The 143656-nt window shown below is 49.4% G+C and overlaps 2 protein-coding genes across 13 annotated transcripts; both read right to left on the bottom strand.

Annotated features, from left to right (window-relative positions):
- Positions 1-52693: 52693 nt before the first annotated feature.
- On the bottom strand, positions 52694-68159 carry ASB1 (ankyrin repeat and SOCS box containing 1). Of its 7 annotated transcripts, none has more exons than XM_059703744.1 (6): positions 67870-68159; positions 66269-66410; positions 65326-65466; positions 63498-63800; positions 56865-57250; positions 52694-55399 (listed from the first exon to the last, which is right to left on the bottom strand). In XM_059703744.1, the coding sequence occupies exons 1-6, from the start codon at positions 67916-67918 to the stop codon at positions 55272-55274; spliced, it is 1149 nt and encodes a 382-aa protein (XP_059559727.1). In that variant the 5' UTR covers positions 67919-68159; the 3' UTR covers positions 52694-55271. The 7 variants fall into 7 exon arrangements, with proteins under 7 accessions (XP_059559727.1, XP_059559732.1, XP_059559728.1 ...); XM_059703749.1 differs by having other exon boundaries at positions 66269-66415; positions 67870-68158; XM_059703745.1 differs by lacking the exon at positions 67870-68159 and adding an exon at positions 66654-67861.
- A 13873-nt stretch (positions 68160-82032) lies between these two features.
- On the bottom strand, positions 82033-124724 carry TRAF3IP1 (TRAF3 interacting protein 1). Of its 6 annotated transcripts, none has more exons than XM_059703738.1 (17): positions 124512-124722; positions 121417-121485; positions 120863-121024; positions 118911-119051; positions 118374-118808; positions 116034-116105; positions 115788-115952; positions 114983-115058; positions 105194-105295; positions 102076-102096; positions 100872-100956; positions 100347-100430; positions 98840-98945; positions 98588-98624; positions 97007-97083; positions 83196-83419; positions 82033-82306 (listed from the first exon to the last, which is right to left on the bottom strand). In XM_059703738.1, exons 1-17 carry the CDS (start codon positions 124632-124634, stop codon positions 82141-82143), a joined length of 2145 nt encoding a protein of 714 aa, XP_059559721.1. In that variant the 5' UTR covers positions 124635-124722; the 3' UTR covers positions 82033-82140. The 6 variants fall into 6 exon arrangements, with proteins under 6 accessions (XP_059559721.1, XP_059559720.1, XP_059559723.1 ...); XM_059703737.1 differs by having other exon boundaries at positions 98822-98945; positions 124512-124720; XM_059703740.1 differs by lacking the exon at positions 105194-105295 and having other exon boundaries at positions 98822-98945; positions 124512-124721.
- Between the last annotated feature and the right edge of the window lie 18932 nt (positions 124725-143656).

The raw sequence follows: 143656 nt of genomic DNA, 5'->3' as shown, positions 1-143656 counted from the left end.
CAGGAGGTAGGGGGGTAAGAGATCAACTAAAGGACTTGTATGCATGCATATAAGCATAACCAATGGACATAAGACACTGGGGGATAGGGGAGGCTAGGGGACTGTCTAGGGCGGGGGGATAAAATGGATACATATGTAATACCCTTTGTAATACTTTAAGCAATAAAAAAAATAAAAAATAAATAAAAATGCAATCAAAACCACAAAAAAAAAAAAAAAAGAATGTGACTATTCAAAAATAGGACTATGCAGACGTCCAGGAGATCCTTAACTCATTAAGATCTAATGAGTTAAGGATCTCCTGGATTAGGGTGAGTCCTAAATCCAATGACTGGTGCCCTAAGAAGGCTGCAGGCCATTGAAGGGGGAGGCAGAGAGCAGAGTTGATGCAGCCCCAAACCTAGGGCATCCTGGAACCCCCAGAGCTGGAAGAGGCCGGAAGGACCCTGCCCTGGAGCCTCAGAGGGAGCACAGTCCTGCCCACCATTGTTCTCAACCTCGAGCCCCCCAGACTGTGACAGAATATGTTTCTGTGGTTGTGAGCCGCCCAGTGTGTGGCCCTTTGCTCCGCCAGCCCAGGACTCCAATACAGCAGTGTGAAGTGTTTAACAGACGTGTGAAAAGTGCCCCAGAGACCAGGAGGGGAAGGGCAAACAGGTAAGTCATTCACAGAACTGACTAATCGGAGCAGAGGCTCCATGGCTCCACAGTGTGCGGCGGGGTGAGAGCTGAGGATGTGTGTGTGCACATGTCCACAAAGGACCCCAAAGCACCTCGAGGGTGCATGGGGGTTTGCAAACGAGTGTTAGCAAGTAGGCCGAGTCGCAAATCTGAGATCCATGAGTAAGGAGGGTTGAGTGTGTTATAAAGAAGTAGAGCCCTGCCCTAACCGGTTTGGCTCGTGGATAGAGCATCGGCCTGTAGACTCAAGGGTCCCAGGTTCGATTCCAGTCAAGGGCATGTACCTGGGTTTCGGGCACATCCCCAGTGGGGAGTGTGCAGGAGGCAGCTGATCGATGTTTCTCTCTCATCGATGTTTCTAACTCTCTATCCCTCCCCCTTCCTCTCTGTAAAAAGTCAATAAAAAATATATTAAAAAAAAAAAAAAAAAGAAGAAGAAGTTGAACCAACTTCTGCCCCATAGAGGGGACTGAGCCTGCCAGGTGGTCCCGTGGAAGCTGCTGTCTGGGGACAGGGGCAGAGGTGCTCTGATGGGGAAGGGGGGCTGGGACTGCGGCCGAGGGTGGGCTGCTCTGGAGGGCTGTGGGCCCAGGCCTCCCGGGACGCTTGCAGGGAATCTAGCAGGATCGGTCCAGAGGGCCACAGCAGGGGGCGATGTCCGGTCATTATAAAGGTCTGGGTTGCATAACTACTTTTTTTCAGCTGATTAACCTCTTTTCATCTTCGCTAACTACTTATTTTCACAGCATATGACGATAACTCCCAGTTCCGGAACTCAGCAATAAGATCAACACGGCAAGAGTCGCCCCGTTTGGGGGTGATGTCTTCATGGTGTCGAGAGCACTGAACCGATGCCGTGACAGCCACAGGAAGGGCAGAAACGGAGTCTCCCCTAGAAGCCTGTTTCAAGCCACCAAGTGTGTGTTAATTTGTTGCAGAAACCCTAGGGAACTAGGCCACAGGCGCAGATGCAGAACCCCACTGGGGCGGAGAATCTCTCTAACTCATCTCACAAATCGCTACGTGCCCGCCACTCACTGACCGGGGCTCCTCGGGCTCTCGGCTGTGAGCAGGCTCCAGGAGACCGACGAGGGCTGTCTCGAGGAGGATGCACCATCCGCTGAGGCTGGGAAGACGCTTGAGTTTGCTCAGTGGGTGACCGGGGTGGGCCTGCCTGGCCGCGAGGGACCCAGGTGCCTGGTCCCACCTGAGCAGGAAGCCTTAACCTAACAGGCATTCCTGGGATGGGACCAGGGGGCACTGAGCTTCCCGGAGACGCCACATGGATGGTGATGCTCATGGCCCGTGACCACAGCCCAGATGGCACCAGATCTGGCTGTGATGAAAGCTTCCAGCATCGGCTCAAAGGTCACCTTCTCAGGCCGCGACCCCCATCTAACACTGCAGCCACCTTCCCTGCTGTGGCACCCCGGCCTCACCCACCTGGTGTTCTCTTTTTTTATGTAGTGCTCATTATCACCTCACTTCTGTATGGCTTACGTGTTGATTGCGTGTCTGGAAGCTCCAAGGTGGTGGGGCTCAGTCCCCTTTGCTCCCCGCCCTCCTGCGCCCCCGGCTGGTCCTGTGTCACTGACTGAACGGATTGAGCTTGAGTCAGGGAGTCATCCAGGACCCACTGCCTGCGGCATCTGGGCCCCGCTCCGGGGCGTCCCTCAGCCTCATAGACACTCATATGCCCCACGCACGCTGGACGCTCCACAGGGGACGGCAGGCCAGGAACGCGGGGACCCACAGCCAGGGTGAGAAAGGTCAGAGCCGGTGAATAGGGACCCCAGCCTTCGGGTCCCTCCAGGGAACAGCGGTTCCCCAGAGGCCGCGGGCCGAGCCCCCAAGCCCCCGGCAGGACCCTGCTCACCAGCCCCTTGCATCTGGGTCTTCCTCACAGGGTTTATCTTCAGGGTCGCCCAGACCACACAAGGCGATGGATGGTGCCACGTTAATACGCTCTCACTGGGCAGCTAACACGTGCTCTCTGCGCTCAGAGCCACGTGGGTCCTCAGTTGAGTCTGGAAAGGTTTCCTTCCCAGATCCCGAGACGCTTCCTGTCCCGTGGCAGCAGCCTAGACTCTGGAGCTGCAAGAACTAGCCCCTGCCCCCACTGCAGCCGCTCAGAACATAGTGGGGGGTGAGTCCTCATTCAGGGGCTTGAGACACAAGCCAGAGGCCAGTGTGCCTTCCTTTCAAGTTTGAAAGTGCCCACGTAGACAGGTCATGGGCTTCGAGATCTGCCCGGGACCCTGATGCCCTGAGCAGAAAACAGGAATCGGGGGCAGGGATTCTCATGGATCGATTTCCTCCCAACTGGGAGACGTGTCATCTGAGCGGGAGTGCTACCGTGAGTGCCTTGGACCCACCTGTGGACGGGACCGTGCCTGCTGCTGGATAGAGCTTGGTGGCCCAGGTGGGCCTCCCCATCCCACCAACATGACACGCTCCCACCCCACAGGGCCGCCCTGCCGCTGTCACTGACTCCACCTGGGCACACGCCTGGCCCTGCCGTCCAGACCACTACAAGACTGACATCTCCACCAGCCTGTGCGTCTCAGCCCGGAGATCCTCCTCACTCCTCAGCCATCTGAAAACCAACGTATTGCCCTTTTGGCTTCTTGTTGGAAGAATGTAAAAGCCGTGGATCAGACAGAGGCTGGGCTGACAGCGGTGACAGGAAATGAGGAAAGCTGCTGAACTGAGTGAACAGTGGAACCTGGAGTTTAGACTCAGCAACCACAACACCGCTTTCCCCAGAGGAGACGGACCCAACGGAGAAATCTGCTACTAACGACGCGTGGCTCAGCGGGCGCCCACAGAAGTGCTCTTCCTGCGGGAGTTCGGTCCGGCCGAGGCCCCAAAGGCAGGGAGGCCCGGCCCCAGCGAGGCAGCCGCTGCGGGGGACGCTGAGGGAGGCCAGAAAGGCTCCAAGGGCCTTCCAAGAAGTGACATTTTATAACATTTTTTCTAAATATAAATTAACAAGTATTTACATTATGGAAACTTTGGAATCTATAAAACTTTGAATTCATAAGCTCGGGTCACGCCTTTTCATGTTGCTTCTGGTGGGGGAGGGGAAGGAGCCTCCCCCACGGGGTGCTATCAGCCTGCCTGATTCGGAGGAAGAGAAGTGTCCAGCTCCAGCCACCTGCAGCCGTTCTGTCCCACCGAAGGGGGGTGGTGGCACCTGAGAAACACGTGTGAAGCCCAGAGTCAGCCTCAGAGAAAGGTTGAGACCGAATCATAGCATTACAGAACACTTTCCTCCCCCATACCCGGCTACCACATCACTGGAGGCCTGTCTGCCAGAGTTCCCTGCACCCCCTCCATCGTGTCTGGCTACCAAGGAAATATTACAAGGCAAACTAAAAGCCAAAAAGGCAGTTTGAAGACAGAGCAAGCATCAGAACCAGATTCAGATGTGGCAGGGATGTTGGAATGAGCAGGGCAGGAATGAAAACACCCTGGATTCATATGTTAAAGGCTCTCATGGGTAAACTAGACGGCATGCAAGAGCAGAGGAGCAGTGTGAGCAAGAGAAATTCTAAGAAAGAACCGTCTAGTGTCCTTATCTGGCTTTGGTATTAGAGTAATGCTGGCCTCATTAAATGAGTTTAGCAGTGTTCCCAGCCTCTCCCCCGTGTGCGCCCTGGGGACCATGGAAGATGACAAGGGGGAAGCAGGGGATGGTTCAGAGGCCATAGCAATATTTACACCAGAGACGGCAGGGATTTGAATCAAGGCCATAGGTGCATTTAGTGAAAAATAATAATGTGTTACAATGAATTATATTTTTTGGATGTAAAACTGATAGGACTTCCTGGCAGGTCAGTGTGGTGGGTTGAAGGTGACTAAATTCTGTAGAGAAATGGGGCCTTTTCCCTTTCCTTTGAATCTGGGCTGGCTCCATTCTTTGACCAATTAAATGTGACAGAATAACACAGAGTGAACTCCAAGGTTGGGCCCCAAGATCTTCAGCTTTTGCTCTTGGAACACTGTCCCCTAGAATCCAGCCACTGAGATGGGCAGAGTCTGGTCCATCTGGGGAGGCCCCTTGAGGGAGAACCAGAGAGCTCTGAGTGGAGCCTCGGCTGAGCCCCCAGACAGCCAGCACAGGCCGCAGTGACAGGAGTGAGCTGCTGGGACCATCCCAGCCTTCACTGATCCAGCCAAGACCAGTGAGCAGAAGAACCAGCCAGCTGAGCCCATCCCCTCAAACAAGGGCAGTGACCTTGAAGAGGGTGAGAAGGGGGCTCCATGGCCCAGCAGAAGGGTATAATCAGAACTTCTATGTTTGAAACTGAAAAAAGAAACCTGGGTCAGGACATAAGCTGAGTCAAGAAAGGTCAATGACTGCCTGGGGTCGCTGCCCTGTCACTGGCTGAGCAGGCAGCTTGGCTCGGGCCCCATCCAGGCTGGTCCTCTGTCGTGCCCTTTCACCCCGAGACCCCAACACCCTGTCAGGCTAGACCAGCATTTCCCAGAATGCAGCTGAGGAACACAGGATGAGGACACGCGTGAAAAGCAGCCATACTGTTAAACCCCATGGAGATCTGAGCATGGGACCTTCCACTGACCTGGCATCTCCCAAACTCATCGACTGACACAGCCTTTAGAAGAGCCCTCCTTCGGGGCTCCAGAACCCACTGTGCTAAGGTCTCTTCTGGGGACTGGACCCCGGATTAGTCTCCTGGGGCTACCGCAACCAAGGCCCCAGACTGGGCAGCTTAAACAACAGAAACATATCCTCTCCCCGCTCTGGAGGCTGATCAGCAGCTGTACCTGTTCCCAGGCCTTGCTTCTTGTTATGGGTTCTCATCACCTTTCCACTACCTTCCGTCCCCTTCTGTTAGCACAGCCCCCTCCGACATTGACCCACTGTCCTCTCCTACCCCCAGGACTGCCCTGACACTCTGGTCTGGATCCAGGACATCTACGCTAGGAGACGTACCCCGCCCCTCTGTCTCCAGCCAGGATGCCTCCATGATCTGCAGATCCCAGTCCACTGCCCAGATGGGCCATCAGGACCCACACACCCTCATCTTTGGTCCACCCCCGCCTCCACCCACCTCCAAGCCCCCCATCCAGATCCTCTCTGGCTTTGGCATCTGCTCAGCAACAGTTCAATGAAAGTTCAGAGCTGAGCCGTGCTGGGCGGGTTGCTGTGAGACGGGCTGCCACCCGGCAAGGTAGTGCCCCACAGCAGGGGGCAGCCCCATGTTCCTGCAAGTGCCACCGAAATGCAGCGGCATAGGTCCTGTAGAGAGAGCCGCCTTCCTCCTGGAGGGTTCAGGTCAGGCCTCCAGGGATCCAGCACTTATTTTGGGCCGTGACCAGAGCTAAGCGCTAAGGCTCAGGGATGGGAATACTATTTCAACCGCCTTTAAGAAAACGAGCTCCACGCCATAAAACTCTTGGCTGGCACCTTTGCTCTTTAGCTTTCAGACTGAAAGGCCACTGGTATGTTTCTCAGCAACGTTAATTAAAACCCCTTTAAAGAGTGAGCTGTGTTCCCCGCAGGAAGGCTCTCGCCCGGGGAGCACTTCCACAGGTGAATGGCTCCTTAAAAGCTTTTAAATGAACGTCTTTCCCCATAACTCCTATTTCCCCAAAAAGAACGCCTTCCAGCTGCACCAGGTCCCCCAGCGGGCATATGCCGGTGGAAGCGGGCAAGGCTGGCCCTGGGGGCGGCTGTGGGAGGCCACACCTGGGCCTGGGCCAGGGCCACCGTGCGGGCACTGCAGCTCAATAACAGCTTCTGGAAAGGGAGGCCTCCCTCCAGCTCGCACGCTGTTCCTGTTCAGAAGAAATTGCCCATAGAGGAAGGACTAAATGCCCCCCGCATTTTTAAATCCCTTAACGACCGGGTAGCCCCCCTGCCCTGGCCAAGCCCATGATGCCGGACCCCGCATTTCCACAGGGCATCGCCAGTCCCGTGCTCAGAGGTCTGCAGTTGATCTCCACCAGGAGGCAGATATTATTAACACCTCCTTGTGAAAATGCACAGAGAGGCCCAGAGAGGCCAAGTGACTTGTACTGGGTAACACAGCAAGTAAGTGGGAAAGCAGGAATTATATCTTAATTCTCGTGGCTCCCAAGTCTGTTTAGTTTCCACTATGCTATGAAGGGTGTGCTGAGTTTTAAGTACAGTCACGTGTTGCATAACGATGTGTCTGTCAAGGTCCGAAGGCCAATATGACGGGCGTCTCATAGAATTATAATGGAGCTGAAAAATTCCATCGTCTAGTGGCCTCATACCCGTCACAGATACAGAGACACGTTCATCTGCTTACAGGCATAGCTGTGATGAAAAAAAGAAGCAAACCAAGCAAACCCCCACAGACATAGTTCTTTCTTTCTTTCTCTCTTTCTTTCTCTCTTTCTTTTTAGAAGGATCTGTCAAGATATATCAAATGTTTCCGTTTTAAAGGGTTTGGAGCCCTCATAGCATTTGATTCATAAGAAGATTTAAATAGAACCCAGTGTGAAAGCATCTCCATCTCCATCCATGTGTTTAAATTGCTCTCTCCCACTCATTCTGCTGGTGGACCCCTTCCTCCTTTCCTCTGCCGAGGTGGTGTTTGAAGACAGTATCCGCAAAGCCACCGGACCTGTGTCCTTGCGCTCCCTCTGGCTCAGTTTGCCCGTCTCGTCTAGTTACCACTGGGAACTTGGAATCTGAAGCACTGCTAGAACCCGCGGTCTCCTGGCAGGGGGCCCACAGGCATATCCCTGAAAAGAGTGACACCCGCTCAAGAAGAGCCTCAGGCAGGTCCTGCGGGAGGTGTTCTATTGTTTTTAATGTATTACTGATTTCAGAGGGGAAGGGAGAGGGGAGAGGGAAAGAGCTGAAACATCAATGAGGAGAGAGAGTCATCAATCGGCTGCCTCCTGCACTCCCACACTGGGGATCCAGCCTGCAACCTGGGCATGTGCCCTGACTGGGAATCAAACCCTGACCTCCTGGTTCACAGGTCGACGCTCAACTGCCAAGCCACACCAGCCAGGCTCAGGAGGTGTTCTAGAAGGTGGCCTTGGTGTCACAGGAGATGCGGCTCCATGACTGATGTTGCCCCTGGAGACCTTCCTGGGGGACGAGATGTGGAGGTGGGAGCCAGCCACATGGATAATCCCACCCTATGCGGTCCAGGCTAATGTGTTTGCCTGTCTCTTAATTTTCACAGAAAAGTTTAAAAAGTAAAAGATAAATTAAAAATTATTTAAAATAGAAAGACGTTTGTGGAATAAGCATATGAAGAAAGAAAATGTTTTTGTTCAGCTGTAAAATGTGTTTCACGCAGTGTTATTATAAAAGAGGTAAAAAGTTAAAAAGTTTATACAGTAAAAAAGTTACAGTAAGCTAAGGCTGCGTTATTATTGAAGAAAGAAAGGTGTGTTGTTGTAAAGTGAGTGTGGCTCGGTGCACAGGGTAATGAAGTCTGCAGCCATGCCCACGGGTGTCCTCCTCACCACCCGGGAGTCACCGAGCAATGTCCGGTCCTGCAGGCCCCTTCACGGCAGGTGCCCGGCACAGGGCAGCCTGTCTACTTTTACACGTGTTTTTATTGTATCTTTTCTGTTTGATGTACAAATACCAGACGCTGGGGTTTGCAGGTTGTGCCAGGACCAGCGACATGCAGGCGGGACTGCAGCCCAGGCAGGATTGGTGCCAGTGGGCAGAGGCCAGCAGAGACAGAGAGAGCGGGTGGTCACCTCCGCCACCCGTGTCGGACAGGGTGCACCCCAGCCCAGGACTGGAGACAGGAGGAAGAACCCCCAAACTGGTGGTGGAAACCACTAGGTGACGTTTCTGTGATCAGACGACATGGAAATGAGTTTGTTATAGAAACGCAGTCACGGCTTTTTGAAGCTTTTGTTGACGTGCACTAGGCAGCAGGAAAGCGCGTGGCGCGTCCCACGGGTGGCGCTGAGTGCGCTTCTCACAACTGGAGTCGCCCAATAAAACCGCTCCTTTTCGCCTCCGCGTGTGTGGCCTGCGCGTGTGTGTTCCTGCACAGGAAATGAGTCCCCTGCTCACAAGGCTGAGTTCCTGGCAGAACCCCTCCAACCACCCGCCCTGGGCAGCCCCGGCCTCGCTGAGCCAGCATCCAGCACAACATACAGGTTCTTGTCCCTCCAGTGGGGACACAGGGTCCTTGGTGCAGAGGCCGGGGGCTGGCCCGGGCCACGTGGAATGTCCCTGAGTAACAGTGCCCCAGCCCGAGCGTGACCCAGGGGCTGGAGAAGGCGGGAGCCCCGGCTCAGCCTCTGCGTCTGGCCCGGGATCACCTTTGACGAAGCCCCCTTCACGGCCCTGCACACAGCACAGTGCAGACCGCTGACCAGAGTCTGTTCTGTAACCCGCACGTCCCACGTTCCCAATCTACAGGCCGGTTCAGAGAATCTCCACAAACCTCTTCATCGCCTTCGGAAAGTTAAAGAACCTCTCCAGGGCTAGTCTGCCAGGGTCTTGGTCTGCTCAGGCCGCCCTAACAAAGTCCTCAGGCCGGCAACTTACACACAGAAATGGATCGCACTTGCTGTCTCACAGTCTGGAGGCCAGACGTCCAGAGTCAAGGTGTGGGTAGGACTGGGTCCTCCTAAGGCCTCTCTCCTTGGCCGGTAGATGGCCATCTGCTCCCCGTGTCTTCACTCAGCCTCTTGGCGTGTCTGTCCAGATTTCCTCTTTGGATCAGGACACCAGTCCTACTGGATTAGGCCCCACCCTCAGGACTTCATTTTAACTCAGTGACCTCTGTCTGTGAAGACCCCTTCTCCAAGTACAGTCCCCTCTGAGGGCTTGGGGTGAAGGCTCTCACGTAAGAATTTAGGGAGTCAGCCAGAGACTACTTTGCACAGAATTCTGTCTCTACCAGAATGGAGTGTGAGGTAAGCCCGAATCACAATCATCCGCCCAGCTGTCTTCACACCATTGATTCAGGACTGTCCGCCCTGCTCACGATGTCAGGCCGTGTCTGCCATGTGGGGGAGGGTGGGTTTGAGCAGGAAGAGGCCAGGTAGGCAGGCATTCAGAGGCTGCAGCGCCATCTTAGCGACATGCACAGAGGCGTGGTCCGTGGGCCACAGGGGTAAGCGGCAGCCGTGGAATCACGCGCACATGTCTGTGGAGAAGAGACCAGGCCACACGAGGAGATGCACATGTCGTTGGTCAGGACGGGGACGGCAGGAGCACAGCTCAGGGACCCCCTGAAAACGCGCCCCTGTCTAGACTCCATAACTGCAAAGGTGTTTTATTTCCTGGAGCGTTTAGATCAAAGGACATTGTTTTAAGACTCTGCACTGCTATTTCCATCTCTCTGGAGAAATCATGAGGCAGCAGCCCATTACTGTCAGCGCGGGCTGGCGGGAGGAGAGGCAGCGGCTCCCTCCGGACAGCAGGCCGTCAGAGACCCCCATGGGCCCTGGACCTGCCCAAGTCACTGCTCGGAACTGGGAACGCCAGCCTTGCAAAGAACCGCCCCCTCCCCACAGGCCCCCCCCACCCCCCCGCAGTCGCAGATAAAGAAGGGAAACGCCTTTGCAAAAGGAAAAAGGGGTCAAATGCTGTCGGAGCATCTGCCCCTGCTACCCGGAAAACACGCCTGCTCTCCGGGAAACATGCCTGCTCTCCGGGAAACATGCATGCTCTCTGGGAAACACACATGCTCTCCGGGAAACACACGTGCTCTCCGGGAAACACGCATGCTCTCCGGGAAACACACGTGCTCTCCAAAGTCATGGGAAAGGAGCACATTCTCCATTCACTGCTCCTGGAGAGATGGAGACAGTTTCTCCACCTGCATGCGCTGGTGGGGCCTCTGGGTCCTCATGTTGTCCAGGTGCCCGTCCACTCAGCCTTCACCTGTCCCTAAGAATGGAGAGACGGCTCCACCAGCATGTGCTGGAGGGAAGAGGGACACTCAGTCACTTCCACTTACTTGTCCCCATTTCTTTTTAAAAGAGTTCAGCGTCATTTAGGCTTGTATGTAAGGGGATCCTGGCCACCCACATGGTGGGAGCTGGAGTTGCCGAGGGAATTCTCAGACTTTACATTTCCCTCCCTGGATCGGGGTCTTAACCTCACCACTGAGGGGCTAGTCCAGTGATGGTGAACCTTTTGAGCTCGGCGTGTCAGCATTTTGAAAAACCCTAACTTAATTCTGGTGCTGTGTCACATATAGAAATTTTTTGATATTTGCAACCATAGTAAAACAAAGACTTATATTTTTGATATTTATTTATATATTTAAATGCCATTTAACAAAGAAAAATCAACCAAAAAAATGAGTTCGCGTGTCACCTCTGACACGCGTGTCATAGGTTCGCCATCACTGGGCTAGTTTTTATTTGCACTCAGATCCAAGTGTTCACACATTTGAAACAGAAAGTTATTTTGAAAATGAACTCTCTGGGAGCCAATTCTGTGTCCTTGCAGTCCCATTAAATGTCTGCTGACTCTTGTCTCACAGGTAATGAAAACCCAGCAACCTGCAGTGTAAACTCCATCACAGTGGACAGGCCATCGGGGCTGCTGGCCTCACTCCAGGGGACTCTGGGGCCACTGCTACAGCCACAGGACAAAGTGAGTGAGGGTCAGCCCACCTCCTCTGCTCTCATCCCCTGCAGTGGGAGATGCTAGGACTCTCCCTACAACTTCACAGGATGTTTCAAGCTCCTGACCCTGCAGGCATGGCAGCGGGGCTGGAATCACATGGCCACATGCAGCAGAGGTGGGTGAACCCTGCATACACACACCCACACACACAGAGCCCTCCAGGCCCATGTCACACACACACACACACACACACACACACACACACAAAACCCTTCAGGCCCATGTGACACACACACACACACACACACAGCCCTCCAGGCCCATGTGACACACACACACACACACACACACAGCCCTCCAGGCCCATGTGACACACACACACACACACACACACACAGCCCTTCAGGCCCATGTGACACACACACACACACACACACACACACACACACACACACACAGCCCTCCAGACCTACATGGGTCACCAGAAACTCCCCGTAGCAACTTTATGATGGGCAATGGGCCTCGAAGGGGAGAGAACTCTGCTGATTATCACTATTTGCTCAGTTAGGAAGGAGATATTCCTATATGCAAATGGTTGAAAGGCAAATGAGTTTAATGACTCATTAAAAGGTTTTTCCCGGACTGCGAGTCCCCTAGCATACGAAGCCCCCAGCACTCAGCCTAATGGGTGTAGGGCCAGCAGGTGTGTTGCGACCTAATTCTCTGGGTGGCCGTGCTGACACAGGCATGCTCTTGGGGTCCTGCTCTGGTTCATGGCCCAGCGGCTGGGATACCAGGGTTGATGGCTGGGTACTGGGTCCTCTCTCGTTGCCTCATGCTGCCAGAAGTGGAAGAGAAGGGCTGGTCTTGCTGGGCACGGCAGGGCGCCTGGGAGAGCCTGCCCAGCCCTGACCTGCGCCTCGCCCTCCACTATGGATAACACAGGCTATTTCAGTACCTCCTGCTCTGGATTTGAAAAGCAGATGAGAACACTGGGGAGAGTCTGCAGAAGCACAGCTGACCCTAAATGAATGTCACCTGTTCCCCATCCTTGACACCCGTTTTACTCTGCGGGTTAAAATCCCTTGAGAAAACCGTGCTGGGCTCCCCTGGAGGTGGGACAGGCTCCCCAGAAGGTTGATTCACAGGAGGGGAGAGAAAGCCCGCAGGGCACTGGCCAGTGCAGGAGGTGGCCGTGGGAGTGGGATGTGGGGACAGACCCCAGTCCAGGGAGCTCCCAGGGCTCAGGAAGGTTCTCACTTCCGAGGGGGTGAGGAGACAGAGGGGACCAGGCCAGCCACCAAAGGCAAGAAGGGGGCCAGTTCCTGGACTGAGCGTCAAGGGAGCAGGGTGGCCAGAGCAGGCGGCCAGTGAGAGGAAGCCCCCACACACACAGGCTGAGCTGCAAGAGGCCAGACCAGGTAAGAAATGCAAGAAACCGGTACCTTAAAATATGATTTAAAACCCACATAACTCGCTGAGTGCTCGCCTTATGCCAAGCTAAACAGGGAAACTCTACACCTTACCGAAGTGAAGTCAAGTTCAAGAAGGCAGCCCGGTGACCCACCCTGGCCTCCCTCGGCCTGTCCTACTCCTCCTGGAAGTGCAGCCAGCAGGGCCGCTCCTCTGCCCCCCGACAGCTCCAGGGTGCCCACTCGCCCCCAGGACATGGGATGGGGCTCCCTAGACATGGGACCGTCCGATTTAAAACCACTAAAGCCCCGGCCACACCAGGACCAGTTGGTGACCCAGCTCCCCTCTCGGGGCCCCTTCAGGAAGCCTCCTGCCTGTGCTCAGGCGGAATCCTCCTCGGGGTCCTGCTGCTGACCCTCCCCTCCGCCAGAGCCCCCAGGGAAGCTGGGGGCCAGAGCCGGTCTTCTCTTCCCACAGGGCCAACACAGCCCCCTTGCCGTGCAGTTTCTGTTAAGCATCCATTCACTTGGGGCCCCCTCCCACCCCCCGTCTGCTACCCCCCCCCCACAGACAATGACTTACGAGGCCAATAGTCCAAGGGGCGCTCCTCTTCCCTCAGCCCAGAGCCAAGTTAGCCAGGCAGGACCACGGTCCCTGAAGGCTGCCCCGGGGACTGCACTGCCTCGGCCTTCAGAGCCGGCAGCCTGTGCTGGAAACCTCTTACACGACCCTCCTTCCCCCAAACACGCCCAGTGGGCACCCACACAGGTGCCTCTCGGTGTCTGCCAGGTCCTGTGTCCTTTCCAGCCAGACATTTGGGGGCGGCCACCTCCCTTTCTCTCCTTGAGCCCCCCCACCACCAGCATGTTCTTAAAGGGTGGTGGGGAATAAAAGAGGCAGGAAGAAAGTGCGGACCCACACCTGCCTTCTGCGTGGGGTCCTCAGAGACCCGGGGACACGCCTGACTGTGGGGCGCAGGCAGAAATGCCAACCCGTCCTGCTGTGTTTGGTGACCATCCCACATGCTGGGCACGGCAGCCACTCTGCCCCCTGAAGGAGGCTGAGCTGAGGGAGGGCTGAGACCCCTCGCCACCCACCATGACAGCAGGGACACGGGCGGGAGCAGGTGCCGCCCCATCTCTGCTTCTCTGTGGGGTCCATCAGGGCAGACCCTGCAGCAGTGGGAGGATGCCGCAGGCCCAGGGCACCCGCGCAGGCAGCCAGCACCGTGACCCACAAAGCATGGCCGGAGGCCCGGGCTTCACTTCCGGTACTATTATTGCCATTGTTATTTCTTTCTATTTGGAGGAGCTTGGAGAGCCTGAGCGGGCTGACAGCAGGTTAAAGCACCCACACACTCACATTTGCACACATTCACACTCACACACCACAGACGACACTCACACACACACACAAGCCACACTTTGTTACTACAACTTGTTCAGCTTTCTCACATGTTTTCTGTAAGTGTTGGCGCACTGAAGTCTTCTTAAACCATTAATGTGAATAATATATACACTTTTCTAGAAAATGATATGTTCGGCCACATTTTCAAACTCTTTTAGCATAGGGTTTGTAAGATCTGTGCTCTTCACATTCTGGTTTCTCTGGGGCTATTTTCATGGGATGTTTTCTCATATTTTTTCTTGATTAACTAGTTAGCACTTTATTATATTTTTCTAAAGAGCGAGCTTTCTGGTTGTTTATGAACTCCACAGTGTTCCTGCCTTCTAATTGGTTATTTCTGCCGTTACCTTCGGTCCTTTCTTCTGTTCTCCTTGGGTTTGTTTGGTTTTCCCTTTTGATTAACTTCTTCATTTCCTGTGACAAATTTTAAACCATGGGCTTATTTTCTCAGCATAGTCCAAGCTGCCTCCAACGAGCTCTAATGTGTAACTTTTTCTCTTATTCTTTTCTAAATATTTGGTCATTGCTGATTTGATTTTTCTTTTATCCATGAGATGATTGTTTTAATTTCCCAAGAAGTTGGTGTTCCGTCTGTTTCTAATTTGTTCCTTCATTTGTCTTTCCCTTGCCCTGAGTCGGAGCGCCATCTGCCCTGTCCCCGTGAGAATGTGCTGCAGCGGGGGGGGGGGGGGGGGGGGGGGCTGCAGGTGAGGTGCGTGCTGTCTGCAGGCCAGGCGCCGTCACAGCACTGACCTGCGGATCAGTCTTACGTTGCTCCTGGACCTGATACCCTATGTGGGGCTGAGAAATCAACACAGCAGTCGTGTAGGCAGGGCGTCCCCATCCTGGGGAAGGCAGACCAGATGTTGCCTTTCTGGATAAGAAGGCCCCTAGACAGGCTTTTGGATGGGTCTGGGTCCGGAGCCTGGCTCTCTGGTCCCTGAGGAAGGAAGGGAGAGGGGACGAAGGCCCTGCTTTAGAGGGAGGAGCTGGAGGACCGTCCTGCCCCACCCACCCTCCAAGTTAACAAGGCCTCACCTGCACACCTGGACTAGAGGGGCTGTGGGTGCCCTGCACACCTGGACTAGAGGGGCTGCGACGGGGCTGTGGGTGCCCTGCACACCTGGACTAGAGGGGCTGTGGGTGCCCTGCACACCTGGACTAGATAGAAGGTTGGGGAGGAGGCAGCAAAGCTTTGTTTAAAGAAAAAATGTGATGTCGAACTTGCTAGCAATCGTAGCTGTTTCAGCTGAACTTAACTTGATTGGGGGTGGGGGGTATTAATGTCACATGACCTGGACAGTAATGTCCAGTGATGTCTGAGTTGAATGCCTGTTAAGCCCACTTGCCTTTTGTCCACATCATCAAGGATGAAGAGACAACTGGTAGAGTCACCCACAGCTGCACATGTGACAGTTTCTCCTTGTGTTTCCAGTCCATTTCCAAATAAATATTGACTTTGAATTACACACAATTTTTATGAAAATGTATATCCTCATTATGGATTGGCCATTTCATCAATAAGATGAACTTCAGGCAGTTTAATATTCTTGCTTTATCTTTATTTATGTCCATGTGTGCCAACCTGTGCCAGGGTGCCTGGAGCTCTGGGAGTGCAGGTACCTCCCCACTGCGGCATGAGCAGGTGGGAAGGGCACCCCCAGATGAACAGTCAGTGGGGTGGGGACACGAGCACTCCAGGCGGAGGGAGTGACACAGGCAGAGCCGGCCACAGTTGGGTCAGGTGCCGGTGGCAGGGTCAGAACTGACTGGCCGGGACCGTGTGAGGGGGGTCTGCCTTCATCCTCCCAGCCAGAGGCTATTGCCAGATGAGGGGCCTTGATGGCATGGTACCTAGATTGCTTCCAGGTTAAATTCTGTAGCCTGACGCCTCATTCTCCTTCCCAGGGCTCCCGAGGAAAGAGAAGGTTCCTGGTCCAGTAAGTGTGGAGACACTCACAGACACCCTGTCTCGGGGACTCGGAAATGCACGTCCGCGTGACAAGATGAGCTGCTGGCCTCTGTCTGATCCAGATGCCCCAGCACATGGGCCCCCGGTCACTTTCATTAGGTACCAACTGTGACACCTCCGTCAGGGCCCACACTACCCAGAACAGCGCTTGGAACCACCCTCCTGACGCCTGGCCAGTGCTGTTCCCACAGGGCCCCTCTCCAAACTGGAGGAATGCACACACATACAGAGCACAGCGCGTGCGCGCACACACACACACACACACACTACACACATGCGCGCGCACACACTATACCACAGATACACCACATACTATACACACATGTACACACTATACCACATACACATCACATACACCACAACACAAACTACATACCTCCCATACACACACACACATACACACACCCTGTGTGTGTGTGAAGTTGAGGCAGGGGACTGGCTTCAAGCAGTGGATTTAGGCTGCAGGCATGTTTCCCCCTTCCTCTCCTGTTTCCCTCGCCTGCATGGTCTGCGGTCATGAGAGGCCACCAGCCCCCCGGCCACATCACACTCATAATCCAAGAAAGAGAGACCCTCTCCTGCACCACGCAGCTACTCTCAGGACAGCCCAGAGTGCTCTGCCTGGTCACGAGCCCAGCCCTGGACCAATCACTGCTCCCTGATTGGCCAGGCTGCACATGCTCACAGCCAGCCTGAGGAGGTGAGGGACTATGACAGTGCCAGCAAAACCGCACAGGTGTGTGAATGTGTGTGGTGGTGTGTATGCCTGTGTGCTGTATGTGATCTGTGGATGTGTACTCTGTGTGTGGCTTACTGTGTGCATGTGTGTGAGGTGTGTAATTAGTGTTGTGGTGTATGTGGTGTGTCTGTAGTATAGTGTGTGTGTGCATGTGCGTGTGCGTGTGTGTGTGTGTGTGAGAGAGAGAGAGAGAAGGGGGGCTGAGGCCCCCCGCAGGGTCGCAGGCAAAGGAAGTGTGAGGACCCCCTGCCTCCAGAGCTTAGCGCTCTCCACTGACCTGAAAGTGAGCACCTCTCAGCCTCCGCGGGCCTGTGAGTGAAGTGTGGGCAGCCCTGGGTGCCTGGGGGTCCCTTCTGCTCTGTGATTCCACGTGACATTCCACGAGCCGCTGCCGGGCGAGTATCACGCTGGGGGAGGGCGGGAGGCCGTGGCTGATCACGTCCTGGAGTCCTCGAGCTCGGGGCTCCACAAGCACCTCACCGCCGCCTGCCTGTCTTTGAACTGCCGGGAAGGAGCGCTGATGGATGTCACACTTCACGTGTCCACCATGAAACCGGGAGGCTCTCAGATCTCCTCCAGCCGCCGTGCGGTGCCTTCGCCCCATCAATCAGAGATGAAACGGCGTCGATCCCCGGAGACCAGGACGGCTGGAGCTTTGCCACGAAAGAATCGCTGGTTCTGGGATGAAGGGAAACAAGGGCCCAGGGAGAGGGCGGGGAGAGAAGCCGCTTCCAGAAGGAACAGATTTGTGCATGCACTTTGATCCTGCTGTGATTTTTATTTGTTTCAGCCACATCCTTTTCACGACACCACTCAGCCAAAGGTGCTTTAAATTAGATGCAGCTAGAAACCCTTCCCGCGGCCGCCGCCCACCACACAGGCCCTGGTCTTCAATCAGCGTGAGATGCGCAATCACGCCATGAGCAAATGTAACTGGAATAAATTGAGACAAATAAATAAACTCAAAGGCACCACATGCATTAGGAATGCTCTTTGTCGTGGTTGCCTAACATGCCTGCAAACAGCTGTCTTCAAAGCAGAAAAAAAGTGGCATATTTACCCAGCTTTGCTTTGGAGCGTGTTAAAGCCCCGGACTCAGAGATGCTGCTGATGGAATTTGCATACAAATTAGTACATGGTCTCACCAGCTGTCTTTCTGTATTTCGGGCACTTCTCTGCACCCCTTCCCTTTCCAATTGTCCAGGCTGAACAGGGACATAAACTGGATTCTCCAGCCCTCTCTTCTACTGTCTTTAATGGGATACTACCACCGTCACAAGGTCCTGAGAGCAGAGAGATGGAGAAGTGAACCCAAAGCCTTTGTTCAAAAAAGCAAGCCAGCGCACCGGCCAGGTCACTTTACTCAGCACCAGGAGCCAGCCCGACTCCAGGCAATTTCCTCCCTGGTGCTCTAATGAGGCAGATGCCACGGGCACCTGGAAGGGAGGCTCTGAAATAAACCTCCTCTTGCCTTTCAAAGCTGTTCTCTGCCAACCCTGCTCCCATGGTCAGCCATGCGGCTCTGGGTTCACTAGCACCCACAGCCCCCCTCCTCCCTCCCCTCCAAAGGGCCCTCTTGTCCGGCTCTCCCTTGGAGACACGGGAGTCTGCTCCTGCACTGCGGGCACAGCTGTGCCGCCTGGGGATGGAGAGGAAGCTTCAGCGGTGCCCCGATGATGAAAGCCACTGGCACAGTCGGTGCCTCCCAGCTACGGACTGAGAGTCACATCCATTTCCCACGGTTACAGAGACTCCAACTTCACATGCAAACATTGACAAATGGCCTGACAGTCTTGTGATCCACTAGCTTTGTGCCAGGCCTCTGACACGGTCCCTGCAGCCGATGGCCGCGGTGCCTCTCAGGCTCTCGGCCTCTCTTCAGATCCCCCTGCCTGAACCAGCAGCTGTTTCTTATTGGGCAGCCACCTCTCTCTGTTGCCCAGGGGGTCAGGGCAGATGTATTGTATTGGTCAGGGTTCTCCAGAGAAACAGAACCAACAGGATGTGCATATAGCGTCGCTTTGAGAGACTGGCTCATGCAATTGTGGAGCTGCAAGTCCAGAATCTGCAGGCAGGCCAGCAGGCTGGGGACCCAGCCAAGAGCTGCAGCTCAAGTCCAAAGGCCATCCGCTGACAGATTCCTTCTCACTTGGAGGTGGAGGGGGTGGAGTTCAGTCTTTGTTCTAGTCAAGCCTGCATCTGATTGGATGGGGCCCATCCACGTTATGGAGGGCAATCTGCTTTACTCAATGTCTGCAGATTTAAATATTAATCTCATCCACAAACACCTCACAGAAACATCCAAAGTATATGATGTTTGACAACTATCTGGGCACCGTGGCCCAGCCAAGTTGACACATGGAATTAACCATCACAGGAGGATAACTCAAGGTACCAGCTCCCATTACGGACGTGGGAGGGGCCGAGCACACTCGCACCGGAGCTGGAGAAACTTGAGGGCAGGTGTGGGGATCCACGCCCTCCCCTGATGCCATGCTTCCTGCCTCCTGCTTCCTGCCTCCAGAGCCCCCCTCATATCTGTTCATGTCACACCGGCATCTACTCCCTAGTGGATTCTGGGAGCATCTCACCCCTCCCAGCCCCTGGACAGACACACACTCAAAAAATTTCCTTCTAATAATACCACCTGAGATGGGGCCCCGTTCTTGAAGTTAAATATTTTTCCGTTTCTTCCTATGCATCTCTTTCAACTTCTTATTTCTCAGATCAACTCTGCTCATGGCTCACAGTGCCCGGGGCTGCCCCTCCTGGCCGTGTCCTGTGTCTCAGGCAGCGGCCCCAGCGGAGGGTGTGCCGCTGATGGGAGGAGACGACAGGAGAGGCCGGCACATAGAGTCAGATCGTATTTCAAAATATTATTCTGCCTCAGAAAGTTTAATTGTCTAAACGAATCTGCATGTGAGAGGATCCTTGACTTTTACTCTTGTTTTCCTGTTTATAAAACTCACTTGACTTCCAGTTCAAAATGGCGGACGACAGCAACTTCTGTCACAAATCCCATTAAAATGACCAAATAAATGTGGAAATAAGAATATACTTCCCAGAGAAACCAAGATGGCGGCATAGGTTAACGCCGGAGATTGCTGCCCTCGAACAACCACTTCAAAAAACAACTAAAAGACGGAACGGACATCATCCAGAACCACAGGAAGGCTGGCTGAGTGGAAATTCTACAACTAGGAGGAAAGAGAAATGCATACCGAGACTCAGAGGAGGCGCAGTGCTGAAGTGAAATACTCAGGTGCGGAGTGCGCGCGAGCGGGCTGGCGGCGGAGGGCGCGGTTGTTGTTTTCAATCGGGAGGGAGTTTCAGACTCTGAGCTCCAGATCCGGGCGAGTCTCCAGGGACCCAGACTCAAACGGGAGAAGCGGGACTGTCTGGCTTCGGTCGGAACTCGAAGGCAGCTTTCTCTCCGAGGTTTGCAGTGGTTGCTGGGACTCTGTGAGGCAGAGCCCCTAGGGATGGGACTGAGAGCAGCCATAACTGCTCGCTCCGGCCAGCCCTGTAGATCCCCGGGGTCCCACCCCACCCAAGCCCTGCACAGAGCCATTTGCCGGATAGCCTCAGGCAAACGCTAGATTAGCACCACCCTAGAGATCCAGCACAGAGGCTCTCCCACTGCAGACACAGCGGACTCTTATAGCCAGTTAGCCTAGAGGTCAAATCACCCCCACTATTGCCGACAACAATCAAGGCTTAACTACAACAAGACTGCACACAAAGACCACTAGGGGGTGCACCAAGAAAGCATAAAAAATGCGGAGACAAAGAAACAGGACAAAACTGTCAATGGAGGATATTGAGTTCAGAACCACACTTTTAAGGTCTCTTAAGAACTGCCTAGAAGCCGCCGATAAATGTAGTGAGATCCTCAAGAAATCTAATGAGACCCTCGATGTTATGATAAAGAACCAACTAGAAATTAAGCATACACTGACTGAAATAACAAATACTATACAGACTCCCAACAGCAGACCAGAGGAGCGCAAGAATCAAGGCAAAGATTTGAAATGCGAAGAAGCAAAAAACACCCAACCAGAAAAGCAAAATGAAAAAAGAATCCGAAAATACGAAGATAGTGTAAGGAGCCTCTGGGACAGCTTCAAGCGCACCAACATCAGAATTATAGGGGTGCCAGAAGATGAGAGAGAGCAAGATATTGAAAACCTATTTGAAGAAATAATGACAGAAAACTTCCCCCACCTGGTGAAAGAAATAGACTTACAGGTCCAGGAAGCGCAGAGAACCCCAAACAAAAGGAATCCAAAGAGGACCACACCAAGACACATCATAATTAAAATGCCAAGAGCAAAAGACAAAGAGAGAATCTTAAAAGCAGCAAGAGAAAGAAACTCAGTTACCTACAAGGGAATACCCATATGACTGTCAGCTGATTTCTCAACAGAAACTTTGCAGGCCAGAAGGGAATGGCAAGAAATATTCAAAGTGATGAATACCAAGAACCTACAACCAAGATTACTTTATCCAGCAAAGCTATCATTCAGAACTGAAGGTCAGATAAAGAGTTTCACAGATAAGAAAAAGCTAAAGGAGTTCATCACCACCAAACCAGTATTATATGAAATGCTGAAAGGTATCCTTTAAGAAGAGGAAGAAGAAGAAAAAGGTAAAGATACAAATTATGAACAACAAATATGCATCTATCAACAAGTGAATCTAAGAATCAAGTGAATAAATAATCTGATGAACAGAATGAACTGTTGATTATAATAGAATCAGGGACATAGAAAGGGAATGGACTGACTCTTCTTGGGGGGGAAAGGGGTGTGGGAGATGCGGGAAGAGACTGGACAAAAATCGTGCACCTATGGATGAGGACAGTGGGTGGGGAGTAAGGGCGGAGGGTGGGGCGGGAACTGGGAGGAGGGGAGTTATGGGGGGGGAAAAAGGAACAAATGTAATAATCTGAACAATAATGATTTAAGTAAAAAAAAAAAAAAAAGAATATAGTTCCCGCAGCAATGGAAAGAGGGAACGAGGCCACACTCTGGGAGACCGCGGAGCGCATGGCCTTCGCCCACAGCGGGCCAGAGGTCAGAGGCCTTGCGCTCCGGCCTGGGGCGGGCCTGGAAGCGGGTGGGCTGGTTTCCCAGGGCCGGGCCCACTCCTGCGCGGGACCGCTGTGGCTTTGACCAGGAGCGGACCACGGGACGGCTCTGCGGGTAGTAGCAGACCTCACAGGACCTCTACAATATAATCAGAGAGCTTGGCTAAGACCAGGCTACAGCTGGTGAGAACAGCGGCCGACGGGATGAGGTGCCCAGCCTGGGGGCCACAACCAGAGCGATGGCCACAGAGGGGCACGGAGCAGTTCCCTCCCCGTCACCAGCACTCACAGATGGAGAAAAAGGAACTAGGGAGCAGGTGGGCAGCAAAGTCACCCCGAGACCTGGCCTCCCAGGACATTCCGACACCTGCCGTTGGTAAAACCTGAACTCTAGTCCAGGAACCAGAGGAGCCGCGGATGACCTCCAGCCCTGGCACTGCTCAGCCGCTGGCTCGGTAGTTTTGCTGCACGGGCACCGCCCGCCAGTCTAGGTAAAGAGAATGACCTGAACACACAAAATGGGACTCATCTCGGATCCCTGAAGCCACCTATGTTTCCCAGGGCTTGGAATACATGCAAATTAACACCATACTCCCTGCTTCCTGTGTCCCATGGCTGCCTCCCTCAAGATGCCTCTCTGCAGGCTTTCTCTCCCTGTGCTCCTCCCCAGGGGGCGCTATTCTTGCTCCCACCATGCACTGGGGTTTCCACTCCTCTGAGTTCCTGAGGAGTATTGTCCTGGGGTGGCTGGTTGCCCTCATTCCAACTCCAGCCTCCTGGAGGCACCTTGCTCACCCATCCCAGGGCCACCCCTGCCCAGGTGGCCTCGGTGGTGTTGAGATCTGTGTCAGGCCCAGGCTCCTCCCCAGCCCCTGCTCAGCACCTCCCCTGTGTCGGGTGGTTTGGGACAGGACATGCTGATCATTTGCACCCAACCAATCAAGGCCATCCCCATCCAGTGGCTGGAGCCCCGGTCAGCACAGCCGGGAGCCTGGACAGCTGGCTTCGTGGGTTGACCCACCCACTCAGAGCCAGACGACAGGCACGTCCCATCCGTCTGACTCCCCTGCACGTAGCCGTCCTTCTGCCGAGGGCTGGATTCATGAGCAGCTCGGCGTCCCAGGTCATCTGTCACTCCTGCCGTCCAAAAGGGCCGCCAAGCAAGGAGAGCCACTGCCAGCGCCTGAGGCGGGAGGCGACGAGACCCAAACGGTGCTCAGGGAAGCGTGATCTCTGAGAAAGCGTCTGGACCAGGCCGGGGATTCCTTCACGGGATCGCAGGAGACCAGGGTCTCAAAGTCCAAGCGGGGCTTGTCAGGAAGGTTTGGATTCGAACCTCAGCTCTGACCAGCTGCGTGGCCTCGAGCAGCTCCCCAGCCTCCCCCCCACACCATGTCCTCCTGCAGGGACGTGACTCGGGTGGGCCACGCCTGGCACCCGGTAGGTGCTCAGGAAATGGCACCGTGTGTGTGGGCCTGCGCTGTGGCCCAGTCGTGGGTGTTTCCTGTGGCTCCTTATTAGCGGGGTGCCATTTTGGTAGCAGTCGGTGTAGAGGGTAGAAAATGAGGCCCTCTCTCCTCACACGGCTTCCCAGAACTGTAGGGTCCCTTCTCGCTGATTTTAAGACTCCAGCCCAAAGAATCACGTGCACGAGAAAACAAGAGGCCTCCTTTTTCTGACGTAAGACACCATCGTGTCCCCCACACACTGACTGTGGCCACGATGCGACATCCCCCAGGACCAGGCTCATCCCACTGCCCGCGAGGGAAGTCTGCTTCGCTCAGCCTCGAGTACGTGCAGACAGACGTGTGTCAGCACGTGACCTCGCCAGACTGCCCCAGTCCTGCTGTAGACCCCAATGAACCCCAGGCCTGGAGGGCTCAGCCGAGAGCTGTGCCCGAGGAGGTCTGGCATGGTGGCATCAGAGACCCAAGAAATGCGAGGGTGGCGACAAGGCCAAGGGCCTGCAGCGAGGACCTGGGCGGGCGCTGTGGCAGGTGTGAAAGGCCGCGCCCTCCGAGGTCACAGAGGACGGCCTGCCTCCGGTGGACACCCCTCGGCAGGACAGACACGCGTCTTGCCTGAGGCATGGGAAGCCATAGAGAAGAGTTTGGGAGTGCGCCCAGGCCCGCACCCCTCCTGACTCCCTCCCCAGCACGGCTATTAAAAGCCTTCTGGCCTCCAGATGCGCGCCTGCAAGCTATTTCCCCTGTGTTATTTCAAGCCCGGGGCCTTGATCTTCTGCCACTTGGGAAGGAGCAGGGAAACAGAAAGGTCTGTGCTGTTGCCTAATAGCGAGGCCGTTTTCCGCTCCGGGCCAGCATCCGCGGGTCCTCTGCCGGGCGCGCCATCCCTCTGATGGGCTGAGGCGGGGTCCGGAGCTCCCTCTCCTGTCCCCTGCAGGCCTCTGGCACAGAGGGAGCTGGTCCGCCCCTGCTGTCTCCCTTCTAGCAGTCGCCACTAGGAAACAAGAGACAAGTGGCCACGAGCTTCCTGGTGACAGCAACAGGTCGGAGCAGGGTGGGTGCCTCCACCGGCTGGGGCTGCCGGGCCTCCGACCCACTTCACGCGCTGGAGCTGAAGGTGCAGACTGTCCCACAGGGCCATGGAGCCCGCCCTTCTGCAGCTCTTCCCTCACCTTGGGAAGAGCACTGAGCCAGCAGCCCACAGGCCTGAGTTCCTCCAACTCCGGGGCAGGGCCTGTGCCTGCCTGGTGGGCAACCATGACCCTGGCTCTGGACGCAGACCCTTGCTGAATGATGGAAATCCCAGCTCTGCACAGCAAGCCTGCGCCACCCTGTACACCCCTTCCATTCACTCGCTGCCTCCCTCGTTTATTCACACACCCAGCAAGCACACTGAGCGCCGGCTGTATTAGGGTAACAAGGGCTGCAACAGACTCTGATGGCAGGATGCTGGGCGTACTCACCCCGACAGGAACAGGGCAGGCTGAGCCTGAAGGACAGAGAGAAGTTTGCCAAGTGAAGGGAGAGGGAAGACCGTCCATGGGAAGGACAGAGCCGGTGGGAACCTGGAGACATGAGAAAGTGGGACCATTTGGGCACCTGAGAGGAGCCCTGTATTGTCTGAGCAAAACTGTGAACGAGAAGAAAAAAGATGCACTGAAGGGACATCAAGAACTAATGCCCCTTGAGGGGTTGTTGTCGTGGGAGCCCCAGGAGCTTCGGCAGGGGGTGTGGCCCACCCAAAAAGTGAGGCGCAGCCCTGCTGAGAGACTGCAGGCAGGCAGCCAGTGCAGAGGTCACCGCACCCAGAACAGTAGACAAGGGCCTACAGTGGCTGGCGGAGGAGGCAGCTCTGAGGGCTGTTGGGGGAGAATAAACAACAGGACCTGGGATTACACAGGACGGACAGACCGCCACCAGCTCCCTCTGGAACAAGGCTCAGAGCAGGGGTGAGAGCGGCATGGGGGAGGGGCTCAGCTTGGGGGCTGTCCAGGATGAAGCGATGAAACAGGTGGCAGGATGCCAGGTGGAACGGGTGGTGTCGGGAGGTCAGGAGGGTGGTCGGGCTAGAGCCTGGGAGAGACCTGAAGCCACATGAACACAGAGGAGCACCCATATCCTGGGCCAGGCTAAGGCATGGAAAGGTGGGTGGAATGCCAGGAAAGGTTCCAGGGGTGGCTCAGCCCACCCTGGGAAACATGGCCACCTGTCCAGGCCCTCTGCTGCTGGGGGAGTGAAAGGGCCCAGATATATGAGCTCAGGCTCCACTCTCATCATAGACTGGGTCCCCTAGAGAAACACTCTTCCCTCCTCAGTCCCTGCAGACCTGCTCCTCATCCCACATTATCCTGGTCCTGAGGGCTCAGGATGTGGCCACAGTTCCCTGAGCCTGTGGAAATGTGGGCATGTGCAGTGGGGTCCACAGGAAATGCTCTTCCAGATGCCTTAGGTTTGCACAAGATTCCACCATCCTTGGATCAAAGGAGGGCAGAGCACTGGCCTGAGAGTGCAAGGTCTGGGTCAAGTTTCACCTTGGACTCATTCGCTCTGCTGGGTGATTGATTTAACACCCGAGTGCCTCTCCAGAGGGTCAGGCAAGTTTCAGCCTGGAGTGAAAGAAACGTTTTATGCATTATCAGCATAATATATATATGGCTAATATGCTAAGTGTCCGACCATCCGACTGGTCACTATGACGCACACTGACCACCAGGGGGCAGACGTTCAATGCAGGAGCTGCCACGCCATGCACTGGCCGTTTACAGAGAAACGGCGCTGCTGACCTGGCACACACAAAGCAACACTCAGCTTCCCCCAAGTGGGACACAGGCCCCGCCACCACCCCAGAGCGACAGCCCACAAATTGCAGCTGACACTGTCGAGACCCCATGGTGCAAAATGCAGCCCACAGCCCAGCCCAGCCCAAAACGGTCGCTGTGGGCACTGGTAATGACGTCACTTAGCAATGCCTGGCTTCCTCTCCCTAGCAACAACTAGCCTCCTTGTAGTTTCTTAGCCCAGGAACACGACTTGCTTTATAGCCAGGTGGAAACATTTCACACTTTAACCAAATGTCTGTGAAGCATTTTCCTGTGCTTCGTCTCATTAGATCCTCACAGAAGTCCTGGAGTAGGTAGATAGGAGACTCGGTGGAATCCTATTTTCTTTTCATTAGCTAGAAAATGGAAATTTAGAAAGTTTAGAAACTTGACCCGACTGAAAAGAAGTAAGAAATGGTGGACCTTGAAAATGACTTCAGGTTTTCTCACTGCAAAGAAAATAATCAAACGTTGCTGCAGTTAAATATTTTACCCTTTGTTCTCCCTGAATGATCTACAATAATAATCTGCTTCATGTTGATATTTACTGCTGTGTTGCTGACAATTATCTGAAAGATAAGTTGGGTGCTTCACTGGGCTGGAAAAAGTTTAGCTAAATCAGAAAGCAGGTCTAATTAAGCAAGTTTATTCTATTCTATATAATAAAAGCCTAATATGCAAGTTGACCAAACAGCAGAATGACCCGTGGAATGACCAGTCGCTATGACAGACACTGACCACCAGGGAGCAGACACTCAATGCAGGAACTGCCTCTAGCCTGCAGACCCCAGGCCAGCCAAGGCAGGTGCCAGCAGGGGCTCCCCAATCACCCTGCCGGTCACCCCACAAATCAGTCTTTATTGCCAGCCAGGCCTAGGGACCATACCCATGCACGAATTTCGTGCACCAGGCCTCTAGTAGATATATAAAAGGCCAAGTTGACTTATGCACGTGCGATACATATAAAGCTGGCACCAATCACATGCATGTGTTTTGATCTGTCACTGTCAATCATGAATTTGGTTGACACTTCCTATATAATAAAAGCCTAATATGTAAATCGACGGAATGACCAGTGAGCGGGGGAGGGATAGGGGGAGCCAGCGAGCAGGCAGTGCCAGGCCAGCCAAGGTGGGTGCCAGTGGGCGGAGGGAGGGGACAGCGATCAGGAGGTGGCAGCAACTGGCAGCAGCAGTGGGACAATGGGGGCAGGGCCGGAACATCCCCCTGGTGGTCAATGCACTCCCACAGGGGACCACTGCTCAGCCAGATGCCGGGCTGAAGGCTGGTGAGTGCAGCGGTGGTGGCGGGAGCCTCTCCCACCTCCACGGCAGTGCTAAGGATGTCCAACTACGGCTTAGGCCCGCTCCCCATGGGCACTGACCACCTGTCCATGGGAAGCAGGCCTAAACCATCAGTCAGACATCCCTGAGGGCTCCCGGACTGTGAGAGGGTGCAGGCCAGGCTGAGGGACCCCCACAAGTGCATGAATTTTTGTACACTGGGCCTCTAGTCTATTATAGAGAAAGGGCAAATAGCAATATTAAAATATTTCTTCTAATTAATTTCCTTTCAATGTGCACAAATTTGTGCACCAGGCCAGTAGTGTAACATAAAAGATTATGTCATCATCACCATTACCACCACCATCACCATCACCACCATCATCATCACCATCATCACCACCATCATCATCATCACCATCATCACCACTATCATCACTATCAGCATCACCAGCATCATCAGCATCATCAGCATTATCCATCCTGCACTTGAAATCTTGCCACCTCCCCATCAGGGTAAAGGGTGTTCCTGTGACAGAGAACACACAACCCTCTGAGTCAGCCCATCCTACTTTGAACAATTTTGTGAATAGAAAGTTATTTGTTTTTTTGTTTGTTTCACTTGTAATCATCCTCTTCATCCCCATCAGCAAAAATAAAGTCAACATCCCTCTCTTATGTGACATTTCTTCCAATACTTTAAGATAATTGTTGCATATCCCCAAGTCTTTTTATTCCAGACAAAATCGTTTCTTCAGTCATTCCATTTTATTTTTAAATAACATTTTAATTGTGAAATTAATGTATGCTCATAGTAAAAAGTTTAGAAACAGAACTGAGCCTCCAAAAGAACAATTGCTTGTAAATCCCACCACTTAGAGATAATTATTCTTACTGTTTTGTTCTTATATTTCTTCTATTGTATATACTCAATATGTACATGTTTACCAAGCTGTAAGAGTCATCTTGGGACCTGCCTTTTTCCTGTAATATATCAGTAACATGCCCAATGTCACTAAACACTCTTCTAATATAATGTCCTTCTGTCTTTAAGAAACTCTAACAGTCCCACCTGCTCCTCACTCAGCAGTCAGAGAAGCCAACACACACACACACACACACACACACACACACCCTCCGGCATGTGTGTGTCCATATCCTGGACTTTCCCGCCTATCTGTGCTCTGCCCTGAGGACAGTCCCTGCTGCCGGGGTCACCTCGGGGACAGCAGTTGCCGGTGGCTGGGTCCCCTGAGACCAGGGCTGCAGGTGAGTGGGCAGAGTGACCCTTCCTAAGAGGTCCAACCAGCCTCCACTCGGTGCCAAGCCAGGCCTCTTGGAATGGGGGGAAGACCCATTCCGGGTAAAAAGGAAAACCTGGGCCAGGTGGTGGGAGAGTGGATGGGCTGGAAGCTGGTTCCCCCCACACACCCAGATCATCACTCATCAGCAAGGGCTTGTTTGCCCACCTAGGCCTCACGTTCTGGTCTTTAATATCAGGCTGGGCCAGGCACTGCCCCGTAGACCAGAAGTTGTGTGCGTGTGTTTGTGTGCACGTGTGGTGTGTGTGTGTGTGTGTGTGTGTGTGTGTGTGTGTATGTGGTGTGCACACACCTCCAGGAAGAGGCTCTGTGACCTTCTACAGATCCCCAAGGGGCCCAGCCCTGAGTGTAGGACAGGAACCTCAGAATTCAGCACCCGGCCACTGGGGCTGGTACAGCCTCCCTGGGCGGGGCAGGGTCTTACGAGAGCAGAAACAACCCCAGAGCCAGAGGGATTCCTGCAGGACGGAGAGAACACCCGACTGCTCCTTTGCTCCCTCTGGGTAAGAAACACTGTACAATTCTTGCCAAAATACTGGGGACCGAAGAATCGCTAACACGGGCCCAGAGTGGAGTCTGAAGCAATGAGATGGGTAGCAGGAGCAGCTCCCGATGTGCCTGATCTCAAAGCTGGACATTTAACTGATGAATCCCTCCACGTAAAAATAAACAGAGACGCCCCAGCACGGCTTCGTGCCACAGAGAGGAGGGAGGAATGAAGTCTGCCCCACATGTGGCAAGGCCTGGCCTCTGTGTGGGTGTGTGTGTGCATGTGTGCGTGAGTGTGAGTAAATGCATTGGCACATGTGTGAAATGTGCTTTCATGTCAAGCACTCGGATCCTCCGTTTGCCTCAGAGATGGAGGCACTCAGAGTAAGTCAGACGCAGCCTGAGTACAGAGGAAAGTCCGATCTAATTAGAGCCGCTTCCTGCTGCTCCTCCTGGGGACTGGGGGACCCCACCGGATCCGCGGCGCTTTTAGAAGCTAACCATTATCCCATCAAGTACCGACATCTTCCCATTTAACCCTCCCGAGTCTGCAAGGGTGTTTCATGCCATGAAAACGACTGATACCCTGCAGGACTCTGAGGAAACGGCTGCTGATTCCCGTCAGTCCTTCCTGAACCTCCAACACGGTGGGAATTCTTTCCCGATGAGTCTCTGGCTCCAAAGCCGAACGGACTTTTGGAAGAAGCAAGAGCTTTGATGTAAGAGAACAGCCTCCCGTGAGCCAGCAGGTGGGCTGCCCCATGAATGGACCAGGGGCGGTTCTGTGGATTGGCTTCGTCAGACTCCCGGGCTCAGACCGTCCTGCCATCCTGAATGGTGAAAGAGAAAAATGGCACAACAATGCACATTTATAAAAATAACATATGTTCTTACACAAATCAAATCCCAAAACACCCTCTTTCTTATCCGCTACCACGGAGGAGGAGGAGGAGGAGGAGGAGGAGGAGGAGGAGGAGGAGGAGGAGGAGGAGGAGGAGGAGGAGGAGAAAAGATCATGGACTCTGACATCAGGAAAAGCTGCAGCCACTGGTGGGTGCTCCAGGCTGGGGAGCAGCTGAAGATGTGCAGAGAGGACTCCTAGGCTGAAGGCAGGAGTCTCGGGCCATGCATGCAAGACAAGGGGTTCTGTTCTCACTGATTTGGGGCAAATGGAAAACCCATAGGAAACTGCTGTGTCTCCAAGATGGGTAAACAGAAGAAACCCAGCATCTTCACCTAAGAAAAAGTTCAAAATCAAAACCAAAATATAGCAAGAAAGCAGGTGAAGAGAACACTCCAAAACACTTACTGCAAGAAGTTAAAGTTCAGGAAAAAGCTGCCTCATATTCTCAAGTAAATGAAAGAAAATATGCAGGAATATATACACCTAGCTACCTTTTTTCAAGCAACCTTTTTTAAGTGCTTTCTAAGTCATTGTGCTAAGTAAGTACTGTACATATATCATGTTAGTTAAGCCTTAAATTAAGTATTATTTCCATTTTACAGATAAGGGAAACTGAGACTCAAAGAAATTAATTGATAATTATAATAACAATAAATGAAACAGAGAGAAATTCATTGCTCCAGTTTATACTTGCTGTGCAACAAGTCACCCCGAGAGTTAGTGGTGTAAAGACCATTTTATTATGCTCACAATTCTGTAAGTCAGTAATGAGGGAGGCCCCGGGGCATAAGGAAAGCTCGACTCTGCTCTACAAGGTCTGTCGCCATAGCCACCATGGTTCAAACAGCAGGAGACAGCAGGGACTGCTCAACCTAGCCATGTGTCTGGGCCCTTTTTTTTTTTCCAGCTCATGCTTGCTTTTAAAATGTTCTTTTTTTAATAACATTTATTCTATAGATGTAATATATGTTAGTTCTCTATGAGGATACTAACATAATTATTTCTAATTTTAATTTTTAAGTCTACTTTAACTTAATTTAAATTCTAATTTACAAGAGGCCTGGGGCATAAAATTCACGCATGGGAGGGGTCCCCTCAACCCAGCCTGCACCCTCTCCAATCCAGGATCCCTCGGGGGATGTCTGACTGCTGGTTTAGGCCCGATCCTGGGGATCCCTCTCACAATCTGGGACTGCTGGCTCCTAACTGTTCATCTGCCTGCCTGCCTGATCACCCTCAACTGTCCCCCACCGGCCTGGTCACCCCCAACTATCCCCCCTGCCGGCCTGGTCACCCCACAGAGCCTGCTGTTCAGTCGTTTGGTCATCCCTCACTAACCCCCCTGCCCACCTGGTCACCCCACACAGCCTGCTGTTCGATCATTACTGTTACTGTAACAGGGTCCCAGACAATTTACATATTCCTCTATTATTAGTATAGATTCTTTTTCTGTTCTTTCACATTTTTTATTTTGTATAATTGACATACAACATTTTATTAGTTTCAGGTGTATGATCTAATGACTCAGTATCTGTATATACTGTGAAATGATCACCACAATAAATCTAGTTAACATCTGCCCCACATATAGTTTACACTTTAATTTAGACATTTGTTCGGCTGTGTCTACACGCTGCAGAGCCGACTGTTCTGTCTGTCATTGGTGTGCAGTCTCCATGCTGTCTCCCTCCGTGTCAGGCCGCCCTAGGTTTGGGCTAAGACATGAAGAGAGGATGATGGTGGAGAAAGAGCTAAGAGGTGAGGCGGGGGCGGAGGGAGGCGGGGGGGGAATTTAGCTCTGTGGTCATGGAGTGCGCCCACAGGCCTGGCTGCAGGCTTGTGGGTGTGGGCCTGCCCCACTGGGCAGCTGACTCCCTTGCCCCTTGGGCGTCTGACGAGTCACCTGAGCCTCTCGAGCTGTGCTGTTTCCGACTCCCACACTGGGGCCCTCCTCAAAGACTGAACGTGGGGTCCCGGTGTCAGGCATTACATAAAGGGACATCTCATCTCAGCTTTACGCACGACTGGACCCCCACGTCTCTGACCCAACCTGCACACGAGCCATGCTGGGTGTGGCCATCGGGAGCTGCTCAGTCAAGCCCCGGGTGGAACAAGGCTGATTGGGACCCTGTGTCACCTTTTCTGGGGTCCCATGACCACAGTCGTGGCTGAGGATCCGAGAGCGTCGATGAATGGGGAGCAGGAACCTCCTGAGTCCAGGCCATGGCTGTGGTCCACCTCCTGCCCCTGGACACTGCAAATGCAGCAGCAACCAAGGCTTCTGAAAGCCAGGCCACCACAGAGCAGCACCCTCCCTGCCAACTGCCCAGAACCTCCGAGAGGCTGGCCAAGCCCCAGCTCCAGACCAGAGTGCCTGCCCAGCCCCCACTCACACCCATCCATTGCTGGGGTCTCACTTCAGACCCAAGAGACCCCCAGGTCCGGCTGTGGCTCCACCAGACCGAGAGCATCCCCGTGCCCAGCCTCCTGCTCCTGAAACTGCAGCCACAGGGGCCCGCCCCCACCACTGCCCTAGATGCTGGGATGCGGGGTCCCGAACACTTGCCAGGAGGGCCAGCCTGGCATAGCAGCCACTGTCCCCCACCCCTGCCGTGCCCTCAAGGGCAAGGCAACCTCAGTCAGAGAGGAGCCGTGAATTGTGGTCTCTCGGCGGCTCCTCCCGGGCAGACGGCACTGGCCCCGCGGGCACTGTCACTTCTGAATGGAGCGGATGTACTTCCACACTCTGGACCTGAGCTCAGGCCTCGTTGCCAGGAAACAGCTTGGGCTCCCGCCTCATCCTTCACGCTGGGAGCTGTGGACGAAAGGGGCCACATGCTGACCTGACAAGCTCAGGGGAGGCCTGCCTGGCGGTCTTGCAAACTCAGAGACCTAAAGTAACCACAAAGGATGGTCTGAAATTAAGCTTTAACTAGAAGCAGTTATGGTGGGCAGTTAAGTCCTAGGCCAGTATCTTCACTGACAAGGTCAACCTTTACCTTAACTGAGCCTATCTGTCTTTTTGCATCTATGATAACATACCCTTGAAATGTCTGGGTAACTTGTAACTTCCCTTTTTCTGGAGCCCCTGGGGCACAACCAACTGTGCTGGGCGCCAGGACAGATACCACAAATCCCTTCATTATTATGTTAATGTTCCTGCACCCACCTAAGTATGTGTCCATCATTTTACTTTTTATCCAATCCCAGGGGTTTCCCCGCTTTGCTTTCTCCCATCTCTCTGCTCTATTACCCATGAATTTCATGTAACCCACCTACGTCCCTCCTTTGATTGTATAAATACAAATGTAACCCGCCATTCTCCGGAGCATTATCTCAATTCGTTGAGGTTCTGCTTCCCGGCATATGTCAACAGTTTGGCTCAAATAAACTCACAAAAATTCTTTACAGGTTTCAATGGTTTTTACGTTCACAGAGTGAAACTGGCGGTGCGGGAGGTGAGGCCTGTCTGCACGGGGCCGTGGGCTCGGAGTTAATGCGTCCCCCGGAATTCGGGGTCATGTTCGGTGCCCCACCCTACGTGTCTGGACTTTAATATCACCTCCTACCTACACCACGGTCCTTTCACAGCCCCGGGAGTGCCACGGCCCTGGAGAAAATTCCTTAATAGACTATGAGTGTTAATACCCAGCGCAGTAAATAAGACGAGACTCAATGTTCCTCAGGGGAGAGAAGTAGGCACTTCAGAGTCGTAAAAACGTGGCTTTTCCACAAAACCATTGCATTCAACATAAATAGAGAACAAAAGGGCACTGGGGTTTGTTCAGCTTGTTCATACCGAGTGCGCACAACAAGAGAATCACCTACTCCATTTGTAAAGCCCGTCTTCCCCAGCGTAGTTTGAGGGGCCTTTTAATACTCTACCCCAGGGGTCCTCAAACTACGGCCCGCGGGCCACATGCAAATACAAACATTGTATTTGTTCCCGTTTTGTTTTTTTACTTCAAAATAAGATATGTGCAGTGTGCATAGGAACTTGTTCATAGCTTTTTTTTAAACTATAGTCCGGCCCTCCAACGGTCTGAGGGACAGTGAACTGGCCCCCTGTTTAAAACGTTTGAGGACCCCTGCTCTACCTGTTTTGTGGTGTCCAAACAGTGAGAAGATACAAAGCTTTTTAAGTATCTAGACTCCCCCCCAAAAAAAAAAAATATTAAGAGAAAACATATAAAGGAAGGCAGCCATGCCTGGCAGTCCCGGAACCGCATGGCTGACTCCAGGGGGCAGGGGTGGAGGTGGCAGTGAGCACAGCTCTGCAGCCCCTCCTCCTGGGGCTCCCCCAGCAGCACCCCTTTCTAAGTGGTCATGTGGGTGCTCACACCCACCACCCACCCCAGCAAGAACCCCTGGGAGGCACAGGGCAGACACCCCCAGTTCTGTCCTCGGGAATCAAAGGAAAAGGATTCACTGCTCTGAGCACAGGGGCTAAACAGAAGGCCCCAGAGAGGCACCATGTCAGAGGCCAAGTGCAGGGCCCAGCGCTGCCCACTCACTGGCTGTAGGACCTGGCCCCACCGCTCAGGGTGGCTGAGTTAGTAAATGTTTGACCAAATACAGCAGGCTAATTTTTCAGTCAATAATGCTGTGTGGCCCCCAGACGATGTTATAAGTATCCAAAGACCCTTGGCAGAAGGCTCTCCACCCCTGAGCTATAGGCTCAGTGCTGGGTGATTGTCACAGAGCCACTGTGCACAGGAGAGCTCATTGCAGCGGAGGTGTAACCCATGGGGGATTCCGTCTGGGCCTGTGATTCAGCAGACGCACAGAGGCTGGAATGACAGGTGTCCACGAGCCGACACAGCGCTGGTGTGATTAATGCATGAGCAATACAGCGTGTCACAGCAGCCCTGGCTCACTCAGGCTCACTCCTAGGAAGCGGCCTGCCTGCAGCTGACGCGGACACTCAGAAGAGGCCTGAGAACAAGGAAAAAACTAGGACAGAGGCAGCTGGACGGGTTCCGCAGACCCACCCCCCTGGGCACTGCAGACCACGTGTCCCAGGCCCTGGGTCCACCAGGCATGTCCTAGCATCCTGGCCATCGGACAACACATTTAAGACTGGCTCCTCGGGAGCCACCGTCCCTTCTGAGTGAACAGGACACGCCCGGGAGGGCAGCTGTGAGCAGGGCCCTGGTTGGCCTTGGCATGTTGGGTTGACGGTGGTCAATGCATCGCACCTGAGGGTCCCCAGGGCCAGAAGAGAACCAAAGGAAGGCAAAGCCCCAGACAAAAGTGCCCGAGGCCAGTCCCCGTCTGCCGGGAGCGTGGAGGTGGCCGGTCCCAGGACAGTCTCGGCATTTTCGCGTGTCTCCGTGAGTTCAGAACTCAGCCTGTGACCGGCTGCGGCAGGAGGAAGAGTTATGACTTGTGAGTTTGAAAAGCGAGAAGCAGCCGGGCTCCCCCCACCCCTGGGAGATACTGGGGTGGGAAGTTCAGGATCAATTTCAACTGCAAAGACCAAGGTGATTTAGGAGGTAAAACATTTGCATTTGTGTCAGATTTCCACACCTTCCCCTGCAGCTCCCCACGCCCCAGCCACACCGCATTGCTCACCTCACCCCTGACGACAGCAGGCCTCAGGGGCTCATGTCTGCAGCTTAGAGCCCCACAGCGTTGCCTTGGGCCCACGGGAGCCTCCCCCGGACTTGACCCCCTGCCTGTGGTCTCAGCTCAGGGCCCCAGCACACACTGACCCATTGTGCACTAGCTGGGCTGGCGCCAGGCCAGACTCCCTGCGCTAGTACATAGTTTTCAAATCCCACCATTTATGGATTTGGTTTGGTAGCTTTAGGCTGATGATGTACTTAATTTCACCACCAGATTAAGTTTGAATGAACCGAAAGGGAAAAAAACACACAAATATAAAACAATACCTGACCAAGCTCAATGCTCTGGAACAGGTGTTTCCTATCTACACACCTCGCCACTTTCCTCCCCGGACCTGGCTGGGCCCCGAGGCATGTCTTTAAAACAGCTTTGCAATAAGGGGCAGGGCCCGGCCAGGCCGGACGCCCCTTGGGGCAGCTGTCTCTCGGGCCCATTAAATACAGCAGGACACTGGAGCTGGGGGCCCGGGTACCACTGAAACCTCCTGGATGAGTTTACATCCATGGGAGAAGAGAAGGGACTAGGACTGCCCTCGGGGGATGCCAGTGTTTAGGGGAGCCTATAGATTGGCAGATGGAGCCGCCAGAGAGCTGGGAGGGAAGCTGGGCGTGTGGCAGGTGAATTGTCTGACTTGACTGAAATGACCTTTACATGTCACAACTCCCTTTGCCAAGCCGGTTTGCCTCAGTGATTGAGCATTGACCTATGAACCAGGAGGTCATGGTTCAATTCCCAGTCGGGGCACATGCCCAGGTTCCAGGCTCCATCCCCAGTAGGGGGCGTGCAGGAGGCAGCCCATAGACCAGCCGTGGGCAAACTACGGCCCGCGGGCCGGATACCGCCCGTTTGAAATGAATAAAACTAAAAAAAAAAAAAAGACCGTACCCTTTTATGTAATGATGTTTACTTTGAATTTATATTAGTTCACACAAACACTCCGTCCATGCTTTTGTTCCGGCCCTCCGGTCCAGTTTAAGAACCCATTGTGGCCCTCGAGTCAAAAAGTTTGCCCGCCCCTGCCATAGACGAATCTCTCTCATCACTGATGTTACTATCTCTCCCTCTCCCTTCCTGTCTGAAATCAATAAAAATATATTTTATAAATAAATAAATACAGCAGGTTGCAGCCGGGGTTAACCATCTGCAGCCTCAAGTCTGTCCACCTTCCACTGCAGAGGGGGCAAGAGTCACGTGACCATCCATGGACAAAGCGGGAGGTTTATAGAAACTTCACCCACCTCCTTCTAGAACTGCTTTACAAAAGTCATTTTTAGTCAATTAAAGGCAGAGTAGCAGAATAAAATGCTCAGTCAGCAAACCCATGTTTTTCAGAAGTTGCTTCTTCTCAGGCACCGTTGCTCAGGCCAGTGATGGACGCCTGCCGTGGAGGGCCTCAGTCGGGCCGAGGGCCGAGGCCTGCACCCACACCATCTGTGGCATTCATTGTGATGAAACGGCCCACACCGGAGTTATTCAGAAGTCCCAGCTTTGGAATTGAAGCAAAGTGGGGTTTTACCTGGGCTCTACCAGTCACTTGCTGTGTGACCCTGAGGAAATTTCTTAGCCTCTCTGTGCCTCCGTTTCCTCATCTAGAAAAAGGGAGTGAGATACTCCCAGCTTTCAATGAGATAATACGTGTGTGTGTGTGTGTGTGTGTGTGTGTGTGTGTGTGTGTGTGTGACCTGACCCTGGTCATCAGAACCGCCCCAGGCAGGCTTCCCTGCAGCAGAGGAGCGAGGTCAGGCCTCACCTGGCCAGAGGGGCAGCTGCTGGGGAAACACACACACACAAACACCAGTCCCCGGGCTGCTATGTGCACCTGGAGTCTGGGTTCGGCATGTGGGAACTCATTTGTCAGCCCCGGGCCTTTGCTCCAGGCAGTGGTGCCCACATGCATGGAGTGTGGTTTAACACAGCGGAAATGAGCCGCCACTCCCAATACCTCAGCCAACCTGGGCCACCAACATCGCATTCTTCAGAGGATTGTCCATTCTCCTGCCCACCTCCCCAAAAATATCACTTGATAGGAAAATGTAAATGAGAACGATATAAAGGTATCTTGAAAAGCTTGTTTTGCTCTGCTAGGACCCCATAAATGCATGTATCTGCTAAGCAATACAGCCCCAGGCCGTTTCACTAAGTAAGCATCAGGGCCCTCTAAATTCCTGGTCAGACCCAGCCCTGTGAGAAGAACAGAATTTAAGAGCCGCAAGAACCACTTGGCGGGGCCTGCCCCTCGGCTTGTCACAGGGCCCTTTGTGGGACTGGATATATTTTAGCTTGGGCAGAGAAAATGCATTTGCCAAAAGGCTTATTCTTACCTTAGCAGTGATTCATTTAAGTGGTTTCCCGGGAGAGGTGTTTTATTATGATTTCTCAGCTCTCTGCTTGGTCCCTCCCTTGCAGTGGGTCTGGGCCTCTCATAACACACAAACGATCCATTCACCATGCCCTCCCCGCTCCCCCCACCACCTTCCCCAGGTGAGCTGACCCTCATGTCCTGGAGGTGGGCCCGACTTGGGAACAATCCACATCCAGGGAAGGAAAGCCAGGCCACCCCATTCCTGGTTCCCAGGACTCATGGAGGTCCTCAGGGCCCACAGCACGCTCATGGGGTCAGGTCCTCTCCACGTGTCCCCACTGTGCTGGCCACCCCCGCAGGCTCTAACCTGGGAGGACACAGAGATTGAGAAAAGGAACTTTACTTGTAAATATGGTTTACAAGGAACCAGGCTCACCAATAAAAATACAGCAGGTATTTAAAGGAGCAGCCTAGCAGGTCAGAAAACTTAGACAATGACTGCTCTGCTCCAGCCAAACAGCACGGAGAAAAATGGCCCCACCTTTGCCCAAGACAGCAAAGGCCGGAGCCCGGGCATCTCACCCCCTGGCAGTCACAGGACAGCACCTGTCTCCTGTCACCGCCTCAACTGAAAACCGCTTATCATACTGAGAGCCAGGTGGACCTCGAACTGAGTGAAAAAAGACACCAATAGATGCCAACATGACATGACAGAGGTGTGGAGTTATCCAACCAAGATTTTTCTTTTTTTAATATATTTTATTGATTTTTTACAGAGAGGAAGGGAGAGAGAGATAGAGAGTTAGAAACATCGATGAGAAAGAAACATCGATCAGCTGCCTTCTGCACATCTCCCACTGGGAATGTGCCCGCAACCCAGGTACATGCCCTTGATCGGAATCAAACCCGGGACCCTTAAGTCCACAGGCCGACGCTCTATCCACTGAGCCAAACCGGTTTTGGCTATCCAACCAAGATTTTAAAGCAGCCAGGATAAGAATGCTTCAAGGAGCAAGTATAAATATGACTAAACAAATTTTAAAAATTCAAAAGCCTTACCCGGCCAGCGTGGCTCAGTGGTTGAGCATCGACCTATGAACCAGGAGGTCACAGTTTTATTCCCAGTCAGGGCACAGGCCCAGGTTGCAGGCTCAATCCCAGTGTGGGATGCAGGAGGCAGCCGATCAATGATTCTCTATCATCATTGGTGATTCCACCTCTCTCTCCTTCTCTCCCTTCCTCTCTGAAATCAATAAAAATATATATTTAAAACATAAAGTAAAATAATAAAAAATAAAAATTCAAAAGCCTCAGCAAAGAAATAGAAAGTCTCAATTAAGAAAAATATATTTTTAAATGGAGATTTAAGAACTAAAAAGTTCAATAACTGAAATGTAAAACTCGGTGGATAAGCTCAACAGCAGAATGGAGAGAACAGGGAAAAGACTCAGTGAACCAGATGTTAACTATAATTAAAATAAATCTTAGCCCGGCTGGTGTGGCTCCATGGCTGAGTGTAGACCTATGAACCAAGAGGTCACCGTTCAATTCCCAGTCAGGACACATGTCCGGGTTGTGGGCTCGATCCCCAGTGTGGGGCATGTGGGAGGCAGCTGATCAATGATTCTCTCTCATTGATGTTTCTCTCTCTCTCTCTCTCTCTCTCTCTCTCTCTCTCTCTCTCTCTCTCTCTCCGAAATCAATTTTAAAAAAATAAAAATTTTAAAAAGACTCGGGAGACAGACCGTCCAAATTGAACAAGGAGAGAAAATATTTTGAAAAATAAAGAGTATCAAAGAGTTAGCCTTCGAAGGAAAGTTTCATTCCTCCATCTCTCGTGATTCCTTCCTTCCTTTCTCCCTTCACATCCGCAGCCTCCTGAGCCCACAGAGGAGCGGAGAGGAGCCAGTCAGAACCAAGAGCATTCCAGGGCTCCAGCACCTTCCCAACTCCCACCTCCCAACTCCCAACGCTGCGCCAGCGTCAGAAGGGGTCACACCTCTCAGATGGGTGTCAGCCCAGGCAGAGGGATCCTCGCTTCAAAGTGCTCCTACAAATTCAGCTGGTGCTGAACGGCTGTAAACCTCCCCCTGGGGACCGGCCCTGCCAGGGGTCAGTGTGAGCGGGAAGTAATATTCTCTGAAAAGGCTCATTAAAGGCACAATCACCAGGGCCGGGTGAGGCCGGACTGGAGCGAGGCTATGACAGGCGCACATGGGCCAGGTCACCGGCCTCCCTCCAGGATGTTCTGAGGGCAGGACCACAGAGTGGGGGGCGGGGGGGGGGGGGGGTGGAAACAGACGGGAAGAAGTCTGTCAAGGCTGACCATGGCCAGAGCGAAATAACCCACTCAACTACGAACAAGGGTGCCTCTCCCACTTCTGAATAATCCTAAACACTTTTTAAGAATGCAGTCTCCACCTCAGGCCTCTGTCCGTGTGGGCCCAAGGTGAGGCTAATTAGAGCAACTTTTGGAAAGACACTGGAATGAGTGGGTCAGCAACAACTCAGAGCCGGGGCCCTCGAACACACACCAGCCCCCACCCACCCCCTGCAGAGCGCCTGGGGAGCGGAACACCTCAGCCCATTTAGACCAGGTCCAGGAAGCTATCATCAAACTTGGACCCCTAACCACACCCCTCCACCCTGGCACAGGCAGCCTCCTGCCCACCCTCCCATCCCAGATCTTCCAGATGGTTCTGGAAAAATCTTCTCCTCACAAGGTCCTCGGGCCCCAGGACACACCTACAAATAAGCCGGAATCTGTGTGGGCACATGGCCAAGCCCCTCCTGGGGGGCCCACGTGACAACCGGCGAGACACACATTTCATCTCGTCATCTCTTTGCAGGTGGCAGGGCTGAAAGGCCCAGGACCCGGTCTGTCCTATCTGCCAGGCACCGGAGCAGCGGCTGCCGCTTAGCTGGGCTCAGGCAATGCTCATGGAATTGTCTTTGTTCCCTGGGGCGGCCGTAACACAGCTCCACAACGGGTGGCTGAGCACGGCAGAAATGTATTGTCCCACAGTTCTGGAGGCCAGAAACCCAAGATCAAGGCCTCGGCAGGCTGGTCCCTCTGCAGGCCCCGAGGGAGAATCGGTCCAGCCTCTCCCAGCCTCCGCTGTGCCCGCAGCCCGTGGCGCTCCTGGGGCTGCGTCAGGCCACGCTCTGGCTCTGTCTCCTCTGCGTCTCCAGGTCCAAATCTCCCGCCCCTTTCTCTAAGGACACCAGTCACAGCATTGAGAGCCATCCCTATTCCAGTATGACCACCCTACCTCACCTACACCGGCAAAGACCCTACCTGCAAAGGAGGCCTCATCCACAGGGATGGTGTTAGGACTTCGACACATCCTTTTGGGGGACACCATTCGACCACAACGGGCGACTGCATGAAGGCAGGGACCGATAGATGGCCCCACTCAGGAGGAGTCCCCCCGTTTGCTGAGGCCTCTGCTGGTGAAGGTTCCTGCACTCGGAAAGGTGAGCGCCTGAGACCAGGTGGCTGTCACTGGTGCCAGCGAGGGAGCCTTCCCTGAGCAGACAGGTCCTTCTCTCCCCTCCCCCAACTCCTAAACAGAAACAAATTCCCAGTCACTGCTCATAACCGTGTCCCAACACCAAGCCACAACGTGGTAGCACATACGTGGAGTTGGATATGCGTGTGTGTAGTGAGTGCTCATGGGGGTATGTGAGGGCTGTGATATAGTGTGGCTGTCTGTATTTGGTATTTGGTGTGTGTGAGGGGTGTGTGTGTGTGAGAGAGAGAGAGAGAGAGAGAGAGAGGGAGGGAGGGAGGGAGAGAGAGAGACATGGGGGTATTTGGTGTGTGTGTGCTGTGCATGTACATAGGGCGTGTGCAGGCGTGGCAGCTAAAGTTCTCCATTCGCTTACTTTGGGAGATTCCATAGTCAGTGGACTTACTGTGCTTCATAAGATAAACAACGTCTTTAAGAAATGAGGAAAGTGTCCCTGGTACAGGACAGGACGGAGGATTCTGTTTCTCAGGCTGCAGTCAATGGGAAATGAGGGTGTGTCAGTCTGCGGGAGCTGCTGGGCTGCTCCAACACAGAATGTATTTCTCACAGCTCTGGAGGCCAGAAGGCCCCGACCAAGGTGCGGGCAGGGCTGGTTTCTGGTGAGACCTCTCCTCCTGGTGCAGAGGAAAGGGAACCACGTGGTACTCTGCTTGTGAAATTAGTTGGCCACCCGTCAACACCAGCCAAAGAAAAAGCCCACAACCCAGAAATAAACCCATGCCTATATGGTCAATTAATATTTTACAAAGGAGGCAAGAACATAAAATTGGGTAAAGATAGTCTAGTCTGGCCGGTGTAGCTTAATAGTTAAGCATTGACCTAGACCAGAAGGTCATGGTTCAATTCCCAGTCAGGGCACATGCCTGCATTGGGGCTCAATCCCCAGAAGGTGGCATGCAGGAGGCAGACAATCAGTGATTCTCTAGAGCAGTGGTTCTCAACCTTCCTAATGCCATGACCCTTTAATACAGTTCCTCATGTTGCGGTGACCCCCAATTTCATTTTTACAAATTGAACATAATTAAAGCATAGTGATTAATCACAAAAACAATATGTAATTATATATGTGTTTTGCGATGGTCTTAGGCGACCCCTGTGAAAGGGTCGTTTGACCCCCAAAGGGGTCGCGACCCACAGGTTGAGAACCACTGCTCTAGAGCATCATTGATATTTCTATCTCTCCCTCTCCTCTCTCTAAAATCAATAAAAACATATTTTTAAAAAATGGGTAAAGACAGTCTATTCAATAAATGGTGTTAAAAGAATTGGACAGATACATGAAAAAAATTAAACTAGCCCTGGCTGGTAGCTCAATGGTTAGAGCATCAGCCCACAGACTGAAGGGTCTCAGATTCAATTCTCAGTCAAGGACATATACCTCAATTGTGGGTTTGATCCCCCACACTTGTCAGAATGGCTATCATCAATAAATCAATAAACAACCAGTGTTAATGAGAATGTGGAGAAAAGGGAACCCTTGTGAACTGTTGGTGGGAATGCAGATTGGTGTGGCCACTATGGAAAACAGTATGAAGGTTCCTCAAATAATTAAAAATGGAACTGCCTTATGACCCAGCAATTACACTTCTAGATATTTATCTGAAGAAACACAAAACACTAATTCAAAAAAATATATATGCACCCCTATGTTCATTGCAGCATTATTTACAATAGCCAAGATATGGAAGAAACACAAGTGCCCATGGATAGATGAGTGGGTAAAAAAGTGATGGTACATTTACACAAGGGAATACTACTTGGAAGAAGAAGGAGAAGGAGGGGGAGGAGAGGGGGAGGGGGAAGGGGAGGGGAGGGGAGGAGGAGAAAAAGAAAAAAAGAAAAAGAAAAAAAAGGAAATTTTACCATTTGTGACAGCATAGATGGACCTGGAGAGCATTATGCTAAGTGAAATAAGTCAGTCAGAGAAATACCATATGATCTCACATTTGAGGAATCTAAAGAACAAAATAGATAAACAAATAAAACTGAAACAGACTCATAGATACAGAGAACAGATCAGCTGTTGCCAGAGAAGAGGGGGTCAGGAGGTTGGGTGAAAAAGGTGAGGGATTATGAAGTACAGATTGGTAGTTATAAAATAGTTATGGGGATATAAATAATATAGTCAATAATCCTATATAATAAAAAGCTAATGTGCAAATTGTCCCCTCAGGAGTTCGACCACTCACTATGACATGCGCTGACCACCAGGGGCAGCTTGGAATGAAGGCAGCCAGCAGCCGGGGGGGAAGGAAGGCCCCGGCCAGCAGCCGGAAGGCCCCAATCAGCCCTGATAGCCAGCCAGACCCAGGGACCCTACCCATGCACAGATTTCATGCACCGGGCTTCTAGTATATAATAATTATGTACCGTGCCAGATGAATACTGGAAATATCAGGAGGAAGTATATGATTGTTAACCACTATGCTGTACACCTGAAACCAATACAAAATAACATAGAGAGTAAACTGTAATTGAAAAATAAAAATTAGGAAATGCAAAAAAAAAAAAAAAAGTGCAGGCAGGATTCACCCTGAAATGCCACCCTTTGCATTTGAACAGACGGTCCCGAATCAGCCAACCACCAGAGGGCGCCCACAGTCCTGGGACCTCTGTCCCACGTGGCTGGAGTCTGTCTCAGGTCTGCTTCTCCGCGCCTCTGCCCAAGGGGTGCTGAGGGACCGCTCGCTGCAGGTGGAGCAGGTTTATTTGCCGTTGAGATTTCCCCGTTCCTTAGAGGCAAAGAACTGCATCCACACGGCACTTGTTTATAGCAAGTTTCACTCATGTTTCACTGAGGGCCTTCCCTTCAGCTCAGTGACTGAACCACCACCCTCCAGGCTTCTCTCTGTTTACTGCTGTTTCCTGTTGGCTGGGCACAGTTAGGATTCCATTAGATGGTGTCCAGTACACACGGATTTCAGTGCTGGTGAGGGTTAAAGATGGGCCACCATGCAATAGGTGTGGAAACTCCATCAACCACCCTATTCCTCTGGGCCTCAGTGTCCCGATCTGTAAAGTAGGGACAATAGCCCTGCTAACGACTTCACAGAGCAATTATGAAAATCAAATTTAATAATCATCTCATAAAATGCAAACAGCTACTGAAACAAATAGTCTGGAATTATTTCATCAATCTGCTCTGACATGATAGAGTATGATCCCCCCAACGAAAAGGAAGGAAGGAAGGAAGGAAGGAAGGAAGGAAGGAAGGAAGGAAGGAAGGAAGGAAGGGAGGGAGGGAGGGAGGGAGGGAGGGAGGGAGGGAGGGAGGGAGGGAGGGAGGGAGGGAGAGAGAGAGAGAGAGAGAGAGAGAGAGAGAGAAAGAAAGAAAGAAAGAAAGAAAGAAAGAAAGAAAGAAAGAAAGAAAGAAAGAAAGAAAGAAAGAAAGAAAGAAAGAAAGAAAGAAAGAAAGAAAGAAAGAAAGAAAGGCTGGATAAGACCCAAAAATCCCAGGGAAAAGGGGACTGACTGAGATGAATCTGACACTAAGTGCTGCTTCCACCCTCCAGGCATCTGAAAAGTCTAAGCAACATGATTTGAGAGGATAAGTAGCAGAGAGAGGCTACTATGAGAGAGGTTAAGCAGTTTCATCAATCTCACAGGGGTGAGGGGGGGGGGGGGGAAACAGCTGGAGTTCAAGGCTACTGAGGACCTTAGGGGACAAGAAGAATGCACAGATATGAGCCCAACACTCTGCATCAACTATCTCCTCAAAGGGACTCCTAATTTGCAGACAGGCCCAGAGGCTGACAGGCCCTGGAGGAAACAGTCATGGCACTCTCACTGTGCTACGGAATAACTGGAGTTCTGGGGGCACCACGGAGCGAGGCCTGTGAAGAAAAGATGAGCCAGGAATAGACTTGCCTTACAAAACTGAAAATCCTCAAATCAGCTCACTACCTGACTGAATTCAGTTAATCTTCCCCTAAACTAACTGCCTGTCATAAGCAAAGTAAACACTCTCTAAAACTTCCTAATGCCGCAACCCTTTAATAAGGGTCATGTTGTGGTGACCCCCAACCATAAAATTATTTTCATTGCTACTTCATAACTGTAATTTTGCTACTGTTATGAATCATAATGTAAATATCTGATATGCAGGATGTATTTTCATTGTTACAAATTGAACATAATTAAAGCATAGTGATTAATCACAAAAACAATATGTAATTATATATGTGTTTTCCGATGGTCTTAGGCGACCCCTGTGAAAGGGTCGTTCGACCCCCAAAGGGGTCGTGACCCACAGGTTGAGAACCCTTGTTCTAAAGGAAGATAACATCATTCAGAGCCACAACACTGTATGATCACAATGTCCATCATTCAATCAAAAATTACCAAACACACTGAACACAGGACCAAGATAAAAAGTCACAAGAAAATAATATTGTGGAAACAACTCAAATCCCACCAACAGAAGAATGAACAAATAAAATATAGCAAATTTGTATAATGGATTGCTACACATCAATAAAAAAATATCAAACTATTGCTACACAAAACAACATGGATAAATCTCAGACATAATGTTGAGTAAACAAGTCAGATACAATAGAGTGCATACTAATGAAATCATTTGCAGGAAATTTAAAAAGTAGATCAAACTAATCCAAGGTGATGAAGGTAAAAAAAAAAAAAAAAGTTATCTTTGAGGGGAATATTCAAGGGACATAGGAGGACTTTGGGAACATACAACATCTTGATCTGGGTGAAAATTCTTTAGATGTGGAGAGATACAGATTATATAGATATAGACACAAATATAGATAGAGCTGTATATGTATAACAATTCATTAATCTAAATACACAGGATTTGTACATTTTACATTATATAAATTATGCCTCATTGAAAAATATAGAGAAAGAGAGCCAATCTTTCAAAATAAGTAAATAAACAGATAGAACTCAATATATGAATTTAAAAGCAAATTACACAAAGCTGAAGAGAGAATTAGAGAACTGGAAATTATGTCAGTAGAAAATTAAATACAGAAAGAAAAAATACAGATGGAAAATACAGAATATCCTTTTAAGATAAATTTGGAACTAGGAACCTTTGATATGTGAACAAAGAAAAACTAATAAGGTGTTAGGTAGATTTAAGCGCAAATATATCAATAATTACAATAAATGTAAGTTTATTAAATATATCAATTAAAAAATAAATTATCAGATTGGATAAAACAAAGTTTAACTCTATGATGCTTCAAGAGATATACCTCAAATATATAGATACAGAGAATGTGAACATGAAAGCACTTTTTTAAAAGATACACTATGTAAGCACTGACCAGAGGAAAGCCAATGAAGTTATACATAATACCAACTTAAACTCAAAAGCAAGAATCATTAATAAAGAGGGATATTTTGTAATAATGAAAGGGTCAATCCACCAGGAAGACATGGCAATTTCAAATTTATATGCACTTAACACATTGCGCACCAGTAGTTTTATTGCTAGCTTTACCCAGTGGCCAGATAAGTTTCTATTGAACTAGTATAAAAAATATTTTACAAAGTATCATACTTTAAAAAGAAATTGGCTTGTAAGAACATGTAATAAATAACTTTAAAATGCAGTGGGTATTTAATTTTAAGGCCTGTCTTTAACATTTATGTAAAACACTGTGTAATATGAAAACACGAGAATGCAATGTGTTAATAATATAGACTTAAAATATGCAAAGCAAATATTTACACAAATAGAAGGAAAAATAGATGCAATTATAGTCAAAATAGAATATTTTAACAAATGTTTATCCAAAATGGATAGAATAAAGACAAAAATATTAGTAAATGTATAGAAGATTTGAGCAACATGTTGAAATCTCAACAATTTCCAAGAATCAAAAATATAGATTATAGCCTGTATTTTATTACTACAGTGGAATTAAGCCTCAATAGGGGGAAAATTAAAAATTCCAAGTACCCTTTTAAATAACCTATGGGTCAATAAGAAATTAGAAATTTTTAAATGAATAAAAGTATAACATCAAAATTTATGAGATTAGCATCAAAGCCTTGCTCAGAGGGAAAGTTGTACATTTAAATGCACACAAATGAATAAAAGAAAGGCTAAAAATCAATTACTAAAGTCTCCATTTCAAGAAATTTTAAAAGTACAGCAAACTAAACCCAGAGAAGGAAGAAACAAAGCTTAAAGGCTTATCTAGGAATGAGCTGTGAGTGTAGCTTCTGCCTAATGGGTAAACCCCAATGAGATTCACATGTGACCCAAAATTTTTTGAGAGAATTATATCAGCAAAAACTGCCAGCCTAAGCTGAGAGGGACAGAGCTAGAACTAAATTAAAGGAGTCCGTTTGACCCCCAAAATTATACTGGCAGGAATAAGGCTGTGAAAACTACTCTACTGCAAACGTGTACTACCTTTCACAGAAAAAGGAAAGATGACTCAGAGGGTGGGAACAAGAGGCTGGAGGGCAGAGCCAGGCACCACGAAGAGTCATTTCCAGCCCTTGAGACCTCACAGAGGCACTTGCAACATTGGCCGAGCTAGACTCTGAACTGCTGTGGACCAGTGAATCCTTTGTGCCTCCCTTCCCCCTTTTAAAGAGGAATGTCTACAGTGATCATCCTATACCCGTCCTGCCATTCATAGGGAGCAGGTGACCTTCGGTTTCATAGATCTGAGGATGGAGAGGAACTACACTAAAGGAGCTGAACTTGAGGAGCTGCGTTTGAAGAGCCTCGCCGTGGGAGCCAACGTGCAGGGGAAGAGGTGAATACAGCTGGAGGCAGATCGGGAGTTGAAAAGGATTTGGTGTTTTTGTTTGTTTGTTTATTTAGCTTGTTTATATGGAAGAGAGTTGAGCCTCCAATCAAGGGCCAGGAAAGTTTACTCAGCCTCAAGGCTGGTGTGGGTACCGGAAAGGATGAAGATAGACCAGACTTCAACCCTGAACTCCGAATTAGTACTTCCAAGTAACTTATTCCACATTCTTCCTGGGGTATCTCAAAGGCATCTCAATTCAGCATTGCCAGGATTGAGCCTCATCTGGTAGCTTCCAACTCAAAAAATAGCAAGATTCTCTACCCAGTTGCATGAGGCAGAAATCCACTCACAGCCTTTGACACCTTCCTCTTCCTAGCCTCTCATTTCCCCATCAGTCACCAAGACCAGAAGATCTCCCTTCCTAAACAAGGCTAAGGTCAGCTCACTCCCTCCACCACTCTGCCAAGGACCAAGTCCAGGCTGTCAGCAGTAGAGCCAGCCTCAGGAAGCAGCCGAGCCGCTGGCCAGCCTGGACATCAAGGCCAGCTCCCACAGCCAGCACACCCGCTCTGTTCCAGATGCAAGTCCCACTGCGGCTTTCCCTGCTTAAACCACTAAGTGGCCTCTCGGGATGAGGATCAAAGTGTTAACCTGGCCCAGTGGACACTCCGTGGCCTCCCTGCCGGCCTCTCCAGCCCCCGTGCCCCTCTTCCCCTCCATCCTCGCTAGCCGGCCTCCTCTCAGCCCAGGTGACGTGCCCCTCCCCAATGGGCCTCTGCACAAGCTCCCCTCTTCCTCCTCACCCAGACCCACCCCTTCACCTGGTAAATGCCCCCCAGACTTCAGATTTGGGTTCCGTGCAGCTTTCGCCGAGTTAATGCACACCTCACTGAACAGAGCTCCTGCCTCCAGCACCCTCTGCATGAGTTTAACCTTGAAACAAGCCTAAGCAGGGGCGACATTCCTGTCTCCCTCTGCCCGTGAAGAGACTGGCCCAGAGAACTGAAGAGAAACAGTCACAGAGCTGGGGGCAGGTCCCTCCCACTGAAGGAACAGGAGGCTCCGTTCACGTCAGATTAATGGAGAAGAAAACTATCAGCAAAGTACATCTACTCGGAAAATTCTGACACTAAGAGGAAGCAGAGAAGTGCAATGCTGTGATTAGGGGTTCCTTCCTCTTAACTTCCTTCCCGAATCTGTCTCTCTTCCCCCTCATTGTTTCCTCCTTCCCTGCACCCAATAGCTGACCTGTCTCTGGTCAATACTTCACAAGGAAGCAGCTTGAACGATCTTGCCCACAGATCTGAAAATTCCCTGCAATAAACATGTCAAGGGTGAAATAAGACGATGCATTTTCCCAGCCCTGCCGAGTTCCACATGAAGGGCCAACGTCTGAGCAAGGAAGCTGAAGATGCGAGCCACCTTGCCTGGTGGGACCGGCTGAGGTCCAGATTGAACAGAGTGGGTGGTGGAGCTAAAGGTGTCATTCTCGGAGGGCCACAAACTGCTCAGCTCCTTCCAGCCTCCTCCCCTGCTGGTGTCTCCTGCAGAGGCTCTGAGGAACTCTGAGGTTGATTGCTAAGAAATGCCCTTTCTTGCCCCAATTAAAAGCACCTACGAAGTACTTGCTGGGCGTTCCTCCACCAGAGGACAGATGCCCGGGGGCCGATGTCCCTGGGACTCTGGAAGCTGTCCTTTTCCTAGCGCTGCTCCACCAGGCCAACAGACATCCCACTTCCGGGGGTGGGTTAAGGAACAGGACCTCCTTGTCAGAATCTCTTTCATCAAGGCAGCTCCACTCATGCTTCCTGTGGTGGCTCTTGGTCTTTTAACTTTCTTAAGCAGTGAGTCTCAAAGATCCCTCTCCCCAGCCCGAGCCAGTTTGGCTCAGTGGAAAGAGCGTCAGCCTGCGGACCCAAGAGTCCCAGGTTCGATTCTGGTGAAGGGCATGTACCTTTGTTGCAAGCTTGATCCCTGGCCCTGGTCAGGGCATGTGGGAAAGCAATCAATCGATGTATCTCTCTCACATCAATGTTTCTTTCTCTCTGGCTCCCTTCTACTCTCTCTAAAAAATCAATGGAAAAATAGCCTCAGGTGAGGATTTGAAGAAGGAAAAAGATTCTTCTTAGCAAAGTACTGAAGTACTTGTGTTCAAACGCCAGTTTGAACTTTGTTGTTCCATCAATGGCCAGCACCTTCTCTACTGGACTTCCGTGATGTTAGAAGACAGCACAGAGCCCAACCGCCCAGGCAGCCCAGGGAGCTTCCCTGCCTGAGTGGCCGCGGCCACCACAGAACTTAGGGTTTGCTGACAGGGACATGGCCACAGGAGACACAGGGCTGCGGAGCCTGAGAACTTCCGGGCGCTTGCATCTTGCAGAGCCAGTTACTGGGACATCTGTGAATGCCCATCCCGAGGGGGGACATTCCCCTAACTTAGCTGCAGTCTCTCCTACTCCCTGGTGTTCCTGCACCAATTATGGCTCCTCCCACATGGCTCCTGTAGGTCTTCCAGTCAATGACACCTGCCAACCGGGTTCTGGACTTCAGGGGACACACACCTGTCTTTAACTCATTCGTTCCTGGGTTCCTCCCAAAGCTTTACACCCCACCACCACCTCCTGTCAAAATGACCACACTGACCTGGCTGCTCAGTGGTTGAGTGTCAACCTATGAACCAGGAGGTCATGGTTTAATTCCTGGTCAGAGCACATGCCTGAGTTGCGGGCTTGATCCCCAGTAGGTAGTGTGCAGGAGGCAGCTGATCAATGATTCTCTCTCTCTCAATGTCTCTATCTCTTCCTCCCTCTCCCTTCCTCTCTGAAATCAATAAAAAAAAATTTTTTTTAAATGAGCCACATGGCCCTGGTCAGTTTTTCTCAGTGGTTAGAGTATAGGCCAGAAGGTCATGGGTTCAATTCCCGGTCAAGGGCATGTACCTCGATTGTAGGTTCAATCCTCAGCCCATCAGGGAGACAACCAATAGATGTGTCTCTCTCGTCAATGTTTCTCTCTCTCTCTCTCTGAAAATCAATGGAAAAAATATCCTCTGGTAAGAATTTTTTAAAAAGTCACATGTAACAGGGCCCAGAAACAAGGCCCTTGCCCGTGGTCTCCACCTCCCCCTCTCCCCCATCGAACACTGCAGGGGCAGATGCCTCACTTGGAAGCGTGGGTTTCAAACATTCTTCCAAGCAGAAACCCACTAAGTGAAACAGACTCGTCCAGCAGCTGAAAGCTGTGCATCAACCCTCAGGGCCGTTTGAGACCCCTGCTTAAGACAAGTCCTTCTCTCCAAATCATCAAAAACTTTCCAGAAAGACAGATACTTCCCCCTGAACTGCGGACACAAAGATTTCACACGATCAACCCCATGAGACAAATGGTCCAAAAAATTAAGACACTTGGAAAAATTATAGGGGAATAAAGCATTTATTAATTTACAGTAACATATAAAGATGTCCATCGTAGTTTTGAAAGTTCTTAACCAGGTACAAGTGCAAGAGCAATAGGTCCCAGCCACTGTGGTCAAACACACTCATCACAAAGCTGAGGGGACGCTGTGCTCAGGGCAGTCCTTATCTGAGGCACGTCCGGGACACACAGGAGCTGTGCACACACCGAGGCAAGACTCTGCTGGCTGAACTGCAGCAGCACACTGTGGTTTTATACACGAGAGAGTGGTGTCCGTAAACACCACACATAGACTGGATTTATGCACATTCGTACATTACTTGGTAGGGATCCGAAATCAAAGCAACTTAAAAAGAAAGGATACCCACGCATTCCAGACACTGAGCAATTACACTCTAAAGCAACAGAAGTCACTCTTCCCCACCTCACTTCTCCATCCTACCGCCGCCAAGAGCATATAGAGTATATTCTGCACAAGATGCAGAGGAGAGTCTCTCATGTCAGCGAGCCACCGCTGCAGGGACGCTGGCCCTGTCATCGCCAGCATGTAGCATGCACTTCCGACCATGCACACAGGGACCTCAGAGTTCGTTCCTGCATGAGGCAACTGCAACACCACACTGTCCTCCCACAGCGCACAGGCCATTTCCAGGACCCAAGAGGACTTTCTCACCAATATGTGAACACACCTCAGCTGAACTGTGGGTCCCCGACTTCGGTACTTCAGAGATGGGCAAACTTTATAAATTCTGCAGCTTGACAAAAGGCAGCCAACAATTTGTTTTGCCACCAAGATTTTAAAACAAAAATTGTCCCCTATTACCACCTTCATTAAAGGACATTTTATCACCCAAATTAAGAACATAATCTCAGAATAAGACAACCCTCTAGGTTGAATAAACTGGACTTTCTTTTTTTTTTTTTTTTTTTTTGGACTTTCTAAGTTATACTTCCGACCTGCACAGAGCCCACTGTGCCCAAGACCTAGGTGTGGACCCCAGGACTCTCAGCCCCAGGGGACACAAAGTCAAGCCTGATCCCCAAGGTCCCAGGCCCTTACGGCACCATCATCATCACTCACTGGTGAGAGGGGCCACAGTCACCAGGATAGCAGCTGACATGTGACAGGGATTGCTCAAGTACGAAGTGCTTCCCACACATTCTCCTTGTAAGCCCTGTGGGGAAGGCACAGCCTCGCTCAGCGCAGCCTCCCCGCCCACGGGCCTGCCCAGGCACAGAGGCTACTCCGGGGCAGGGCAAGCTCTGCTCAGTCCTGTGCTTGCTGTACCTCTTCCTACTTCTGCATGAAACATTCACTTGCAGAATCAATTCATGGAAGATGAAAAAAACTTAAAATGATGGCACCTAGCCCTGATAACAGAAACATATTCTACATTAGGAAACTGCTAACTGTCCTTTCTTCTTAAAAGTATCTGTTTAACAAGTACACACTGACTAATACTTATCCAATTTCAAAACTGAACATCAAAACTAAAGTATCTCTGCCTTAAACACTTTTCCGGAATAAAGCCAGGTATAAATAAATAAATAAATATATAAATAAACAACAGGAAAAGGCACAAACGTGACACAGGTGGGCTTGGGAAATACATTCCACACCTCACCCAGGTGCCAGAGCTGAATTCTCGGAGTTATCAACGCTGCCCCCACCCATGCCCACCCCAGCCCGTCTGTCCACAGCAGCACGGCCCAGAGCTCAGGACTACGGAGACAGTCAGAGGTGCCACGGCCTAGGCTGGGGGCTCGGCTCCTTCCCACTGGTTGCCTGTGCCCTTTCCTGGGGAAGGCTCTGGGCCGGCCAGGCAGTAGCCTCAGCTCTTGGACGCCCAGGGCTTAGAAACATGATTGTATAGAGTGCTGTGACAGAAAGTTGTTGTTCCTATTCCGTAGCCCACTCTTGCCAACAAAAGACAAGGAGCTTTAGTAAAGTGTCACTCTAAACAAGCAGAGGGGCCTGAAGCAACTGACTGTTCACACCGTCCTCAGGCTCATGTTTGGCAGCTATGAAGTTTCAGGCAGGCTGACCTCCAAATCGTAGGGATTCTGCAAAAACTCACTTGACGCTAGCTGAACCCAGGGAGCAACCTGTCCTCCGGAAAGGAAGAGCTGAGCCCAGCCCCGTGCAGCCGGAAGGTCATGCCTGTACGTGGGGGCTCCTGGGCTGGCAGCAATCCCAGGGGCTGCTTTCCAGAAAGCCCCGAACACAGCCACCCTCCACCTAGGACAGCACTGGGGAGCTGTGCCCTCAACAGGCCCTGCAGACAACACCCAGCAGGGCAGGCGCAAAGCACACATAACTCTGCAGCATGGCTCACCTGGAGAGCGCCTGAGTCAAACAGGCAGCAGAAAAAGGGGACCCAGGATTGGAAAAGCTGAAAGGTAAGCTAAGCACCACTCCTGAAACTCCTCCTTTAGGGCCCAGGTGTGAGAGCGAGCCCCACCCACAGCCCAGATGTCAGATGACAACCCACTCACTTCGCTCACCTACCACCACCCCAGCAGGCCAGGGGGAGACCTGACCTCACCACTATCCACTTAGGTTCTAGGAACACCACCAAGACATCAGGTCCCAGAGAGCAATCACCAACCACAGGTGTTTGACACCAGCAGCTGACAGCCTGGCCGCACCCAGGACAGGTGGTTGCCACGCTGTGTGCAGGGACTAGGAGACAGACAGCGCTGCAGGTCTCTTTTCCCACTGCAACTGGCAGTGGATGCTGCTGGGCAGGCCTTGGTCCAAATGATGTCTGCAAGCTCCCCAGACTGAAATGGCAGAAAACTCAGGACCTGTGGCACGATGCCAAGCAGTCAGGTACCAGAACAGGTACAGCACTGGGGAATGCAGACGCTATCTCTTTTGATTGCAAACAAATGCAGGCACTGACTTTGAGATAACACAGCCAATCCTCGCAGCCAGGAACCAGCCTTGACTGAAGACAGTAGGACTCCCCACCACAAGGAAAGAACACTGAACTGGCAAGGAAGGGGTGTGCAAACGACATGTGTCACATGTCAACCCCAGGAGCAAGGGACAACCAGCAAGTTCATGAACTGTGTTTCTGCACTCCACTTTTTTACCAAAAACTCCCTTTTCATTTGATATCAGAAAGATGAATCAAACAATTAAATTGAGAAGTAAAACCACAGACAGAAGCACAGCTCTGGAAAGTGCTGAGTTCTCGGACCACAGTCTGCACTTGCACACATTTCCAGGCCCACTCATCCATCTGCAGCTGGGAAAATCCAAAACAGACACTGAGGAAGAATAACATGAAGTTCTGTAGGAGCCTCTCAGCTGATAATGACCCAGAGACTGTCCGACGTCCAAGACCTGAGGTGGAATTACAATCCAGAAGAACAAGGCCACCTGCCTAGCAACAGCCAAATACGATCTGTCAGCACAGGATGGGCTCACAGGGGCAAGAAGCAGGTCCAGCTTCCCCGCAGATCACCTCCTTCCACGCTGCAAACCACTGCTGCGCTGCCTTCTACTCGTACAGCAGGAACTTTTTTATGGGGTCTGGCAGCGGCAGCGAGGGAATCAGATGGAGTCGGTACTTGCCAAGAGCTCTTCTCACGGCCACACGACACAGACTCAGCAAAGCCCTGGGGACACCTGGGAGGCCATGGGAAGGAACAGAGAGACAGAGGAGAGAGATTAATTCCTCTTCTAACTCTGAGGAGCAAAGGCTGGCTGTGACTGACAGGCACAGGTGCTCACTGCCAACTTCCCAATTTTAGAGCAAGGATCACGAGCTGTGGTGAAAAAGGCCTTGCTACCTGCTCCTTCTGTCTGCAGAAGCAGAGAAATCCTCATTTCCTGGGGCACCTGCTGGCTGACAGCATCTCCTCAGCTATGTTCAATTCCCCACACAGAGAAGTCAGAGCTGACCACTGAAAGCCCCGGCAGCTGTAAACACTGCCTCCCACCCTGTTGGGGTTTGCTCTGGATCAATCCCAAAAGCCCCTCAGGGGTCTGGGAGAGCGGCTGAACGAGAGGTGAGGAGGACAGGCTGACAATTTTTCTCGGGGTCAAAAAAGCCTAGCCATGTCTCTGACTTGGGCAACAGGCATGAACTTAGACAGCTTAATTCTATCAGAACAGCTCCAACCACCAGGTTTCCCAGGGAAGGCCCATGGGAGCACGTATCAGTGACAGCTCCAGGGAACCCAACAACCAAGTACAAAACACTCAAGTTTGTACGAGGTGAGGGCCAGCTGTCAACCCAGATGCCCAGGACTCAGGCAGCAATGAGGCTGGGCGGGGGCAGGTCAGAGGGTACAGTGCCTGCACAGGACACTCGAGATAAATTCCAAGCCCCAGAGAGCCTCTGACAAGACCCAGCCCCATCAACTGCAGACTCTGGCTGTCAACATATTAATTCATTAGCAAAATCTTTGTGCATAAATAAGCAAATGATGGACTTATTCTAACAGAAGTTAGACTTATCACACAATCCCAAACGAAAGAAAATGGGAAACGCTAAAAGATGGACTTATAATTTGTTCATGGCAAACATTTAAAAATCAAATTAGAGCCCTAGGTGGTTTGGCTCAGTGGGTAGAGTGTCAACCCGGGGATTGAAGTGTCTCAAGTTTGATTCTGGTCAAGAGCACGTACCTGGGTTGCAGGCTCAAACCCCAGCCCATCGGGCTGCGTGCAGGAAGCAACCAATTGATGTGTGTCTCTCACATTGATGTTTCTCTCTCTGTATCTCTCCCCCTCCTTTCCACTCTCTAAAAATCAATGGAATACATATCCTCGGGTGAGGATTAAAAAAATATGTCTTATAAAACCTAAATAGAAATGGAAGAATTTGGGGTCACAAAGCAGAGCAAAGGGGAAAAAATACATAATTTTTGAGAACATGTACTTTCATAGATTTCCTGGTATCAGCTCTTGGTATCTAGGAATTCTAAAGAGAAGACCGATCTGGAAGACCATTCTGGAAAAGTCCTAGCCCTAACCGAAGATTCTGACCAGGTGCTTAGTTGGAGGTAATTTTTTTTAATTGCTACAACTTGGTTCATTCAAGTGTCCCAAGCAGACAGCAAGTCAGAGCTGAATTCGGGCCGCTTACTTCTGGCCTCTTTAAAGACCTGCAGGGCCTCGGGGTCCACCTTCCTTCTGCCTCTGGACTCTGGGCCCAGGGACTCCCACTTCACCAGGTTCAGGTTGGCTCCAAACTCCACCAGCAGACTCACAAAGGCCGCCTCGCAGCCGTGACGCAGGACAGCATCCATGACGCACCCGGGGGAGCCCCTGCAGAAACCCTGCGTGTTGACCGGCCCGTTGCAGTTGAAGTCGGGGTTCGCCCCTGCCTGGAGCAGCAGCTTGAAGCACTGGAGGTTGTGGTAGGCCGCGCTGATATACAAGGGGCAGACCACCAAGGAGGTGAGGCGCCGGGAAAAGGGCGGCCGGATGTCAGGAAAAATGTGGTGGTTGATGTCGACGTCAGCCCCGTACCTACAGGGGAGACACGGGGATGATCAGACGTTTCAGGGGACTAATGGTGTCAACAGATTCCCACACACCTCAAGGAGATGGGCCTGAACCGCATGAGCACTGGGGACCACTGGAGATGCCACAGATCACATCAGTCTCATTACTTCCAGCAAGTAAGCAGTAGTTAGGAACCTATAACCCACTCACAAATTCGTAAGGAAATTCTCTCAGATCTTCAAAGATCCAACAATCCCACAGCTAAACTACTAAACAAAGGAAAACTTTCAAATTTATCTTATGAGATCACCAAAACAATATTCCCCAAACCTGATGAAGGCCACACCATAAAGAAAAACTGCCAACTAACTACACTTATGTTAGCAAAGAGAATCCAAAAACATTAAGAAAGCAACATACCAGGACCTCAGGGGGATTACTGCAAGAATGCCAGGGTAGTTCCAATATTAGAAACGCTATTGAGATAACCCATCATATTCAGAGAACTAAGGGGAAAATCATGTTTGCCTCTATAGATGCAAAAGAAAAGGCACATGATAAAACTCAACACTTATGCATGTTTAAAAACTCTAATAAGACAGTAAATGATAGATGTTTCCTTAACACAATAAAAATGACTTCCTGACCCCAGAAGTCAGGAAACACTTGGCTTTCCCACTAAAGCTAGGAGCAACGCACACTCCTACCTTCTGTAAATAAAGGTATTAGTGCAATTAGACAAGAGGAAAAATGAGCTTATTAAGATGGAAAGGAAGAGGTAAAACTTCCTGTTTTCAGAGGCCATGACTGTGTCTGGAAAGCCCTACATAATTACTGAAAATACAACTAACAAGCAATGAGCTTTATTACAGTAGCAAGTTGTAAAACAACAGCCTTCATATATACAAACAAAAACAACTTAAATATAAAGTGGGAAAGACCGCATTTATGATAGCAAAATAAATGTTAAAGTGAGATAGCTAAGCATAAACTTAACGGTGTATCCAAGATTTGCATGAGGAAAATTATAAAATAAAGTTGACCCTTGAAGGTGGGTTTGAACCGCCTGGGTCCACTTATACGCGGGTCTTTTTCAATATTCAGTTGGCCCCCTGTATCCCTGGGGCTTCGTAGCTACAGATTCAACCAACCACAGTTTGAATACAGCATTCTGATCCAAGGGTGGGAATCTTGGTTGTGAGGGCCAACTGTATGCATTGTTCTATGTCATTTTATATAAGGGACTTCAGCATCTGTGAATTTTGGTATCTGTGAGGGTCCTGGAACCAAGCCCTCTGCCCCTGGGGATACTGAGGTACAACTACAGTTAAGTTTTGGAGGACTCAAAAGTTACACTCAGATTTTAGACGGCACAAGGGACAGCATCCCTAACTCCCAGGGTCAACTGTACATTGATTTATAGACTTGACTCTAAACTATGTAAATATACAGAGTGGGCAAAAGTCGGCTTACAGTTATAATACAAATAAATAATACAATAATTAATAATACAAGAATAAACACTATTTTGCATACTTACAACTGCAAACCTACTTTTGTGCACCTGTGTGTTGTAAAGTATATCCTATATAATAAAAGCCTTATATGCTAAGTGTCCAACCGTTCGACCATTCGCTATGACGCACACTGACCACCAGGGGGCAGACGCTCCGACCGGTAGGTTAGCTTGCCACTGGGATCTGGCCAATCGGGACTGGGCAAGACAGGCTGGACACATCCTGGAGCCCTTCTGCAGTCTCTCCCCAGCCGGCTGCCCCAATCAGGACTGGGCAAAATGGGCTGGACACACCCTGGAGCCCTCCTGCAGTCTGTCCCCAGCCGGCCGCCCCAATTGGGACTGGGTGAGATGGGCTGGTCACGCCCTGGAGCCCTCCCACGGTCCCTCCCCAGCCCTGATCATGTACCAGTGGGGTCCCTCAGCCTGGCCTGCACCTCTCGCAATCTGGGACCCCTTGAGGGATGCTGGAGAGCTGGTTTAGGCCTGATCCCCGCAAGCCAGGCTGAGGGACCCCACTGGTGCACGAATCTGTGCACGAATCTGTGCACCAGGCCTCTAGTTGTTACATAAAGAGCAATCCCTAAAAACTGAAAGCAAAAGAAACACTTGAATTCAACTATGTACCAGCTGGTGCCATCAGGTATACTACACATCCAGACAGGCTGGCTTGCTAGATGCATCAGTCACCTGGAAGGATGAGGACAGGAAGCACAGGGAGGTTCATACAGCCCCCAGGTGGGCTGCTCAGGGGTCCCTGAGCTAATCCCTAAGGCTGTCTCAGAGCCTCCTCCTCTCACTCCAGTGGCAGCCCAGGAAGTAGGAAATGATCTCACCCGAGTGGGCGTGTATCAGCCTGTCTCTAAAGGACTCTACAGAGAGAGCCTTCGGGGCCCCCACAAGGACTGGCCTTGTCACTGCATTCAGGGACACATTCTATCAGGCATTTGGAGTTTTCCTTGGCCAAGCACAAGCTACCAACCTGGGTCATTTTACTCGAAGCAGGGGCCGCTGACTACAGCGGGCAGGGAGACCTGCTCAGGATGTCGCATCCTGGCCAAGTGAAGAGGATGCCTGCTGAGGATGTGCCTGGTAATGGGTGGGTGAGGGGCATGTGTGGGAAGAGGCAGTGGTAATAGGAGATGGTTGTAAAGTATACATCTCCACAAAACAGTCATTAATAGAGATTGGGTTACAAAATAAGTAAATATGTTAAGGACAGGGAAACCAGGTCTCTCTGGTTGGAAAAGAGAAGCTGGAGGCATCCACGTGAACACCTACCTGCTGATGTTCACAGACAGAGAAACATAGATCGAATGTGTGTAAGTGACTGAGCTCTGCACAGTAGGAGGGCCTGGAAACAGTGACCCCACACGCAATAAGCACCCCTCGTGTCTGATCTTGGTTTCTAAACACATTCTCCACTCAAAGAAACCAGGACTCAAATTCCAGGGCTGAGACAGAAAGCACGAGATGAGCCTAGAACAATTTGTTATGTGAGAAAGTGGGGAACTGCTCTAAGATGGGGATGTGTCCAAAACAGAGAGATGGCTGGCTGGGGGTCCCAAAGACAAATCTGAAGCAGCTAAAGCATCAAAATAATTAACAATATAATTAAATAATAACTCAGTGGGTAATACAGGAACCCACGAGTCTAACATAAATAAATGAATTAAAAACCTGATGAGGTATAGGAGATATGCATGTTTGCAAAGTATACCTCTCCACAAATTAATTAATTACAGAGGGAAAAAGAATAACCTGGCAGACGCCATGTTAACCACAAGATCGCCGGGACGTCAGCGGTATCAGGAACAACTGGAGTCACATGCAGCCTCATAGAATGCAGTGGGAAGCGCAGCCTCACTTCCGGGAGTCCTGGCAAAGAGGCAGTACCTACTCTAATCGAGTAAACACCAGACAGCCAGCACCTGTGGCCTTGAGCCAGTCCTGCTGTGCCTCCCAAGCTTTGTCATCACACACTTCATCTGAATTAGGAAATGGGAGTTTGTAGGCAGTATGACGATGGGGCAGAGGGAACAGCAGTGTTTCCCATGCCTTCCCAAAAATGGCTGGCCTGCAGTCACAGCCAGCACCACGCTTGTGCTCTGTCCCAGTGTCCTGTGGAACCTGCACTGCCACTCTCCAGCAGCACAGGCCTGTAAAGACAGCATGGACCTCCCACTGACGCCACCGTGTGGCATCATCCGACACTACAAATGCAAACATCACTCTCCCAGACACCCTAGGAGGGAGGAGGAAACATTCTAAAACACACACCAAACCACGCAGAAACTCTATTTCATTTCACACACTCAATCAATTAAGAAAAGGGAACTAGGTTTCAAGCATTGATTTTTTTCCCCTCATTCTCAGGGGTTTGTTTTCCAAAATGTTTGTAATTTTGGGCAATATGACAATCTGGTATTAGCTGAGCTATGGGAAAGACAGCCCTGCATCCACTCATAAAAATATATTGGATGAGAGCCAGTTCATTTTAATCCTGAATATTTTCCAAAATTCCCTACTGCTTTTAATATCACTGGCAAGGAACCCCTGTGACAACTCAATAAATCAACATAACTTGCACATAGAGAAATACCACTCCTTACCTTTTTAAAAAAGCATCAGCAACATACACCAAGCAACGGGACGGAGGCTAACTTGCAGAGGACACCACTACCAGTGCTAGAAGAAAGCCTGGCCTGGGGAAATGGTGGGAAGGCAGGGGATGCTCAGGTCGGACTGTCCATCAGGAACCAACCACAGCACTCCCATTTCCCAAGTCACTGACCTCACCACAGAGAACACACAAACTTTCAATAGCGTAGCACGTGTTCTGGGGACCTCACTGTGAAAGAAGTGTCCGTGCTCCAGAAGGGAACCAGATGCCTTAATGACCTTTCTCCACAAGGCACTGCGAGTGCATCTCTCAAAGCCAGGCCTCACTTAACTCAAAGCAGCCGTGCATCAGGACGACTGAAGTGCCCAGAGGGACCTCAGGGACCAAGATGAAACTTCACCTACTCAGAAACATTTTTCAGTTAATGATTTATGTTCTGAGACGCAAAAATACAGGGCTTAGCCTATCAGGCTAGAAAGCCTTGACAAGAAGGAGAAAAGGCATCACCGCTCTACCACCCTCAATATCACAGCCACATCATCCCATTTGCCTTTCCAAAGGTCAATTTCATAGCCATTTAGTACAGAACAGAATTAATATATTCTCGGTACCTGAATTCAAAACCACGTTCTGTGCTGGCCAACGGGAATGTCAGGTCCCTGCTCCCTGAACCACCCCACTGCAACCTGAAACAACAGAACCCTTACCTAGTCCTTTGACTCTGAGAACCGGTACCTGAACTGCACTCGGTCAGCCACAGAGGACCTGCCTCCTGAGTAAGGGAGGGAAAAGGGCATCTTTGGCAGAAAGAAGTCACTGGAGATACGGAAATGAAAATGCAACCTGGTTCAAATGAGGAAAAAAGGTAACCACCAGCACAATTAAAGTAAGACCACAATCCATCCAAAATGCTAGAAAGAGAAAGCAAAGAAAGCATAGATCATGGAACAAAGACATAAGCTGTAGAACAGTTAAGAAACAGACCTAACAGCAGCTACAGCAATAATGTTAACTGTATTAAAAACAAAGAACCCCAGACAGTCAAATAATAAAGGTGTACACCAAGATTAACCTGGGAAGATTAAAGCTCTCAGTTACAGAGTGCTAAGTAAAGGAGCCTTCAATGAAACTAATAGGTTTTTCATTCCAAAAAAACACTTTTGTTTTGATAATGAGCATAATCAATAAGCAAGAACTATTATGAACTCAATTAGCATCAAAATACAGAAAGCAAAAACTATTAGAAATACAGGGGAAACAAATTACAACAGTGATTAGATAGTAACAGAGTCTCTGAATTTGGTTAAAAATGTAAAAACAGAGAAAGGAACTCTGAATCACAGAATTGAGGCAACCATACTGTACTACACACACAAAACACCCATGATCATGTACTTTATTACAAGCACCCACAACAATGTAGTCTAACATTCACAAAAAAATATTTAAATCAAAGAATCCCCAAAATGGAAATTAGGTGGGCCATATTATCTGAGCACAATACGATACAATTAGATAAAACTTTCTTCTCCATAACTATAAGAACAAAGAAGAACTAAACTTGCCTGGCCAGTGTGGCTCAGTGGTTGAGCATTGAACCAGGAAGTCATGGTTGTTTTTCCAGTCAGGGCACATGCCCAGGTTGCAGGGCTTGATCCCCAGTGTGGGGCGAGCAGGAGGCAGACAATCAATGATTCTCTCTCATCATTGATGTTTCTATCTCTCTCTCCCTCTCCCTTCCTCTCTGAAATCAATAAAAAGATTTATTAAAAAAAAGAACTCAACTTCAACTACATTTAAAAATGAGGAAAAAGCCTAGTGGATGGCCAAAGCTATAGGCAAATATTTACATAATTAATCAAGAAAAACATGAATAAGCATATAACTCAAAAGTTATGGAAAACAGAGATTAAAAATAGCAATTAATCAGTAAAAAAAAAAAACAAGAAAACTGATACAGGTAAGAAGTAACTCTTTAAAAAGATTAACAAAATAGACAAATCCTCTAACAAGTCTAATTTGAAAGAGAGAAAAAAAACACAAGCAAATATGGAAATCAAGGACTGAGACCATGGCTGCAGTTCCCCGTGGTGGCCCTCAGAGGCCATGGGGGCCGGCCTGGCAGTACTGACCTGATGAGGGCCTTCAGTATGTCGGCCCTGCCCACGCGGGAGGCGTGGTAGACTGGAGTGCTGCGATGGTGCCGGCTTCCATTGGGGTCAGCCCCGGCTTCAAGGAGGATCTGGGCACTCTCCAGGTGTCCATTCACCACGGCCACATACAGGGCCGTCTGTCCCTTCACATCCACGAGGTCCACCTCGGCCCCCTTCCGGATAAGGAAGTCCACACAGTTCCCGTGGCCAGCAGTGGCCGCGATGCGCAGCGGTGTGCAGGGAAGCCAGCCACAGCACCAGACGGACTTCTCGTTGATGCGGCTGAGAGAGAACACAGGGATCCAGGCCATGAGGGGCGGCACTGGGAAACCCACAAGCTGCTGGGCCTCCCCTCGTACCGAGACTAGGAAACAGAGAGTAGGGGGCCAAGCTCCTAAAACAGCCACCCCTTTGCTTCCACAGCGCTCACATGTTCACCCTGCTGGATCCATTCTACAGAAAAGAAATCTGAGGCCCAGGTACACGGATGGACACTAGAGAAGATCTCGGGCTGCTCCACAGAGGGTAGGGTCTGCCTAGGGAGGCGGGGCAGCATGGAGGACAGCACTCACGGCAATCTGCACAGGCCCCAGGTCCCTTAAACCCAGCTTGGGCCTACCTGCGAAGGCCTAAGGTTGGACCACACTCTGGGCCTTGGTATTCTCCCTGGGACTAGGTGACCACTGTGGGCCCTCTGATCTGACACAGCACAAATGACAGCCTGCAGGAACCACTAAAGCTGCACAGGCCTACACTCCTGGCCAACAGCAATGGAGGGAGCCTGTGCAGACTCAGCTCTCATCGGAAGTGACAATCAGACCAGGGCTCGCTGTCCAGGAATGCCATCCGTGCAACCCACTGACCCTCCAAGTCACCAACTGAGGCACGGTTCACCTCAAGTTCCCCAAGCAGCCTTGGAGACCACTCAGGAACCCCGACCACAAGAGCAGTGACGCAGAAATATGCAGTGGGTCGGGCTCCTCCTTCAGCTGGGAACTAGCTTCCACTGGCCAAGAAGGCCAAGGAACACTCCTAGGACACCTCCCCAAAGAAATACACAGCAGCAAAAACATCATCAGCAAGCGGGAGTCACTGTACTTGAGTAAAGAAAGAAGAAAGAAGCACTTGGAAAAGCAATATAAAAACGGTTGATCTAAAACCTAGCTGCACTCAACGTTATTCTGCTGTTTTTATTCTACTGGTAAGCAGCAGACTTAAGGTTTGCTTTGGGCTTGAGTCATTCACATTGAATATTTGTGTGTAATCCACCTGATGTCTTTGTATAACAATTCTTTATGGACATTTAGAGCTTTTTCTTAATACTAATATCTGCTGTAAGGGATTAATACTGAGATATTATAAGGAAAAGCAGAAAGAAACCTATTTCTATAGTGTTAAAAACCCTTTCTTTTTAATCCTCACCAGAGAATATATTTTCATTTGTTTTATATTATTATTTCTTTTTGTTAATCCTCACCCAAGGATATTTTTTCCATTGATTTTTTTCATAGAGAGTGGAAGAGAGGGAGGAAGGGGGAGAGAGAGAGAGAGAAACATCGATGTGAGAGAGACACATTAGTTGGCTGCCTCCCGCACACACCCTGACCAAAGCTGAGAATAGAACCTGAAACCCAGGTACGTGGCCTTCACCAGAAATTGAACCCACAACCCGGCGTGTGTGGGTCACCAGCCAGGGTTATTTTCATTGATTTTTGAGAGAGAGGAAAGAAGAAGAGAGAGAAATATCTATGTGAGAGAGAAACATCGATCAGTTGCCGCCCATCGGTACCCTGACCAGGGATCGAACCTGCAACCTTTTGGTGTACAGGATGATGGTCCAACCAACTGAGCCACACAGCCAGGGCAAAAACCCTTTTTTGGGGAACTATCCACAAAGGTGGTATTGGATTCATATCCACATGCAGGCATTTCTCCTCTCAACTCAGTCCTGAAGGGGAAAGAAAAACATGGAAAAAGCATGGTGATGTTCGGTTGCAGTTTCAAATCTAGTTGGGACTCCAGTCTTCGGCACCCAAGCAATCAGAAAACACCCCAGAAAGCAGGAAGCCTCTGATCTCTCCCAGGTGTGCCAAGTAGGAAGAAGGAGTCGCAAGATTCCACTGCTGGGAAGAAAGAGCTTGAGCCGCGTTGAAGGGACTGACTAGAGTTGGCAGGGCAACAGGCAGGGCACTATGGACAAAGTGAACGAGAAACTGAGCGCCGAGCACACGCCTGGTGGATGAGACAGCTATCCCCAGGCCCTGGAGGCAGATGACTGAGGACCTGAGAAGCCAGAGAGGAGTACGCCAGGAATGAGGTCACGTGTGGTACATCAGGCGATCTGAACCCCCAGGGGATAACCAGAAGAAAATACACGAGGAAGGTGAATGTAGTGTACCACTTAGCATAAAGAGCCAGAGACTTTCACAGGGGCAGGGCTACCGCTGCTGGAGAGAGTAACAGTGCTGCCTCAGGAGTAACACCGAAGAGGCTGACACCACGAGGCCAGAAGCTGCCAGAAAATATAAAGGTCAAATGACAGCTGAACTTGAACTCAGGTCTCCCTGACCTCAGTATCTGGCTATCTCCTAGGAGTCTGACCATGCTCCTCCACCTCCTTTTTTCCCTGTCCTCTAAAATTGGAAAGCATCACAACCAGACAGTGTGCCTCCCACCTGGGTTGTGAGCCTCGGCTGTGTGCAGACCCACAGAGCCCACGTACGGGGCAGCCCCCCAGCAGCGCTGCTCACCTGCGGTAGCTCTCCTCCTGCAACAGGCTCCTGAGGGTCTGGAGGTCCCCCACGTAGGCGGCGTCATGGAGCCTCGTGTCCTCACAGTGCTCCAGCGGGTGGTCACAAAACTGCTCCCTCAGCCACTCCTTCAGATTGGGACCTGCACTGAAGAGAGGAGCTCCTGTCAGCTCCGGAAATCCTGCCCACACCAACCAAAAGGGGGCGCCGTCTACAGCAATCCCTTTCCCTCAAGAATAAATCGTTGCCATGCTCCAGAAACTTCAGAGCACAGAAAAATATAGAAAGTTTCCCTTAATAAAAGTAGCACACTCCTGACACCAAACCTGACAAGAACAATAATTTTAAAAACATTGTGAGATGGGGGATGGTGAGCCAAACCTACTTAACATAGAAGATCCTAAGTAAAACAAGACTTGAAAACAAGTACACAGCCGGGCAGGAGGCAAGATGAGGACCACAGGCTGCCTGCATCCACGTCCCCACCGAGCCAGCGTGGGACCAAGCACAGCTGTACAGCTCCCCCTCCGCAGGCAGGCTTTTTCCAGGGCTGAAGATGCTTCTTATATTCAAGTCAGAGCTCTTTTGAGTGCCTTCCCTATACAAGCCCCTGTAGGTAAGGACAGCGCCAACCTTTCTTCCACAAGACCCCTCTCTCCACTGGGGAGCAGCTGTCAGTCCTTCTCCCTTCCCAACGGAACACCCCTCATTCCATCCCTCACTCTCACATGAAATGACATCCCAGGCCCTAAGGTCCTGGTGTCCCCGGGGTCAAAGTCAATACCGTCCAAAGCCCAGGGCCGACGGGGTCTTGTCTGACTTGTTCTTATTCATGGGGATGTCCCAGCTCCAGCGAGGTCCAACCAATACCGGGCCCTCAAGGAATGTTTGTGGGAGGGAGGGAGGGATGCAAAGTGCTGCTTGCTCTGGTCTCCAAGTCAACACTGTATCTTAAATCAAGGCACGCTTATGAGTCACAGTAGGAAGGCTCTTGTTTATCACTAAGGACTAATAAGCCCTGTGGAGGGGGTCTCTCTCCAAGGGCACAGGTGAGCATGGAAAGTCCAGCGCACACAACAGCAGCTGGTACACAGGGCGAATTCAGACAACAGGCGAGGAGGGGACCCACGGTGAAGAGGGAAGCGGTCCTGAGCACCTGCGGCCAATGCACTGCCCCTATCCATTCCCATCTGCACGGCAGGAACACGCATGTCGGGGAGAGGCCCTAAGTCGGACGGCTACTGTGAGTGGTGGGCGTGTCTTCCCAGCTGCCGGAACGCAGTGTGACAGGGCTGCCTCCTCTGCTGGAGGGACGAGGCCCTGGGCGAGCTGTCACCCAAAGCTCGCTGCAACGGCGGGGCCGCGGCGCGTGGGTGGCAGCACCGAGAAGAGGCACCTGCCGCGAGGGGCCGGCTCTGGGTCTGCCCGGGCAGGTGCCCTCCGAGCCGGCAGGCGGCCACTATGCTCACGATGGGTCCTAACGGGCAGGCAGTTAAAGATGCAAGTTCCCTGGGAAAGGACGTCCGGCGCGGGGGCTGCTCCCGCCAGGCGAGGAGCGAGGGTCGCCGGGGCCTGCCCTCACCCCGCTGCCCGCACGTTACCTGCGGGCCCGGGCCCGGCCCGCCCGTCGGGGCCGCCGCCCTCCGCCATGGGCACGCCGACCTTCGGCCCGTCCGCCGCCCGCCTCCCCGGCCTCAGCGCGCCCCGCCGACCGGAACCAGCGCGACCGCGACCACTTCCGGCGCCGCGGGCAGGTAGATCGCGTCCAGGCAACGACTTCCGACGACCGCGCCCCGCCCTCACGGGCTCCCGGGGCCTCCGCGTCCCGCCTCGCTACCCGGCCGGAGGGCTAGCCTGCGCTTTCCCCGCACGACACGCAGAGGAGTCTGGGAAAACACGCTCGCCGGGGGCGGGGCCGAGCTCGCGAGGCCCTGGGAGCTGCGGTTGGTCGCGCCCGTCCCCGCCCCCACGGAAAGGGCGTGGCCATCAGCCGGGCGGGGGTGGGCGGGGCCTCAGGTGGGCCGGGAGGCCGGTTCGAGCCCCACCTTAGCCTCGCGGGTGGGAGGTCCCCGGGAGCGCGGGTGCGGGGAGGCCTGCCCCGGGCAGCAGCGGCCCCGCTCCACCATGTCCCCCGCCCGCTCAGCCGTGGCCTCGGAGCCGTCCCGGAGTGCGCGGATGCGAAGACGCGGTCCTCCCGGCTCTGTTCCGCAGCAGGCTTTGTCGGAGGGTTCCCGCAGCGCTGGGCTTATGTTAACGTGGTATTCGATGACTGTTCCCCCAAAATTCCTTCCACGAGCTGCTGTCATGTGCATTGAGTCGTGCTTTAGCGTGGGTTCCCTGGCTCCTCTCGTGCTCCCCGCCGGGTTACAGAGAGGGCTTCTGCGGAAGGAGCAGGAGGGCCTCAGTGGATGCCAGGAGGGCGCGCGTGGACAGGTTGGAGAGGCGAAGTGGGCGGTACAGCGGGAAACTGATGAGTGTGAGGCCGAAGCCCCTCACCCCCACCCCGCCCCGCCCCAACACTGTGCATGTGAGCCGCTGGCCCTTCTGGTGTTGTAATAACAGGACCAGGCTGGAGTAAGGGGACCGCAGAGATGAGAGCTGGTGTCCCTTGCTGGGACTGGCCCCCTGCTGCAAACTCGGCAGGCCCTCCTGGTGTTTGTTGGAGGAAGCACTGTTTGGACTTGATAACAGCAGAGAGCACCCTTGGCACGAGGGCCAGGGTGACGCCCATGGTGCTGCCCTGCAGGGAACAGAACTGCACACACCAGCACATGGAGTTTTCAAAACACGGAGTCTGGAAACAACCCAGCATTCATCAGGGGATGAGTGGATAAAGTGTGGTCTGCCCATGCAATGGGGTATTACTCAGTCTTGAAACGGAAGGACATTCTGACACAGGCTTCGACATGGATGAACCTGGAGGACGTCATACTGTGAAATAAGCCAGTCACAAAAAGGACACGCACTGTATGATTCCACTTACATACGATACGGTTCCGTAGTCAGATTCACAGAGACAAAGTAGAAGGGTGGGTGCCTGGGGCTGGGCGGGGAGGGGAAATGAGGGGTTTAATGGACAATTTTAGGGTGGGAAGAGAATAAAGTTCTGGAGATTGGTTGGATGCCAATGTGAATATACCTTTTGAAAGGTTGAGGTGGTAATGTTTATTATGTATATATTACCACAATACAAGAAAGGAAGCATGCATGGTCCCACTCACCCCACATTGAGATCCCCATGCAATTGGTCTGGGTGTGACCTGGACAGAGAGATTTTGAGGCTTCCAGGTGATTTCACCTGCAGTGGGTTGCCCTGTCGTCAGCACCTTTGCACTGAGGGGTTCAGGGGCCTGACCAGAGGTGACGTGCCTGGGCCCGGCTCTGATGTTGCCCTAGGAGCCCTATCTCTTGTAGAAGGACCTGAAGCTCCAGTGGGTCCACCCCCTCTTCTGAAATGCCCACTGGCTCAGGGCACTGTTCTCAACACCAGCAGGTCCTGGCTGTAGCACTAACCCTCACCCCACTGTTCAGGACCTGAGGTCAGGGGCTCCCTGCCATGCACAAAGCACACAGTGGCGGAGACAGGGCTCAAACCCCTTCTCCTCAAGCCTCACCTTCTATCCAGGGTCCCACTTCCTCTGGGTCCTTTAAGCCCCAAACGCCCACCAACAAAGGGCTGCACAGTGACTGCTGTGGATGAAATTCATTCAGATCACATGACCTGCCGTCAACAGGAATGTGGCCATGCCATCACAGTCGTGGGCACCCTGGGAGCGTGCCACCTCAGGCAAAGTGGGAGCTTTCCCTGCCCCCTCCAAGTCCCAGCAGCACCCTTGCATGTGCCTCCCCACTTCCTCCCACCCGATAATCACACACACCCTGAATCCTCTCGCTATCTGACAGCTCAGGCCTCTCATCTATGTCCCCAAATAAAACGCCCAGCACCCCATAATGACTCCTCCTTGTAGTCTAGCCCAGTGTTTCTGGAGCATAGCTTGGCATAAAATGTTCCTAATCCTTGTCCAGCCAGTGTGGCTCAGTGGTTGAGTGTTGACCTATGAACCAGGAGGTCACGGTTTGATTCCTGGTCAGGGCACATGCCCAGGTTTCGGGCTCAACCCCCAGTGGGGGGCTTGCAGGAGGCAGCCAATTGATCAATCTCTCATCATTGATGTTTCTATCTCTTCCTCTCCAAAAATATATATTTTTTGAAATGTTTCTAATCCTTAATTAGAAATTCTACCCTGGCCAGTGTACTCAATAGTTAGAGTGTTGGCCTTGCACCAAAGGGTCTCAGGTTCAATACCTGGTCAAAGGCACGCACCTGGGTCGCAGGTTTGGTCCCAGGCCCTGACCTCGGTCGGGGCATGTGCAAGAGGCAACCAGTTGATGTGTCTGTCTCACATCTTTCTCTCTCTCTCTATCTCTCTCTCTCTCCCTCCCTCCCTCCCTCTCTCTCTAAAAATCAATGGGAAAAATATCCTCTGGTGAGGATTAACAAGAAAAAAAAATTCCTCTTCTAAGCATTTATTTTAAGGCGTGTGAGAGATTTAGCTACAGTGGTGCTCATTAAACATAATTTTTATAGCAAAAATGCCCAACAATGGTTTTCTGGCTCAGGAGGTCTGGGAAGGAGCTGGGACTCCTCGTATTAACCAGTCACTAGTCCCACCTGGGTCCCTCCCCGCTGCAGAGAGCCAGGGCCTCTTCTGCAAATACCGCAGGTATGCAGGGCAGCTGGAAGCATGAGCCTCACTGCTGCCTGTGGGGAGGACCCCACCCCAGAGCTTGGGGTGCTGGTGCTGCTGGCAGCTGGACCCCCACAGCCCAGCTCTGGGAATGGGGACCAGATGCCACCCTGCAGGGCAGCATACAAGCAGCTCTCCTGGTCTACCCCCCTTGGGCCTGCATTGGGGTGGCTACTCCCTCGGGCCTCCCTCCTCTTTTGGAGATCTCTTTTGTGTCCCCCCCCCAACCCCCCCCACCCCTCCCCACCCCGTTCTCCTCCTCTTCTGCCCTTGGCCCCCTGAGGAGGGAGCAGAGGCATTCTTCAGGTTTACCCAGGGGAGACCACAAATCAGGGCAGCCTGCACTCTGGGCTTTGCCCTGGAAACATTTTGACCAGCCCTGCTCTGCAGACCTGCCTCCCTCAGAGCCTCCGGTGGGGAGCTGGTATCCGCAGAGGTGTCTGCCCTAGAAAGGAGCAGTCAGGAGCCCCGAGGCCACATCCTTCTGGCTGAGGGACCTGGACAAGGAGCAGCTCTTGCAGGCCTGTCTCCTGTCCATAGACGGAATAAGAACACCTGCCTACAGGGCTGTGGAGAAGACACAGAATCCCATAGAAGGTGACATGCACTTCCGGTGTGAGAGCCTCGGAGCAGCATGGGCAGCAGTGCCATGGCCGCTAGTGCCCAGGACGGTGTCCCTTTGCTGAGTAGGGCAGCAAGAAGCTAAACTGGAGCCAGGCCCACCTCCTCCCACATCCCTCCTCCCACTCACCTCATTCGCTGCCCTCACTGGAGGAGAAGCAGGGATCAAAGCCTCCTACACACACTGCCCACCCTGGACCCCTGAGCCTACGGACCTGCTGGGCCACCGAGGACAGCCTTGGCATGCAGGTGCCCTCTGTGTGTGTCCCCACAGGTGTCTGAGTTTTCCACAGGTATGAGACCAGGTGAGCACCTACTGTGCACAATGGCTGCGGGGGGAGGAGGGGTGAGTTTGAGGGGTATTCAGAATCAGAGCAGGGAGGCCTGAACCCCTGCCTCGCAGCAGAAGTGGCAGGTTCTTAGAGGGTGACTGCCCACTCCAGGATGACCAACTTCCTCAGTTGGCCCTAAACTGAGGGGGTTCCAGACAGTTAAAGCATGCTCCTCCAGCCTCCCCACCCCTGCAGTTCCCAACACTCCCTCCGGAGCCCAGGGTCTACACACGTGGGACCCCTCCATTCCAGCACCCCGCCCTGGGATGGCCAGCTCGCCAGATGCCTCCCCCAGTCCCTCCCCAGCAGCTGGGTGCCTGGGCCCAATGCCAGACTCCACCCATCTCCTCTCCAGTAGGTGCCTCTCACGCTGACTCACTGCCACGGGCGGTCCTAGCCTATCAACCCCGGCAGACGTGGCGTCCCTGGAAAGCTGCCTCTGGTCACCCGGAAATCCTGATTCTCTCACCTGAGTCCCCGGGGCTGATTGAACAGATGGATAAAGTCACTCCACAGCCGTCTCATCAGGCAGGGAAGGGGGTGAGTGAGAGTCCCCAAACAGGTAAGTCCACGGCTTCACCTCTCGCACCTCATTTTGGAAAAGGGGTTTTACAAATGTAATTAAGGGATTAAGGGTCTCAGCTATTTCTCTATTTCTCTCTCTCTCTCTCTCTCTCTCTCTCTCTCTCTCTCTCTCTCTAGATCTCTCCCTGTCTCGCCCTGTCTCTTTGTCTCTCACTGTTTCCCTGAACTTGACTTTCTCTGTCTCTTTAGCACCCTGTCTTTCTGTCTTTCTGTTTGTCTCTCTTAGCTCACCACACCTCCTCTGCCTGTCTCTGTGCATTGCCTGCCCCTCCCTGCACATGGCCTTCCTGGCCCCTGTGACTGGCCATTGGTCCCACCAAGTCAAAGACTCAAGCCTGACCCTCTGACCATCAGCTCCAATATCCACCTCTACCCTAAGCCTCTCAGTTCACATTCTGGGGACAGAGCTCTGGCCAGTCAGGTGGCTGTGGCCAGGTTCCTCTGGCCCAGCAGCCCCTGCTTGAAGCCTGGACTCCGAAACTGTACACAGACCTCACTTTACTGTGTTTCACTTTAGTGTGCTTCAGAGATACTGCATTTTCAGCAACATCAAGGCAAGACCCTCCACCAGCACAAAGATTAACACTCGCTGAAGTCTCAGATATTGGTCAGCATTTTTTTTTTAACAATAAAGTTTTTTTTAAAAATATGTTTTTATTGATTTTAGAAAAGGAGAGAGAAACATGGATGATGAAACATTGATTGGATGTCTCCTGCACACCCCCTACTGGGGATCGAGCCTACAAGCTGAATCAGCAACTTCCCTGTGCCTGGGAGGACACTCAACCAACTGAACCACACTGGCCAGGGCAACAATAACGTTTTTATTTTTTTTTTTATTTTTTTTTAAATATATTTTATTGATTTTTCACAGAGAGGAAGGGAGATATATAGAAAGTTAGAAACATCGATGAGAGAGAAACATCGATCAGCTGCCTCCTGCACATCTCCCAATGGGGATGTGCCCGCAACCCAGGTACATGCCCTTGACCGGAATCGAACCTGGGACCTTTCAGTCCGCAGGCCGACGCTCTATCCACTGAGCCAAACCGGTTTCGGCAACAATAACGTTTTTAAAATGAAGGTATGTGCAGGCAGACCCTGGAGACATTGCAGGCTTGGTTCCAGACCACAGCAATAAAGCAAATATCACAATAAAGCGAGTCACATGTTTTGTTTTGTTTTTTGGTTTCCCAGTACATATAAATGTTATATTCACACTATACTGTAGTCTATTAGGTATACAATAGCGTTATGTCTAAAACAATGGACATAACTTAATTAAAGAGATTTATTTTGAGGAATTGGCTCACGTGACTGTGAAGGCTAGCATTCTGAAATCCAGGCTGGAAACTCAACAAGAGCTGACGTTATCATCTTGAAATCTGTAGGGCAGGCTAGCAAGCTGGAAACTTCAATAGGGTATCTTCTCTGCAGTCCTGAGGCAGAATTCCTTTTCTCAGGGTTACCTATTTATGCCCTTAAACCCCCTGACTGATTGGATAAGGGCCACCCAGATTGTTAAGGAAAATAGCCTAAATTTAAAGTCATCTGATTATAGATGTTAATCCCATTTACAAAGTGGCTTCACAGCAACATCTAGAATGGTATTTGACCAAATAACTGAGCACCACGACCTAGCCAAGCTGAGATAAAATTGAACCATCACACCTGCTAAGACATCTATAGAACAGAGATGTCCAGGATGGGATGGTCTTCAGGCATGGAGCTCAAAGTCTGGCCCTAGGTCTCAGTCATCTGCAGCCTTGCTTTCTTCTTCATGCAGCACGCACTGTAACAGTTTCCTCTGTGTGGCATCACCACAGACCTTCAAACTCCTAGCTCAGCAACCGCAGGACACACTATCTCTCACCCACATCACATGTCACTCACAGGAAATACTCAGATTTCCCTGCTGTGGCCCTGTGCCCTTCGCTGGGGCCATCCCTGGGGCCTCCACCAGGGCACTGGAGTGAAGGAGGAGTTCCCCAAAAGAAAAAGCAAAAAATGAACAGGAAGAAGATAAAAGAAGACAGCACAGCCTGTAGCTCCTCTGAGCCTTGCTGCTCAAAAGCACATTGCTTTGCTAACCCTGGCCGAGTAGCTCAGTTGGCTGAAGCATCATCCCGATGCACCAAGGTTGCGGGTCTGCCTTCAGGTCTAGTAACAATGATCTTTGTTACCTATAGCCCAGGGCATTCTGTTACCCTATGGGTTCAGAAGCAGCCTTTCCTCGGGCCCAAAGAATGTATTGCAACAGCGAATAAATGTTTCTTTCTTTCTGTATCTTTCTCTTTAAAAAACATCAATAATTTTAAAAAAATATAAGCACATTGCCAGGGTGGCTTAGGGGTTGAGTGTTGACCTATAAACCAGGAGGTTACGGTTCGATTCCTGGTCAGGGCGCGAGTCTGGGTTTCGGGCTCAATCCCTAGTGGGGAGCGCGCAGGAGGCAGCCAATCAATGGTTCTCTCTCATCATTGATGTTTCTATCCCTCTCCCTTCCTCTCTGAAATCAGTAAAAATATATGTGTATATTTTAAAAAGCACATTGCTTTGGAAACTTTTTTTTCAGAAAGTCACTTTTCTGATGTTTGAAGACCAGATAAATTTATTTTTTCAAGGGTCATTAGACAGAAAACACATGCCATTCAACCATGGAATGACGTTGAGACGGTTGCCTTTATCCAGGGGATGCAGTGCCACCCCCACTGCTGTTCCCCAGCGCAGCGGTCACACTGGGTCAGGACCAGGGGCCCGAGGAAAGGCTGCTTCTGAGCCACATGTAACAGAACGCCCTGGGCCACAGGTAATAAAGATCATTGTTGCTGGACGTGAACAAAGCCAGCCTTCATTTCTTTATTTGGTGGCTCGCTTGCTGAAGCACTTACGAGGCGCCCAGGCCAACATACACACCAAGTGGTTTAACTGTATCCTGTGAATTTATTTTTCCAGAGAGAAATATTTCTTGGGGAAATGTCCATAAAAGCGACGTTAGCAGCAGCGCGATTGTGTTTCCTGTAGGAAGTCTGTTCAGTTTAATCCAGTTTCCCACACACCTTACAAAGACAGCCACCCCCCAGAGACTGCCAACAGCCTGGAGATGGCGCTGTGGTGGCCTAGGACCAGGGTGGCTGGGCCTGCAGCCCCTCCTGCTAACAGACAGGGTGGCCTGAGGGCAAGCCGTCCCCACTGACCGCCATCCAGGCACTTGCTGAGTGTGCAGGTGATTTCACGCCTGCACATCGGCCCGGCCCCTTCCAGAATGTAAATTCTCCAGGGTCAATTTTAGAAAGAAAGATGGATCCCGGGTAGGGCTGAGATACAAGAAGGAATACCAGAAATGGCTAACTATATGGGTCAATTTGGACAAACCTTGGCTGCCTGAACAACAGTAAAACCAGTGAGCTAAGAAACAGGACAAAACTGAAAGACCAGATCATAAAGCATATAAGTTGGGGTTGTCCTTGTATTGTTGAAAGAAAGTTGAAGAATTGGATACATATCAGACTTTGTAAACTGTCAGTATGAGAGTTGCTGAGGTAACCACCATATAAAGTGTTATCTCCAAACCAGACAGATCTAAACAAAGTGAATAAAAAAGACAGGATAAAAAATTTTCTATTTCCAAAACTAGGCCCCGAAAAAGTGAGTCTGGAAAAAAAAAAAGAAAAGAAAAAAGAAAACCAGAGGGGGAAATAGGGAGCTCATTTTATTTTTTTAAAATATATTTTATTGATTTTTTTACAGAGAGGAAGGGAGAGGGATAGAGAGTTAGAAACATCGATCAGCTGCCTCCTGTACACCCCTCCTGGGGATGTGCCCGCAACCAAGGTACATGCCCTTGACTGGAATCGAACCTGGGACCCTTTAGTCCCTAGGCCGACGCTCTATCCACTGAGCCAAACCGGTCAGGGCTAGAGAGCTCATTTTAATGAGATGGTATAATAAACCCAACGGGAATAAATCCTCCGTAACAACAACCAAATGTTTACAAGACACAATTAAAATATAAGAATTCAGATAGATTTAAAGGCAAAAGATGACAAAATATGTCAAGGAGAAATCAATTAACCGTCAGAGTAGGTGGGAGACTTGAACACGGTAAGTGATAAATCCCATAAAAAATGTCTATTAGGACATGGATTTGGACAAGACAATCCACAGACACGACAGCATGATCACACACAGATATCACATTGTACCTAATAATTTGAAAGGATGGATTTTTAAAATATGGGAAACAAAAATATCAAGTGTGGCAAAAAATGGAGGGAAATGGCCCCTTGCGCTCAACTGGAGGGAATAGAAAACAGTCCAGCCACTGTGGAAAACAGCCCGGCAGATCCTCAAAAAAATTACACAGAACTACCAATTCCAACTCTGGGTACATATCCAAAAGAATGGAAAGCAAGTACACAAACAGATGTGTGTTCCCCCTGTTCACAGCAGCATTAGTCACAATGGCCAAGGGGTGAGAGCAGTCAGTGTTCATCAGTGGGCGAATGGATAAATAAACGTGGTTCAGACACACATGGACTACGACTCAGCCTTGAAAAGAAAATGAATTCTGACACCTTCTACACAAGGATGAACCTCGAAGACATTGTGCTGAGCAAAGTAAGCCCGTCACATAAGGACAAATACCGAGTCCACACATACGGGGGACCCACAGTAGCCAGATTCTGGGGACAGAAAGAAGAGGGTGGCCAGGGGCGGGGGGAGGGGATGGGAGTTACTGTTTAATGGAGAAGAGTCTCTGTTTGGGAAAATGGAAACGTTCTGGGGATGGTGGTGATGGTTGCATAACAATGTGAATGTACTTAATACCACTAAACTATATACTTAAAGATGGTTAAAATGGTAAATGTTATGTGTATTTTATCACAATAAAAAAGGGGTGGGGGGAAATGACATGCAAAATGTTGTTTAAATCCAAAAAAATGATAAATGGTAAAAAAAATTAGATGGACCTTTTATGGAACTGACAGTGTGCTAGGCCACTGAGGGGAGAGGAGTGGGGAATGAGACATGTATTTTGCAATGAAGAAACCATCATGGAATGAGAAAATGCTTGCAACTGAACCAAAATAAGCTATCAGTGAACTAGCATGCTGCTATTCAAGTAATGGTATGAGGACAGTGTACATATGTGTGCTTATGTGTGTGTTGTATGTGCATAAATTGAGGGTAGGAGGCCATATCCGAAGCCCTTAAGCATGTCTGTTGGAACCTCAAGTGGCTATTTTGTGGGGAAGGACGACAGGTGTAGTCACTTGGAAAGCAATCAGCTTCCCTCCCGGGCGCCATCCCAGCGGCCCCTCCACCTGCTCCCAGATCCTGCACACTGGCCTTTACCGCGGCGGGGGACTCGGGGAACACAACTGGAAGGAGCTGTTAAGGAAACAGATGATCTTAGAAGGGAGGACAAACCCCCGTTATAAGAGGGGATCTCCAGGGCCTACCCTGGCGTGGGAGGAGAGCCGATTTCTCCAGGGGCCCCTCTGCCTAGGACACTAAGAGAGCACTAGCTCCCAGTCAGAACCTAGAGGACCAAACCAGAGACCACCTCCTCCCCTGGTCCGGGGGAGGTGAATTATAAATGTTAACAATGACATAACACATATTTTGAAAAAAATTAGTGAGATAAAGATGTGTAGCCCACAATCTCCATATAATAAAGTATAAAGTGCCCTCTTTTGTAACTTCCATGTAGATGACTGGTTCTCATAGGCTTTTGCTGATTTTTGCTGAACTGGCGAATCCATAGCCAAACTACGGTTGCAGGTGAGAAACAAATGTAGTTCTGACCTTCACTTACTTTAACAAGAGAAAAGCAGGAGCTGCGAGGATGTCACTTGCTCGGCAGTGACACAGGTGACGTCCTTGCTGGACTGAATGATAGTTTTTGAACACTGGAAGGAACGGCCTCCACTTTTTGTGCTGTTCATAATGAACGGCTGCAGATAAAACACACTTTTTGGTTAATGTGCATCATTACCTTTCACCCTATGGCATCTGCCCATTTCCACAGTGCGACTCCTCCCACCTTGGCCAGAAGTGACTGCACTGAACCTGAGTCAGGAAGAGCTGGGCCGTGGCACAAAGTATTTCCATCCTACGGATACAAGGCACAGGCAGCCTCAAGGGCGTAGGGAACAGTAAATGTAATAAAAGAAATTAAGTGATGAGTTTTCAGTATCTACTACTCTTATTTTATTTTTTTAAATGTTTTTATTGATTTCAGAGAGGAAGGGAGAGAGAAACCTCAATGATGAGAATCATTGATCGGCTGCCTCCTGCACACCCCCTACTGGCGATCAAGCCCACAACCCAGGCATGTGCCCTGACCAGGAATTGAACCGTGACCGCCTGGTTCATAGGTTGACACTCAACCATTGAGCAACACCGGCCAGGCTACTATTCTTGTTTTAACATAATGGCTTGAAAACTTCCTGTAAGTTTAATAGTCACCTGCAGCAGGAGACCAAAAGTGCAGGCCCCAGTGAGCCCATGTCTAGGGCAGGGTCTGGGAGTTGGCAGGTGGTGGCCAAGTGTGGACATGAAGCGCCCTACAGGCTGGGTTCTGCCAGGCTCATCCTTTTGGGGGCGGGGCAGGGAGGAAGTGAGGGGACCCCTTAACACAGTCCAACTCACCCGGGGACTACTTGGCTCTTTATAAATTGTGACCTTGTTCATTGGTGAGGAGTCCAAGACTTTTATTTTAATCCCACAAATGGTTGTTTTGGCAGGTGTGGCAGGAGGGGAAATAGCGACATGGGTGTGCAGTTTTACAGGCGACAGGAGGGCTCTGGGGGGAGCCGGGCCTGCTCTCAGCTGGGGCGCTGCAGGCCAAGTGTGCCAAGTCCACATGCTGACTCCAGGTTTTGATTCTGCAATTATCCAAATGAGCTTAATGCTTCGAATCCCTGGTTTAGGAGTTTTTATTTGAAAGTTCTATTTTTAAATGCATCCGTGTTTGTATTGAAACTGCCCCAAAGACGCCTTCCTTCAAAGCCTTAATCCCTGGAAATGGAAAACCCGCCGGAAGAATGCGGGTGCTGCTCTGCTCCCCAGGTCCCAGGTGGAGAGCAGGAGGAGGTCACCTTCGCGGTGGGTCTAGCCACAGGGGACCAATAGGTGTGCGTCCCAGTGACCAGCTCAGGCTGCACAATAGCCCAGGACACTTGGCCTCCATGGGCCCTTCCTCCACAGAAAAGATTAAAATGTTCATAACTGCATTGATATAAAGGCAAAAATATCACATATTAAAATATCTGCTTTGACTTAAAAGTTCACTTTGTCTTCTAAGAATTTACACTTTCATGGGCTCCTAAAGTGCCCTGGGCCCTGACACTTAATAGTTTTTCAATATATATTTTTTATTGATTTCAGAGAGGAAGGGAGAGGGAAAGAGAGAGAGAAATATCAATGATGACAAAGAATCACTGACTGGCTGCCTCCTGCACACCCACTACTGGAGATTGAGCCCACAACCCAGGCATGTGCCCTGACCAGGAATCAAACCATGACCTCCTGGTTCGTGGGTTGACACTCAACCATTGAACCACACCGGCTGGACTCAGCTAAACTTTAGAACTAAAATTATGAAGTATGACTCCAGTACTTCCTGAAAACTTATAAACCAAAGTAGAGAAAACATTTAATAATCCCATTTGTGTAGTTTATCAAAATAATAAGCAACACCAGGATTTAACTCATCTATAAGACACAGTTATAATCAGACTTTCTAAAGCTTCATGAATGATCTTAAAATTTGATAAATGCTTGTCTTATAAAACTTCAATTTATACAGAAAAGAAGCAAATGTCACAATATGAATGAAAAGGTACATTTCCCTGAACTTTCTTCAAAGAAAAAAAGGACATTCAAAAATTTTAAAAATCCAAATGCTTGTAAACTTCTTCCAGGTATGAACTGAATTGCACAACCCATATATTTATAGAAAAAATACGATTATTTTTAATGATTTATGTATAAAAGAAAAAATAAATTTTATGGTACAATTTGAAAGACTACTTCATACAAAATTTTACCCACATACAATGTATGTAATTTTTTGCAACAAAAATTCTAGTCATATATACAAATTCATAAAGGGCAGACATCTTATCTTGAAGCAAAACAGGGCCATTTGGGATTGTGGCTATGTCATTCAATTCAGTAGAAAACAGATTGTATGTATATGAAGGACTAGTTAGCTAGAATGCCTCCCCGCCTCCAATAAACTATTTAGTATAATCAGATCAAACAGAACTTTACGGTGCCTTTAGAAAGGAGAAAAAGACCAGTGTTTCTAAATGGCAGATCTTGGTAATCTGATCTTGAACTTACTCCGCTTAGAAAATCATATAACTACCTTCGTAAAAGATTTATTTTGGAAATCACACTAAGAAAAATCCAAGCTGTGCCATTTGTGTTAGCCCTCAGAGAAACAAAACTTCCTCAGGCAATTCCAACACTTAACCAGCACGCCTTGGTTAACGTAATAAATACAGCATCTAGAAATAAAAGTATCAGGACCAGGAAGTACATCTCTGAATGGTGGAACCCTTTATATACAAACTTGAAGACATGTACAGTATTGTATCTAAATGAAAAACTAAATATAAACCATATTTAAAAAAATTTGGCTTTAAAAAATAATTTCCTCCCCCCATAAAAAGGTCTTATAAAAAAAAATTGGTAAATTGTGCCTCCTTTAAAGTCTTCCTTTCTCAGATCCCCCTAAACTATCCATCTCTCGGGTGCACAGGTGCACAGACCTGTCCGAAGGGAAGACGTGCTGCCAGACCTGGGAGAGCAGGCCTCCTGCAGAGCCACACAAGCGCCCACCTGGGGAAGCGCAGGGCTGAGGCCGAAGAAAGTGAGGATGGCCGGGACAAACTCATGTCCAGACAATGTCATGATGGCCACACTGAAATCGCCTTCTTAAATGTATGAACTTTACAGGTTAGAAACACAAGCAAAAGATAACAGGAACCAATAAGAAAGTTACATAAAGTATTATATACAATTATGAAGAGGTTTAAAGAGTTCACCTGCATCCTTATAAAAATAAACCCTTTTAACCCTCTTCAAGTGCAAATGGATTAAAACTATAATCCATTCATATTCAGGCCACATTCTATTTATAAAGTGCCTCAAAAAGCACAGTCATCCTTCATCCAGTGTCTGACTTGCAGAAGTCCTCACCAAACCTGAAACTGAAATCTATGACCACTGTTCGCCTTTGTATGCCAACAGCACTCCTGCCAGAGAACGTCAGTGTAGAACTAACCTCCACAGGCTGCTGCGGACAGAACATGCCTGCAGAAAAATTCCCACCGGTGTCTGGAAGAGCTGTTTGTAACTAGTGAGCAGCCTAGCCTGAGGAAGGTAGAAAACATGGTCTTTTATACACTGAATGTGCCTACAGTTTTGAAAGCTCTGAAAATTAGCTGGATAACATTATAAATTGTTCATTGTTTTTTTTGCAAATTGAGAGTTAAAGAGAAATAATGTTCTATCTGCCTTTTTATTTTCAAACTGAGGATGACTTCAAATCTTTGAAATTTTTTAGCTTTCACCTTCTTGAACTCAGATTGATACTGTACACCATTTTCTGAATTTTCTCCTCGTTCTTCAGGATGTTGGCCTTCACAGCACAGATCTTGTCCTGCTGGTCTTTAATCAGCTGCTCCAGCTCCGCCAGCTCCACCCTCAAGGGTTCCACGGCGCTGTCCGTGATACTGACGGGAACAAAACCAGCGGCCCGTAAGTATCCCGTCTCATTTTCGATTTGCTTCTTAATTCAAACACTGAAAGACTACAAAAGTGCTTATCTCATCCAAAGAAAAAGGGCAAAAATATAAGTGTACATAATAATGACATAAAGGGACAGAAGCCTCATGCCTGGGGAAGATCCACTCATTTTCACATCCCACCACAACCAAAAGTGAAGTCAAACATGAAATTTATACAAAGGAGGCTAGTATTTCTTCCTTTGTTCCACTGATTTTTTTAGAGCGTGACCGGGAGGGAGGGAAGAAGAGAGAGAAACATTGATGCCTCCCTCACATGCCCCCACCAGGTCGGGATCGAACCTGCAACCTAGGTATATGCCCTTGATAGGGAATCAAACCCAAGACTCTTCAGTGAATGGGCTGACGCTCTAACCACTGAACACGCTGGCCAGGGCAAAAACACAACAGTTGATACAGTTACATGCATCCTAGATTCACTGATTATAAATACCGAGTATCAAACATCGTTCTAAAATAATCTTTTTAATGACTATTACATTTCTTTTATCATAGCAATTTCAAAATGGGTTCACTAGCAGTTCTTTTAGAGTAAAAAAATAAAATACTTTTGAACTGCAAACAGATAAAACTTGGGGAATTTTGATAAAACACATGAAAAATATGGTATCCAAATTGCAAAGTTTCCTCTATCTTTTAATGCCTAAATCTGTTTTGTGTATGAACATTAACTGCAAATCTCTTCTAACTGCTACCAAAAAAAAATGCACACCCTGATGGGAATGAGGAACCAAGATGACAGGGGCGCCCAGAGGCCTGCAGACTTGGGGGAGTCCTGACACTGCCCCACACGCCCTCCACCGGACCCGCCCCTGACCTCTGCTCCTTCTGCAGGGCCTCGGCATGCTGCTGGTTCTCCTGATGCCACAGCTGCAGCTCGTTCTGCATGGCGTCCGCGTCCTCCTGGAGGTAGTCCATGATTTTGCCCAGGGGCAGCGCACTCTTGCACAGCGTCTGGATGGACAGGCGGAGCTTCTCTATCTCCTTGGAAACGATGTCCTTCTCCTTCTTCCACGCTGACTCCAAGGCCAGGGACTTCTCCTACGTCAGCGGGAGGAGGAGGACAGAAACATCCTCAGTCGGATGGCAGGAGGGCACGGGAGCCGGCTGCCGGTTCAATGCCCGGTCAGGGCTCAGACCTGAGTTGTGGGCTCCATCCCCCGTGGGGATGTGTAAGGGAGGCAACCCATGGAAGTTTCTCTCCCGCCGTCCCCTTTCCCCTTTCATCCTCCTCCTGCTTCCTCTCTAAACTTAGAAAACATATCCTCAGGTGAGGATTTTGTTAAAGTTCCTTGTTTTCATAAACTGAGAATGCCTGTGTTCAAGTTACAACAGAAGAGCAGACACCGACCATCGTGTGCTGTTCACCCAGAAATGTTCCAGCATCAAACTCCTTCATAAAGCACGTGTTCACTTTCCCACACTCCAGAAAAGCACAGGAAACATGTATGCAGCGTTAACAAATGACAAAGTGACACGGGCAGGCTGCGTCCCTGGGCCCGAGGCATCCTCCGAGGTGACAGTCCTGGAGGGCACCTTGGCCTGCTGGCTATCTCCCTGCCTGTTCCATCCCACAGGGCAAAGGGAATCGTATGTCCACACCCGTGGTTCAAGGGTCAGCCATGTTGCACCTGCACGCATATTTTACTCATTTGCTTTGCTGACTGGCATTTCATTTTAGGACTATCCATGATTTATTCATCCTCCCCAAGGCTGACGGACACGTGGGTCATTCTTGGACTGGGCTCTTACAAACCATGCAGCTCTGAATAATCTCACACACGTCCCAGCACACAAGGGCCCGGACATGCCATGTGTAGGGCCACTAGGGATCAAAGGGTATGCCTGCCTCTAACCTTGGGACACAATGTCAAACAGTTCCCAAAAGGGCTATTGACGTCAAATATGGTTCATGAAGCATTATTGTATTCTTAAGCTCTGAGAGCTGCCGAGTCAGTGGCAGCTCTGCAGTGACAGGTGCAGGCCGTCAGCACTGAGCCAGGGCCCTGGCCGCAGAGAGAAGCTGCCGCTCAGGTCAGAACATGCGTGACCCCAAGCAAGCAACCTTCTAGGTGCAGAGCCTGCACACGAAGCAACTACAGACAGAAATCACATGAGCAGGAGGCTCCTGGATGCAGGTACGAGCTGTACCACCTGTGGTTTCACTGCGCAGACTGGGGCCCGTCGGACTGGGGTGATGTCTGACCTCTGCTACATACTGTCTATGTCATCTCGGTCAAGATAACGTTTGTGCTTTAGTTTCCTAACTAGAAAATGGGGAAGACACCTGGCTCATAGGTCACTGAGGATTAAATAAAAAGACATATGCAAGTCCTCAGTCATAAGAAGCGCTCTGTAATGTCAGCTATTGCTATAATGATTATATTGCCCACAACGAAGAATAACCAATTGGCTGATAAGGGACCTCCCACAGCCAATGCAGATCATTCGATGTCAGCTACTCCTACAAACAGTTCTGTCCTTGCGAAGGACCAAGGGAGGGCCTTGGAAGTCTGGGTAAGGTCAGCGTAGGGATGCTGGCCTGAGACCAGGGGTCACTGTGGCTGAAGCAAAGGTTAGTGCACAGGACAGAGGAGACAACGTTCAGATCTGCCTTTCCCACCAACCTGAAAAGGGGAAATAATTTAACACTGACATTAACAAAGCAAGCAGGCAACAGGGAAATGCAGAACTCAATTTCTCAACTAAAAGGCTCCCTTCTCTACCTAAAGAAATGAAAGTAAGTTAAGAATGTGACATTACTGGCCAAACATTTTTATGAAAGACTATTCTCATATATTTATCTTCCAGATGAACTTAAGAATATTCTTTGCCAAGTTCCAAACCTCCACTGAACATTTATTAGAATTACATTAAATTTATAAGTTAATTTCAGAGAAATGACATCTCTATAACATTGAGTTTCCCATCCAGGAGCACAGTGTCTTGATTTTTTTCCAGACTTTTATATTTCTTGGTAAAATTCCTTGGCTTCTCAATCTAGTTCCTAGAAAAGTCCTTTTAAAAGCACGCAAGCCCCGGGAAGTCAGTTTTGTCTCCAGCTCTGCAGGGGACACTGTTTTCACTGCTGACATATAGGAAAAATACTGACCTCTGTGTATTTATTTGTCACCAGCCATCTGATACATTTGTTTCTAACAGTTTTAACTTTGGGGGCTGATTTCCTTGACAAACTGTTGTCATCTTCAAATACGGTGACACCCTGTCTCCCTTGCAGAATCACATCTCATTTCTCTGGCACTGGCCAGACCCTCCAGAACATGTCAGCAGGGCCAAATCCCATCCTTGTGCCTGAACCTGGTAGAAGTCGCTGCAGCCCTGGCTGCGGCATCGGATGCTGGCCACTTGGCGCGGGCCTTCTTGCTCCCCTGGTTCAAAGCACCTTTATACCCCAGCTCAGGTGAGTTTGCATCGCAATGGGTGCTGAATTGTACATATGCCACTTATTTTTAAGAGACAACACCCTTACTGGTGATATTATTTGGTTCGAGAGTAATTTTTTGGTTAAATGTAAGATAAGCAAGCCACGTTTAATAGATGCTACAACTGACTTGAATTTATTTTTATTTTATTTTATTTTTTTGACACAGAAACTTTAATAACCAACAACTGAATTTTTTTTAACTGAAACATCTGACTCTTTACCTGATGTAGCGGTACAAATGAGGAAGAAGTTGACAAAGGAAACAGATGAGTCTATATTTCTCTAATAAGGAACAGTTTTCAGTCCTAGAATATATTCTACTTCACTGTTAATTATATAATAAAATACATGCTTTAGTAATTCCTAACCTTGACTTTTATTCTTCCAGAATAAACACAGAGTGAAAGAAAATTTTTGTTTTGTTAATATTCACCCAAGGATATTTTTCCCAAGGATATTTAGCGAGACTGGAAGGGCAAAAGGGAGAGGATAGAGAGAGAGAAAGAGATAGATATCGATGTGAGAGAGATCAGACGGGGGATCAAACCTGCAATCCAGATATGTGCCCTTGACTGGGAATCGAACCTGAGACTGCTTGGTGCTTGGGCTGATGCTCTAAGCCCAGAGCAACACCAGCCAGGATGGAAAGCAATTTGTTTAAAAATTAGAGATATCAGTGAAAAAGAAAAGAAAAAATTCAAAGAGAAAATCAACAAAGCCAAAAGCTGGTGGTTTAAGAAGACAGACAAATTTCCGGGGGGGAAAAACAAAACAAAAAACAACAAAAAGCACAAATAGGTAATATAATTAGTAAAAAGAGAGCAAAACTAAACTATAAGTAGAGCAGACATTTAAAAGAATTCTATCAAGACAATAAACTTGAAAATTTCTAAAGTGGTAACTGGGGCTGACTTGAGAAGAAACAGAAAGCCTAAATACTCCCATAATTAATATAAAAATAAAAGCAGTAGTTTCAATTTTTTCCACCAAAGAAACATGACGCTCAGACAGTTTTACAGGTGAGTCCCACCAGTTGTCAAGACACAATATCATTCTACCTACAATCTATTCTAGAGAACACTCCCCATTCATTTTAAACCTGGCACTCAGACAAGAGCAGGAAAGAAAATCACGGGCCCATTTCATCCATGAATATAAATAGTAATTATCAACTACAATCTAACAGTGAATAGATCTATATCATAAAAGGCCTGTGGTCGTGACACCAACATGGCCCCCTGAAATGTGCCTCTGTAAATGGGTACAATTGTGGTCGTGACGCCAAACCAGCAGCGGCTCTCGTGGCAGGCAGGGCTCAAACTACTAGCGGCAGAGAGCTACTGAGCGGCGGAGGGCGGGCGAGAGCTACAGGCTATGATGGGCGGGGTAGCCAGCTGAGGCAAGCAGAGGCGAGCTACTCGCACACAATTTCGATTTCAAGCGCGCTGGGCCTCTAGTAGAAAGATAATATAACATCACAATGCTAGTTTTATTCCAAAAATGTAAGAATAATTTAATATTAGAAAAGCTATAAATGTCATTTAGTAAGTTAACAGAATCATGTCATTCATCACAGAAAAAGAATTTAGTAAAATTATCACTCAATTCATGATAAAGCCCCATACTGGGGGAAAACTGTACTTTCCCCATCTCTTTGCTACAACAAATACCAGCCAAGGGTAAATTCCAGAAGTGTTCCCATGAAAACTCAGGGAGGGAACAGGTGGCCAGAGCAATCAGGCAATAAAAGGAAAGTGCAAGGATGGGAAGGGGGAAATTAAGGCTGTGACTCAGGGTGACAAGAACAGCCAGTGAAGCTCATAAGAAAGAGCATGGGAGAACCAAGATGGCGGCATAGGTTAACGCAGGAGTTTGCTGCTTTGAACAACTACTTCAAAAGTGAAACCAAAAAACGGAAGGGACATCACCCAGAACCACAGGGGCGCTGGCTGAGTGGAAGTCCTACAACTAGGAGGAAAGAGAAACGCATACGGACACTCAGAGGAGGCGCAGTGCTGAAGTCAAATTCTGAGGTGCGGAGTGCGCGGAGCGGGCTGGCGGCGGAGGGCGCGGTTGTTGTTTTCAATCGGGAGGGAGTCGCAGACTCTGAGCTCCAGATCCGGGCGAGTCTTTAGGGACCCAGACTCAGGCGGAAGAAGCGGGACTGTCTGGCTTCGGTCAGAGCGAGTGCAGCTTTCTCTCCCAGCTTTGCAGCGGGTGCTGGGACTCAGAGAGGCAGAGCCCCTTGGGACAGGACTGAGAGCCGCCATAACTGCTCTCTCCGGCCCACCCTGTTGATCCTGTGCGACCCGCCCCGCCCAAGCCCTGCACAGAGGCATTTGCCGGATAGCCTCAGGCAAAGGCTAGATTAGCACCTCCCTAGAGGACAGAAGTTCTCTCACCGCTGACACAGCTGAATCTCATAGCCACTTGGCCTGGAGGTCAAACCCTCCCTGGAATTAGCTACAGCAATCAAGATTTATCTATAAGACTGCGAACAAAGACCACTAGGGGGTGCACCAAGGAAGCATAACAAAATGCGGAGACAAAGAAACAGGACAAAATTGTCAATGGAAGAAATAGAGTTCAGAACCACACTTTTAAGGTCTCTCAAGAAGTGTTTAGAAGCTGCGGATAAACTTAATGAGCTCTACACGAAAACTAATAAGACCCTCGATCTTATATTGGGGAACCAAATAGAAATTAAGCACACACGGACTGAAATAACGAATATTATACAGACGCCCGACAGCAGACCAGAGGAGCGCAAGAATCAAGTCAATGATTTGAAATGCGAGGAAGCAAAAAACATCCAACCGGAAAAGCAAAATGAAAAAAGAATCCAAAAATGCGAGGATAGTGTAAGGAGCCTCTGGGACAGCTTCAAGCGTACCAACATTAGAATTATAGGGGTGCCAGAAGATGAGAGAGAGCAAGATATTGAAAACCTATTTGAAGAAATAATGACAGAAAACTTCCCCCACCTGGTGAAAGAAATGGACTTACAGGTCCAAGAAGCGCGGAGAACCCCAAACAAAAGGAATCCAAAGAGGACCACACCAAGACACATCATCATTAAAATGCCAAGAGCAAAAGATAAAGAGAGAATCTTAAAAACAGCAAGAGAAAGAAACTCAGTTACCTACAAGGGAATACCCATACGACTGTCAGCTGATTTCTCAACAGAAACTTTGCAGGCCAGAAGGGAGTGGCAAGAAATATTCAAAGTGATGAATACCAAGAACCTACAACCAAGATTACTTTATCCAGCAAAGCTATCATTCAGAATTGAAGGTCAGATAAAGAGCTTCACAGATAAGGAAAAGCTAAAGGAGTTCATCACCACCAAACCAGGATTATATGAAATGCTGAAAGGTATCCTTTAAGAAGAGGAAGAGGAAGAAAAAGGTAAAGATACAAATTATGAACAACAAATATGCATCTATCAACAAGTGAATCTAAGAATCAAGTGAATAAATAATCTGATGAACAGAATGAACTGTTGATTATAATAGAATCAGGGACATAGAAAGGGAATGGACTGACTATTCTTGGGGGGGAAAGGGGTGTGGGAGATGTGGGAAGAGACTGGACAAAAATCGTGCACCTATGGATGAGGACAGTGGGTGGGGAGTGAGGGCGGAGGGTAGGGTGGGAACTGGGAGGAGGGGAGTTATGGGGGGGAAAAAAAGGAACAAATGTAATAATATGAACAATAAAGATTTAATTTAAAAAAAAAAAAAAAAAGAAAGAGCATGGCCTGGGGCCAGAACACCTGGGTGTGAACCCAACTCTGCCACTCACTGGCCCCCAGTGCCATCTCAGGTAAGTCCCTTAACCTCCTGAGACCCCACCTGTACCTCTCTATCATCCAGTCAGTATCCAGCCGCTATTAAAGCACAGAAACATAAGAAAATCAACAGACACATTTTGAAAACAATCAGTGTATCAATGAGGCTGGTTGTGTCAACAGCATTCCTACCTCCTGGCAATAAAGAATTAGAACACCAATTTTAAAACAAGCAGTGTTACAACAGCAGAATAAACTCAAGAGCACCCGGATACAATGTAGCTAAAGGGCACAACCTCAGTAGAGAAAATCGAACCCATTTACAGAGACACACTGCAGAGGGCCAGGCACAAACACTTCCGCTAAATCCCAAGCCAGCTTCCAAGGCACTCAGTGAGCTGGTCACAGCGCCTGCCCGGCAGTGAGAGGACCCACCCGTGTGCCAGCCCAGCCACCAGCCGTGGGGCCAGAGGAAGCTGCAGGAGGTAAAGCAGGGGGAGTTGGGCTGGGCCAGGGAGACAGCTTAAGCCCACAGTCTGGGGAGAAGCCCACGGACTAAGAACAGTTTTCACATCCTTAAATAGTTCAAGACAATATGTAAAGAAGATACTTTGTGACACACAAGAAAGTTCTATAAAATTCAACTTCCACACATGAGGTTTTATTGGAACCTAGGCAGGCTCATTCACCAGGGCACCACCGAGAGGGAGGACAAAGAACAAGGCTCTCGCAGCTGAAAATCCCAACCACCTTTTCCAGGAAAAGTGTGCTGAGCCCCGGTGTAGTGAATCCAAAAAGAGCCCCCGACACAGCAGATGAGTGTGGAAAGGGGAGACACTGGTTATCTATATGGAACACACACACACCTCCTCTCACAGAATAGGAAGACGAACTCCAGGTGGATTAAGGATTCAACTGCCCACAAAAGCTTTCATTAAAAAAAAAAAAAAAAAAAAAAGTATCTTTCTGACCTTAAAACAGAGGTTTCTTAATTGAGGCAAAAAAAAAAGCACTAATCGTAATAGATAAGACTAAGAAAAGTAAAAAACTCAGCCATCAAGACACCTTAAAGTAAGTGAAGAAAAAAGCTTCTGCACCCTGGCCAGGTGGCTCAGTTGGTTAGAGCAGGGGTCACCAACCCAAGGTCCGGGACCACTGGAGATCCGTGAGGTCTGAAAGGCTGGCGGCCGCTGGTTTTGAGTACCGTCCCATACACCAAAAGGTGACAGGTTCAATTCCCAGGGCAGGGCATACCCAAGTTTCAGGTTTGATCCCCGGTCAGGGTGAGTTCAGGAGGCAACCAATGGATGTTTCTCATATTGATCTTTCTCTCTCTGTGTGTCCTCCTCACTTTCTCTAGTATCAACTGAAAAAATACTTTGGAATAAATTATGATTTTAATGTGGTTTTAACTCCCTTGACCCTATACCCTACTATCTATTATGATGTTATTTTTCTATACTCTAATTTTTTGAAAACTGGTTTAGGGCTTTTGAATTAAATTCTGTAGTGAGAGTTATGTTCAATTCTACTTGCTTAACTGATTTTAATGCTCAACTTAATACATTTCATCCACACCAATGCTGCCCAATAAAAATATGTGGACCACATAGACAATTTAACATTTCCAATAGTTTCGTTTAAAAATAAATGGGTGAAATTAATTTCAAAAAATTTATTTAACTCAATATATCCAAAATATTGTTTCAACATATACTTAGTATAAAAATTACTAACAGGATTTTATGTCCTTCTTTCCTTCTGTCTTTGAAATCAGCTGTGTATTTCACACTTGAGGCGCTTCAGCATGGATCTGCCACTTTTCAAGTGTCCCAGCGCCACCTGTGACGAGGGTCAGCACAGGGCCACCCTCTGCCCTTCCAATACTGTGAGTTCCCTTTGTACCCAGAACATAAAAGCGCTGAGTGCAGACTCACAGCAGGTTAAGCTTCTTGCTTTCACAGAAGTACCACAGTGCCTCTAAAATAGCATGCTTTATGTTTAATGTCATACTAATCTAGGTCAGACGCTGTTTTAACTTCATTCCTATCACACTTCTCTTGGAAATCTGTATTACTGTCCAAACTACAAATTTCCAAGTTGTGGCAGAAAACCAGAGCCAGAGAGCTGAACTGGGCCCCCACTGCCAGGGCCTGCAGTCAGGACGGCTGCACTGCAGGGGCTAAAAAGCTTCACCCAGCAGATTCTGTGGGGCTCACAGAGGCCACGGCCCCTCCTCACTGTGCCCTGACCCTAGAAGCCTCATGGGAAATGTCCGTTACGCCTCCAAACAAAGACGAATCCTCAGTAGTTTGAAGGACTTTGTCCTCAGACCTCTTCAAACTACTGAGGGCTAGTCTTCCGTTTCTGGACCCAAGGTCACCGGGCAGCTCCAGCTTCTGTACCATGGGACCAAGTCCCTGCTGTTTTCCCAACGACTGCTTTCCCGACCACCTGCACTTTCCCAAGCTTCACTCACGTTACACTCAGTCTGACTAAACCCAACCTGAATTCCGGTTCTATCCACTGATTTTCATCCTGTGGCTAATGTGATGTCAACTCCTCACACATTCCTTAATGTGTCAGTTAATATATTTAAATACCAGGTCTACACTACTTAGTAACTGAATTTACACCTACAGACTTAGGCTGTCAAAGTCAATCAAACTGAACATACTTTGCCCTAGCCAGTTTGGCTCAGTGGATAGAGTGTTGTTGGCCTTCGGACTAAAGGGTCCCAGGTTAGATTCCGGTCACTTACCTGGGTTGTGGGTTCACTCCTCTCAGGGTGCATAGGGGAGGCAACTAGTCAATGTCTCTCTCTCACATCAATGTTTCTCTCTCTCCTTCTCCTCCCCCCTCCCTTCCACTCTCCTGAAAAGCAATATCCTCAGATGAGCATTAACAACAACAACAACAAAAAAAAACCCTTTAAAAAAAAGAAAGTATGAAATTTACATTCAATTAGAATAGATATAACATGAAAAAAAGACTGAAAAATCAGAAGAGAACAGTCTTCACACAGTCCCCAAAAGTGAGTTAACCACCTTTGAAATCACTGGTTATTATTCCAAAGCATCTTCATTTACAAAGTTTAAAACACAAGTATTTTTAAAGTATAACTAACACTAATAAAAGTGCTTTTCTGGTTGTTTTTCAAAAACTTCATAAATCTGAAGAAAAAATGCTGGCATGAACTAATATCTTACTATTAGCAAAGTTTAATATTTCCTCTTGAAAAGGGAACAAATAAGTCAGGATAATGAAAAAAATGCTCAAAGCAGTCTGATTCACATATTTATTTTATAATATATTATTCAATCCATTAGTACACTAAGAAATGGCTTTTCTTCCAACAAAACTTCAAAGACAGGCTGGAGAGATGCCCAGATTACAAATATGTATTTCCTTAGCATTGAAAAAAAAAAAGCTCCCTCCAAAAAAAGTAAAAAGTACTAAGACTAAGGGCACATTATAACTTATATGTGAAAAGCAGAGAAAACACCTAGTATTTGAATTTGTTGTTGTTAATCCTCACCCGAGGATATTTTTCCAATCACTTTTAGAGAGAATGGTAGGGAAGGGAAGGAGAGAGAGAGAAACATCTATGTCAGAGAGATACATCGATTGGTTGTCTCTGACATGCACCCCTACTGGGGCTGGGGACTGAACCTGCAATCCGGGTACATGACCTTGACTAGAATCAAAACCAAGACCCTTCAGTGTATGGGGCAATGCTCTAACTACTGAGTACACCACCCAGGACTAGTATTTGAATTTTTAGAGATAGCAGATATGCAAGTAATATTATTATTAATTTGTATAAATCAATAATAACAGGCAACTACAGCCCACAGGCACTGAGTACATTACAATCACCTCCCCAGGTAGTCCACAGGGTGTACTGAAGCCCAGCCCCAAAGTATAGAAGGTAGAACTGTGCGAGCACTCTAAGCTTTTACAAACACCGATCACAGCCAGGCCAAGAAGAAAGGCTCACTTCCAAATAATCAATATCATGTAGACCATGTTCTCTGAATGTGCAATTATTTTAGGTACTGTCAATAAAAAGACTTTTCAGCTCTGGTAGTGTGGCTCAGTTAACTGGAGCCATCGTCCCATACACCAAAAGGTCTCAGGTTCGATTCCCAGTCAGGGCACATGCTAGGATTGCAGGTTTGATGACCAGCCCTGGTCAGGACATGTACAGGAGGCGACCAATCAGTGTTTCTCTCTCTCCCCGCCCCTTTAACCTCTCTCTAAAAAAATCAATGAACATGTCCTTGGGTGAGGATTTAAAAAGAAAAAAGACTTTAAAAAAAAAGACTTTTTAAAAAGTCTTATATTTGAAAGCTAAAGAACAGACTCCCAAGTAGTCTACATGTCGAAAAGAAATAACAAAGGACTTCATATTAAAATTTGAGAAAATTTTAATATTAATTTGTTATTTAAGAAATTTAAAAATCAAGGTTAAAGCATGCTTAAAGAGAAATGTATAGTCGTGAATATATTAATTTTTAAAATGACAAAAACTAAAAATAAATGAGCTAAGTTTTACACAAGAGGCTAGAAAAAGTAAATGCGTAAAGGAATTAAAAGGAAAAAAAATAAAAAGAAAAATAAAAAGAAATTAAAAGGGCCTTAGCTGGTTTGGCTCAGTGAATAGAGCATTGGCCTGCGGACTGAAGGGTCCCGGGTTCGATTCCGGTCAAGGGCACATGCCCGGGTTGTGAGCTCTATCCCCAGCAGGGGGCATGTAGAAGGCAGCCGATCAATGATTCTCTCTCATCACTGATGTTTCTCTCTCTCCCTCTCCCTTCCTCTCTGAAATCAATAAAAATATTTTTTTTAAAGAAATTAAAAGAAAAAAGAGCAGAAATCACTGAAATGAAAACAACACAAAAGTGAATATCTACAAAACCAAAGTTAATTCTTTGCTAGGGAGTGCCTACTTCAGTAGTTTTACAAAAGTCTCCTCAAGGGAAAAAAAAAAAAAAAGATGACATTTCCAGAAGGAAAGGAAAACTGTAACTATAGATATATTTTTAAATCATAAAGTATACGTCAAACATGTTCTTGCCATGACTTTGGAAAACATGAATGAAACGAACAACTTCCTGGAGAAGCACCGTGGAGAGACTGCTGGTCAACCCTGTTTCTGACCTCTGACAAGCTTCCTGCCACTGAGAGCAGCCACATGTGGTAGCCGTGCTAGTTCCAGAAATCCTCGGCCCCAGCCAGGCAGGCAGCCTCCTCCACTGACCCATGTGCCTTGCAAATATTATCATTTCTGAGTGTGCCAGGCAGTGAGGAAACCTGGAAAGTTTTAGTCTGTGTTAATGGAACCCTTGATGGTTAGCCAAGCAAACTGATGCCTGCAATAAAAATGTCACTTCATGGTTCCCTCAGTGACAAAAATGTGGCCGACATAATGTAAGTGGAAGTGGTGTGCACAACTCCCAATCAATAGCCTGAGAGAGAAGGGGTGTGCCCTTCTCCTACTTCCCTTTTCCTCCTTCCTTCTGGCTGGAATGCAGTCCTGAAGGCTGGAACTGGGCAGCCATCTGGGCCCAGGAGGTGCCCTGAGGCATGGAGGTCAGGAGGAAAGAGGTGGAAGGCATCTGGATCACTGCCACTCCAGGCTCTGGTGCATGAGCTAAAGCACTTTCTACCTCATGTAAGCCACTACTGTTCCGGATCTTTCCTTCACTCGTAGGTCAACTTGATCCTGATTCAAATACTAATTACCAAAAGAAACTAAAAAGGAAATAGGAAAACAGAATTACCCACTAAGGAAGCTGACTTGGTAAAAGGGACAGAAAGGACCAGCTTGAGAGAAGAGGGCAGCCAGCCGCCTCTGGACTTCAACAGCACTGAGTGAGAAGAGCAGGAACCAGCCACCGGACAGCAGGATCCTCAGCCACAGAAGAAACGCCAAGTAGAACCACAACCAATTACGAAGGCTGACCACTCCAGTCCCAGCCTGGGCTGGGGACACAGCGAGGACTGGCAGGGCAATGCCTGGCCTGCGGAAAGGACTCTGAGACTGAAATTCCACAGCCACACACAGCAGGCCAGAGGTCGGCCTCCTTCAGGGGAGCAAACAGTGCTCTTACGTGAAGCCTCGGGCAACATGTTTCTCCTGTGAGCATCTAACGCAGTGGTTCTCAACCTGGGCTGCACATTAGAATCACCTGGAATCTTTTTAAAATCCTGATTTCTGGGTCTCATCCTCCGGAAATTCTGTTTCTTTGTTACTAACGTTGTGGCCCCACCCCATAACAAAGAAACAGAATTTCCGGAGGATGAGGCCCAGAAATCAGGATTTTAAAAACATTCCCAGGTGATTCTAATGTGCAGCCAAGGTTGAGAACCACTGATCTAAAGGCTCCCCCTGGTGGTATTCTCACTGCATGGTTCTCGTAGGCTATTTCAGGCCACATCTCCACGACAAAACCAGGTCATTTTAAGCAGAATTATCTAAAACCACCATTAAATCAACATGTGTGTGAGTATGTGTAAAACATGGGAACTGTGGCTGCTGATACAACGAACTCTCTAAGAAATTGTTTTCTGCCGAAACCGGTTTGGCTCAGTGGATAGAGCGTCGGCCTGCGGACTGAAAGGTCCCAGGTTCGACTCCAGTCAAGGGCATGTACCTGGGTTGCGGGCACATCCCCAGTGGGAGATGTGCGGGAGGCAGCTGATCGATGTTTCTAACTCTCTATCTCTCTCCCTTCCTCTCTGTAAAAAATCAATAAAATATATTTTAAAAAAAAAAGAAATTGTTTTCTGTAAAAAACACACAATAAATATTTATTGTTATTTTTTTAAGCGAATGTAACAGAAACCTGGACATGACATTTGCGGCACACTGCCTGGCCTGCAGGTGTTCACCCCAGGGTCACATGCCTAAGGGGCAGTGGCAGGCAGGAGGCCGTAGGTCCCAACAAAGCCTCATCACACACTGTGAGAAAGACTGCTGGGAGGCCTGATACCAGGAGCCTGTATTTAAAAGCCAGACTTGAAAGTTCCCCCCTAGCCTCTCGATCAGCCAGCGCCAAGCGGTCTGCTCCTGGCTCTGCACAACGAAGGGATGGACGAGGCAGGAAGGGGAGAGCCATGAAGTCAGAGCAGAGCAGGCCCTGGCCCTTGACTCCTGAGCCTCCAAGCGAGGCTGCTGTCCACCCAGGGCAGAACTGACCCAGGTCCGGGGAGGTGACAGCCACTGCAAGAGCCGCAGTGTCTTCCCTCCCCACTGAGGGAGGGGGCGCTTTTCTACATATAAACAGACATTACTGTGTAACCACGTTCGAACGGTGCTTCTAGTTTTTTCAAGTAAATGTATGAAACAGACACTTAACATGCTGATATTTACAAGACATTCCATTACCTTCTCTCCAGGTTTGGGTGACAGCTGCAGCTTCTCATAATCTTTCTTTGTCTCCAGAATTTTTTTGACGAGTCCTCCTGTTGAGAAGCAGCAGCTTTATGCTCCAGTTGTTCTCTGCCCTTTGAAGCTACTCTACTCTGATTGGGCAGAGGGCTGGCAAGAACACCCAAGTCCTTATTCTTCTCCTTCTACACTCAAAACAGCTTCAATAACCTTTATTTGATAAAGATAGCCCGCATCAGACTGATACAACAACTGGTGGTGGAAACTAGCTCTACAGCTTCATATTGTTTCAAAGAAATCAGCTCCTTGAAAGGGAAAAATAATCTTTAGAAATAAAATAGATTTTCTCTTCTGTTTCCAAAGATGAAGAAGAAATGTAGAGCCAGCAGCATGGCTCAGTGGTTGAGCACTGAAGGTCTGATTCCTGGTCAGGGCACATGCCCCAGTTGCAGGCTCAGTCCCCAGCAGGTGGTGTACAGGAGGCAGCCGATGGGTGTTGCTCTCTCATATCGATGTTTCCCTCCTCTCCCTCTCCCTTTCTCTCTCTCTCAATCAATAAAAATATATTTAAAATTTAAAAAAACCTGAATCTGATCAACTCTCTAGAACAGTGGTTCTCAACCTTGGCTGCACATTAGAATCACCTGGGAATCTTTTTAAAATCCTGATTTCTGGGCCTCATCCTCCAGAAATTGTTTCTTTGTTACTAATGTTGTGGCCCCACCCCATAACAAAAAAACAGAATTTCCGGAGGATGAGGCCCAGAAATCAGGATTTTAAAAAGATTTCCAGGTGATGCTAAGGTTGAGAACCACTGCCCTAGAACTAAGTTACAAGAATGTGGAAAAAGGCATACTAGAGGGTATGATAAGCAGCACCTCGGCGTGAGAAAGTCAGACGACTGGCTTCAATAAACACATCATGAGGGAAAGGGTGGGAGGGCCCCGAGTTAGGGGAGACTTCAGTCAGATCAACTGTAATGCAGGGACCTGGTCTGGACTGCCAAACTGAAAAAACACAAAACTGGAAAAAGAGGCATGGATGATACTAAGCAATTTTTTTTATACATATGGCAATGAATTTATGGCTATATTTTTTTAAAAGAGTCCTTATCTTTTAGAGCTACGTACGGAGTGTTTCCCGAAGAAATGATGCCCTGGGACTTGCAAAGGGCCTGGGGAGTGGGGTTGGGGGGGTGGAGGCTGAAATAAAACAACATCAGCCTCACTGTGGGAGCTGTGTGATGGGGACAAGGGGTCACTAGCCTATTCTCTGCTTTCATAGGTGTATGAAATAAAGCAGATCACATTGCAGAACTGTCCACCTGGGAATGACCTTGGAGATCATGCAATTCCAAATGTAATCACACGGGTAAGAAAAGGAGTCACCTACGAAACAGCTCACACCTGACCTCCAGGGTCGGGGTGCCCCTGGGTCCCCCAGGATGGGAGCAGCATCCATCATCTCCCAGAATAAAAAGCACCAACCTCAGAGGGACCCGTGCCCATGGAGCCCTATCTACTGCTGGTCGGACTCCTGCGTCTGACCCTTCCAGCCCACACCAACACCAGCACTCACCGTGCTTCTCATCTTCCTCCAGTTCCACTGCGTGTACCTGAGCAGGAAAGGAAGGAGAAGAAAGGAGATTCGGGTTTGTTGAATTCTCAAAATCCTACCTTCATGGATCTCATCAGAGGAATGGCGAAATTAGGGTAGAAAACTAACTGCAAAATTAGAGGGAAGTTCTGTCTGCATAAATCTGAACGCTGGAGTGAAAGTGTCATTACCAAACCCCAAGGCCAGGGCACTAACCACTTCGAGTTCTGACACCTCAGAGAGAGGTGGCGCAGCCTCCACCACAAACTGGTCGTCGTCTTCGTTCTCAGAGTTCTGCACATCGACAATCACATTGGAGACGGTTTGACCACTTCCTGTCCTGAATACAAAGAAATCAGATTAAATTAGAAATCTTGTCGATGATGTTTTCATCCACCCCGTGCATCTGGAGCTGAGTGCGAGGTTATGTGAGAGCAGCTCAGCACAGGGGCCTGTCGCTCTCGGTGGGGGGCTGCCTGTCCACTGTAGGATGTTTAGCAGCAGCCCTGGCCCCAAACCCCCCAAATGGATGCCAAGAACTTTCCCTCCGCCTCCTCCCCAGTCATGTCACCACTCCAGACATGGCCCCAACATCCCCGGGGGCGGGGTGACCCCTGGATGAGGACCTCTGTACAGGCCCCTCTCGTGGAGACCTGCTTGCCCTCCTCCCTCCTCTGACCTCCTGCTCCTCCTCCCAGACTCTGGGTGAAACCGAGCGGCAGAGAGAACTCACCTCCCAGAGTCTCACCCACATATTAACTCTCCACGCCCCCTTGGCCACTCAGGGATTCTGTTCCGACACCCCCAGCCTGCTTCTCCCACATCACCAAATCCGCCCCCAAAGGATCATCCTGTCACCTAAAAATGTGCTCATTCTCTTGTCTTCAAAACAAGAACCAGTAACTTCCCTCGGCCCTGCCTTCCTTCCCACTCCCTACTGTCCTTCCTTTGCTTCTCTTTGTCTCTTTGCAACACAACCTGAGTAAATGCCTACATCTGCCGTTTCCAAGTCCGACCTCCTGCTCTATCTGAAACACCCGACCCAGCCTCTTGACTTCTGTACCTTACAGATCCTACTGCATCCACTGGCAGGTTGTAAACTTACAAAAGCCCTACCTGGCGCTGGCCTTTATATTGTTTATGATTTGCTCATAACCTTTGTTTTTTTATTTCTGTGCAAGTAAACCTTTAAATCTTTTTTCCTATTTTTCCCCTCACTGTGTTTATGCTTAGAAAACCCGCCACCTAGAGGTCAGAGAAATGCACCCGAACATCCTCCCCACGTATTGTGAAGGTTTAACTGTGGGAGTGCCTGTGTTCTCTCTCACCCATCTGAAAAGTGAGGCCATGTGTGGTTTCAGGCGAGGGTCTAACCCAGCCGTGGGCAAACTACGGCCCGCGGGCCGGATCCGGCCCGTTTGAAATGAATAAAACTAAAAAAAAAAAAAACCATACCCTTTTATGTAATGATGTTTACTTGGAATTTATATTAGTTCACACAAACACTCCATCCATGCTTTTGTTCCGGCCCTCCGGTCCAGTTTAAGAACCCATTGTGGCCCTCGAGTCAAAAAGTTTGCCCACCCCTGGTCTAACCTGATTTTTCTTTTTCACAACAGCAAGTTTTCCCAGCACCATCCAGTCCACCCTTCCCCTTGCAGCATGTGCCCGATTCCCATCGATCCCGAGGTCCCACACACCGGGAGAAGCCCCTTGCCCCTCCTGTTAGAGCGCGCCTCACCTGTCCGCTGTTAACACCTCCGCGCTGTCTTGTCGTTTCACTCGGGGAGGCGCTGGCCTGGCACTCCCAGGCCGAGGAATTCTTCTAAAACCAGACAGTGGAAAACCAAATCAGGGGTATAAACACTCCCACATTTCAAAGTAGACAACAGAAAACCCAGGTCAGCTCAGCACTGCCTTCCAGCCACCATCTGCCTCCTAGTCTGCACATACGCTCAGGATATTAAGAAATGCCATTAACCTAAAAGGACCCATCTTTTAATCTTACATTTTCATTAATTTTAAGGTACAAAAATAACTATCAGTAATCAAAACATGACATAATTTAGCCATAAGTATGCATTCCCCTAAATCTCTAAAATGTTCTATGTGTAGTTAGTTGTCACCCAGGTACAGGAAGACTAAATAAAATACATGGTTTTTGCTTCTTAGTACAAATGTTTCCTCAGAATTAAGCTCAAGCATTACATGAACTGCAGGAGATACAGAGACGAGCGTGTCAGCTCCGCGTGGGGGGAGCACAGACCTGGCGCCGGACGGGAGCTCGGGGGGGACCTCAGGGTTCTCGGGCACCTCTGACTTCTCCTGGCTGATGGGTCCCACTTCTCCTTCTGAGGGGACGGCACCCCAGTCAGCAGTTTGCAAAGGAAGGAACAGAAACAACGGATACATACTGGAGAAGACAGTAACCAAGTAATTGCAAATATAAATGAGCTTTCTCATCCATCATCCTGATGAAGATAAAACAGGCACGTGGCATCTAACTCTGGTGAGGACCAGGGAAATGGGCTCCCTCCAACCCTGGCTCAACTCCTCCAGAAACAAAACTAAAAAGGTAGATCAATCAATTCAGCACTTTAACTTAAAGAAAATACAACCTAAAGAAATGGACACGTTAAATAACACATGTGCCAGGAGGCTCCCGTCACCACGAGTGACTAACAACAGGCAATCTGGCAAATACGGCATCGCCACACGCAAGACCTTTTAGTGTAAACGTGCCGTCATTTTAACACGTAACCAGCAGAGTACAGCGATACATCTAATAATTGCATGTCCGTACATGGGGTTCTAGAAGGTCTTCATTTAAGTTGTGAGCAGTGGAATTCCCAGTGCTTTTCATTTTCTTCATTTTAAAAATTTTCTACTTTGAGTACACCATATTATATTTATAATCTGAACAAAATTGTCTTCACTTTGATAAAATGATTTAATCTGTAAATAACAAGTCCAAACTATTAAGACAATTACATTTACTCCACTATTTAAAGTAAAAGTGAAAATCCATTAGAATTTGAATATTGAAAATATACTTTATACTTTGGAAAGAAATCCTTTGAAATGTTTTTTTAAAATATATTTTTATTGGTTTCAGAGAGGAAGGGAGAGGGAGAGATAGAAACATCAGTGATGAGAGAGAATCATTGATTGGCTGCCTCCTGTACGCCCCCTATTGGGGATCAAGCCCGCAATCCAGCCATGTGCCCTTGACTGGAATCAAACCTGGGACCCTTCAGTCTATAGGCCGACGCTCTACTCACTGAGCCAAACAGGCTAGGGCTAGAAATGTATTTTTGACACATAAAACATGCAGATTAAATCTTAAATTGGGATAGTGGAGACGTGTTTTATTGACACACCTGTAAGACATAAATCTGAGAGCATGTCTGCATCTGTACACACGTGTACACACAATTCATACCGAGCACTCACTCAGCGCCATTCCTTACCTGAAACACTAGGGGAATCACCTGAAAAAAAGAAAAAGAACACATCAGAAATTCAGTTTTGTGTTAGTAAACCTCGGTATACAAAAAAAGCAGAACAGTATTAGAGAAAAATACATAATAAACAATTTGTGTTTTATTAGGGGGAAAATGGTCATTTCTTCAAAACTTCTTTTCTAGTCACTATCACTATTTTGTTTCAAAGGTAGAAAAACAAAGAACAAAGAAAACTATGACTCATAACATGTTATAACAGGAAACTGGTATGAAGAAAGTGTGTCATAGGACAAGCATGACTGACTCCAAATGTATGGGTCCAGGCCATTCCTCGAAGGAACCGCCAGCCACGGTTAGGACTCGGGTGAGACCAAGCAACCAGCCTCCCACAACTGGTCACCAGCTCCTAAATGAGAAGAAACTTTCTCAAGCTCCACAGGAGCAACCTTTGCACTTGTCACCGGGGTCCTTTTCCTTCAAGTGTTGCTCAGGGCACAGGTAGCTGAGAGAAGCACTACAGGGTTGTAGGGTGGGTGGGTTCAACCCACAGGTGGATCGTCCTTTTTTGTGTTACTCTGAGAATGCATGAACACATGTGCAGAAGAGCCAAAACTGCACGCCCCTGGGTCACTGGGAGGACCCACAGGCCAACGCAGGGTGAAGAGCACTCTCGGCCCCCTGCTCTGTCCACCTGCAGGAGGACTTGACTCTCCACTGACTATGGAACACCACACAGAGCCACAGCAACAGTGCCCCAGCGGCAGCGGAAACCGGGAGGCCCCACAGGACCCCACAGAGTGAGAGCAGAGGACAGGCCTGGTGACCAGTGGGGCCCGAGGAACTTGAGGGGCGGTTAAAAGGGGCCTGGAGAATGTGGCTCTAGACCAGTGGTTCTCAACCTTCCTAATGCCACGACCCTTTAATACAGTTCCTCATGTTGTGGTGACCCCCAACCATAAAATTATTTTTGTTGCTACTTCATAACTGTAATGTTGCTACTGTTATGAATAGTAATATATATATATATCTAATATGCAGGATGTATTTTCATTGTTACAAACTGACCAAAATTAAAGCATAGAGATAAATCACAAAAACAATATGTAATTATATATGTTTTCTCCGATGGTCTTAGGCGACCCCTATGAAAGGGTCGTTAGACCCCCAAAGGGGTCGCGAGCCACAGGTTGAGAACCGCTGCTCTAGATGACACCAAGGTGTGAGAACGTGCACATGGCAATTTCAGTCCCATGACGCGGTGTGACTAAGCCACTCCTGAAAGCATCATGGCCCCCTGCTGCTAAACTCCCATATGGCCACGACTCCTAGTGGGAGCACGTCCCGATGATCCTGTCCCCCAATGGCCCTCTGTGCTTCGAGGTTCCTGGTGGCCGGCCTGTGTCCTCCTCCTACCCACAGGCTGTCCCCGACCCGGTGGCCAAGTCCCTTCCAGCTCTGGTGCACACCGCTGTCCTCAGTCCCTTTGTGCACACTAACACACTCACTGCCCGGGGCCTGGCACCGCTGTCCTCAGTCCGCTTTGTGCACACTAACACACTCACTGCCTGGGGCCTGACACCGCTGTCCTCTGTCCGCTTTGTGCACACTAACACACTCACTGCCCGGGGCCTGGCACCGCTGTCCTCAGTCCGCTTTGTGCACACTAACACACTCACTGCCTGGGGCCTGACACCGCTGTCCTCTGTCCGCTTTGTGCACACTAACACACTCACTGCCTGGGGCCTGACACCGCTGTCCTCTGTCCGCTTTGTGCACACTAACACACTCACTGCCCGGGGCCTGACACCGCTGTCCTCTGTCCGCTTTGTGCACACTAACACACTCACTGCCCGGGGCCTGGCACCGCTGTCCTCTGTCCGCTTTGTGCACACTAACACACTCACTGCCCGGGGCCTGACACCGCTGTCCTCTGTCCGCTTTGTGCACACTAACACACTCACTGCCCGGGGCCTGACACCGCTGTCCTCTGTCCGCTTTGTGCACACTAACACACTCACTGCCCGGGGCCTGACACCGCTGTCCTCTGTCCGCTTTGTGCACACTAACACACTCACTGCCCGGGGCCTGACACCACTGTCCTCTGTCCGCTTTGTGCACACTAACACACTCACTGCCCGGGGCCTGACACCGCTGTCCTCTGTCCGCTTTGTGCACACTAACACACTCACTGCCCGGGGCCTGGCACCGCTGTCCTCTGTCCGCTTTGTGCACACTAACACACTCACTGCCCAGGGCCTGACACCGCTGTCCTCTGTCCGCTTTGTGCACACTAACACACTCACTGCCCAGGGCCTGACACCGCTGTCCTCTGTCCGCTTTGTGCACACTAACACACTCACTGCCCGGGGCCTGACACCGCTGTCCTCTGTCCGCTTTGTGCACACTAACACACTCACTGCCCGGGGCCTGTCACACTAGGCCTCCAACAGGTGTTTTCTGTTTGAGCAAATGGACAAATGTCAGCCCCACGCGGCCACACCAGCCCCAGCAGCCCCAGGCCACCCAGCAACCGGCCCGCACAGCCCTGCTTCTGGGGCACGACACTCGAGGAGGCCCTGGCACCCCCCTAGCCTGTTAGAAACTCCAGGCCTTAGAAGACAAATGCAGAATGTGCATTTCATCACAACTTTTTTTAAAATGCTAAGAAAACTATGCCAAAAGCAGAGACTAACCAGGTGCAACTTAAGACACTGAAAGAACATTACAAACAGAAAACCATGGTCATGAGAGTGTTGTGAGCTGATGACAGTGTTGTGAGCTGATGAAAGTCGTCTTTGAACATGAAATCAGTGGTGTGTGCTTGGCCTGTGGGAGGCCCAGCAGAGGCTGAGGCTGGCTTCAGGGTCATTCCTACACTCCAGGGTCTGCCACTTTACCTCCCTCCGGAGAAACTCCCAGGACAAGGGACAGGCTGGTCTATCCAGCAACGACTAGAATATTCCGCTCTCGTTTATGTAGCGGAGAAAGGGAGGCGTATGAAGGTAAGGACAGGGCCCCGTGTGGGCCACAGCTCTGACAGGACCCCAAGAAGGGAGATGCCCACAGGCAGCACCACGTCAGGGGACTCAGCGCCCCAGGAAAGGAGTGAAAAAGCCGTCCTTACCTTTCTGCTTCACTGCTGGTTCTGGCTCGGGGTTGTCCCGCCACAGACTAGGTGAGTTACCATCTGAAACACTAGCTGAGTTAGTATTAGCTTCTGTCGGTCCTGATATGAAACAGTTTGAAAGGGGTAGTTAAGACTGTGCACTGCGGGCTGGTGGCTTTACCACAGAGCTACTGACCACCAGGTGACCCGCAGTGTATAGTGGATGCACCAAAGGCGATCCCCAGGGGAAGCATTCGAGATCTTGCTCCCAGGCATATGTCCTCATTTTGGCTCAAATAAACTCATAAAAATTCAAAAATAAAAAAAAGATCCCCAAGTGTGGCTCTGGGGTCCAGAGGGAAGGAAGGGTGCAGCCTGTGAGCAGGGCGAGGCCCACTCAGCCCAGGTGGAGGCCTGGCCCCCCTCCTCCATTTCTAGAAGCGTCTCCCACTACCGCCAGGCCTGGGAGTTGAGAAGCTGCAAAAAGGCAGTAATCTCAGGAAAGCAGGAGGAAAAGAAAAATATTTTTGGCATGGTGTAAAGGTCTAGATATCTTAAATGCTCCCAACTACCTGCCTACCAATTAATGATTAATGTGCCAATGTTGATAAAATTAGAAAAAAAAAATATATCCAATATCTGAGAAATGTTTTTCCTATTTTAAAAAAAGGGGGGAGGGGCAAGGAGGTACAGGAGGGACAGATTCTGAATTGTGGCAGGACCCTGGGCTTGAAAGTGACCTATCACTGAAGGACCCCACTGTCTAAGAAGAAAATAATATTGGGAGACAAAAACAAAATAGAAAAATGTTCCCTTTCCTGAAACACAACTTATAATTTCTCAAAAGTATTCAAAGAAATAGTTTATATCAACCTGCCATTGACTATCAAAGAACTGCTTTATTTTATGTAACAGAAGTACATAAATAGATGACATAATCTTCTAAGGTGCTTTTTTTAAAAATCTTTAAAATGATGCAGACAGACAATCTGATTCATGGGGTTAATTACTTATGATATCTTATAGAGGGCAGACAAGGAAGCAATATGAAATATTAAGTTCTAGACAAACATAAGCATCAGCTTGGCAGCTATAGATGATCAGTTTTAGAAGAAAACACCCCAATAATTTTAAGTTACATTTTATTTGAAAGAGTCAAATATTTTCTATACTCTACAAAACCCACTAGCACAGTAAGTAAGCCACAAACGTACTATCTTTATTCTGTAGTTCAAGGAGACTAGTGACACTTGGCACAGTTTTATCTTTTTAAACTTCTGGTTATTTTCTGGAGTAAGCTTCAAATTTACACAAGTAGAACCAAGAAACAGGCTAAATATTTACTAATTATACAACTAATTCTTAATCACAGAGGGAAGGTTAACCAGTTTGCCAAATAACACTCAAAGAAATAATACACTCATTAAAATTACTATAAACTGGAAAGAAAAAAAAGGCATACTAGCGCCATCTGTTGTCTAAACTACCAGGAACCAAGGAACCTCGCAGGTCAGGTGTGGACGGGCATCAAGGCCTCTCATGTTCTGCTGCCTTTCCTGAGCCGCAGCCTGCAGCTGTCATAGAGTCCAATGAGATCCCGGTGCACCCCAATGGGAAACAAGGGGAAGAGCACAGTGCACCTGCATCGGGGTGAAGGGGAAGCAAAACGCTCTGCCCGATCCAAGCAGGCCTTCAGGTCTAACAAATATGGGGCGGTGGGGAGTAAAGGGGTGTCATAAGTTAAACGACACCACAAAGAAACAACCAGACAAATCCAGAAAGTGAACATTCTACAAGGCAAACAACCTATTCTCTCCAAAAAAGAGCGGGGATGGGGGGAGGAGGGTTATTCTAAATTCAAAGTAAAGAGGCAAAAATTATAATAAAAATATAGTGTATTAATCTTAACTGGATCCTGGTTTTTAAAAACATAAGAACTTTTTTGACACAATCAGAATACAGCCTGGGTTTTTAGGTGTACCGGGGTCAGATAGCAAGAGAATTTTGTTAGGTGCAACAATAATTTTGTGCTGTGTAGGAGTATGTCTTTTTTATTTTTTGAGCTACATGCTGAGATATTTAAAGGGAAATATGTAGAGGTAAACTGTTAGGATGTTTTCAATATACTGTGAAATATTTCATAAAAATACATAGCTATGTAAGATCTGGAAACAGCCCAAGTGCCCATCAGTAGATGAGTGGCTAAAAAAGCTGTGGTACATTTATACCGTGGAATACTATGCAGCAGTAAAAAAGAAGAATCTCTTATCCTTTGAGATAGCATGGAGGGACCTGCAGAGTATCATGCTAAGTGAAATAAGTCAGTCAGAGAAAGAAAAGTATCACATGATCTTACTCATATGTAGAATCTAAGTAACAAAATTAACTGATGAACAGAGTGGATCCAGAAACATGGAAGCATGGAACAGAGTGTGGAATCTTGGAGGAAAGGTGGAGGATGGGTGGAGGGGGAGGAAACCAACCAAGGACCTTACATGCATATATGTATAACCCATGGACACAAATGAGGCTATGCATATATGCACGGGGGGGGGGGGGAACCTGGGCCAGGGTTGGGGGGCGCGGGCTGGAGGAAGTCAATGGGGGAGTAAGGGAGACATATGTAATACTTTCAGCAATAAAGAATTAAAAATAAATAAAGTTACACAGCTATTAATGAAGCAAATATGACCAAATGTCATCACGATGGATCTAGGTGAGAGATATATGGGTCTTAATCATTCTAATCTCTCTACTTCTGTATCTTTCACAGTAAGGAAATTTAAACAATAAAACAAAATTAAATGAGGGACTCAAGCAAAGTAAAGGCACGGATGGCTTCCTGTCCCGGAAGGCTGGGACTGTCAAACCGCAGTCAAGAGAGCAGGCTGACCAGGCAGCCTGCACCACAGTCTCAGGAGGGGGAGAAACAGTTCACACTTTAAAAATTAAATGGATAAATTCCTTGTGGGATTCTTTAATCCGCCTGAAAAAGCAAATGATAACAACAAAAACATGAACTCTCCTGCTATCCCTGACAATACAAAGCCAGCCATCTGGCATTGGGCACAGGCCAGCCAGGGCCTCGGTGGGTCGGCACAACATGGGCACCAGGGGCTCTCAGTAAACTAACGTGTGTGTAAGGAGCAGAGTGGCATGGCATGCCTGAGACAGGCCAGCCACCTTGTGGATATCATCTCATTCACTTTGACCCACGTGCCAATGAAAGGAGGATCCATGGGTTTGCAGGGGTTGGGGGGTGGAATTCTTCCCAAGGCCTGGGACTACACCGGCCACTCCATGCCCCACCCCTCTCCTTTGGCCCCGGGACTGCCTGGGAGCTCCTGCCTGGACCCTGCCTACAGCTGAGAGAAGCTCCCGCAAAGATGACATAGCCAAACCGGTTTGGCTCAGTGGATAGAGCGTCTGCCTGCGGACTGAAGGGTCCCAGGTTTGATTCCAGTCAAGGGCACGTGCCTCGGTTGCGGGCACATCCCCAAGTAGGGGGTGTGCAGGAGGCGGCTGGTCGGTGTTTCTCTCTCATCGATGTTTCTAACTCTCTATCCCTTTCCCTTCCTCTCTGTAAAAAATCAATAAAATATATTAAAAAAAAAAAAGATGACATAAATGCACCACCCCAAGAAGCAACTGCACTGCAGCACGTGGGCCCTTTGTGTGAGCGTTTTCATTGTAAGGAGTCATCCTGCTCCAGTTCAGTCAGTGCCCTTTATTCAGTTGTCCCGCAGTGCTGGAGACCCAGATAAAACACAGAGCTGACCCACTTGGAACAAACAGCAAGGCCACCTCACGCACGGCCTGGGGACCCACTGGAGCAGGGCTGCAGACACACAACTTTCAGAAATGTGGTTCTTATCTTAGGGGGAAACACATGGTAGGAAAGACATGCCTATCATGCTTCTAGCCACAGGTACAACATTTTAAAAATCAGAGATATAAGGTAAGTTCAGCCTAAAAATTTTTATTATTCCCTACAGTCAGATTTACACTCCTTTTTTCCCTTCAATGACACTAAAGAATTCTAGTATTTCTGAAGAATTTAGTTTAACATCACAGAAGGCTACAATTACTGGTATTTAATTAACATCATCCCATTTGAATTTCAAATTCATACATCTAATTGCTCCTTATCAGCAGGCGAGGCTGCGTGCCCACGTCACACTGCCGACCTCAAACAGAAAAAGAAAGGCAAGCCACAGAACAGCTCCCCAAGTGCCCACAGCAAGCACTTCCCAGTCTTCCCTGTGGGCATTTTCTAGAACAGAGTGGAAAAGGATGGAAACCTGGAAGATGATTTTTCTTTTCTTTTTTTTTTAAAATATATTTTATTGATTTTTTACAGAGAGGAAGGGAGAGAGAGAGTTAGAAACATCGATGAGAGAGAAACATCGATCAGCTGCCTCCTGCACATCTCCCACTGGGGATATGCCCCCAACCCAGGTACATGCCCTTGACCGGAATTGAACCTGGGGCCTTTCAGTCCGCAGGCCAACGCTCTATCCACTGAGCCAAACCGGTTTCGGCGAAGATGATTTTTCTAACACCCACATCATTTTGTAAAATCCCAACAGCAAGATGAAGACAGCATTTTGGTTTAGATCAGTGATTCCCAACCTTTTTTTTTGGCTCTGCCCTATCTAAGCATCTTTAAAATCCAGATTACCCCCCCTACCTGTGACATATAATTCTTATTATTCAAAAAGTGAACTCCTATTCACATGGGGGAAGCCTAAAGGCCATTAACTTGGTCCAAACAAGCTTCCAAAGAACATGGCATCCATGAAAGAGAAAAATAAAAGAAGGAAAGGACAGTTGAAGCACTGAGGAAGAAATCACTAAGAAATTGTTAAAAATAATAATAATAATAATATGAAGTGATATGAAAAAATAACAAATATTCAAAACATACAATAGAGAACTGAAATGCATAAATATGTCACATTATATATTTATATACTGTATATGAGGCCCCTAGAACCATAAGAAATGCAAAAAATTCACTGTTAATATCTCAGTCTAGAATTGCCCCCCTTAAAAAATCAAACTGCCTCCCTGTGAGGCATGTGCCCCACATGGTAAATCACTGGTTTAGATGCAAAAATAAGTTGTACTGCCCTGGCCAGTGTTTCTTAGTGGTTAGAGCATCGGCCTATGCACCGAAGGGTCTCAGGTTCAATTCTTGGTCAAGGGCACGTACCTGGGTTGCAGGTTCAATCCCAGGCCTTGGTCGGGGCACATGTGGGAGACAACCAATTGATGTGTCTCTCTTGCATCAGTGTTCCTTTCTCTCTCTTTCTCTCTCTTTCTCCCCTTTCCTCCCTCTCTTCCACTCTAAAAAATCAATGAAAGCCCTGCCAGCATGGCTCAGTGGTTCAGCTTCTACTATGAACCAGGAAGTCATGGTTCAATTCCCAGTCAGGGCACAAGCCCAAGTTGCAGGTTCGATCCCTAGTAGGGGGCATGCAGGAAGCAGCCAATCAATGATTCTCTCTCATCACTGATGTTTCTATTTCTCTCTCCTTTTCCCTTCCTCTTTGAAGTCAATAAAAAAAATATTTAAAAAAAAATCAATGGGAAAAATATCCTCAGGTGAGGATTAACCACCATAAAAAAATAAGTTGTACAAAAAGGGGCATGGAAAAACTGTTATTCATCTTTATCATCTAACATAGCAAGTTAAAGTAAACAGAATATCAACTCATTTCTGACCTTCAGGACATTATAATGAACATCAAAGTGGTTAGAATAAAAATAATAATAATTTATACCTACATTTAGATATAACTATTTCATACCAAAGTGGTTAGAAATTTAAACTAAAGAGTTTACTTTTCTTATCTATTTCTGAATCTGTAGTTTCCTAATCTGGTTCATTATTTAATCCAGACACTATGGGGCCTAAAATGTTAGCTGAAACATGACCCTCCTTCCCTCCTGACAAAAAGTAGTCAACGAGAGAGCACGGTGTTGCCAAGGCCTTTGAGTTGATTGCTTCAGCCGGCATTCATAGGGGCCAATGCCAAGGTCACTAACAGTCTCGGCCTCCACGGGACGCCCCTCTAAAAAGCATTCAACAAGACACCCCCTCCTGAAGTGCCTCCCCTTGGCTTTCAGGACACCCACTCTCCAAACTTTCCTCCAACTTCTGTGTCCCCTGCCAGAGCTGCAATGTGGCCCCGCAACTCAGGCTGCCCACTCGTGAGCCCCTCCTCCCATCACATCCTCTCTCAGCTCCAGCCTCAGGACCTGCTTCCTGTCACTCAAACAGGCAAGCCTGTGCCCAGCTCAGAGCTTCTGCCCGCTCCTGGACACCTACAGGTCCTCCTTCACCCCAGCCAGCTCTGTCCTGATGTCCCCTCCCCAGAGGCCCTCCCTGCCTGCACACCGCCCAACCATACCCACTCCTCCTAGCTTCACTTCCCTCCAAGTCTCCTGGCTAACTAACATGAATGTATGCATGCTGTGTTCTCCTGGCTACCTGTCTTCTCCCTCTCGATCACTGTCCACAGACATTTGCAGAATGAAGAAACAAAGGCTCCAATGCACACACTCAGCCTGGGACGGACTCATGGCAGGAAATCCTCGCAGCCCTGGAGCTCGGCAAGCGGGGCACATGTGTCCTGCCCTGCTCCACAGGCGGTGTCTAGAGCCCAGGCCCCAGGTGGAACCTTTGCTGACCACCCACCGAGCTCCACCTGGTCAATAATAATAGGAAGCAGAGGACAGGTGGCTAAGGGGCCGGCTCTCGAACATCCTGCACAGCCTCCGTCGGGTGGGGCAGCCCAGGTTTCCCATGCTCCTTCTTAGCTTTCCTGCAGGAGGTGTACGTTCTTTCTCAGAGGAAAGACTAGGTTCACTTGTTCTAAGCCCCTTCTTCCTAACATGAAATTACACAATGAAAATATGTACTAAACTAAATTTGTAATGCTGCAGTTATCAAATTAAATTTAAATGCACTCACCAACTCAAAGTGACTAGTTGTGCTATAATGTACTATTTAAGAACAGGCAAAAGTCTTCTCATGCAGAATGTTTTCTGGATTCTATATGGGTTCTAGAATGGCTTTATGATTCTATGTGTCCAACAGCATAACACCTCACACCCCAGTACATACAGGCTTATCCTTCGAGCTGAACAGAGTTCCTGGGCCTCATGCCCTTTTCCCGATGCTCTCATGCCAACAAGTCAGTGTCAGGGGGGAGTGCCCGCTTTGCTGGGTGAGGATCCACATGAGGTCAGTGCCCTGGCTAGCAGGCAAGAAAGAAGAGAGTCCACCAATTTGTTGACAGCTCAGTAATTCCACAAAGCTTGCAAACCTCCGACAGTTGAATGTGTTAAAGAACCTCTAAAGCAGTGGTTCTCAACCTTCCTAATGCCGCAACCCTTTCATACAGTTTCTCATGTTGTGGTGACCCCCAAACATAAAATTTTCGTTGCTACTTCATAACTGTAATTTTGCTGCTGTTATGAATCGTAATGTAAATATCTGATATGCAGGATGTATTTTCATTGTTACAAATTGAACATAATTAAAGCATAGTGATTAATCATAAAAACAATATGTAATTATATATGTGTTTTCCGATGGTCTTAGGCAACCCCTGTGAAAGGGTGGTTCGACCCCCAAAGGGGTTGCGACCCACAGGTTGAGAACCGCTGCTAAAGGACCTCTACAGTGCAAGCTCGCCCATGAACTCAGACGCAGAAAAGCACTCAATATGACTGTCAGCTCCGAAAACCCAAAAAGTCAACAGAAGAACTATGACAAGGCTTGATTTAGGATACAACTGCAACAATCAATAAAGCATCTACATTCTAACAATAATCACTAAAAATGATGAGGGGAAGAGAGATTCCACTTCCAAAAAACTAAAAACAAAACAAACGATCAAATAAACCTTGACTCACAGACACACATGCACACACATCTTGGGAGGAAGGAGACGCCTGCATAACTCCAAATTAGAGGTATCCAATCTTCCCCACATAATGAAGCCTGAGTTTAACACAAATCCAACTAAATCCAGGGAAGTTAAGGTAGTTTTGTTTCTAGGACATGGGATTCTTTGACTATCAAGTGATTTAAAAATACATCTGGAAGAGCAGACAAAAGGGCTGAAAGCTGTTTTAAAGAACAATGATAGGAAACCAGTAGTAAAACAGAAAACAGTGGAAGTTTAAAAAGGCGTGTAGGGAGACCAGAGAGCACGAGGGAAGGAAAATCACTAGTAAGTGATCCTGGAATACTGCTGAGTTATTCTGAAAAAAAAAAGAAGAAAAGAAAATAAAAGAAGAGAAAAGAAGAGAAAAGAAGAGAAAAGAAAAGAAAAGAAAAGAAAAGAAAAGAAAAGAAAAGAAAAAAGAAAAAGAAAAAAAAAGAAAAGAAAGACAGACTCTGAAACCTCACCTTCCACCATAAATTAAAGCAGGGGTCCTCAAACTACAGCCCGCGGGCCACATGCAAATACAAATATTGTATTTGTTCCCGTTTTGTTTTTTTACTTCAAGATAAGATATGTGCAGTGTGCATAGGAATTTGTTCATAGTTTTTTTTTAACTATAGTCCGGCCCTCCAACGGTCTGAGGGACAGTGAACTGGCCCCCTGTTTAAAAAGTTTGAGGACCCCTGAATTAAAGTAAGAAATAGCTAAAACAATTAATGATAATAATGTATGACAAAAGACAAAGTCTTCATCTCTCAAATCTCTGGACTAAAAGAAAAAAAAGACTGGCAGCTTCCAATGCAAACAAATTAAACACTTGGGCAAGTCAGAAATCAAACATAATTAATAGAAATGAACATTAAAAAATGTAAAAATCAAACACTTTTTTAAAAATTGGCAGATGTCCCTCATGTACAGGGAAGTTATGCAAATTAAGACCGAGGCTCTGAGGAGAGTAATAAGGAATCAGGCAAAGGGAAGAACAGACAACTGAGGAAGGCGGTGAGAATTACTGGCCCACAGAGGATGCAGTTTCACTAGGAAGCCCAGGGAGACAGCGAGCCTCTGAAGCCCTGGAGCAGGAGGGGGCAGAGGGCACGGCAGGCACCCGCAGCTAAAAGCTTCGTGCCAGCGCTTACCCTTCCGGGAGCCCATCCCACACAGACGTTCATTAAAGTATTACGTGTTATGGTTAAAGGGGATGGACGATTCCATGTCCAAAAAACTCAAAACAAACACCCAAGCTTCATTTCTAAGTGAAAAATTTCAAAGATGACATCCTTGCCTCACTTCTTTAACTTCCACAATTTAGGAAAAGTAACTTTATACTGAACTGAAAACCTTCAACAGCACTTCCCTGCACTGGCTCGCTCTCTCCCCACTTAGTTATTTCTGTCATATGAGTCTACCCTTCGGCAAACCCCGGCTAGGCCTGTTCCCTGCAGCTTCCCAGTGATAGCTTCTGCTGTTTGAAATGCATAGGGACCATCTGCCTGAGAACAGGAGGCTCTTGCTGTCCCTCCTGCATCAGGATTAAATGCAGCCAATCATACAAAGATAAGAGTCGCTGAAACATGGATGACTGGTACATATTTCCAGAGAATTAAAATTGGATCACATCTTCCAGGTGTGATCTCCAGTAAGGAGGTGCTCTCTGCCCCGGTGTCATGAGCTCATGTATGTGTGTAAGAGCCACATCTCTTCATCACTTTCCCAGTCTTTGTTCATCCCCCCAATGGCAGAACTGCTTTCAAGCCACGAGAGTGTTTTCCCATAGACACTGTGATTAAGGCAAAGAAATGACTCTCCACATGTTTAGGCACTTATATGATACAGTTTGCTGTACCTTCCAATGAGGTTTTAGATCGCCGTTTTGAAGTCTTTGTTGCCATTGACCTGGGTGCTCTACTGGAAACCTCCGTCTTAAAGAGAATAAAAAAAATTAATTGATGCATCCCTCAGAGATCCACGAGCAGATTTATGATCCAAGCTCCGCTCGAGGAAGAACAGGACACAGAACAAGGCCATCCATACTCTTTAGAGGGACTGACACCAACTAGGTGCATTTAAAGCACTCCAGGCCTGAGGAGTCAGAGGGAGGCTGAACCCGCTCTCGCTCTAGGTTTAGGATCCTGTCTTCTGTACAGCCCTGAGCAGGCCAGCAACTTGCCAACCACACCTTTTTCAACCGCTACGGCTATACACTTGATCATGCATCCGTAGACAACTGTGAGCCCAGATCAGAGAAAACAGCTCATCCCACCCCTCCCACCACTGGCAGTTCCTGCCTTGCCACCTCCCTCAACCAGCCATGACGGCCTCCTAACTGACCTCCTAACTGGCCTCCCAACCTCAGTCCCACCCCTCGTCCCTCTTTCCTGCAGCTGCCTGGGGGCGCTCTCTGAAAGCAAGTTAGATTGTGAGAGCTGGGAAGTCTGACCTCCCTAGGATGGCCCACATGGAGAGGAAGGGCCCAGCCTCAACCACCCCCTGCCACTGGAGACGCTGCAGGGTCCCACACAGCCCCGCAGAGCTTGGCCTGTCTCCCTGTCTGCCTGGTGACTAGTCCTCTCCCAGACTCATACAAAGTGCCACCTCCCCCTCTCCCGAATGACTACCTTGTCCCTTTGTACACCATACATAGCACTTGCCAAATGAAGCTTTAAGGAAGCCCAGGGGTCCACACAGGAGACCGGAGGATTGCACTCCCCAGCTGTGTGTCCAGGCAGTAAGCCACTCAAATCATCGCTCCTACGACAAGCTGAACAGGGCCCTCCGGCCTGCAGCCCACGCTGCGCGCTCCTCCCGTCTTGTGGCTAGGAGAGGCCCCGGCACAGCAGTTACTATTCCCACACAGCCACAGCTTTGCGTCTCTTAAAGTTATTTTAAAAGCTTACCTCTGTTTCAGCTTTGGAGTCTTTAAAAGATCCATCAGACAACTTTTTAGATATCTCCCCGGAGCTTGATGACTATAAAAAAAAAAGTGTTTTTCTTCAAATTCTATAATTATTCAAATTCCCTACATCTAAAATGACATCCAAATGCAAGATGCTTGTTGCTGACAACAGTGAGATCACCATTCCCCGTGTCCCACTGCACATCGGACGCCTGTGGCTGCGAGCTGCTTGGATCCCAAAAGACCATCCAGACCACTCCCCCATGGGGCAGAACAGGGGAAGCACGCTCAGGGCAGTGCCTCTAGGGGAAACTGCGGGACAGTGTCTCCTGGCGCCAGGCCAAACCTCTCGGGCACATCCTAGTGAGACAGGGACCCGGCCGTGGGGGAGAGTGACCCGCTCCCTCCCCGGCTCTGAGAGCCAGGCACTCTCAAAGGGAGGCTCCAGATTGTGCGCCAGGAAAGCCCTCTTTAGACAAATTGCAGGGAAACTGTGAAAACCACCTTGCACCTTGAATCAAATTCCCGGGAAGACACATCTCGTACTGGGAAAGGAGATACAATCACTGAGGTTCCTCTGTGAAGACAGAGGGCATTATGCCTCGTCAACATTTCGACGACTAAATGTCCTCATCACTTAGTCCTGACAGGACAGATGGCACTGGCCATAATGACCCTGCTCGGGGCGCCCCCAGCCCAGGTGCACCCAGCTGTCTCCTCAGAGGAGACAGGGTGTCACGCCCACAGATGGCCTGGGTCCTTCACCCCCACACATGTCACTGTGACTTCTCAGAGCACTTCACACCCACCATTTCACCTTTTCCTCACAAACCCCAGAGGGAGGCTGAGAATGCCATCTAAGCTGGACAGAAGTCGAAGGGAGGCAACTCCCACCTCCTAAGCCACCGGTTACATACAGAAGTCGGGACTGGTGTCTGTCTGTCTGTCTCTGGCGGCCCAGCTCCAAGCAGGAACAGTGCCTCCTCCCTGGTCTCACATACATTTACACAAAACCATTGCTCTTACTTGGCTCCAATAGGTGCCACACATCCACCCGCAAAACCGCTCTTTAGAATTGTCTCTCCATCAAAACCTCGTCACAGCACCAGCAAGTGTAGTGAACAGAACAGGTGGGAACACTGGCCATTCACTTCGCTGCCTGGCGCACAGTAAAACACACCAGAATGTGCCAGCGCCTCAGAAAAAGCAGGTTGGTGACAAACTTCTTAGACCTCTGGAAAGAGCAAAACATGGGGGATGTCTTTTTTTTTTTTTTTAACATTCTCTTTTTTAATTGATCTCAGAGAGAGGAAGGGAGAGAGGGAGGGAGGGGGAGGGAATGGAAGGGAGGAAGAGTGGGAGGGAGAGAGAGAAAGAGACAGAGAGAGAGAGCATCGATGCATGAGAGAACATGGGGAATGTCTTTGTATTTCTCAGACTCTTGCGGTAACCCTCGTTTCCATGACACCTGCCATAGGTGATATTACTCCAGGGCCCATGGGGACCCCAAGGCTCCCAGTAGATCACAACTCAATTACTAACCAAACCTATGTGCAGTGCCCAGGCCTCCCGCAGAGCCAGGCCCATCTATCCCTGGGCCCCCTGTGCAGCACCCTGAGGTACCATGCTACAAAACCAGAGGGCTGTCCCTGGAGGCAGCACAGCTTAGGCCTCGCCCCTCACCACCTTGAACTGACCTTGAACCTTTCTAGACCTTGGGTCCCTCCTTTCTAGCAGCTAGAGGCCAGAAGACCCCCACGACCTTCTTCCCAGAACACTCTAGAACCACATGATGCCCCCAGGAGAACAGACAGCTAGAACACTAGCCTGACGGGACACCTATACCATCCATAGGGAACCCAAAGCAACTTGTACATTCAGAAAACACTGAAACCAAACTAATTTTCTGGTCAATCCTAAATTTATCTGAACATTTAACTAAATAAGAAATACAGAAACCAAGGACTTACTGTACTTACCCACTAATACCTACAAGACTCAGGAAGTAGCCATAATCCTTAATGAATGCAGCCACAACCAGGCTCCTAGGCCCACACACCACTGAGCCAGCCTGTGCACACTAATCACAACGCTGGGTCCCGGCCATTGCACAGACTTCAGAAAAACACCCAAACACCACTCACAGCACAGAGCAAATCTGAAATCACCTGCAAAAAACTGGCATCTCTCCCAGTTTCTACTGAGAATCCAAGACCCTCTTAATTTTAAATTGGCGATTAAAAAATCAGTTTCCTAGTCACATTCTAATGAAGACAAAAATCATTTTAGAGAACACCACAAACTCTAAGTTAGAGGCTCACACTTTCAAAGAGGACTTTACCTTCTTCTCCGGTTTATCATGCTCTCGGCTCTTTTCCTTGACGGGGTCCCGGGCATGCTCCCCGTTTTTCCCCCTCCGCCTGTCCCTATCCCTGTCCCTGCCCTTGTCTCGCTCGCGCTCCTTCTCCCTGTCTCTCCAGCGCTCCTTTTCTTTTCCTCCCTCGTTTCTCCTCTCGCGCGCACGGTCCACATCCTTGTCGCGGTCCCTGTTGCCTCTGTCTCTGTCCCTGTCAGGCCTGGCCTTGGTCCTGGTCCTCTCTCTCTCCCCTTCGCGGCCCTTGTCTCTCTCAGAGTCTTTATGTCGATCACGGTCATTCTCCTTGGTCTTCTCCTTGTCCCTTTCTTTTTCCCTCTGTTTGCTTTCTTCTCTCAATTCTTCTTTTTGTTTGCGATCTCTGCTTGTACTTCTCTCATTTATTTCAGAATTTCTTCTGCCCTGGAGAAAAAAAGTCAAATAACAAGCTCATTTACAGATGTCACTGCCTGACCTACAAAAAGACTAACTGTCTCATACTCCAATATGTCGCCTCGGAATCACCTCTTCATCTTTAGGAACCCTGGGCTCCTCTTCCCTCACATTCCTGTTGTCCGGTTCTTGAGGTTTCGACGTCAGTGTGGCCCTTCCCTTCACGTCCTTCTCTCCAGCTAGCACTCTCTTCACCGCATCATCGCTGGACAGCTTGTTGTCCCAATGGGAGGAAATGAAATGCGGGTGAAATTGGGATTAGCACACGTAACAAACATGAATTCAAAGGCAGCTCATTACAGATTCCTCGTCTATCAGTGAGATTCGAAGGATAAGACATGAAGAGGAAGTGCTGTCGCCACAAAGTACGCCACCTGCTGGCAGTACACTAGCAGCACTGCAGTGTGGACAGCAGAACCCACCCGAGCTCAATGAATCTGCTTGAAGTGTGGACACACTGTTCAAGGACAACTCCATGAATGCCTCCCAGTCCCTACAGGGTCACAGACACCCAGCATTAAAGGCCTGAAGGAAGGAAATGAGAGAATCCCTCTGCAGCACCCCGCCCACTGGCCAGAGCCTGGGCACACCTCACACTCCCGCACTCTCTCCACAAGGAGGCACTAGACCCGGGGCCAAGGATATACTGGAGCAGTGGTTGCCAACCGGTGGTCCGTGAGGTCCTAAAGGTTGGCCACCGCTGTACTGGAGGATATACTGCATACTAGGGGATGTCCTGGGAGACATGGCTAAATACAATGGTTAAACGGCTGTGCTTATGTGTGTGCTATGGAAACACAAGCCAGCCTGGGAGGAGGAAAGGCTAGGGGTCCCACTTTGCTGCCAGATGAAACTGGGAGGCGGGAGAACAACCAGGGCAGGAAACCTCAGGGCAGGCACAGGTGCAGTAGACAAGAGAGAACTGGAGGACGGGGAATAGCAGCAGGTCTCTCTGGGCCTTATGAGCCACATCACAGAGCTGTCTATGCGTGCGCACGCATACACACACACACACACACACACACACACACACACACACACGCACACGCACACGCACCCAGGCAACAGGAAGCCTCAAAGGATTCAGCAGGGAAGACAGGAGTCAGATTTGCTTTCTAGAAAGAGAAGCAACATGAAGGACGTGGGGTGGGGATTGGGGACAGAAACATTCTCTCTCCCCACCACCCGCACTGGCAAACTCAGCTTCTGCATCTCCAAGCCTGTGAGTTGGACACAGACCAGAGAGGCTCTCCTGCGGCCTCCTAGTAGCCACCACTGCTGCTATCAGCAACAATGAAGGTTAGCCCCCAGCCCATAACCCACCAGGTACACAAAGGGCTTTATTAGCTAGCCCTTCATAAAGGTCCAATCCCACTCCCCTGGGGGGCTACCCAGCTCCCACAAAGAAGGCAGGCCCTGGGGATGACCATCTCCATCTTCTCAGCAAACAGGACCAGGTTGCACCTAACCAGAGGCCATGCTTCCAGGCCACAGTGAGGACCTCAGGAAGTAACAATTCCAGTCCCTGTACAATTGAAACAGGGTTTCTCTGAAGGCAGCACAGCTCTGCAAACAACAACCAGGAGAGGGGAGGGCAATAGGGAAGAAAGGAGGGAAGGAAGCGACACCAGAGGCTGGGAAGGCAAGCAGAGAACTGGGACGTTCCATGAGCCCCAAGTAAGAAAAGGAGTTCCTCCATCTATCTGGGCCCCAGTTGGAAACAGTCACCTGCCCTGAAAGGGGCCCCGAAAGGAGGAGGACAAGGCCGGGAAGCCTGGGCACACAGCCTCAGGCCACTGGCCCCAGGAGCCGAGGGCCTGTGAGTTCCAATTTTACACTGAAAGCCTGTGGAACCTGGGTCTCTGTTTCATTACACAGTTTTAAGTTACTCCCATGTAACTCCGAGGTTCCAGATTAGGTGGGATCAGATTCAAAGTGCAGCGTCCAACACACATCACCCAAAACTCCTTCTGTAATCGCTGCTCTCGTGCTGGTGAGTTTGAAGGGCCCGGCTGCAGCATTACCTTGCTGAGGCAGCACTTCCCAATTCTCTGGAGCAGCTCGTTTGTTCTCTCGGGCTCGTGCCCCGCCACGATCCGGGCTGGCTTCGCCAACAGTGGCTCTCCCGAGACCATCGCAACCACGTCTATGGCCTTCTGAAGGAAGCTAATTTTTGCATCTTTATCCTGAAAGATTTTCATTTAAAATACAAATAATAAAATACTTCAAATGGTTTGTGTTACCTTTAGTATGTTCGGTAGGCACAGTTCCTGTTTGCATAAAAAGCTATTTTTAGATGTCAATTGAAAAATACTGACCCTCTATAACAAAACAAAAAAATTCAATAAAGCTTTTAATATTAGTTGATGTGCTAGCACTAACCTTTGCAACATTAATCCCATTTCTCAGTGAATAAAATTAGCATGAATACAGTTGCCAAAAATGAGAAAATGAAATGAAAAAGAGTACACAGCAATTCACAAATTATCCAACCATAATCAGCATATAAATGACACACACCAAGGTACACAGCTTATGAAAAAAACAAACCATTCATTAAGGCCCCCCTCAAACCTACCTTCACATTATCTGACTTCATCTCGGCCTCCGTGTACAGGCCCTTCATGAAGCCAGTCATCCGAATCACCTTCAAAAGATAAAGTAAAACATGATCAGCACCCCACAGGGCAGCCTCTTCATCAGCCTCATTCACTGAACCCCGAATCTGTCTGCACCCAAGATCTAATTCACGTACTCACCCCACAAACACAAGTCTATCATGCGTGAGGCCTTGACCAGGAGAAACCAGCCTAACTGTGGGAACAGGTAAACATCAGAGAGTCTTATGGGGTGGTAAGGGAAGAGGGGAACAGTACCCATCCAAACTCCGGAGGGGTGAGGGTGTCAAGGAATACCTCCCAGAAGACATCAGTCAGACCTAAACTGAGACCAGAGGCATACAGGAGAAGAGCTGGGAAGGGGGTTTTGAGGAAGCACGTGCCAGTCTAAGTGAACAGCCCTGGAAAGGTCCAGACCAAGAAAATCGCAGCCTGAGGCCAGAGTCAGGCAGGGGCCTGACCCCCATGGCCTCTGAAGCCATTCAGGAATAGGGACTTAGCCTAAGGACCACAAGGAGGCCCTGGGAGGTTCAAAAGCAGGAGACAACATCTTACAAGGGTCACTCAGGCCCAGTGGAAAGAATGGATTCCAGAAAGAAGAGGAACTTCTCAGCCTGGGTTTCTGAAACTAGGTGGAAGGTCTTTCTCCTTCACTGTGTCCCTCACTTCCTGGGACAGAGGGTGCTCCGTGCCGCATCACCTCTGTCCTCTCCCTCAGTCAACCGGCACCTCCCCATGACCCCGAACACGAGCTTTTCTGGTCCTCCTCATCCCCACACACAGCCAGGACCCTGGGTTCTCCAAGACCAGCTTTTCTCAAAATGTGGTCGGTTACTATAAAATCAACACAGTGGATAGCAATAGCATTATTTTAATGAAATAAAAAAAATCAGACTGTGTTTTTATATAGTAAGTATAAATATATCTATCTGTGTGCATTTCAGGTGGATATAAAGCATATTTATTACTGGAAGACATGTTTAAAAACAAAACAAAATAAAACAGAACAGTCCCATGCTAAAGTCAACTGCTTCTCTGAGACCCAGCTACAGCAGGCTACTGATTAAGCATTTATTCCTCATCAAACTATGTAAGAGCTGTGCCATTATTTTTCCTGAGAAAACAGGTAGAACATTAAGAGTATCCTGGCCCTAGCCGGTTTAGCTCAGTGGATAGAGTGTCGGCCTGCGGGCTCAAGGATTCCGGGTTTGATTCTGGACAAGGGCATATGCCCAGGTGCAGGCTCTATCCCCAGTAGGGGGTGTGCAGGAGGCAGCTGATCAATGATCAATGATTCTTTCTCATCATTGATGTTCCTCTCTTTCTCTGTCCCTCTCCCTTCTTCTCTGAAATCAATAAAATATATTTTTTTTAAAAAGAGTACCCTGTACTTCGTATTCCTGGAAACTTTTGTCTCTTTTGAGGTTTTCCCAGTTAGCGGGCAGTTAAAATTGTGAGCAATAATTTTAAGTGACAAGACACATTAACATCACAAGATCAATTATTTGATTTATGAAAGAGGCAAAGTTAGTTTAGCTGTAGCTAAGATACTAAGAGGATGACTTAACTATAATACTCAGGGGCAGTAAAGAATTTTCATACAAGGCTCTGCACCTGTTATCTGAAAATGCTTTCCAATGCGTCTGCCCAACGACACGCCAAGACCCAGGGGAGGAGGCATGTCCCCCACCTCCCTTCCGACTCTCCGTTTCAGGGGGCAGACAGGACTAACACAGAAGATAAAGCGTGAGGCTATAGTCAGCCAGGCTCCCATCCTGGGGACTGACTTGTACCCTCCTGGGTTAGAAGACGCTACCTGCCTGCTTCACAAGTTGGAGGTGATGAAACACATGGCTGGTTCCCTTCCCCACACATCGTCCAGGGCTGCAGGAGGAGGAAGAGGCCAGACAGCCCTGTGTATGTGGGTGGGATTCCAGAGAGTTTTAAGCACAATTGGGGCTTTTTAACACAAAGACACATATTATAAACATACTATAAGACAGCAGAAATGAGTAAAGCAACGTTCGTGGAAGAGTAAGATGCCCAACCTGCTGGAAAGAGTGATAAATGACATTTGAGAACCAGCCAGGGGCGAGACCAGGAGCCCCTAGAAGGCTGCAAGTTCAAGCTGAGTCCTAACTCCACAGAGCACGCGGAGTTCAGTGCCCGTCCCAGGTGCCCCATGGAGATGGATGTCTTCACAGGAGTTACCAGGAGTCTTGACAGAGTCTAGGTAACTGAATGTCTGTGTGCACCTTCTGTGTACTGCACCCGGGGCAGCTCACCCGGAACATGTCAACAAGTTACGGTCTCCATGGCTCAGGAATTCACCTTCCTTCCACTAGGGAAAAGTTACCACCACTCTCAACCGAGGCAGGCTGTGCCGCTGATCAGCAAATACGAAAGTGCTCTTTTATAGCTTCTCCCCTACAACCACCTTCAAAAAATTCACCCACGGGTATTTATCAAACATACAATATGCAGAGAACCTGTGCAGGGCAGCTGTGGAGGAAAACCAGGCGGTAGAGGGGACCATAAAAAAGGGTCGTTTCCTTCTCCCAGGATTTCTGAGCGCCTTCCACGTGCCTGGCACTGAAGAAAAAATCACAGAAACCGCTCTGGCAGGTAGAATGTAAGATGTGCTCTAACATACGAGGGCAGGCTGGAAAGAAATGGCCAGGGACTCTCCGGAAGAGGTGGCCCAAGGGGATGGGTGACAAGGGCGGCGCAGGAGTGGAGAGGCACCCGGCGCACAGGCACCACTGAACTGGGCCCGCGGTCGCCCCTCCGGCCCAAGGCCAGGTCAAAGGGGGGCTCCGCGGGCAGGGGCTGCGCACAGCCACGCGAGGCCCGACCCCGACGCCAGCCCTCATTCCCACCCCGGCCGACAATCCCCCACCTCGACCCTGGCCCACAGCCTGGCCCACACTCGGGCGGACCCTGCTCCCGGACCTACACCTGGGCCCCGACCCGCACCTGGGCCCAGACTCCGGCCCACACCCAGCCCCCCCCTCCCCCCATCCCGCCAGGGCCTGGACCCCGGCCTGGCGCCCACCTCAGTGATGATGTCGTGCAGGTAGCGGAACGGGGGCTTGCTCAGCAGCTTCTCCGTCAGCGGCGGCCTCCGAATCACCCTCCCCAGAGCCTCCTGCGTCCGCTTCACCACCGCCGCGTTCATGGCGGCGCCGCCCGCACCCGCGCCGGCCCGCCGAGCCTCAGCCCCGCCGCCCTGCCGCCCCGGCCCCGCCGCCGCCCGCTCCAGCCCGGACGCGCCGCTCTGGTTTCCATCCCACAGTGCACCGGAGTCCGCCAGTGCGCGTGCGCGGAGCCGCGGCACTCGGTCGCCAGGGCAGCACGGCCTTAGCAACGGACGCCACCGGGCGACGGCCCCTGCCCCGCTGCGCGCGGAAGCCGGCTCGCCCCTGTCTGCAGTGACGGCGCCCTCTCCCTGGACCCTCCCAACGGTCCCGGGTAGTGGGTGCTCGCCCCGGGTTAGAGGTGACGGCCGAGGAATGTTTAACGGCAACACAGCCTCCAAGATCTGTGTGGCTGTTTCACAGACTCCCAGGAGACTGGACTAAGCTCGCACGGGCTAGAAAATGCCCAGTCCTGTCTGTTACATGGCTTCCTGCGCCAGGACAGTCACTCGTTTTCTCTGAGACCCCGTTTCTGTTCCTATAAAGCAGGGACAGTATGTGCCAGCCTCCCTCACTCCCAGGGCGATGAGGATTGAACTGTGCGTTGGCGCCCAGTAACCAGTGCGAAGTCACGCCCGGGGTTGTGCCAAGTGTCGGTGGTTCTGCCACCTGTCTCCATCCACCATGCACAAGCTCGGTGCAGAGACCCTTTTAGCTACCTGGAAGCTTGGCGGTCTGGTTGTAGTTCTTCTAATGGATACCTTTGTTTACATTCCTTTTTTACCGTTTTTAATCATCTTTGTTCCTTGTAAAGACCAATATTTCCATCTGGTGTCATGCTCCTCCTGTCTGAACACCTTCCTTTATTATTTCCACAGGTCACCTGGCAATGAATTCTCTCACCTTTTGTTTGTCTGAAAGTCTTTATTTCACCTTCACCTTTGAAAGGTAGTTCCACTGACCTTAGAATTCTGGGTCGTGTTTTTTTTTTTCTTTCAGTACTTTAAAGATTTTACTGTACTGATTTCTAGATTACAGAGTAGAGAAGTCTTCTATCATTCCTACCTTTGTTCTATTGTGTGTCTGTCTACCTTCAAGACATTCTTTTTAAGTTTGCCCATAGGTTTATGGAGTGTTTTTTATACTTAAAATTTAAATTTGATTTTTATTGACATACAATAAAATTCACCCATTTTAACTGTTCAGGCTTCTATACATTTGTTACCACCACCCCAATCAAGATGTAGAACATTCCTGCACTTATACATCTCACCTGCTCATCTCCATCTCCTCCCCCAATCCAGCCTCAGGCAACCACTGATCTGGTTTCTGTTCATCATAATTTTGATTCATCTAGAGTTTCATATTAGTGGAATCATACAGTACATAACTTTTTGTGTTTAATTATTTCTTTTATAATGTTTTTGAGATTCACCAACGTTGCTACATATATTAATATGTCATTCCTTTTTATGGCTGAGTAGTATTCTGTTGTACAATTTGTTTATTCATTCACTAGTTGATGGACATTTGAGTTACTTTCAGGTTGTGGTTTTTTTGTTATTTATGAATAACACTACTAAGACCATTTATATACAAGTCTGTGTGTGAACATAAGTGTTCATTTCTCTTGACTAAATACCTAGGAGTGGGATTGCTGGATTGTATGCTAAGGATATGTTTAGTTTTACAAGTTACTACCATACTGTTTTCTTACTGGTTGCACCATTTTTCATCCCCTCAGGCAATATCTGGGATCTCCGGTGGCTCCATGTCCCCAGACACCTGCTATATCAGTCTTTTAACTTTAGTCATTCTAGTGAGTGTGTAATGGTATCTTATTCTGGTTTTAATTTGCATGTCTCTAGGGTTAACAATTGTGAGCATCTTTCATGTATTTATTGGACATTTATATATATATATATATATATATATATATATATATACTAGAAGCCTGTTGCACGAAGATTCGCGCAATAGGCCTTCCTTCCCCTGGCTGCTGGCATCGATTCTCCTCTGGCATCCGGGACCCAGGCCTTTGGTCCGGCCACAGTGGAGAAGCCAAGCCTCTTCAGTCCTCAGTCTTCAGCCTTCACTCTGTGTCTGCATATGCAAATTAACTGGCATCTTTGTTGGGTTAATTTGCATAGTCACTCTGATTGGCTGGTAGGCGTAGCTGAGTGACACCTATTTGCATGTTTCTCTTTTATTAGTGTAGACTAGAGCCCGGTGCACAAAAATTTGTGCACTCGGGGGGGAGGGGGGTCCCTCAGCTTGGCCTGTGCCCTCTCGCAGTCTGGGACCCCTCGGGAGATAACGACCTGCTGGCTTAGGCCTGCTCCCGGGTGGCAGAGGGCAGGCCCAATCCCTAGGTGCAGCCCCTGGTCGGGCTCAGAGCAGGGCCGATTGGGGAGTTGGGGCGCCGCCCCCTGTCATGCACAGAGCAGGGTGATCAGGAGGTTGTGATGCCACCCTCAGTCACGCTCAGGGTAGGGCCGATTGGGGGGTTGGGGCACCATCCCCAGTCACACTCAAGGCAGGGTCGATGGGGAGGTTGCAGCGCCACCCCCTGTCACGCACAGAGCAGGGCCAATCAGGGGGTTGGGGCGCTGCCCCCTGTCACTCACAGAGCAGGGCTCATCAGGGGGGTTGGGGCTCTGTACCCTGTCACGCACAGAGCAGGGCCAATCAGGGGGTTGGGGCACTGCCCCCTGTCACTCACAGAGCAGGGCCCATCAGGGGGTTGGGGCGCTGCCCCCTGTCACGCACAGAGCAGGGCCCATCAGGGGGTTGGGGCACCGCCCTCTATCACCCACAGAGCAGGGCCGATCAGGGGTTTGGGGCACCGCCACTCTCACACTCAGGGCAGGGCCGATGGGGAGGTTATGGCTCTACCCCGTCACACACAGAGCAGGGCCCATGGGGAGGGGGGACGCCACAGCCTGTCACACACAGAGCCGCAGGGCGATCAGGGGGTTGGGGAGCTCCCCCCATCAGGCACAGAGCAGGGCTGATCAGGGGGTTGGGGCGCCTTCCCCTATCACAAACAGAGCAGGGTAGATAGGGAGGTTGTGGCCCTGCCCCCTGTCACACACAGAGCCGCAGGGCGATCAGGGGGTTTGGGCGCTGCCCCCTGTCACGCTGATCCCGGTGCCGGGAGGCCTCACGGCTCTGCTGATCCCGGTGCTGGGAGGCATATTACCCTTTTACTATATAGGGTAGAGGCCTGGTGCACGGGTGGGGCTGGCTGGTTTGCCCTGAAGGGTGTCCTGGTTCAGGGTGGGTGTCCCCACTGGGGTGCCTGGCCAGCCTGGGTGAGGGGATGATGGCTGTTTGCAGCTGGTCACACACCCTTCAGAGTGGGTGTCCCCACTGGGGTGCCTGGCCAGCCTGGGTGAGGGGATGATGGCTGTTTGCAGCTAGTCACACACCCTTCAGGGTGGGGGTCCCCACTGGGGTGCCTGGCCAGTCTAGGTGAGGGGCTGAGGGCTGTTTTCAGGCTGGGGGTGACTGAAGCTCCCAACCGCTCCTTTTTTCTTTTTTTTTTTTATTCTGGGCCAGCTTTAGCTTTGAGGCTTGTCTCCAGCTCTTAGGCCTCCACTGCTGAAAGTAGGTTTCTGGCCTTTGCTTACAATGTTGCGATCTTGCTGGCTGAAGCCCGGCCGGACTAAAGCAGGTTTCTGGGGTTTTGTTTAGCTTCTATATTTGTTACATAGTTGCTTAGAGTTGCAGCTCAGAGGCCTGCAGTGGCAGGTGGGGAACATTGGAGTCCTCCATCACTGAAGCAAGCAAGCCTCATGTTAGTTTCAAGCTGCCTGGCTGCTGGCTGCCATCTTGGCTGGCAGTTAATTTGCATATCGCCCTGATTAGCCAATGGGAAGGGTAGCGGTCGTATGCCAATTACCATGTTTCTCTTTTATTAGATAGGATATTTGGTGAAGATAGCCCATACAGTGTCATGCAGGCATTTACTGAATCACTGCCTAGGTGCTGGGGGTTTCATAGAGAACTACATACCCTCTAGTAAGCAACTTCTCACTGTCCACTGCTGTCCACTGCTCCTAGGAGCATCACTCTCCCTGCTGCAAACTGCATCCAGGACTGTGTGAACTTTGGTCACCTAGACAGGCCAGGTGAACAGGCAGGCCATGTCTCCCCTCAGCAGTGACAGCTTCATTCTTTCCACATGTCACCATGCAGGTGGGTTGACTGTATGAGACTTTACTGAGAGGTTGGGAGAAGCCTAAGAAAATGACACTCCATGAGAAGAATCTGACAACACTCACTGTGGGAAATAGACCTCGTGAACTGACCCTCAGGGAGATTTCATCATTCGTGGCTCTCAGTTAGTAACCCTGCTCCCCAACGCTGGCCAGAGCACCTCCATTCTCTGAGCCCTGCCAGCCAGTTCCCAGTCTGAATTCTCCAGACTCACACCACAAGGCCTCCGCAGGACAGTCAGCTGTGACATTTGGCATTCATCCCTTGGAACAGCCCGGGGTGATGATGGACATGGTGCATGAGGCTCCTTCCAGGTCTCCTAGATCCCTGTTATTCCCTGGTTGTCCACACACTTATCTTTATCACATGTGTCCCATTTCCCAAGAACAAACATTAATTCTCAGACAGTTCATCATAAAGAAAAATAAAATAGTTTCCCAACTGCCTAGTCATTTCTGCACATTATCACCCACACTGCAACAAACCCTGCCCATCACAGGGAGAAGGGTATACGTGCCTGTCCTTCCCCTGGCCTGCCCATCACCCAACCCCACCGCACTTTTAAAAGTGAGGCCACAGTGGGACGGTCAGCTTCACGGTTGGGGCCCTAGTTCAGGAAGGCTGGCCCAAAGCTCGGAAGTGCTTAAGCTCTGAGACAAGGACGAGGTGTTAGGGGGAGAGGGAGTGGGTGTCATTCTCCTGGGATGGCTGTGTGGAGCCCCTCAGAGAATGCCATGTGTCTGAGGGCTGGAGTGTTGGCCCAGACATCTTCCCTGATCTGCTCACTGTGGCCCAGAGGCTGCTGTGAGGAGCACCCACCTCTGAGCTCTGAACACTGGCTGGGGGGTGTCCTGATTAGGGGGTGAAGGGTGCACTCAGGGAGGTCCCTGACCCTGGCCTCTGACCTCAAGGGACCTGCCTTCTCAACGGCCATCCCAGGCTCTTCTCAGACAGTTCACAGCCCAGGGCTGCAGGAGCAGCTGAGGCCAGCAACCAGCTTGTTTGTGAGCAGTGGGAAGGTCTATGTGGCCATTAAGAGCTCTCTGGCCCTGAGGCTCCACTAAGGACCCCAGCCAGGGCCCCACAGGGGGAAGCCTGATCCCAGTTCTCCCAAAACCTGTAGAGAGCAGGGGGCCCTCTAGGCCTGCAGAGGCCTGAGGCTCAGGTCTTGCTGCTCTCTGTGGGACCTCGAGGCCATGAAAGAGGATCTGAGAGGGTCTGTGACAAGGGAGCAGAGCTGCCTGGCTCCACTGAGGGCCTGTCTGGGGGGAGGCGGCTATGGAGTGGACACTCATCCCCGGAGGTCACAACCTTAACACTGCCCCTAGTGGTCGGCAAACTCATTAGTCAACACAGCCAAATATCAACAGTATGACGACTGAAATTTCTTTTGAGAGCCACATTTTTTGAACTTAAACTATATAGGTAGGTACGTTGTTAATAACTTAATTAGGGTACTCCTAAGGCTTAGGAAGAGCCACACTCAAGGGGCCAAAGAACCGCATGTGGCTCGCGAGCCGCAGTTTGTCGACCATGCCCTAGGCCAATCCACACACTCCACTGTGGGGGGCGGGGTGTGGGGCATTCTGGTGCCTTAGAAAGCAGGGCTGATGAAATGCAGGTAAGGACTTTCCACTCCAACAAAGAGACCTGGAAGCAGAGCCACAGGAAGGTGGGGCACCCAGGGGCCAGCCCAGAGCCTCTAGTTCTGGGAGCTGGTGGGGAGGAGGGTGGCCACTGTAGCCTGAATTACTCCTGAGCTCCTCAGAGTCATGAAAAGATTAAAGGAAAAGGGGGGGGGGGAAACCATAAAAAAGAGTCATCCATAAAAAAAGATAATTGGTTAAATAACTGTAGAAAATTACAGCAAAGAAACTTGCTTGAAACATAAAAGGCTGGCAGGAGGTGCTTTTGAAATAAGCAGTTTCTGAATGAATGAAGATGACCTACGGACTATGACCATGACTCATCCCAGGAGAGAGAGCTCCACAAAGTCAGGAGACCTCCAGGCCTTACCTGCCCTCGCTGGGGAGGCAAACACCCCTGGAGACAAAGGCCTGGGGAGACCCAACTCAGAGATCCACTTCTGTGAAGAGCCCAGGATGTGGGTCAGCCTGTGGGAAGGGCTGGGGTAGCAGGTGCCAGTAAGGAAAGGGGGCCGAGTCTGGAGACAGCCTTACCAACCCTGTATCCAAGGCTGAACTCCCTGACAGAAGGGCAAATATCAGTTGGTGGGGCCAGTCAAGTGCCTTCCTGTGTGTGGCATCATCTAAGCGGGGAGGTGACTGACACCCTTCTGTGAAACCTGGGGGTCTTGTCCCCTCCTCTCACGTGAGCCTAGAGAAAAAGCAGTCAACGTCTTCTATCTGTCCCTACACGTGCTAAGATCAATTCTGCCTCAGGACCTTTGCACTTGCTGGTCCCTTTAGCTGAATAAGAACACCCATCCCCCAGATCTTCATCTGCTGGGTTCTTTTTTTAAAAAAAAAAATATTTCTTTATTGATTTCAGAGAGGAAGGGAGAAGGAGAGAGAGATAGAAACATCAATGATGAGAGAGAATCATTGATTGGCTGCCTCCTGCACACCCCCCACTGGGGAACGAGCCCACAACCCAGGCATGTGCCCTTGGCCGGAATCGAACCCGGGACCCTTCAGTCCGCAGGCTGACGCTCTATCCACTGAGCCAAGCTGGCTAGGGCATCTGCTGGGTTCTTGACATTAGTTAGGTCTCAGCTCACATGTGATTGATATCCTCAGGATATCAGACACATCGCATCTGAACTCTCCAGCCCAATATCTTTATTTCCTCCAAAGTCCTCTCTAAGGTAATTTTTATTCACATCTGCCTTTTATTTTCTGTCTCCTCTCCCACTCCCTGAGTGCAGAGGCCTGGTTGGTTTGCTCACCCCTGAACCCCCTCTACCTTCCATGCTATCACACACTTATAGGCACATGATAGCTACTGGCCGAATGTTGAATAGATTATGCTCATGTAAAAAGTGCTCTTCCTAATCTTAGCTGGTTTGGCTCAGTGGATAAAGTGTCAGCCTGTGGACTGAAAGGTCCCAGGTTTGACTCCAGTCAAGGGCACATGCCCAGGTTGTGGGCTCAATCCCCAGTAGAGGGGCATGCAGGAGGCAGCCAATCAATGATTTTCTCTCATCATTGATGTTTCTATCTCTCCCTTTCCCTTCCTCTCTGAAATCAATAAAGATAGTAGTATATATTTTTAAAAAAACAACCCTGCTCTTTCCAAAGGGCACTTCATATGATTTGCTATGTCACAATTTTAAATTTTTAAAAATCAAACTGTAACATTAAATAGACCAGTGGTTCTCAACCTGTGGGTAGTAACCCCTTTGGCAGTCGAACAACCCTTTCACAGGAGTCGCCTAAGACCATCCTGCATATCAGATACTTACATTATGATTCATAACAGTAGCAACATTACAGTTTTGACGTAACAACGAAAATAATATTATGGTTGGGTCACAACATGAGGAACTGTATTTAAAGGGCCAGAAGGTTGAGAACCACTGATATAGACAAAATGATCTCCGTGATGTTAAATATCTGCATATGTATGAATGTATGTGAGTGAGTGTGCACGCGCGCGTGTGTGTGTGTGTGTGCGCGCACACGCAGGAGTGTATGTTTGAATGAATAAATGTGGGGGGGGAGTGTGAGTCTGTGTATGTGAATGTGTGTGTGTCTGGATGAATGAATGTGAGTGCATATGAGTGTAGGAGTGTGAGTCTGCATGTGTGTGTGTGTGAGTGTTAGTGTCTGTGTGTGTGAACAAATCCAACAGTGTCAAGGTTTCAGAGAGTATCTGGGAGTTAGGATATGGGACATTTCTTCCGCTTTTTTATACCTCATTGTCTCTTAGATTTATTTCTCAATAAAAACTTTTAAATCAAAAACAAAAGTTAAGTTGTCAGAAGAGACCCCCACTTTGCAAAAACCAGGGTAGTAATGCCCTGTTGGGGACCATGTCCGGGCACCCATTCACAGCACTTGTGTATGACTGCCTCTTCAGGACCATTGACAAGACCAAGTTCACTGGTGCTGCAGCCAGCTCCCCGCGTTAGCAGCGGGCAGCTGGCACTGAGTGTTGCCTTTACTGGTACCTGTGACCAGCATGTGACAACGGTCAATTCTGGCCTTTTCAACGCTCAACTGTTTCACAAGGAAAGTGAAGCATTTGCACTAAATAGCTCAGACTTCTCTTCTGAGAACCATTCTGAATGGCAAATGCTCAGAGCAACTCCCCACAGAAGACCTGGGGCAAAGCCCAATTCTGCCAGCGCGTCCTTAAACCAGGGTCACCCAGATCTGATGGAGGGCTCTGCATCCTGAAATGCTACAGAATAATTGGGTGAGGGCGCTTCCTGCTTTCATCCTATTGACACAGCGGCTGCTTCTCAAATACAGGATGCCAGCCAGCTGCTGTTGGCGTCCCAAGCAAGCCTTCCAGCCTGGCTCCCCGGTGTCCACAGGCAGTTGTGGTTTGCCCTTTCCAGAAGTAAATGCGGACAGGACACACCTGTGGGCTTGGACTTTCTGCCAGAGTAGGTGTTGGCAGGCGGGCTGACGGGCAGGTGAGAGTGGACAGATGCCCACCTTGGCAGGTGCCAAGTCCTGTGAATTTCAGCTCAGCAGGGAGCAGTGCGCCTTGCTCCCTGTGCCCAGCCCCTCTGTGTGCACCGTTTACCAGCTTGCAGCACACCAATCCTCCTCAGAGAGGAGCTGAAGGCACAGCTTCCTTTCCAATTATATAAAAACCGAGTTCTGCCAGAAGGGGAGGAGGATTAGAGGGATGAGGAAAACAGGTGAAGGGATTGCCTGGCCAGTATGGCTCACTGGTTGAGCATCAACCTATGAACCAGGAGGTCACGGTTCGATTCCCGGGCAGGGCACATGCCCAGGTTGGGAGCTAGATCCCCAGCGGGGGGTATGCGGGAGGTAGCCGATCAATGATTCTCTTTCATCATTGATGTTTCTATCTCTCCCTCCCTCTCCCTTCCTCTCTGAAATAAATTATATATTTTTTAAAAAAAAAAAGGTGAAGGGATTAAGAGGTACAAATTGGTAGTTACAAAATAGTCACATGGATGTACAGTACTAATAAGATTTAATAGCTATGTATGGTGCCAGATGGGTACTAGACTTATCAGGTGATCACTTCATAAGATATACAAATTTCTAACCACTATGTTGCACTTGTGAAACTAATATAATGTTGTATGTCAACTATAACTGAGAATTTTTTTAAATTTTAAATCTGAGTTTTCCCGCCTAAACTATCCCCACCTGCCGCCCCCACACCTCTATCAGATGCCCCCTGCTCCCCGTCAGGCTTCCTCCGGGCACGCTTAAATGGCAGTCATGTAATTGGTTGTGTAATGTCTCTCTTCCCACTGGAACTCGAGCTCCAGGAAGGCCAGGTCGCATGGCTGTCTCCCCAGGGCACTCGATGAACCCCAGCTGAATGGGCCCGAAGGAGGAAGTCTTAATCACTGCAGTGGACGCTGTGGCTGACCACCCAAGATGCCCCTCAAAACCAAGGCCCACTTCACAAGGAGTATTGGTCCTTGTCAGTCACTGCTAAGCTCCTCTCTGGGGAGACTCATCCAAAGGCGCCTACCTGCCCTGCTCTTGGAGCAGCCCACATGGGAGGACTGATTGAGTTGGGGTTACAAACCTAGTTTCCCAGGGACCCCCACCTGAGAGAGTTGCTCTCAAAAGTGGTCTGAGGAAGCAGCACCTAACCTGAGATTTGGGGAGCTGAATCACCCACTAGCCAGCTGACCCGAGTCCCCAAGATTGGTGTAAAAGGGAGAACTGAACCCCAGGTGCTGTGATGGTACAACCATGAAAACTTCCCCAGCGGTGAGGTTGGAGGGGAGTCCTGCAGGGGGCGCTCCCGCCAGTCCCACCACAGGTCTGTGGGCCTCCGATGACTGCTCCGTGGAAGTAAGGGCGCAGCCCCTCACCAGTTCTCAGGGGGTCCCTGCAGGGTCATGCCCAGCCCAGAGCCCCGGGGCTGAGGGCTCCTTGGAGTCCTCAGCTGTACCTGGCGCCCCATCCTGCCTGCTTCCAGAGAACTCCACTCCACCCACACACAACCTCCACTTCCCAGTCCGTGCCCAGGTAGCCTGGCCTGAGGCCACCCCCAGAGACTACCGGGCAAAATAGTGCAAATGAGAAAGCAACTTGAAGTGATATGATCTAGGATTTTGTGATAACATAGTACAAAAACAAAAAGCAACCCATCAACAGTAAGGATAAGAAAGCGCAAGAAAAATACAGGCAGGCAGCAGGAGGCAGACAATGTCACTGGGGGATGGGCGAGTGGAAGGACCCGCACGGATCAGGCCAGCACGGCCACCTCCCCTCTCTGTACCCCGAAGGTGGGGACAGAGCACACCCACTGGGCAGCTGGTCAAGCAGTGCCCAGCAATGTTTGCTGTTTCTTTTTCAGCAGCAGCCTTTTCTTTGCCTTAGATCAGCGGTTCTCAACATGTGGGTTGCGATCCCTTTGGCGGTCGAAACGACCCTTTCACAGGGGTCGCCTAAGACCATCCTGCGTATCAAATATTTACATTACGATTCATAACAGTAGCAACATCACAGTTATGAAGTAGCAACGAAAATAATATTATGGTTGGGTCACAACATGAGGAACTGTATTTAAAGGGCCAGAAGGTTGAGAACCACTGCCTTAGATGAACACTGAGAGTCGGCATAAATGTTATTTTCCTGTTTGGCTCGTGTTATTTCATTTGTACAATGTTGATTTGATTTGAAAGTGTGTGCATCAGAGGGAAGGCAATACCACATCTTGCTCAGAAGGCAGTAAACAGGGTTATTGTTTTTTCAGGCGGGGAGGGGGGCGGGGATCAACCTGATAGGGAAAGGGAAAGGAGTGGGGGTAGCTGGCAAGGGGCAGTGCAGGCCAGACGTGGGAGTTGAAGGTCTCTTCGCAGATGCAAACCTTGGTCATCCTTTGATTTGTTTTTATTTTTTACCTTCTAAAAAAGTGTATGTTGTGTATACGGTGTAGAACAGTGGCTTGGATTTCATAATTCAAGTAGCCAACTTCACAGTTTATTTAAAAGGTTATTTTAAAAGTTTAGTCACATTTGCTAAATTCCCATTTGTTTTGGTTCAGGGAGGTCAGCTGTTCCATTGGGGCCCCAGACACCGAGTGCAGCTCTGTGGCAAACAGTATGGTAGTTCCTCAAAAATTGAAAATAGAGTTACTATATGATCAAGCAATTCTACTTTGGGCATGTACCCAAAGAATTGAAAGCAGGGTATCAAAGAGATGTTTGTATGCCTATGTTCACAGCAGCATTATTTACAACAGCCTAAAGGTACAAGCAATCCATGGGCTGATGAATGGATAAACAATATGTAGTTCATCCATGCAATGAAATATTATTCAGCCTTGAAAAGGGAGGGAATTCTCACATCGACTACAACATGGATGAACCTAGAGGACACTGTGCTAAGTGAACTAAGCCAAACACAACAGGACAAACGCTGTATGATTCTACTTATATAAGGTTCCTAACATAGTCAAATTCATAGAGACAGAGGCTGGGGGGTCGGGGGGGCGGAGAAGGATCATTCAATGGGCACAAGTTTTCGCTTTGACCAGATGAAAAGAGTTCTAGAAGTTGAACTCAGTGTGAATGAGTTCAACAACAGTGTGAATGTACTTAACACTACTGAACTGTACACTTGAAAAAGGTTAAGATGGTAAATTTTATGTTACATGTTTTATCACAATTTAAACTTTTTTTATTTTAAAAAAAATAATAATAACCCACCCACCCACCCCCCCGGCCCTGGGGCGGTGCCTCTGAAAACCTGATGGAGAACACCGAGGCTCAAGCCCTGTTCCAGGTCCTGGGGCTAGGCGATGGCAGAGCTGGGATTGGGGTCGCTCCTCAGGCTTGCTCTCAGCAGCCACACCGTACATCCTGCCCTCGACTGACGGGAACACTTCCCTTAGACTGCCCCAAAAGAGGGAGAACACATTCATTTTCAGACACTTACTGAGACAGAAGCCAGGCCTGAGGTGTTTCTAAAGAAAGGCAATATCTGGCTAACAATTTAGACATTAGTCTTGTCCATTCCCTTTGTTCAATAGAAATAGATGGATTTCATATTATGCCAACAATTGTTATAAATTTAAGGCAGGTAATAGTAGGCTTGATGCCAGCATCTAGAAGAAAGCCCGCTACACCGGTGAATGCAGCCCCTGAAGGAGGCCAGGCCCAGCCCCGGACTCTGGGGCCCACGTGCAGGAGGACCAGAGAATGTTCAGAGGTTAAGCAATCATTTTTATTGTAAGTGCAATGAGATTTTACACACAAACCAAACACAGTTCAACTTGCTGGGACTTAGAAGACTCTCGACACATGCTGAGTGCACCTGGCTCGGCTTGAAGCTCTCCTGAGAGGGAGGGGCTCAGCCACGTGCAGGCGCGCACCCTGGTGCCCCCATGGCCCCCCACCACCTGGACGCAGGCTTTCACTGCCGGCTCTGAGTCCCAGTTACCAGCCAGGTTATGCTCCTAAGATACTCCCATTGTCCACTCTGGACTTTGTGTCTAAACAGAGGTTTAAATTATGACTGAGTAACCAGAGTCTTGGAAATTCTCCTGAAAGAAAAGAGATGAGAGTCATGGTTGTGCTTCCTTCCCACCTGCTAAGCACCCACCACTGCTCTCAGACACAGCTGGGCTCAACTGCAGACATATTTCAGGCCTCCATACAAACCCAACAAAGGCCTCACCCACTGCAAGAAGGTGGTTACTGAAAATGGGTCAGTCTTTTGATACCAGTGGAAAATATGGGTCCCCGGTGATAGGCACACCACACCACACACACACACACACACACACACACACACACACACACGGCCGTGCAGCTGGAGGCCCAGAGCACCAGGGACAGACATGACTCTTCCCGATCTTGACCAGATCTTTGGAGGGATGATTCCGAGTTTTAGAAGCTCTGCCTGCAGCCTACAGCAAGTTCCTTTCTTGGCTGGTGAAGAGTGTCACAGAGGGTAGCTCATCTCTGAAGTTACAGAAATGTGGCCTGAAATCTTGGTGACCTGAATATTGAGGGGGATGAAGGAGAAGTGGAGATAAAATATGGGGGAAACCTTGCCGGTGTGGCTCAGTGGTTGAGCGTAGACCTATGAACCAGGAGGTCACGGCTAGATTCCCAGTCAAGGCATATGCCTGCATTGCAAGCTCGATCCCCAGTTTGGGACGTGCAGGATGCAGCCGATCAATGATTTTCTCTCATCACTTGATGTTTCTATCTTTCTCTCCCTTCCTCTCTGAAATCAATAAAAAAATATATTTTTTAAAAGATGGGGGAAAAACACAAATATCCTTCAATAGAATGAGGTGAAGCTCATCCTTGAAAAAAGGGAGGAAATAATTCTTATTTTGAGTAAATTCCAAAATGATTTGGAGAGCCCAAGGTGACAAGAACATAGCCCCTAAGAATAAAAATGCCTCCCTCACCCTAACCAGTTTGGCTCAGTGGATAGAGCGTCGGCCTGTGAACTGAAGGGTCCCAGGTTCGATTCCGGTCAAGAGCATGTACCTTGGTCAGGCACATCCCCAGTAGGGGGTGTGCAAGAGGCAGCTGATCGATGTTTCTAAATCTCTATTCTCTCTGTAAAAAATCAATTAAGAAAAACTATATATATATAGTTTGGGTTTTTTTTAAATGCCTCCCTTCATTGTCCCAGGCTTGGATGCCACCCAAAGATGACTACAAGGGGCAGTTGGATGCTGTGTTCTGAGACTGGGAAGAATTCTGGAGTCCTGAGGTGAGAACAGGAGGCGGGCAAGAATGGGAGCTGGGGACTAGAGTGGGGGGCATGGGGACACAGTGCCCTGTCTCAAGCTCAGGCAGAAACGGAGAGCTGGGAGCAGGTGGACACTTTTCAAATCAGGCGATTGCCAGGACACTCACTAATCAGCCCCACCCAGTGTGACTGACGTGTTATTTCTGGGCTCCAAGTCCTCACCCTGATAACACAGGTGATGAAGAGTGTGAGCAGGGCAGCCCCATGTCCAAACCCAGTGCCCACAGGTGTCAGAGGAGGGAGGGGCTGCAAAGTGATCCAGAGGCTTGCTGAAGCCTCGCTGGGCTGGGCTGGGCGGTGAGGGTCCTGAGCTGTGAGCAGGAGGCGGAGTAGAAGCAGGGATGAGCCCACCCGCCAGCCCAGGGCTCACTGGGCACACCCACCTACTCTGCTCTGGCTGGTGAAGAAGGGCCTCCCCCTAGTTCTCTGCGTCCGATGTCTGAAACCCACTCGGGAGAGCTGATGGCCTGCAAGCAAACCTCCTTAGAAGGTTTTCATTTTAAAAATATATATTTGTATTGATTTCAGAGAGGAAGAAAGAGAGAGAGAGATAAGTCCACGCACAGAGTGGGGAGGACGAGTGAGGAAAACAGTCACTCCATCTGCTGACGGGAGTGTGTCCCCCTGTGACCCCTCCCGGGGTCGTCCACCGGCACAGACGTGCTGTGTGGCTGTGCGCAGAAGGTACAGCCCCAAGGTGCAGACTCTGCTTGCCTTCACCCCGTGGCCAGGTCTGCCTCTTTTGACTTCACAGGTATATCCACCCTCATCGTTATGTTTGGCCTTCCTGGGGCATTTGTGTTCTGGCATGACCCTTACCCCCAATACCCATTGTGCTCGCCCACCTGATGTCTCAGCTCCTACTCCAGCCACTTGTGTACTGCCCTCATGGTCACATCTGGCCATGTCTGTCGCATCCTTTTTTGTAGGTTTTTTTTGTTGTTTTTTATCTGATTTTTGTTCTGTCAACTATTTGTTTAAAATTTCTGTAAAGGTTTGGACCATAAATATAAGCCCACTAAATCTCCAATGGTGTGAAACTCCTATTTATCTAATTATTAAGACAAACACTGGAGCATGAATAGGAATCAAATAAAAATACAGAAGAATTTTTGAAGAATATGAAGAATTCAGTGCTTTTGATTTTTACTGCTCTGGTCCTGATTCCCCACCCCTGTTCATGTAACCCAGGTCACAAAGCAAGTGATTTTAAACTGATACCAAACATCATATTCAAAATTAATTTTTTATTTTATGTTTATTAGATTATAACATTTAAAACTATGTTTTTATACTTATAATATGTTTATTGTAACATATAAGTTCAGATTATATAGAATTTATAATTTATAAATACAAAATCTGTAACATAATACTGTAGAACATATAAAGAATATTAATGTCACCCATATTCCACAATGCAGAGAAAAATCTCTTACAAGTTTTTTTTAAAATTTTGTTTTATTGCTTAAAGCATTACAAAGAGTACTACATATGTCTCCTTTTTTTTCCCCTTGACCTTCCCCCGGCCTCCCCTACCCCCCAGTGTCTTGTGTCCATTGGTTATGCTTATGTGCATGCATACGAGTCCTTCGGTTGATCTCTTTCCCCCGCCCCCTTCAAACCTCCCTAGCCTTCCCGCTGTCTCTTACAAGTTTTGACATTCTTTTTAGTTGTTCTTTGTACAGTCACACACACACACACACACACACACACACACACACACACTTCCCTAAAAACATAGACTGTTAATTTATGCCCCTCATCTGTAAAGTAAGTCCATTTTCTTTTCCTAAATTGCAAGTCTGGGTCTCTCTGGCAAATATTTGATATCAAAGGGAGAAGGGTTCGGGTCCAGCTTGTCCACTGCTGGCCATGCTCACCCTCCCCACCACTGCGAGCAATCTGTCAGGGACATTTGCTGACCTCCTCCTGGCCTTTGACCTGAGGGCTGGAATTGGTTCAGGGCTGGAACGCCAAGGTCAGCCCAGACTCCAGCTCCACAGGCTCTGACAGTAAGAGGCGGGGCCAGGAGGCACTGGTCATTCCCAGAGGAAGAAACAGGGAAGGCCCTGCCAGTGTGGCTCAGTAGTTGAATGTGGACCCATGCATCAAGAGGTCACGGATCCATTCCCAGTCTGGGCACATGCCCAGGTTGTGGGCTCGATCCTCAGAAGGGAGCATGAAGGAAGCAGTGAAAGACGTTGATGTTTCTGTCTCATCAATCTCTCTCTCTCTTCCTCTGTCTCTCTCTCTCTCAAATAAATAAGAAAAACATATTTTTAAAAATAGGAACAGCGACACCTGGAGCCACCTCTCCTTCACTGAAATCCTAACGACCTTCACCAACACTTGGGTGAGCAACGCTGCCCTACCAGGGCCCTCACTCAGGGGACAGAAACTTGAGCAGCCTCCTTTGTGCTGACAGCAGACCTTACGGCCACCAAGAGCAGGCGTGCCCTGAACGATGAATCGTTCACGGTGGGAGTGTTTGCTCCACAGAAATGGTAAAGGCTACACATTGTTTCCCCACTCAGAGAGGTCGCTTGTTAAACTTTAACTAACACACCACTAGAGTCATCTCGAGAAATGACCAGAACCAATGCCTGCTGTCCTTGCCAAGACATTGAGCCCTAAATCACAGCTGAGTGATTCTCCCATAGGCCCCAATCTAGCCTTACAGCTGCTCCCTGCAACGCTTCAAAGATCCCCATCATGTGTGTCCCTCAGGCCCTGCTGGCACCCATTAGGCCAGGCTTGCAATTTCTTAGGTGTGCAGGCTGGTTCTTGCCTGAGCAGGGCTTACATTCTCTGCTCCACTGGTGCTGAGACCTGACCTCATCACAGGCCTGGAATTAAAGAGAGGTGCTGAGGGGGCTCGTGAGGAGGACAAGCATTATCTGGCTGCTCCAGGTGAGGCATTCAGCAAGGACAATCTGTTCTCTGGCAAGGGGGAGGCGATTGCTTCTGCCACTAGGAGCCTCCTGAGAACTCGGGGCTTTGAAATGTTCAGCTCCTCCACGTGGTTGCCCACATGCATGGCCTCCTGACCTTCACATAAGGGACCTGCCAAGGCTGTGACTTTGGTCTCCTTTGTAGCCCTGATTTCAGAGAGTCTGCCCGGGGGCTGTAGGAGAGTGAGTCGCTGAGCTGCCACGAGGCCCCAGGCCCGCAGGAAATGTCTGAAGTTGACAGTGAACTGTCCTGAGCCTCTCATTTTCCTTTCTCAAGGTCTCCACCACTTCTCCATTAGTAATATCATGACCATTGCTCCCCACCGGTGGGGCCCCACACCTGCTTGCCCTCTGCCTGCGCCCCATCATAGCCGCGCACCGGGGATGATTTCAATAACCATATCACCGCATGATAGAGGGTCACCAGGGGTCAGCAAGCTCTTTCTGTAAAGTGCCAGATAGTAAATAACTTAGGCTTTGTGGCCTTGTGTGAACTCCGTAGCATAGTCTTTGGCTTTTTTCACTTCTCTTTCCTTTTAAAAATGTAAAAACCATTCTTAGCTCAAGGGCTGCACAAACATAAACCATGGCTGGACCCCGGTTACTATAATCCCACTTACCACTAGCAATGGGGCCCCTATGACCTTGAGACAAGTGGGCAGTTCAATTCCAAAATGAATCCCTGAGGGCCCGCTTTCCAGAGCCACTTTCAGCATCTGAGTCCTAGTCTGGGTGCCCTAGAAACCAGCCTGAGGACAGGCATGAGCATTAATGCTTTCTCAGGAGGTGCAATCCCAGGCAGCGAGAGGGAGGGAAAAGGGGAGAAAACACAAGATGAGGCTCTCCGTGCTGGCCACTGTCTCCCGGTGAGCCCCATGAGATGAACCATGTAACCAACCAGTCACCCTGGGACCTCTCTGGACTGGCTGCATGAAAAACCAGGCCTTGGACTTCTGTCCAGTGGAGGGCAAAAGGCGAGGAGTTGGTTGGCTGGCTCTCTCCTGCCTCCCACTGGATAAGTATAAGGCCTGCTCCGTGCCCACGGAGGGGTATGGGAAGAACCCAACAGCATTTATGAGTGACAGCCACTTGGGCTCAGAAGTCCAGCAAGCCCGGGACTGTCTGGGATCCCTCATTCGCAGCATGCATGGACTGGAGCACACCACCGGGGATCCCCAGGAGGGAACAGTGGGGACAGGGCCTCATTCTGTTGGTGAAGGATTCAAACAGGGTGGGGAGGACTAGTCCTGCAGGGTGGACCCTGGAGTCACGAGCGTTCCCTTCAGGAACCCACCAGTATTGTCAGGCTCTGGTGAGCTAGCTCTCCAGCTTCATCTCCCGAGTCCAGAGAGACAAGAAGCTGGGAAGAGTAGACCACAGCGGTAAGAGCGACAGGCTCTGATCTCCAGGAAGCCCCTGGTCCCAGCCTTCGGCTTGTCCCCCAGTTTTCACAGTCTACCTTCACCATCTCCCCATCTGACATGACACACTTCCCCACAGTAGTCCCTTCACCACGGTTGCCACAGGCCCTTTGTCCTGCTTCTTGGTCTACCAGCCTTCCTGGCCTAGGGCTTGGCAAGCAGTCATTTTCCTCCCAATGCCCTTTGTTCCCAAGCCATAGCCACACAGTTTGGGAGGGAGGCAGGGCTTCCCTGTCTTTGCTCCCCTCTCTTGACTCAGGCAGAGGTGTGGGAGGACTGTTCCGTCCTCAGGAGTGCCTCCCACCTGGAGGAGCAATGCCAAGGGCATCACCGTTGTGCAGGGCCCCACCGACATTAAATTGCTCAGTGTTTTCTGAGTTCAGAGCATCTTGTCAGGGGTCTCTCTGGATTCCCACAAGCTATCTTGGGTGCCCGTAGCCTCAGTGGGGTGTCCTCATGTATGCTCAAGGTCTCAGGGAACTCCTCTGGGGTAGGTATACTGAATTCCCTTAGCACCCAGGCCAATACTCGGGCAGAATGCCAGCCAGTCCAGACTGTTGAC

Source organism: Myotis daubentonii, chromosome 7 (genome assembly GCF_963259705.1).
Source record: "Myotis daubentonii chromosome 7, mMyoDau2.1, whole genome shotgun sequence".
NCBI lineage: Eukaryota > Metazoa > Chordata > Mammalia > Chiroptera > Vespertilionidae > Myotis > Myotis daubentonii.
Note: the sequence above shows the minus strand (reverse complement) of the source record. Positions and strands in the feature narration are given on the sequence as shown.

What these genes read in the sequence shown, in the direction of transcription:
- ASB1 (XM_059703744.1), bottom strand. Translation starts at nt 67,918, where the DNA reads ATGGCGGAGGGCGGCGGCCCCGACGGGCGGGCCGGGCCCGGGCCCGCA. An exon ending in CAGGAGGAGAGCTACCGCAG is followed by an intron (nt 65,467 to 66,268) that starts GTGAGCAGCGCT and finishes TTTCCCCTTCAG; the next exon opens with GACTGAGTTGAGAGGAGAAA. An exon ending in GGTCTTTAAAGAGGCCAGAA is followed by an intron (nt 55,400 to 56,864) that starts GTAAGCGGCCCG and finishes ATGGCCTCCCAG; the next exon opens with GTGTCCCCAGGGCTTTGCTG.
- TRAF3IP1 (XM_059703737.1), bottom strand. Translation starts at nt 124,634, where the DNA reads ATGAACGCGGCGGTGGTGAAGCGGACGCAGGAGGCTCTGGGGAGGGTG. An exon ending in ACTCCAAAGCTGAAACAGAG is followed by an intron (nt 115,953 to 116,033) that starts GTAAGCTTTTAA and finishes GGCCTCTCCTAG; the next exon opens with CCACAAGACGGGAGGAGCGC. An exon ending in GAGGTGTTAACAGCGGACAG is followed by an intron (nt 98,946 to 100,346) that starts GTGAGGCGCGCT and finishes CTTTGTATTCAG; the next exon opens with GACAGGAAGTGGTCAAACCG.